Below are 144,179 nucleotides of genomic sequence, written 5' to 3'. Positions count from 1 at the left end.
CTCCTCTCTCTCTCTCTCTCTCTCTCTCTCTCTCTCCTTGTACAAAACTCAACTCAAAGTGGATCAAGAGCCTAGACATTATACCAGAGACTCTGCCTTCTGGAAGAAAAAGTAGGCCCAAATCTCCATCATGCTGGCTTAGGAACCAAATTTCTCAACGAGACTCCTAAAGTGCAAGAAATAAAATCAGGAAGCAACAAATGGGATTGTATCAAACTAAAAAGCTTCTTCATAGTAAAGGAAACAATCAAGAATGTGAAGAGAGAGCTTACAGAACAAGAGAAAATCTTTGCCACCTGCACCTCAGATACAGCATTAATCTCCAGGATATACAAAGAACTCAAAAAACTTAACACAAAAAAAATAAATAACCCAATCAATAAATGGGCTAAGAAACTGAACAGACACTTCCCAGAGGAAGAAATACATTTGATCAAAAAATATATGAAACAATGTTCAACATCTCTAGCAATTAGACTACAAATTAAAACTACACTGAGATTTCACCTCGATCCAGTCAGAATGGAAATTATCAAGAAAACAAGTAACAATAAATGTTGGTGAGGATGTGGGAAAACAATTACACTCATATATTACTGATGGGATTAAAATTGGTGCAACCACTCTGGAAAGCAGTATGGAGATTCCTCAGAAATCTTGGAATGGAACCACCATTTGACCTAGTCATCTCACTCCTTGGCATATGCCCAAAGGACTTAAAATCAGTATACTATAGTAACAAGTCCACATCAATATTCATAGCAGCTCAATTCATAGTAGCTAAACTATAGAACCAAACTAGATGCCCTTCAACAGATGAATGGATAAAGAAAATGTAATACAAATATACACAATGGAATATTACTCATCCGTAAAGACGAATGAAATTATGGCATTTGCCAGTAAATGAATGGAACTGGAGACTGTCGTGCTAAGTGAAATATGCCAGTCCCAAAAAACCAAAACAAATTTTCTCTCTGATATGGGATGCTGACTCACAATAGGTAGAGGGCTGGGAGGGATGGGAATGGGAAAGACAGTAGAATGAATCAGATATAACTTTCCTAGTTCATATATGAATACAAGACCAGTATAACTCCACATTATATACAACCACAAGAATGGGAAGTTTTACTCCATGTATATATGATATGTCAAATTACATTCTACTGCAATGTATAACTAAAAAGAACAAGTAATTTGAAAAAAAAAATCTGTGCTTCTGAACGCAGCTGTTGGTACTTTTCAGGAAGCAAGTGAAACCTGGTTGGTTATTTTTTTTTGAAGATACCAACCTGTTTGCTATCCATGCCAAATACCTAACAATTATGCCAAAAGACATCCAGCTAGCATACCACATATGTGACAACTCAAGATCTGCCATGATGGGAAACATTTCATTTTTTAAAAAAAAATCTCTTCTTCCTGTTACAGCAGTTCTGAATATTTTAATATGTACAGTGGATTCTTTTCCCCCATGGGGTCAAAAGATACCAAAGTGTATGATTAAAAATAAAAAAACAGAGGACAGAAATCAGGTATTGACACTTTTTCCATTTTCACTTGTATGTGAATTTGTAATTTAAATGCAGACATTTAAAAACACTAATGCAAGTCAAAACATTTCAGGGAACAAGTTTCAGCAGTTTGACTTTACAACATTTATAAATACACCTGTTAAAATTCTTTGTAAAATATCAGCATTGGGATGGTTTTAAAAAAACTCCATTTAAAACATTTCCACTTCCTGTTTGATGAAAACTAAATGATGCTTGTGGATTTTTATTCTACACTAGATTCCCTCCATTCACTATAGTTTTCTGAGTTGTCCTACATGCAAGTACCTGTTTTTGAAGTTGTCTGTCTTCTGTGTTGTTCCTGTAGTTTTGTTATTAAAATTATTAAAGTATAAAATTAAAATATCTATTAATTTTTAAATTAAATTTAAAATTTTAGTTAATTCTAAACTATAAAAATTAAAGCAGAGACTCACATTAAGAAATAGGAAACTGGGCTGGGGTTGTGGCTCAAGTGGTAGCGCGCCCGCCTGGCGTGCGTGCCGCCTGAGTTCGATCCTCAGCACCACATACAGACAAAGATGTTGTGTCCGCTAAATACTAAAAAAATAAATATTAAAATTCTCTCTCTCCCTCCCTCTTTCTCACTCTCTCTCACTCTTTCTTTAAAAAAAAGAAAAAGAAATAGGAAACTATACCTGTGAACACTTGCAAGACTGAACAAGCGAGCCTTGTAACATTAGAGCACGTGACATGAAAGATTCAAAACACCAGGGATGCTACAGTGGTCCCCAAGGGCGATCACATCAAAATGCCATAGACTGGGTGGTTCAAACAGCAGAAACGTGGTGTCTTCTCACAGTTGTATATGCTAAAAGTCCAAGATCAAGGTGTCAGCATGATGGGTTCCAATAAGAGATCTCTGTCCTTGGTTTGCAAATGGTCACCTTCTGTGTCTTCACATGGCGTTCTCTCTGAGCAATTGCACTAATGGTGACTCTTTCTTTCTCTGAAGGTCACCAGTCTTTTTGGATAAAAGCCTCACCCTTGTGACCTCACTTATTTTGAGACAGGGTCTCACTAAGTTGCCTAGGCTGGCCTTGAATTTATGATCCTCCTGCCTCAGCCTCCTGAGTCGCTGGAATTAACAGGTGTGCATCACTGTGCCTAGTTGGGATCTCATTTAATCTTTACTATTTCCGTAAGGTCCTGTCTCCAAATACAATTTCATTAGGGGCTAGGACTTCAGCATAAGAATATGGGGGAATATAATTTAGGTCATAAGAGATATTAAATGAATGATCCTCTAAATTGAACAAGGATTACAAGGAAGGCAGGTGTTCAGGAAAATAATTGGCTGGCTTATGAGCAGAAATGAAAGATAAAATGAATCTAAAAATCAAGGGGAATTTTCAAGATTGGAAAGCTGACGGATTGTAGACACAGAAATAGGAGATAAAACTATCTAAAATGTTTTGAGGGGTTGGGGTTATGGTTCAATGGTTAAAATGATTGAGGAACTGAGTTCTACCCTCATCATCACATATATGTAAAATAAAGATATTGTGTCCATTTAAAAATAAAAAATAAATATTAAAAAAAGATGTAAAATTAGGACTGGGTTGTGTCTCAGCAATAGAGCTCTTGCCCTAGCACGTGCGAGGCCCTGGGTTCTATCCTCAGCACCGTATAAAGAGTAAGTAAACAAAATAAAGGTATTGTGTACAATTAAAAAATAAATATTTTTTAAAAGATGTAAAATTTAAAACACTAAAAATAAAATGTTTTGAGCAAAAACACACATGAGGTTGTTTTGATTAAGCAGAGGTTCAATCCTATTGTCTCAAGGGGCTCCAAGTTGGCCACATTAAATTAAGAAAGAAGTACAGGGATAAGAAAGTATAAGAAAGAAATAGAGCAGACTTAAGAATTATTTCTAGGAAAGAACTTTGAATATGGTTGCCAGCATATAGGACTGACCAGGAATTAATGAAATAATGTTTCCAAAGAAATCATAAAAGTAGTGAGCTGGGCCTTAAAAATCCTATAATTGTAAAACATCCTCTCAGGACTGCAAATATGCAGTAGCAGGAAGCAGGCTGTGAAAACCACACAGTACTGAGGTCATAGTCATGGATGCTAATCTCAGATATTGTCTGGGAAGAATAATGGACAAAAAAGAAAATCTCAGAAAAGAGAATCCAGGACCTGGGAGGGCAAGGGACAAGGAACTTCCTCCCCTAAAGTCTAATGAGGAATGTCCTCCGCCTGGAGAGCCTGCCCCATTGGATTTTCTCATTACTACAGATCAGTTAGTGCTATGGATCTCCCAACCCTCCCCTTTCCAAATGAGAGTTTTTATTATAGTTATGTTCTTGGTCCATATTTCTTATATGAGGTGTAGAGGGCTAAAGAGGTAAGCAAACTTGTCTTTTAATTCAGAAATCTGTGGACCATTAGCCAGAGTTCCCAGACTTTGTCATAAGTGGGGCACCTGGGTTGAACTTTGGGGTTGTCTTCTTTAGGCAAGACATCACAGAGGTGTTCAATGAACAGAGGGCAGTCTGTGGCAGAAATGGCTAGCTGCGCAGAGTCTTTGCCCTCCATCCACAGTGTTAGTTTCTTGTGGCAGAGCAGAGCCAGTCACCATGATCACCATTCCCCTTGAATCCAGTGTGGCCGTGAGACTGGTTGTTCTCTCAAGAGTGTGAGGAAAGTGATACTTGCTTTGTTCACTGTCTTTTTCCCCTGCACAGGAGCTGGAAACAGAGGACTTGAAGATCTGCCTGGGGACATGCAGAAGAGCACCAAGACGGAAGGAGCCTGGGTCCTGGTCACCACATACAGGAAAGCCACCCAGAGTGACCACATACAGGAAAGCCACCTGCCATCCAAGAAAATGTTCTCAGAGTACGACGTGAATGAGAGATGAACTTCTGCTTTGTTAAGTCACTTCGTTTTCAAAGTTTCCTTGGTATAGAAATTCGTATGCTCCCGAAAGAAGTGAAGCAGAGAGCTATGTACGAGGTTCTGAGGAAGACGAGAGTTCACAGAAGACTAGCAGGGTGACCAAGGATTAGCAAGGAGCCAAGTGTGGCTAAAGTGAAGCAAACAAGGAGAATGGCCGAAGGTGATAAGATTAGAGAAGCAGAGGGAAGCCAGGGCTGGGGATATAGCTGAGTTGGTAGAGAGCTTGCCTCGCAGGCAAAAGGCCCTGGGTTCAATCCCCAGCATCAATCAATCAATCAATAAATCAGACCTTGTAGGCCATTACATAGCTTTTACCTTGAATGAGCTGGAGTGTCAGTGGAGTATTTGGAGCAGAAGGAAGACACAAGCTAACATTTTAATTGGATGCCTTACAGCTGTTGTTTAGGATGAAGTCACAGAGGGACAACAAGAAGGAAGATCAGTTTTGAGACTATTAAAACAATCCAGGGAGAGATATGAAGCTGGCTTGGAATCAGATGGTCGCAGTGAAGGTGGTAAATAGGACTTGGATCCTGGACATACCTTTATGGTAGTGCCAAAGGCTTCTTGTCAAAAATCCAAGCACGAATGATATTTATGCTTCTGGCTGACTCAGGTCTGAGAGCTATCTATGCACTGTGAGCAGAAACTGGCTCCCAGTAGCTCATAAAGTACTTGATATTCTCTATAGTAAAAAGGACTGCCAATACATAATAGTATTATTGTTTCAATGCAAGTATTAATAACTAATGTCTAAAAAGAACTAGCCAAAGGTTTTATGAATGCTTTCTGAGTGGCCCAGCCCATAAATAATTTGCATTGAGATTTAATGCTATTAATATGGATTCCTCTTCAGTGGCAATGAGATTGCCTTTGATTCAACAGACAAGATTGTTTTGAGGTCTTTCAAACAGCCAACTGTGATGATTTCCAAACAAACAAATAAAAAAATTAGGCTACTTGTATTAGGAGTCTAACCCACTGGATGTGTATATAGAAAGACACTGATTTCAACTAATTGCCTCCTGTAATTGTAGAGGCTTGGCAAGTCCAAAATCTGCTGGGGGCATTTGGCAAATTGAAAACTTAGGAAACAGTTGCAGTTGGAGTCCACAGGTAGTCTGCTATAGAACCAGAGAGAAGTAATATTGAAGATGAAATTTGAAGGCTGTCTGATGGCAGTGTTCCCTCTTTCTTGGGAGAGGTCATCAATTGTTCTATTCTACCTTCAACTGATTACATGAGACCCACCCATGTTATGAAAGGCAATCTGCTTTACTCAAATCCAATTTAAACAGAAATCTCATCCAAAGCAACTTCACAGCAACATTCTAAATAATGTTTGCTTAAATATCTTGGCACTCTGTCATAGAGAAGTTGATACATAAAATTAACCATCAGACACACCACAATTAGGAAAACTTCAAGATGCTTCTTTTATTGCCTTGTAATTCAGTAACACTTGCCTCTCTTCAGCCTCACAGATTGTACATGGGTTTCCTTCATTTTACTGTCTAATTACATATTTAACTAAAGAATCATTATACAATGATGAAGTCCAGTTATTTTCTTATGACTCTGCAAATTTTGTCTCTTTCTTCTATTTGTTTAATTTAAGCCTTATGGTTATAACATACATTATCCTATTCTGGTGAAAGTATCTGCTTTCTTGTCTGCATAATGTGTTCTCAGATATGCCTCAGCTCAGTTTATAATATTTTACTCCTTTTAAAGTGTCACTAGAAATTGTTAATATAACCATATTATTTTTCAGCTAACAATTTTGCTGGATTTATATTGACAATTCCTAAGGTGGAATCTTTTTGGAATTTTTAATTATTTTTTAAAAACCCCAAATCACAGAAAGTTTGGAGAAATGAGAAAAAAAAAAACAAACTACCCAAAAGGGTTTTTAGCATTATGTCATTGCAATTGCAAACACCAATAAAATATTTAATAACAACCAGAAAAGTAAAGAGAATAGTAAAATGGTATAACAGATTTCTAGAGCAAATTTCAGTAAGCTTAAGAAAATAGTAGAAGTGATCACATGGGAACACTATCAAACAATAAGTGTTAGATGATTTTGCCCAGCGATAGGCCAGTGTACAATTTCTAAGCATGTTTAAAGTAACTTAGACTTAAGCTATGAAACTTGACAGGTTAGGTGTATTAAGTGCATTTTTGACATGATATTTTCAACTTAGGAGGCGTTTATCAGGATGTAACCCCCATTGTAAATCAAGGAGCATCTTTAGTCTATATAATGTTTTCCAGAGAAAACAACTGTTTTGTAATTTAAGTTTAATGCTATGATAATCCCCAAGTGTGGTCCAAGGAAAGACACATTAATATATTACATGGATGATGTTGGTTAAATGGTTACTCCTTCCAGGAATAGCTGGCTTCAGAGATTTCATGTAGACAATGCTTTTCATCTTTGTACATTTCATTCCCACCTGACTGGTGAAGCCCTGGACTAATGTATGTACATGTTATGGTTTAGATATAAGGTGCCCCATAAAAGTTCATGTTGAGACAATACTAGAACATTCAGAGGTGAAAAAACTGAGTTATGACAGCCTTAATCTAATTGATTCATTAATCTGCTGATAAGGATTAGCTGAGTGGTAACTAAGGAGGTAGGGTGTGGCTGGAGGAGGTGGGTCACTGAGAGCATGATTTTGAGGTATATATTTTGTCCCTGGTGAAAAACTAGCTCTGTTCCCTAATTGTTATGTCTTGAGCTACTTTCCTCTGCCATACTCTTCCACCATGACGTTCCCCCTCACCTTGGGCCCAGAACAATGGAGCCAGCTGTTTTGGACTGAGACCTCTGAAACCATGAGCACCAAGTAAACTTTTCCTCCTCTAAAATTGTTCTTGTTAGGTCTTTTGATCACAGCAGCAAGAGTTGACTAAAACACTCCATTTTGGCTCAATATCCCATTTCTCTGGGTTTTTTTCCAAGGTAGAAGGTGATAAAGTGGGCCTGGGTTAAAAAAACAAGAACAATGTTTATGATATTTGAACTTAAGTTCTGAATCTGTAAGCCACTAACCCCAAACTCCTTCCTCCACTATACAATGAGAATATTTTCATTTGGTCTTACAAAGTATTACAATAAATAAATGCTATTAAAATAGTGCTATTTGGTAGGTACAAAAAGTTACATTCAGAGCCATTTAATTCTAAGGTGAGAACAATGAAAGTCACAAAGGTTAGTTCTTGGCCTGATTTTTTTTTTTTACATTCTCATCATTAAAATATATGTATACATCTAGGGATGTACATACTGTGATTTATTGAGTAGGGAATTATTCAGTTTCACCAAATATAGAAGTTAAAATGTGCTTTCAAATATTCTTTCACATTCACACTAATTAGAAGTCAGTCACAAAGAGTTTTAAGAAGATACTAAGCATTCAATAAGTATTTAAAATAACAAAATAAGCAGGTTTTTCAGAGGTCCACCAGATTAGGCCCACCATCACAGAAAACTGAGGCCTAGGTAGGCAATATCTTTAGTTCCAGATCCCCCGCAAAATTCCTGGCCAACCTTGGTCTAGAATTTATTCACTCTTCAAAGTGAATTCCTTTCCTTATGGATAAGACTAGAGATTCAGGGGAAGCTTATCGTGCCCATTTTCTACAGAATGTCAGTTCCAGTGTCATAGAACAGTCTCATTTTTATTGTCCCATGCACTGTAGTATCCCCAAATGGCCATGTTAAAGCCTGCAGCAAAGTGCTACAGCAGGTAAAGGACACCCCATTATGTACTCTCCATTCCCAAAACACCCAACTCAAAATTCACCTGACTTGTTGTTGTCCATGTTTATTTTGACACAGTTCCCTCCCCTATCCCTGCCTTCAGCATGAACACACAAACACACATACACACATACTAAACTACATGCTCTACCTTCTCATTTGATGAGAATGAAAATCACATAACTATTAAGAAAACTAGCCTTGCTCCTTAGTGCTAAGGATTACCAGGGATCTGCAGCAGATAAAGAATGAATTCCCTCTGACACCTATGGGACATATAATCACCACTGAGGGCCCTCTCTTTGAATAGCTGAACATCTGGATATCATTTAAGAATGGGAGTTAAAACTATAGTATTATCTTCCTTTTATTGTTGCTAAGGTCATGAGCAGGAGCCAACTGGACTTGTTCTCTTCACATTGCTTGTGGTCAGACAAAATTAAATGTTCTGCCTTCTCTAACTTTCTAGCAGTTAGAGAAGCAAATTCATCACATTCTCAAATCCAGGAAGGGCTGAAGACAAAGCCCATTTTAAACAGCGACCCCCAATTTAAGAAGATATGCTAGGGGTGTGACTCAGCACAGTAGAGCGCTCGCCTAGCACATGGGAAGCCCTGGGTTCGATCCTTAGCACAACATAAAAATAAATAAATAAAATAAAGGTATTGTGTCCAACTACAACTAAAAAATAAATATTAAAAGAAGAAGAAGATGTTACACAGATCCACTCAGCAAGGCTTGAGAATTGTCAGGATATGAAGCCAAGATCCTCCATTATCTATGTAGTGAAAAAAGCTTCTAGTTATCTTCTGTGACTACACTTTTGAATAAAGATTCCACAACAAGATCACTTCATTTCTATTGCTTGCAGTAACAAAAGAAAAGCAAAATATTTGAGGGAGCTGATACACTAACTAGACAACCCAGATTGTCTAGCTCTAGAGCTGTCAAGAATTCTACTTCATCGGGCTGGGGATGTGGCTCAAGCGGTAGCGCGCTCGACTGGCATGCGTACGGCCCGGGTTCGATTCTCAGCACCACATACAAAAAACAAAAATGTTGTATCTGCCGATAACTAAAAAGTAAATATTAAAAAAAAAAAAGAATTCTACTTCATGATAGTGTCTTCTTTCTGTAAATTGTGCAAAATCTTGTTTCTATAAATCTTGGAAGCTGGAACTCCCAAAGGGTAAAAGACTATTTTAGGTTTGAGAAGTAGTGTTGAGTAGGAGTTTGTTGCTTGCCCAGAGGAATGTCAGACACCATCATATTCTCCTGGTCACATCCCTTATTACTTAGTCTTCAGTTATATGTCCACTTCACCCATCAAAATTCTCATTTACAACCCTGACTCCTTCCAAAAACTAGTGACACAGCTATGAACTAGCAAGACCCATCCCCTGGAAACCTCTGCACCTATTCCAGAGTATAGCACATCTGTACAACACTTCCTGTCCTCATTGCTGGGACATGAAGATCCATTTCCAAAACCACTGGATCAGAAACATTCAAGGAATCAATGAAGAAGCATACAACTAGCTTAATGCTGAGGAACTGGACATTGAAAATTCAAAGAATTACTGAAGTCCAATTCCAGATCAAGCAAATTAAGAATGTCTGGGTGTGAAACTCAAAATATTAGAATTTTTAAAAAATCTTCCCAGGTGAATCTAAAGTATAGACAGTTGAGAACCACAAGCTTAGCACAATACACAATGCTGTATTGTGCTGGATTGCTGCCACACAGGTAATACTCTGCTATTCCAAAGTCAACGACTTTGAAAGTAGACATTAATAAGATAGAACTGGAAAATACTTTCATTGGAATGTGACTTGGTATGGCAGTTTTTCAATACGGCCCCAAATTCTTTGACACTTCTCCCATTGAGAGGTGGAGTATGCATTTTCTTCCCTTGAATATGGTGGCCTTCTGATGACTTCATCCAAAAAAATATTATAGGTTGATTCTATCTCAGGTTTTAGGCTATGTCATAAAAGGCTATCCACTTTTCCAGGAAGGGACACTTGTTTTGAATCCTTGAAGCCACCATGTAAGAGATACAGCTACCCTGAACTACCATGATATTGGAAAAATTGGGCTAGGTGGAGAAGCCACATGTAGGGACAATCTTAGCCTAATTTTTAGTCAACATAGCCATTAGCTGAATAATTGAGAGATTGACAGATTACCTATGAAATCTGAGACTTAAAATCATCAATTTAATAAATGTATTGAAATAATGTCTCTGAATTTGTCCATCAACCAGTTTTCCAGTTTTCCTCCTGCCGCAGTCTCTGGCTGGGCACAAATCACGAGTCTCCACACAGCTTGTAGATTCAAACAGCAATTCTTTATTCCCGAACTCACACCGGCCGTCTACAAACACGCTCTGGGGGAATCCACGTTCTCTGCCCAAATCCACTTTCTCAAATCCACTCCTGCCTAAATCCACTCCGCATGGGCTTCTGTCTCCCAAAATATACTGTCTGACCCTAAGCACTCAAGAGGAACTCAGCAGCAGGATACGCCCTATTCCAAAAGAGGAACACCCTAATCTCCTATTACTAAACCGCCCTATTCTAAAGGGGAAACACCCTACTCTCCTATTATGCTAAACTGCCCTATTCTAAAGGGGGAACACCCTAAACACGGATCCTGCCCTGGTCCTTGAGCAAGGTCACCTTTCAGAAGTCCTTCCACTAGACAGCATGGGAGTAAGCTGGCAAGGAATTTGTCATACCTACTTGGCTGATGGCTCCCAGCATCCTCCAAATCAGTGAAAGCCTGAAGATACATACTAACTGCGTTCTTGATTTGATTAGATGTTTGAATTGAAATAGAAAAGGTACTTTTATTCTGAAAATGCCAGGAAAAGGTAACATAAAACTGCCTAACTTCAAAGAAACAAACACAGTAATATGAAATATCTGAGAAATGAATGGACTTTAATAATGTGAAGGGATGAATGGTAGCCCACCAAAAAGCATATCCACATCATGTACTCTAGAACCCATGATTATTTTCCTTATTTTACAAAAGGATTTTTGCAGATATAATTAAATTAATGTGTTAGCTTTTCATCACTGTGACCAAAATACCTGACACAAACAACAGAGGAATAAAGATTTAGTTTGGCTCATGGTTTCAGAGATTTCAATTTATGTTCAGCAAATTCCTTTGCTCTGGCCTAAGGTAAGGTAGAATATCATGGTACCCAGCATGGTGGAGAAAAGTTACTTAGTTCATGGCAGCCAGAAAGCAGAGAAAAAGTGTGAGGAAAGAGCCAGGGACAAGATATAGACTCCAAGGGCATACCTGGTTATACCCCCCATTTACTTCCTCCTACCGTGCCCCACCTGCTTATAGTTTCCACCAGTTCCCAGTAGTCCATTCAGCTTTTAATGGAGTAATCTGCTGATGAGGTCAGAGTCCTCATGACCCAAATACTTTCCAAAAGCTCTACCTCTGAATATTCCTAAATTGAGGACCAGCCTTCAGCACATGAGGGTTTGGGGGACACTTCATATCCAAACTATAACAATTAGGAATCGTGAGATGAGAACATCCTGGAATACCCAATGACAAGTGTCTTTATGTGAGACCAAGGGTAGATTTAATGAACAAAAGAGGAGGCAATGTAACTATGGAGGCAGATTGGAGCAGGCAGCTACAAGTCAATGACTGGTAACAGCCACCAGAAAGTGGAAGAGAATCTAGATTTTCCTCTGGATCCAGAGGAAGTGAGGTCCTGACAACACCTTGATTTCTTTCAGACCTCTGGCCTCCAAAAATGAAAGAATAAATTTCTATTCTTTTTAGCCAACCAGTTTGTGGTCATTTATTAGAATATCATGGCACACAACAGGAAATTCATAGTTAGGAAGGAAAGGTTTCTTCATCTAAATTCTCTACTTCATAAGGATGTAACTGAATAAATTGCAATTTACTTTTTACTCTTCTCTATGCTTCCTATAAGAAATATTTCAGTTCAAAATGTTATTTCTATTATAAAAAGTATCTTTATGTTTCATGTTTTGCATGCTTTTATGTTTTTTTTTTTTTTTTTTAACATATGGCCTGGTGGTGATTTTTACTAGCAATCTAAATAGCATAAAAAGTAAAGGACTTGACTAGTGTTGTGAATTCTGCTGTGGGTCCCTCACATACATTTGAGGACAGAGGGATGAAGAGTGGAGCCCTGAAGGGATAATGAAAATGCTGGCCTTGTAACGAAGTATATAGTTTGTAGGGGAAGGTCCATAGTCAGGCTTTAAAAAAAAAAAAAAAAAAAAAAACACTTCAAAATCTAGCTGAAGAATTCCCTATAGAATATCTAACCAGTACTCTTGGAAACTGTGGAAGTCATCAAAAATGAAGAAACTGACAGCCAAGAAACCTAAGGAGACATGAAAACTAAAAGTAATGTTGTATCCAGGAACAGGAAAAAAAAAAGTCATTAGGTAAAAATTAAGGAAATATGACTAAAATAGTGACTTTTAAGAATAATATACAAATTGGCTGGTATATTATTGGTTCATTAATTTTAACAAATGTCTTATAGTGTTAACAGTGATTGAAACTGGGCACTGGATCTGTGGGAACTCTACGAAATAACTTTTTTCAATAAAACTGTTCTGAACAAAGAGATCTCTAGGGGTAAGGGGAGACTGTTTCTACTAACATTCTTATTTTAGTATTCAATCTTAACATTCAAAGGAGGAAGTGAAACATTTAATACAAATTAGCAATGTTGAGGAAATTTCCTGCACTCTTCAGAAAAGGCGACACCAAGAAACATCACTAGACTTGGGGCGGGGTGGCGGGATGGGGGGGGGGGTGTTAAGAAACATTTAGTTGGGCTTCCAGGCCAGTTTCCAGGGCTAACCAGCGTGCCATCTGCTCGAACCCTACAGTGGTAACCATGGTTCACGTGTCACTCCAGCCTTTGGGTGTCAGGAAGTTTGCCCCAGCAAGTCTGGACAACTTCGAGACCTCGCAGGTTGCTGGGGGAAGGGGCGGCGGCGGTAGCATCCAGGGTGTGTGTGTATCATTTTTCCAAACTCCATCTGCTTTCCTCACCCCTGGTGCCGGGCGCCGCCAGCCGCGGGGACGTGAGCGGGTCTTTTATGCATAACAAAAGCGCCTTCCTTGTCCTCCTCCCGCCGCCCCGCGCCACCGCCCTCGCTGCTTCCCGTGGCCCCCGCGTCCACTGCCCGCATTGGCTCCGGGGACGAGGTTTCCAGGGAAGGAGGGGGGTGAAGCGGACACAATTGGGCGGGTGAGGCCGAAATGCGCGGCTTGGAGCGCCAAGACTGAGAGGGGCGGCCAGCCCGGGCCCTGCCGCCGCGCGATTGGCCGAGGTCGCCCCGCCAGCCGCCTCTGATTGGCGGATGCTCAAATTCAGTCTCAAGGCGCCAGTGGAGGTGTTTTAGTGGGGACCGCGGTACAGACTGGAGTCGCGCTCGCCGCGTAGGAACGCTGGAGCTTCCCGGATGCCGCGGGGTCCCCGCCAGCACCGGGCACTCGGAGCGGGGCTCTGCATGCCTCGCCTTGCCCTGCCGATGTCGCCGCCCGGCTGCTGATGTCTGCACCCTCGTCCCGCACTGGTGTGGGGCCACGCAGGTCCCTGTAGAGGCAGAAAGCCTCCTTCGCAAAGCGGGAGTAAGTACGCGTGCGGCCCCAGAGCTGGTGGGGAGGCGGGAATTGGGGAGAAGTGGACCCTCCCGCCCGGCTGCCAGGCTGCCACCCTTCTCCTTCCCAGGCTGGCGGAGGATTGAGGTGCTCTACCTCGGGACCCGGCGCGTGGGGCTCTGTCGCCTCCAGCTCTCTCCGTGAAATGGACTGGCCCTTCCCCATGATTTGGGGTTTATCTTTGGGGTCCGCTTGGAGGCCTGGGAAAGAGCTGCGGAGGTAGTTGAGTGGGTTTGTTCTAGCGATCAGGTTTCTTTCACCCTGATTCAAACCCCCTCAAAGCCTAATTCCTCCCAGTTCTTTGCGCCAAAATTAACTGACCTGCAGAGACCCTGTACTTTCTGACAGATTTACCCAACACCCTTCAGACTTGGAAACTTTATTTTGCCCTCTTGCTTTTCATAAAGAATTCATATTATACTTTTTTCCTTCCCAGAATTTCGTAATTACTAATCATTGTAAGTGTCCATGTGAGTTTTAGAGAGGGTGGTTGGAGGGTGGCTGCATTCCTGGAAATACCCAGGAGTTGTTTAGGGAAGGGGAAGTTCATGTTCAGGAATGAGTAATAAATATTTTTTGGAGGGGAAAATATCTAATGATAAAATGGTTTTCTAAAGTAATTATGCATTTCGGATGGAGGTGAATTGTTTAACACTAAAAGACCTGATCAATCCCAGGCAGGCCAGATTAGATTTTACAATTGAAGATGGGGAAAATGCACAAAAGGTAAGTACACTTAAATACCTTAATGTCTAACATATTAAGAAAAGTGATGTCTAATCCAATTTAGTGTTCCAGAGTACAACTTTTATTTTATGTATAAGCATTTTAATAATTTTTGATGAACCTAATAGAAGTATACTTTTTTTAAAAAATGGAGCCACCTAAAGCACTATTTTTTCAAATCTACTCCCACTCTTTGTGCAGTGGAAAGAGAGGTCAGGTTAGATGTAGTATTGGAGCCAACTTATATAAATCAAAGATATGTAGACATAGCAATCAGAAATTTGTAATACTTGCAGTTGTTAAGGGTGGTTTAGCTAATCTTTATAGAAATGTTAGCCTCACTTCCCAAGAAGATAGGCCATTGTACTTACACTCACTAAAATGTTCTTTTGGAAGGTCTTCATTACTGTGGTAAAGGCTGTGAGAATAGCAGGATTTTCTTGGGTTACAGAAAAAATTTTAAATGTATTTTACTAGTTTTCATAATTTATTCTGCATTAAGCATAAAAATGTTTTTTTCAACTTTTTAGTTAATGCAAACTTAAAGTTTTGAGTAATCTGTAAGATATTAAAAACCATTATTCAATACTGCATGAGTTTGCTTCTCCACATATTTGTTTACTTGATAATAAATAAAACTATAATTTTAATATTTTATTTTCCTAGAGTAGAAATAAAAAATTTATAATATTTTAGCACCTAAAAGTAGAATGAGGGTTAGGATTTCTTTATTTCTTTGGGATATCTGTTTAGTATTTAATAATGAGCAAGGTATTTTCAGAGACATTAAATGGTCATCCCAAGGCCAAAAAACTAGAAATAATTAATGAGAAAGTAGGTTTCCTAATTCTGTCTTGGCTTATTTCTTTTGCTTTACAATTGAAAAAGTAAAATTTTGAGATTTTAAATATTTAATATTGATGAACTCACTTTTCCCTGAATTGAAATACATTGTACATGTTAAAAAATGTAAGCATATAAAGGAGTAAATGTGAAAAAGTGATGAGGTAGTATCAGAGAGTAAGTACTGGTCAGTAATGTTGGTTATATTTTTCTTATACTTCTTTAAAACATGTTGAGATATTCAGTCTGAGTCACATGGTACTTTGACTTACTGCTTCAGAGGTTCAGTCCATGTTTGGCTGCTGATTCCATAGTTCAGGGACTGAGGTAAGGCAGAACATCATGGAAGAGGGCATGGTAGAGGAAAGATGCTCAGTTCATAAAGCCAGGAAGGAGAGAGAGAGAAAGAGAGAGAGAGAGAGAGAGAGAGAGAGAGAGAGAGAGAGAATAGGTGGTAGGAGTGGTAGCAGATTGTTTTATGGTTTTACCTTTTCTTATTTTTAAAATGAAAGCAATTCTTTTTGGCTATTCTTATAGAATATGCCATTAGTTGGGAATTTACATTTGAAAAGCTGGAAAATCATAATACTTTAGTATTACTTACATAAATGCTGGATTATCAAAATCCTGACATATATCTTCATACCAACAAACCAGTTGTAGAGACTGTCCCATTTGCCCTGTGAGAGCATGATCTGTGCCTACCATATGTGGCAACAAAGTGACCAACATACTCTTTGAATATTTTACAACACTATTGCTAGTTTTGTGCTGAGCCATTCATTCCCCCCCCCCCTTTTTTTTGCATCCCTTGGAATTGGTGATACTGTATCAGCAAGAAACATTATCAAGTAAATTGGTCATAGCAGTATCTAAAATGTCACCTTACCCACATCAGCACAGTTGCCCAAAGCAGCAAATGATCTTACCAAAAAGGTGTAATAGCTTGGTAACAATGAACCTCTGAGCACTTTTAGGCAGAAGGGGTTGTTCTCCTGCTGGTCCCTGCATTATTCTCTGTGGCTTCCCAACCCTCCTACACCTTTGCAATCTGTCCCATTGGAAATTAGCTCTTCTTGAATTTTGTCCTAATTTGAGCATGCCATCTGCTTCCTGTTCGTGGGAGACCCTAACAGATACTTTAGACATTACTGACTACTCCCAGGTTCCCTCAGGAGAATAGCTCCAAACATGTTTTGGAGCCAAGTGGCTTAAAATGGGTATGGATGGAAAATTTTGAGGGCTGAGTTGCAGAGACACAAAGTCAGTCTAATGGCCTCTTTTCACATTGCTTCCTGTTACACCAGAATGAGCAACAGCCTTATAACAATAGGATAGAAGCACTGAACTTCACTGAAGACTATTTAAAGATATTCCTTAGATATACACTTTTTTCCATGTTCAAGTGACCCCAATATTCAAACATTTCTAATGTCAAAGTTGATCCATTCATCTCTATCTAAAGTCACCTTGAGGATGCTCTCGGTTTCTAACTTGTGTTTTAAGCCTTCATTCCCCACCAGAGAGATTGTTTCTTTTAAATTCTGTGTAAAATTTCACTTCAGAATTGCTAACCTCATGCTTACAAGAGTTTGTTATTACATAGCCTCTTTTGTCTTATCCTTAGTATTCCTAAACTTGGGTGTTCAGTTTCAGAATGACTTCCCGGATAAACTCAGGCTCTTCAAAACCTACCAAAAAGCCAGACTGGAGAAGAACATTTGAAATATTGTCCTCTCAGCACCAGCAGCATGGATCTGGGTGCAGTGCTGATCAAAGAGGATGAACACAGGATCAAGGCAAACATTAGCTCTGACAAGGAGGTCTCTTAACCCTAAAGAGAATTACTTTCTTAACTGCCTCTTCCTTTTCAAGACTGTCTACCCCAGTCTTTCATGGAATTAGCCTTTCACTTTATTATGCAAAATGTTTAAATTACTCTGTTCACTGGAATTAGCCTTTCTCATTATTATGAAAAATGGTTTAAATCACTTATTTTCTTCCTTTCCCACACTCACCCCTATCCCTTTCTATCTAGAGATGATCTCTTGTCCTAACAGCATTAAGGACCCTGATCCTTACAGTGATACACATTTTAATGGCTACTTCCTTAGCTACACTTAAAATTCAAAATCAGCCAAAGCTTGAACTTCAAAGCATGGAATTTTAAAGACCTACAGTACTTCTAGCCTTATAATGAAACACCGCAGTACCTGCCCCATTCCTTGTCATTTCTTATTTCCATTCCATGAAGTGTCTCTTTTCTTTTTTTTCAGCTGTTTTAACATACATATTTCCCTAATACTAAAAAAAAAAAAATTATACTTAGTCTAAAATCTATGGATTCTGTGTCTTTTTTATATATCACTGACTGTGGGCACTGTGGGGAGCTGCACTTTGAGGAGTGAAGGACTCATCCCATTAACCACTCTGAGTGCTGCTGTCAGGAAATCTTCAATCGCCAGATGTCCTCGGGAACTGCATCTGCTGAAGAGAACTGCCTCTGCCCAGGGAGGCCTACACTCAATAAATTATATACACAGGAGTATAAATGACCAATGTCCTTGTCCCAACTTGTGACCCACTACTTTGAAGAATTAGCTTGTATCAGAGCACCTTATAGGGTTGGCTGAAGCCTTCCATTCAAATTCATTTTATGGACTTCTATAACAAAATACCTAAGACTGAGTACTTTGTAAGGAAAAATAAGTGTTTGGGGAAGAACACAGAGGCTGAAAAAGTTCAGATGACTACCAGTGATGAGGGCCTCATTTGAATGAGGTGGATGCCACCACACAGTGAAGTACATTAGACGGGGCAATGGGCCAGCAGAACGTACATAAGAGACCAGAAATGTGGGGTGGCCTCACTTTATAACAGGCATTCCTGAGAACTAAACCAGTCTCTCAATACCTAACCCACCTTTGTGAGACAGGAATTAATCTCTTTCAAGGATGGGGCCCTGTGATTTAATAACCTCCCAGGAGGCTCCACCTCTTAACACTCCACCATTTCTCAAAACTGTTCCATTGGAGCCCAATCTGCCAGATGAGAACCCCCTCCACACACCGGGGTTCAACCATGTTTAAACCTTAGCATCTTCTTTGAGCAGTCCAACTTCTCTTTCTGCTTAATCCTGTTTCCTTCCCTTTCCTTACAAAGAGAATTCCCTAGTAAATTTCCAGCATGCTGATCTTCTTCTCAAGACGTGTCATCTGGAGAAATCAATCTGGGGCATTACCTGCTGACTTCCTGCTATTGTGTATCAGAATTTTTCTCTTGTACAGCACTCCTCTTTCTCTGTTCCTACCACAACTCATCCCCCTCATTTCACCTTTCTTAAGCAGTGGTAATATCATTTTTAGATAAATCAACATGCAATATGATAATGTAATCATTATTCACAGCTGAGTCACATAGTTTAATATGACTATATCTTGTTTCATGTACTTTTCCTTTTTCCTGATATTAAAGTTGCCTCATTCTTTCACTTCTTGGTGCATGTACCAATTTTCTCTTCATTCTAACCATGACATTAATTTGTCTCTGAACATGGTCACAAATATTATTCTTTCATCAGTTGTATATTATTCTTAGCGCCATTGTTCTTAGAAGGCTCTGTCCTGCTCTAATTTAATTGTTTCCAGTGTCTGGTATTTCTGTTCTTGGTATTTCTGTTCTCCATCATTCTGAATACTTTTTACTTTTTCTCTATATTGTACCCATTTTTTCCTGGATTCCATATCTCCTTTTCTGGTTTCATTGGGCACATGTTCTAGTAGCTTTCTGAAAAGGGGAGCATGGGAGGTAAACTTTTAAGACCTTGCATTTCTGAAAATTTCTTTTTTTTTAATACTTGGCTGATTCTTGGCTGCTGCTTGGTTGAGTATAGAATTTTAAATTAAAAATAATAATTTCCTTCAAATTTTGAAGGCATCTTTCTATTTGCTTTCCATTTTCAGGTAAGATGTTAGGAAGATTTTGTCTCTTTTATGTGGTATTGTTTGTTTGCTTATCTTTTTTTCTTTAAATATTTTTTAAAGTTGTTAACAGACCTTTATTTTATTTATTTATATGCAATGCTAAGAATTGAACCCAGGGCCTCACATGTGCTACGCAAGCACTCTACCACTGAGCCACAACCCCAGCTCTGTTTGCTAATCCTTTTAAGCTTCAAATTACCCCTGGTGGTTTTTTGTTTTGTTTTGTTTTGTTTGTTTGTCTTGATAATGTGACTTGAATCTCTATTCATTGATCAGGCGATGGGTCTTTTCCGCCTGGAACCTCATGCCCATTCATTCTAGGAAACTTCCTGATTATTGCTGTGACAATATCTTTTCTCCATGTTTTCATTTTGTTTCAAATGTTGCACCTTTTGGCTTGATAGTTTCATTTTCTTGTCTGTTCTCTTTCTCTTTGTCTTTTGACTTATTGATGCCAGTTAGGGATATTTTTCTCATACCCTTTTTATTGTGCTGATTACTTTTACTTTTTTTTCCTATTATTTGTTTCCAAGAGCTCTTTCTTATTTTCTGAATTTTTAAAAGTATCTTTTTGTATTTTTATTTCAGAGATTTGATAACTTGATAATATATCATAAGTAATTGGAGATTTTTCCCTTTGTATTCTTATTTCTTCTTTTCCTCTGTTTTTGACTTCTGTTAGAGAAGTTTTCAGATATTTGGGTGATCCTTTGTTTGTTTGTTGTTGTTAAGAGTGAGATATTAGGGCTGGGGTTGTAGCTCAGTGGTGGAGAACTTACCTAGCATGTGTGAGACCCTGGGTTCATCCCCTGCACTACATAAAACTAAATCTAAAAAAAGGCATATGTGTGTGTGTGTGTGTGTGTGTGTGTGTGTGTGTGTGTATATATATATATATATATATATATATATATATATATATATATATATATAATGAGTCATTAACATTAACAATCTGATCAGTATGCTCAGATGGAGTTTGTCTTCCTGAGTTTGAGCACTTTATCATCAGGCCATTCTGAGGGACTCGTAAGAGTAGTTCTTTTCCTTGGGCTTGCCATGTTTTCCTGGAGAAGAATCTTTATTTATTTATTTATTTCTACTTAGAGATTAGATACCCTGGCTGCTAATGTTTTAGGGAAAGTGATCCAGAGGTTGCAGCATTCAGATTGTCAACTTTTAGTCTCCTTTTCAGTATAGGGTGTCTCTCCTTATCCACTCTCCTTCCTACCCTATCAGTTATGTCTGATGTACCTGAGCCCCGATGGTTTGACTGCTCCAGAAAGTCAATTTATCTTCAGCAACAAGTCATGTTTGTCTTCTTTCATGGAGTGGGGAAGGTAAGAGTTAAAATCTCAATTACTTTAAAAGATTTTTCTTTTCTTTTTAGTTTCACCCATAACACTCTCTTCAGAATATACAGTGCCTGTAATTCTTTACAATTTCCACAAATAAATGGCGGAAATTGGTTTGCATTTTGGATGGAGATATAAATGCCTTAAATTCAACTTTCTTTGGACTACTCAGTCATTTCCTTTTTCTGTTTCCAAGATGTCTTCTTTTGGATGCTGGCATAAATTTTCTTAATCCTGTTGTGTATCCATTTTTCCTTTTGCAATCATTTTAGCAGGGGTTGGGGAGGGAGTGGAGATATGCGTTTTTTGGGTAATATTTAAATGACAGTCTTCATTTCTTCCATTGTAAATGACAATTTGAAGAAAAATATGAGTTGGTATCTCATTCTTTCAGCTACATGCAACAAGGACTTAATAAAGACTACATTTCATTTAAAAACTACAAACATTGAGAGTTAGTGACCAACCTGGTGATGTCGTATGATTCAGTTCTAGTGAAGACCCAAAGGTGAGTAAATATAGGACAGATTGGAGAAGTGTATGATATTTGATATTCTCCCAAAGAATATCAAATTAAATATATGGGGAATAAAGATACAAAAATAAGAAGGGCATGTCTTGGACGTCACCTGATCTGTGGGCATGAAGAAACAGGACATGGAAAAGCATGGCAACAGAAGACTTTCTCTCTTTTCATTGTTTTTCCTCAAAGCCTACCTTTATGCTGGCTGAAACAGAGAATGAAGTTAAATAAGCAAATGTCATCTTGCTTCTATTTTTTAGTACATTTTTGTTTTGAATTTATGACTTATAAACCTGCTTACTTCAAACAATATGAGGTAGTTAGATATATTAAATTATACTAAGTGGACAATGGGTTGAATATCTTCCTTTCAACCCTACAGATCACTTCTCCACCCTGTTTCATTCTGCTGTCTGGAATCAGACCTAGACAGGCTTTTGTACCATCTGTTGCTGTTTTCCAGGATCTAGCCCAAGGACGTCTGCAACAACAGGTCTGAGGAAAGGGAATGAATGCAGGGTTTTTTCTTTGATTCCTTCCTTGCATTTCTCTTCCAGTTTCCTCCCTCACCAAAGGTGACTGTCCACTGGCTCTCTTCTGCCTGCTCCCTTAATCCCTTCAGATCTGCTACTAGGATCCCCTCTTGCTCTGTAATTTTGATGAGAAAAGTAGCCATGACCATATTTGAATTTTCAAGCAGGACATGTGCTGAAACTCTGAGGAGTCTGTAAACAACCCAACAGTCTTTGGGATAGATGTGCTACAGGTTGGTGAGGGGACTGACTGGTTATGTTTCTTGAGCTTTCTGTTGCCTCTGGGCACTTGACTGAGGGATCCAAGTTGCCAACATATGACTTTAATGAGTATGTTTTAATAATTCTTATTTCATACCCCATATCTATCAACTAAACTGAATAGATATGCTTCTAATTTGCTGGTTTTGGCAAGTACTAATTATTTTGCACTGTCTTATACTGATTAATGTGACAGTACTCAAAGAAGAATGAGAAAACTTTTTTCTTGAGAATGTGTAGGATTATGATGAAGAAGTTCATCAAATTATTTCTATATACATCACCTTGTAGGGGTTTAGAAGAGGAGTCGAATCTTCATTGCTTCATATACATTACATTGTGTACTATGAGACTCTATCATGATGAAAATGAAATAAATGTATCTGTGAATTAGTCTCTAGGCAAAGGCTTGGTAGGGATGTAAGACTATAATACAGATTAACAGAATGCTAAGATCCAAGGCAGCTTAAGTGAAATCAATGGTTCAAATGCCTCAATTTTTATGAACTCACAAATTACTTAAATCCATTTCCAAATTTAGCTTGGACATCTACAATAATTTCATATTTCTTTTCTAAATTATTCAGTACCATAGCTAAATTTCCAAAGAATTAAATTGACAAAAAATTCCATGAAAACATTTGGTAATTATTAAACACTAATAATAAATCATTTAGGAGAAAAAAGTTAGCATTAAAATTGCTGACTTTCAATCTGAAAATGGTGAGTTTAGACACTGAATTGTTTTTTATGGATAGTATTTTAAAGAAACACTTCTAGGAATATACCAAATATCTCATATATTTGTTTTTTTGCACAGTTAGCTTTCACACTGATGAAGTAGGAGACTGTCAATTTGTGTATATGAAACTCCAAGGACTAGTTAAATTAAGGCTGTTCAGTAGAAGAATACATTCAACAAGGGTTTCAAATGTAGATACCAAGTACTGCAGGTAACAGGTGTGCTTGAAATGTATGAATTGATGGGCCTGCTAGTGCAAATGCATGGTGAAAGATCATGATTACTGGACCCTTTGTTTTGTGCTGCAGGGGGAATGTAGGCTTAAATACAACTGCAACGGGAAGGAAAGATCCAGCACCGTGAAATACTGCAGAAAAAGTAACTAAGAAATACATTATTAGTAAGAGAATGGTAGGCTTTTTGTGCCTAAGGAACAAAGCACGAACTATGACAAGACAAAAACCAATTGATGCTGGTCATGTTGGTCCAAGTTCTGCAGTGGAATGTGTCTGTTCACTAAAATCTTAAACATCAGAGCCTAGCTGGTCTATCCATCAACTCACAATCATGCATGAGAACCATGAGGGAGGAGCTGCTGCAAAGTTCAGAAGACCATGTGACAGGAGACTAAATTTCATTAACAACACCCTGAGAGGAGCTAGTCAGCCAAAGGGAACAGCAGGGGGAATCCCCACCACTTAACACAGAAAATACTCAGAGCAGCTCCACCTCTGCATTTGCCACATCTGCTGCAAAATAATTAATCAGGCTGCAAAACCGTAGGTGTGACTGAGGGGTGGCACCAAGATGAGCTATAATTGTGAGAGGCATATAGCTCTACGGAAATATAGAAAACTTATTTTCCAAAATATATCAGCAAATAACACACTTGTGCAATATAGTCAGCATGATCCTTAATACCTGGAGACTAGGGAAAAACAAGATTTAAAAATATTGGTTGAATAAATGAATGAATGAAATGGTAAATAAATTTGGTAAGATTTTGGTAAGAAGAGCCTGGAAGATATGAATTCCTCTAGATAAGTTTTTAATCTGATTATTTCAGGGAAAATTTCTACACTTTATTGATTAGTCCATATTACTTATTGAGAGGAGCTCTTCTTCCCTTTTTCAAATTATTAAAATATATTAAGCCTCAAATTCCAAGCCTTTTTGATTTTATGGATTTCAGCCTTTTTTTACAGAAAAATTCTTATCAGTTATTATCATGTTACTTATATTTTCCATTTCATCTCAGTTTTTCCATCCCTTTAAGCATAGCTTATGTATTGAGTTGGATTTCTTTTCAAAGTCTTACATTAACTAAGTTTTACAGATGAACCCATCCTGAAAATACTAAAATCCAGAATCTTAAGAGTTGCAGAATAACAATAACAGTTGATCTTCTTTCTTTGCCTGGTAGTCATCGTATTATTATATTAATTACTATATTAATCAAGCAGTATATACTGAATGCCAAATGGTTGCCAATTTACATTAGGTATTACAAAAAGGACACACACACACACACACACACACACATGTATATATATATATATACACACACACACACACACACACACACACAGTAGAAATCATAGTTCTTGCCCTTTAAGTGTTTATATTAGAAGTACTTAAAATATCATATGTTTACACATAAAGCAAAGAACAGTAAAATAACAAACAGCTAGAAATTGACTAAAAAATTATGGGAACACAAAGGAGAGATAGATTACTATGTACCAAATCCAGTTGCCAGGAGTGTTTTGTAGAATCAGCAAGGCGTGGCTGGAACTTGAAAGACAAGTAGGAGGAAGAAGACAAGCCACTCAAATGGGGAGGATCAGCAGGAACACAGGCATGGAAACTGGAAGAAAAATGATGCTTACACTTTTTTACATCCCATTTAGAAGCCAAAGAAAGGCATGACTTTCAGAGCAAGTAATAGACTGTAAGAACGGGTTATTATTACCTGAGGAGAAATGTTGCCTTGGGACATTAACAGGTGGCATTATTGTTTGGGAATTAATTTGAGTCTTGGTGTTTTATACCTGCAACAGGTGTCCTGAAGATACTTTAATTGAGTGATTAAATAAGATGATGGAGAACAACCGAGCTGCTGATGCTCTGTTTAGAAAATGCCAAGAAACGCTGAATGCTGATTACGTTTCCGGAGTTTGCGGAATTTGTTTTCTTTTTCTTTACCATGTTAATTTTTGCTACAAATTAACTTGCATATTTAGTCCATGCTACTCATAGTAAAATAGTAATTCAGAAAGATTTGGGTTTGCTCCTCATTTGTGTAACTTGGAAAAATCATCTAAGCCCAATATGTAAGAAGGAAAGGAAAGCATGGTCTCCTTCAATGATTGTGAGAATGAAATGAAGCTATTTAGTTTATTTATTTACTTTTGCTTTGCTGAGGATCAAAAAGGGTCTTACCATGCTAGACAAGTACTCTACCACTAAGGAGCTGCATCATTAATCCATGAAATAAAAACATAAGCAGAACATCTAGTTAATTTTTTGGCACGTGGTTGTCTTAAATACTTTTCCTCTTTCCTGCTTTCCCTTTCTCTGTTCAAGTAATGGACAATGATACCCCCAAAGACTACATAATATATTAAACCAACTTGTGACACTTTTTGGAGTAAAAGGGAATAGTACTAAAAATTACAGTGGGGCACAGAAGAAAATTGAGACTGACCCTTACTATGTTTCTTATGAAAAGAGAAAGAAAAAGAAACCAAAAAAGATTTTTTTCATAAATCTATATACCATTGAATAAAAAGTTGCCATCACAAAAGGTATTCTGTGAATTTCATCACACATATTTTGACGTAAAAAATCTCATTGCAACATGATGTATAGCTACCACTTAAAATAGCAATGAATACAATAGTAAATGCAAACTGCCACTCCTATATATCTTTCTCAATAAGCTTCTTTCATTTTTTTCTCCTTTTTAAATATTGATAAGAATTGTATGTATTTAGGTTGCGCAATGGGATATACTGATAAACATAAGATGATTACCACAATCAAGCTAAATAACATATCTAGCACCTCATACATAGATACCTTTTGATCAGCATGACCCTGTTCTCCTAGAAACCCTGACAACCACTTAATCTCTGCTTCCACAAATGCATGAAATTATGTAGTATTTGTCTTTTTGTGCCTGACTTTTTTCACTTAGCATAATGTCCTAAAATTTTGTCCCAAATGGTGAGATATACTTCTTTTTAAGACAGAAATTTTTTTCCCTCTCTCTCTCTGATATTTTCTGTATTAGCATTTATTCACCGATGGACTTTATGATTCATTCTTGGTAGGGATGGTCCTTTGAAATTCTGTGATGTCACTTGTAATATCTCTTCTTTCACTTACATATCTTTTCCCTCTTTTTAAAGATAGTCTAGTTAAAGTTTGTTAATTTTTTTTTGTTTCAGAAATCCAACTCTTGTTTCATAAATGTTTTCTGTTCTCTATTTATTTATGCTCTGGTTTTTATTATTTCCTTCCTTCTGCTAACTTTGGGCTTAGTTTTTTTCTGTTTCTTGTTCCCTGAAGTATAATGTTAGGTTGTTTATTTTAGATCTTTCTTTTTTCATAATGTAGGCCCTTATAACTATAAAATTTCCCCAAACAATTGCTTTTGCTGAATTTCTTAAGCTCTATTAAAATTTCTTTCTATTTTGTATTGCAAGATACCTTTTTATTTCTTTTTGATATCTGATGTTTCAGGAGTGTGCTGTTTAACTTTTACACATTTGTAAATTTTCCAATTTTCTTACAGTTACTGATTTCTAGTTTTATACCATTATGGCTGGAAAAGATACTTGATATGATTTTAACCAAATCTTAAATTTGCTAAGACTTAATTTATAATATAACATATAATCTATCCTAGAGAATATGTGGGGAAGAACATCTTCCGCTGCTGTTGGAGACAATGTTCTCCATTTATCTAGTAGGTCCACTTAGTCTATAGTGTTTTTCAAGTCTGCTGAATGTCTTTTAAAAAAATATTTATTTATTCTAATTAGGTATATATGACAACAGAATGCATTTTGATTCATTGTACACAATTGCAGTCCAACTTTTCTTTTCTCTGGTTGTACATGATGTAGCATTGCTACCATATGTGCAGTCATACGTGTACCTAGGGTAATGACATCCATCTCATTCCACCATATTTCTTGCCCCCATGATCCTTCCCCTCCCTTTCTCCCTTTTCCCAATCACAGTTTTCCCCATCCCCACCACTCCCGCAAACATGGATTAGCATCCACTTATCAGAGAAAACATTTGCCCTTTGGTTTTTTGGGATTGGCCTACTTTGCTTAACATGATCTCCACCTCCATCCATTTACCTGCAAATGCCATAATTTTATCTTTTAATGGTGTTTATATACCTTGAAGTTTATATACCACAGTTTCTTTTTCCATTCATCTATTGAAGGACATCTAGGTTGGTTCCATAGTTTACATATTGTAAATTGAGCTGCTATAAACATTGATGTAGCTGCATTACTATAGTACGCTGATTTTGGGTCTTTTGGGTAAAGACCGAGGAGTGGGATAGCTAGGTCAAATGGTGATTCCATCTCAAGTTTTCTAAGAAATCTCCACACTGCTTTCCAGATTGTTTGCACCAATGTGCAGTGCCTTTTCCTCCACTTCCTTGCTTCAAGTCTGCTGAATTTCTGTCTAAAAGATCTACAGTTGAAAGTGGGGCTTTGAAGTCCCCAAGTACCATTGTATTGAACTCTATTTCTCCCTTCACTTATGCTAATATTTACTTTGTATACATAGGTGCTTTGAAGTTGTGCATATATATTTATAATTATTCTATCTTCTTGATAGAATAATTATAAATATATTATTATTATTATATAACAATCTTATTTTCCCCATTATAGTTTGTTTTTACTTGAAGTCAATATTACTTTGTTAGTATAGTCACTGATGTACTCTTTTGATTGATGTTATTATGGAATATCTCTTTTATCCCATAACTTTCAGTCTACATCCTTAAAGGTAATGTAAGTCTTCTATAAGTAGAACATGGTTAGATCCAGTTATTTTTTATTCATTCAGTCATTCTATGTCTTTTGATTGGAGAATTTAATCCATGTATAATTAAAGTAAATGTTTTGAGCTGCTCATTGTTTCCTGATTCCTTTTGCTGCTTTCCTTTGTAATTTGGTATTTTTCTAAGTGGTATGCTTTTCTTTTTCTCTTTTGAGTGTCAATTGCAGTATTTTCTTTGTGGTTACCATGAAGCTTACATAAAAATTCTTTTTTTTAGAGAGAGAGAGAATTTTTTAATATTTATTTTTCAGTTTTTGGTGGACACAACATCTTTATTTTATTTTGTGTGGTGCTGAGGATCCAACCCAGCGCCCCGTGTGTGCCAGGCGAGTGCATTGCCCCTTAAGCCACATCCCCAGCCCCATAAAAATTCTTATAGTCATGAAAATATGTTTGAAGCTGATAGTAACAACTTCTATTGCACACACAAAAACTACACTTCTAAAAATAGCCAATAAATACCTGAAAAAAGACTCAACATCAGTAATCACTGTGGAAATACAATTTAAACCACAATGGGATATCCCCTCACACCTGTTGTCAAAAAGAAGGCAAAAAAGTTGGTGAGGATACAGAGAAAAGGGAGAAATGGGAATCCTTGTGCACTGTTGATAGGAATTTACAGTGGCGGGCATTTTGGAAAACAGCATAACTTCCTCAAAACTTAAAAAAAAAAAAACTTATGTCATCCAATAATCCAACCACAAGGTATATCCAAAGGAAATTAAATCAATATTTTGAAGAGGTATCTATATTCCCATGTTCAGGGCAGCATTATTAACATATTCTATGACATGGAGTCAATACGAACTTAACACCACAAAAATACATAATCCAATTAAGTATGCAAAAGAACTAAATAGACATTTCTCAAAAGAAGAAACACAAATGATCAACAAATATGTGAAAAAAATGTTAAACATCTCTAGCAATCCGGAATATGGAGTCAACCTGATGCTGGAGCAGTCATGGTACATGGGTCTGTAGGGGCTGGTCTGGAGTTTGGAGTCATGTATACTAGCCTTATATCATATAGCCACAGCTCTGGTCGAAAGCCTGGGGCCATGGGAGCAGACCAGGTAGGCCTAAAGCCTGTGTTTGTGGTTGTTGGCCTGGTACTTGAGGCCAGGGCTGCTGACCTGCACTAGAGTAGAACTGATGCCCAGGGCTATATGTCCTAGCTCTGGGCTGGTCTGGAATCTGGGGCAGAGACCTGGAGCTTGTATCCACATAGGCTGGACATAGTATGGGGATGGTACAGAACCTATGGCAATGAGAGCTGGCCAGATGGAGATTCAGTGCATGGGAGCTGGCTTGGCACAGGTGTTAGCCTGGAGCTGGATCTTAGGGCATGGGGGCTGGCCTGTTTTTGCGGCTATCCTGGAATCTAAGATAGGAGGGGCTTGCTTGGTGCTGGGGTAGGTATGGAGCCTGGGTTCACAGGTGCCAGACTAGTGACTGGGTCCTCTGTGCTGGTCTGGCACCAGGTTCACTGGGACAGTTCTGGTCCTGGAGTATGCAGAAAAGGTGGGTGCTCAGTTCACTCTCCTATCCCCACACTAAAGGTATTTCTCTCCACAATGTTCTCTGCAGATTCAGGGGAGGAGGTAACATGAGTAATGTTGAAATTGTCCTTTCTTCTCTCTTGAATGGGTCTTTTCTTATTTCTGTGTTTCACCCACATGCCATCATCTCCCACTTTAGTCCTGTGAAGGTATTGTGTGTGCATGTGTGTGCATGCACGAACCCTTGAATATGCACTCATGGATTGTTGTTCAAGTTAATATTACTCTGAAGGGATGAAGTCTCATCCCTTCAGAGTGGAAATTCCTATTCTGCCATTTTGCTGACACTGTGATATTACATTCTTCACAAATTTTCTGACTGATGCAGTCCAGCTGCTCTGGGAGATTTAGAGAGATCAGTAACGGGGACCAAGTTTCTGTATATGGATGGTCCCTGCCTTATGATAGTTTAACTTATGATTTTTTTGACTTTATGATTGTGTGAAGACAATATACATTCAGTAGAAACTATTTGCCAGGTTTTGAATTTTGATATTTTCCTGGGTTAACAATATGTGATTCTCTCCCAGTGCTGGGTAGAGAATTTACAGTGAGTGGCAGTGAGTGGCAGTGAGTCACAGCTCCCATTCAACCATAGGGTCATCAGGCTAAGCAACGAATACCCTAGAGTGTACCATGTATCCAAGCTAGGATGTAAGTAAATAACTAAGTAAGATATATTAAATGCATTTCCAATTTATAATATTTTCTGTTTACAATGAGTTGATCAGAACATAACCCTATTGTAAATCAAGAAGCATCTGTATTTAGATTCCAGAGTTATTAAGTCTGAGGGCTATAACTGAAGTTAACTCATGAGAAGCCTTGGCTGAGAGGGGTTTCAAGGGGTACTCTAGCATAGTGAGGTGGGGTAATGGCTGGGAAGAGTTTAACTTGTCATCAGAGATTTTTTGACATACTTTTAAGTACTTGATTTTTGTGTGTGTGTGTTTTGAGTTTCTTCACTAAAAGGAAGAAACAGAGATACAGTGAAGTTGCCATTGAAATATTGCCCTTGTTTGGAAGTTCAGATTCATCTATGTGTGCTTTAGTATTTGGTAACATTAATATTGTGTTTATAAACTTAACAACTTGAACTTGATTCTGTAATCATCAAACTGAACAGAAGCTCTCAGCCCAGGAAGCTTCTGTCCCACTGCGTTAATTAGCACATGCCTGAGTCTGACTGGACAGTCTAGGGCCTAAGGCATAGTGAGTCAGCTAAGGCTGTGCTATAACTTTTATGGGCTTTTTTAGCCATTTTTATTCTTTGTTTTGAGTTGCTGAGTCTGGCCTCAAATTTACAGTCCTCCGGCCTTAGCTTTCTGAATCACTGGGATCACAGGTCTGTGCCCAGGCAGTTATTCCCAACCTCCATTATGAGTAAAAAGACCTCGACTGTGGAGACAGCTTATTTTCATTGGCCTTTGCCCCAACTCTAGGTCCCACTCTCTATAATCAAAGAAAGCCCTCTAATGCATATGTAATGTTAGTGTGCTAAAAACTATACATGGAATCATACCACAACTATATAATAAAATGAATATAACTAACAAAGAATCATAAGGCTTATTTTCAGTTTTCAAGAATGTTCATAGAGAATTATACCTTAGTTTTGCCTTTTCATCTTTAAGAACCAGTAAATCCAGTTTATAGACAAAACTTTTCCCTAAAAGGCAGTTTTTTTTTATTGACTAATTACAGTAAGACAGTTTCCTTCAGCTTTAGCTTTCATTACCTGTAATATGATGAAGTAATAACAAGTACTAACCAACTAATATTTCTTTTTGTTTCTTTTATAAGAGCTTGTTTTACTACAATTTGCAGAGAACACTTAAAGGAGGCATGACTACACGAGTATTCAGTGCTGCTTGTTATCTGTACTTAAAATATCAGTGAGGGAGATGTCATATGATAATAAATGCTACTGATTTGGAATATACTCACTTGAACTTTGCTTACTTTTGTTGTGAAAGAGAAAGCGAGAGACAGAGAGAAGGCAGATATACATGTGCTTTATAAAGAAAACGGCTTTTAAAAATGGCTCAGCAGTATTATGTGGGCTGACTTCTATTTCCTGGTGCCTCTGGCAAACATGGGAAAGTAGTTCTTCCATACAGACATTCTTGGAAATAAAATGTCTCTAGAGAGTGAGCTTCCTGCTTTATCATTTTAACCCACTAATCTGTACCTCACAGGACTATTGAGAGACTCAGCTAATAAAAAATGATCATAAAGCACTTGGCAAAATCACAACTATAAAAAAGGATAAATGCAAATGTGGTAAGGCTTGTCTTTCTGGTATGTACATAAAGCCTTTGTGCATGAAATGATACAGTGACTCAAATGTCAAGGAAAATATTTTTTTTCTTTTTTCTCTTTCACAAACTGGGAGTAGTTTTACCAGCTGGTTTGCTAGACTGAATTGTTTCTAACTCAATAATAGGGTACTAGGTTTAAAACCTTCCTTCTAATGCTGATATTAGGCCTCTCCATAAACTCATGAATATATTGCTTAAGAATTTATACCTGCTTATTTAAAGAAGTGCAACACATTTGTATTAAAAATCATAGGGGTAAATAAATGGGTCATGTAGCAATTGAAGGCTTTATTTACATCACAAAATAGGAATTAGCAGCACCTATTTGGTAGTTTTCTTAAGTTACCACAGTGAGAACAGGATAATTACCGGGCACAGTATACATATTATGCTGTATGTTCCTGATTTACAACTCCATCCAAGAGGAAAGGGAAGGGAAGACGTAAGATGCAGCTGTGTAGCAGGCAGAAAAGGCAGTCCGTCCACATTGATGCAGGAATTCTGCTCAGTCACATGCATACTATTGGGCGGATTCATGGGTCTAAAAGCTTCTCATTCCAGCCAAGCCCAGCTTCCCTGGTGTCTCAAGAAGATGACAAGACATTGTTGTAATTGTGCACAGAGAATGAAGAAAGGTGGGTGAGACAGTCCCCCCCACAGTGGAAGCAAGTAAGTTCCCACCAAACTAAGAAAACAATCAGTTTCTCCTTTCTTCCCAGAGAAGATGATAGTAGAAATTGTCTTACCAGGTAAGTCCTATGTCTTGGATTTATAATATCAGCAGAGAGATAAGTTGATGTCCATACTTACGAATCCCAGGAATACTATATATATGTATTTTTTTACTTTGATCTTGTCTTATAACTGTAAATATTTTAGAGATGTGATCTCTATTTATTATTCAAAGGAAGTTCTGCTGTGGAATTATATCTTTCCTCTGGCATTTTAGTAAGTTCTATATTTGCCAGCATGTTATATTCCTCTACCCCAGAATTAATCACATTTAAGCATACCTAATGTTTTCCTAGTTTTATTTATATGTTAGAAAAGTAGAGTTTGGCACAAAGGGATTTGTTTTGATTATGTCTCTATTCACATTAAGTTTAGGGTTGCTTATACGGGTTGCTGATTTTGTTGGACTATCTATATCACATTAGATGCTCTTCTATGTTTCCTTCCAGTAAATTCTAATGACACTGCTCTTTGGATGTGATTACTCATTCTTTTGAGAGTATTAAAAGGGTGTGAGCAAAGCTGTCACACAATGATGATGTTTTTATTTATGTAAAATATCTGGTGGCTGGAGTAGGAAACTCCTACACAGTGCCACCAGGTCACACAAACACTGCTCTGTTTCTTGAAGCCCAAGTAAGATTTCTTGGAGTCCCTGAAGAAAATTTGACTCCTCTTATTACAATCTATTGGACATACTCTGCTTCATATATTCTTTGCTGTTAACTCCAAGAACTTTTAAGTTTTCCAATGTCTGACAGACTAAGGAAAGAAGATAAGGGTGAACTAGCAGAAGCTGGTCAGAGGTAGGAGAATTTACTCTACAACTCTGGGAAAATTACCTGAACAAGGGGGAAGGGAAATATGTTTTGCTGTATTATTTTTGAGAATTTTACTATCTTTCTACTTACGTTTATAAATAAATACATATCAAAATTTCCACTTGAATTTTAAAATTATTTGGGTATATTCAGATTTGGTAATAAAGATATCAAAATTTATATAAGCCCTTTGGCTCCAAAATGTAATACAATATTTTAATGAAGATGACTTTTAAATCAACACAGGATGCTAACTTTATAAGCTGTGAGGTATGAAAGCAAGTCAGAAAGGTGTACTTTCAGGCCTAAGTCCTTTCTTTTTTTTTTTTTTTTAAAGAGAGGGAGAGAGGAATTTAAATCTGAATTAAAAAAGCTTCCTGGAGGATGCATAGCTACAAGCCAGATCTCATATGGGTGGTCTAAAAATTTTCAAGCTGAGAATTTAGTATGAAATGGTCCTGAACTGCTGGTGCCTCCAGGCATCTATCAGCAGTTTTCTCCAGAGAACTTATCATTTCAAAACTCACTAAATTTCCATGCATAAAGCTCTAAGGATCAGAGAAAGAGAGAGAGAGAGAGAGAGAGAGAGAATTTTCAATATTTATTTTTTTAGTTTTCGGTGGACACAACATCTTTGTTTGTATGTGGTGTTGAGGATTGAACCCGGGCCGCATGCATGCCGGGCGAGCGCGCTACCACTTGAGCCACATCCCCAGCCCTAAATCCTTTCTTTTACCTTCTCTCTTATGTGCTGCTGAAGGAGATTTTAACTTCAGATTTAAATTCACAGTATTGCTGCTGAGGGTAAGAAACAAAACAATAGAAGAGTGTTTTCCTTAACAACATTGTCTCAGTTGATATTAAAAAAGTCAGGTGTTGATAAAATGTTTTAAAGATAATTTTCTTCAAGAAATTTGGCTTGTTAAAACCCTATATAAAGATTTTTCTTTATTAATTAATAAAGATGATGATAGTATTAATAAGTTAAACCAAAGAACAATAATAAGAAGCTGTGCAGAGTTAGATTCTACAAATGCCTGACTTGCGTACATACTGACTACAGTTAATGGGAGGGATATATCTAAAATCTTATTTTTAAATTAATTATTTGAAACTCAAAAGTTTAATATAAATTGGTGAGGTTCACAGCCCACTTGAGTCCAGTTAAGTTATATTGAATCTAAAGCATTATTAATGAAATTATTTTTAAAATGGTAATTCTAGAGTTTACAACTGTGTTTTTCTTTTCATACTCCAATGGGAAAGAATGTCCTCTCCTGGTACTTCTGGGTATCAGTAACTCATCATTTTAATTTAAGGCACATTTATATATGGATAAGTAACAGGAGGTTGGGGGGCCAGGGCTTACCCATGTGGTTATCACAGCACATCAGGAAACAGGGCAGTTGGCTCACTGAAGTCCCTGAACTGGATTTTTCCACACCATTAATATATAAGGATGTAAAAGTAAAGGACCATTTGGGTATGGCTTAAGGAAGGTGGAAATATTAGGTCACTAAAAAGTTGGTATTAATTTATTTTATATGACACTATAGACAAAACTATGCAATTACAATAATTTAGTCAAGACTTCCATTAATATCAACTAAAAATCAAGAATTTAATTTTTTTAAAAAAATTATTTAAAAGTTTTTTATTTACCTTTCTTTCTTTCTCTCTTTCTCTCTTTCTTTCTTTCTTTCTTTCTTGCTTTCTTGCTTTCTTGCTTTCTTTCTTTCTTGCTTTCTTGCTTTCTTTCTTCCTTGCTTTCTTTCTGGAATTGAACACAGGGCTTTATACATGTTAAGCACATGCTCTTCCAGTGAGCTAGACTACCAGCCCTAAAAAATATTTTAGATGTATTCAAGAGCAGGCAGTCAGGTAAGGAAAGAGTTGGGGGTGGGGGAGTGAAAGTCAGAACTGGATGAATTTTAGCATCTGTTGTCATGGCCACATGAGGCTTGAGGCTTTTCCTAATATGGGAATCCAATAGGATACTCCTCATAAAGCAGACACCCCAGAGGGATTTAAGTAAAATCAATTATTTCAAACACCAAAACAGAGTAAAGGAGAAAAAAGCTTCCTGGAGGATGCATAGCTACAAGCCAGATCTCATATGGGTGGTCTAAAAATTTTCAAGCTGAGAATTTAGTATGAAATGGTCCTGAACTGCTGGTGCCTCCAGGCATCTATCAGCAGTTTTCTCTGAGAACTTATCATTTCAAAACTCACTAAATTTCCATGCATAAAGCTCTAAGGATCAGATAACTTAAAAAATCACCACATACATAAGAAAATAATGGACCATAAGTAAGAACCAGCATGAACAAAAATCGAAGAATCAGATCCATGATTCAGATATTAGAGTATTCGGAAACAGAATTTAAGTGTATATATGAAATGTAATTTAAGAAATTTAGAAGAGGCTTTAAGATATGTGTTCAGAGAAAGAAAATTTAAAAAATAAACTAACATAACTTTAGAAATAAAAGTAATATACATTAGAAACTAAAAAGATGATGTTAGCAGAAGATGAGACAAAACTGAAGAATCAATGAATAGGAAGACATTTGTGAAATTATCCAGAATGCAGCCCAGAGAGATAAAGAGAAAGATACTATGAAAGAGATATGGAGTGTAGAATGAGAATATATGTGCTATCAGCAGCCTAGAAAGAAAGAAGAGAAAAAGTGGGGTTCAGAATGTTTGAGAACTGATGAAGTCACCAACTCTAGAGTCAAAAAATCCAAGGATAGCAAGAAAGATGGATTCAAAAAAATCTGTACCTAGATTTACTCTTATTGAGTAAAACTATTGTAAACTAACGACAAGGAGAAAATTCTAAATGTAGCTAGAGAGAAAAGATGGATTACATTTCAAGATTATTTTTCAAAATTCAAATTGTAACTAAAGAAGCTAGAAGATAGTGTGACTTTTTTTTTTTTTTTAAAGAATAAGGATAAAATACGTTCCCAAACAAAAAATGAGGAGATATACCAGCACTTACATCATATAATTTAGGTAAATGTAAAGTGATTCTAGATGGGAGATCTAAGGGAAAATAGGAAAAAAGAACAAAATGAGTGGTAAAATTCTGGATTAATCTGAACAAACATTGACTGTATAAAACAACATTCACTGGGCCTAGTGGCACATGTCTGTGATCCCAGTTATTTGGGAGGCTGAGGCAGGAAGATTGCAAGTTCAAGGTCCTGTCTCAAAATTAAAGACGTTATAAATACTTAATTACATACTGTAGTTTTGGATGGGCTTTTAAAGATTCTTGTGTTGTTATTTATCAGAAATTATAATAGGTGCAAATGATTTAAAAGCTGGATCTAATTAGACTAGTTAGAAAGTAAAATTTATTAGGCAAATTTAAAACACAATGATTAAAAAGTTCAAATGTAAAAGAAAGAAAAGAGATATACTTATACCAGACAAATACTACTCAGAAGAAAACTGCTTAGCATTTAAGGCTCAAGAAATTTACCACATAATGATGAAAGGTTTCATTTACCTGGTAGATATAATAATTATAAACTGGCATGTATAACTGCAAACTATATGAAACAAAAAAATAGAAATATTTGCCAGGTCTATAAGGTGAAATAGATGAATACACCAATGTATTAGGATATCTTAACTCACCATTCCCATTAATTGAACCAGTCAAGCACATGGAAATTCAGTAATAGAAAATGTCAAAACACACTCACTATCCTTGATACATATTGTTAGAATACTGTACCCAAGGGCTGCAGAATATATATTCTTTATATTTTTTAATTTTTCTTGAGGGGCCAAGGATGGCACTTAGGACCTTTCATATGCTAAGCAAGCATTCTACCATTGAGCTACAATTCCAATCCCAGAATATACTTTATAAACCTACACAAAACATTTAAAATAACTCTAAAAACATTTAAAAACATTAATATTTCCTAGTTACATACTCACTTTTCCACTTCAACTTAAAAAAAAATATATACAGAACAATAGCTAGATAAAATCTTAATCTCAAAGCAAAATATTTGCAATAGGTCAGTACTGCCTTCTCAACTTCAACCATCTTAGCCCAACATTAAACTTAGTGAGTAAAATCTTTATCAAATGTGTTGGTGCAACTAATTCTACAGAAATAATTGGTACTATAAAATTTTCATTTATATTTAGTTTTTTTTGTCTTTCCCATTTTGTTAGAAAAAAAAAGAATTTATAGTTTAGCAATAGAGGTGACATTTTGAAAGCTCTTCTTATAAATACATCTTTTGGAAGGACTTCAATTGATTACTACTATAAATCACTTAATCATACCACCTGTCTGTGTTTCTCTCTCTATGTTTTTTTTTTATTGGTTGTTCAAAACATTACAAAGCTCTTGACATATCATATTTCATACAGTAGATTCAAGTGGGTTATGAACTCCCTTTTTTTAGTTAAGTGAATATCATCCCTTATTTTCACAGGGCTCATTTCATAGATATACAAGGTTTACTTAGCAGAAAGTTAATAGATGTGATTAAATAGACATAAACCTTCTAAGTCTGTAAATACACCAGAAAATTCAACAAATATTTTAGTACCATTATGCAAATAATACTCTGCCAAAGACACCACTGTCAGATTCAAATAATGGGAAAAGGCATAGATGTAGGGGAGGTTCTACATAGTAAATTACACACACATTTTACAACAAAGGGCTAGCACAGGGACAGGCAAAACAAGGGTGGTTAGGATTCAGCTGGTAGGAAAAAATAATTGCAGACTACATTTTACCTAGAATTTTATTTTCAACACTGTCACAAAATTTGTTTAGGCTGTAAGAAAAAGTTGGTTGAGCTACAAAGAGGTCAGGTGCTTTTACCAGCCAGGAAACAGGAAATTAGACATTTCCAAGTACCAGCAGTCAAGCATTTTGGTTTTTTTCTGCATCTTTAAATTATTTTTTTCTGCATTTAACATTTTTTAAATGTCTCTGCCAGGTTTGTCATATTTTCATTCTAAGACATAGATGTAGCATTCAAATATTGAAGTTTTCTTTTAGCTTTAGAACAGTTTTTGGGTTTCTCTTTTTGCTAAAAACATGCCACTAAAACCTTTTGTTGTTCTATACTTAGTACTAATATAGAGAAGTGCTTACCAATCTTAGATTCTGGAGCAACAGTGCTATGCCCAGTACTTTGTGATCATCTAAGGTAACACAAATTCTCAAAAGCACACCATTCCTTTCCAATAGATTGTTGAAATCAGTTTTGAAGTATATTCTGCAATGAACCCTTTTGGAGTAGTTGTAAACTGTGATCTTAATTTTAGCCTCACCCAGTTAAAGGTCAGGTACCAATGAATTTCCAAAAATTGAACCCTAATCACAGTACCAGAGTGGTTGAAACAAAGTTATGATGCAAACTCTTATTAGGGAGGTGGTGGTGACAGCAGAAGCCCTCCAAGTGAATCCTCAGGAAGACGGTAACCCCTAAAAAAAAAAAAACAAAAACAACAACAAAAAAAACATTAATATTGTGCAGACTGTGGTCTTTGAAAATGTTAACATCAAATGTCAATAAGGAAATTCTGCTGAAATATGATTTTTGGAAGGTCTAATATCAATTTGAAAGTCTGCCCTTTGTACACTTCTCTATCAGTCATAGGGGAAGTTCTACATGAAGTGTCACTAAGATTATACCACCAGTTTCAATAATCATATTACCAAGATAAGTGAGTATTAAATTCTTCTCCAGTAGTTTTTAGTAAATTATGTATGTAAATCATGTCCATCTGATTCTCTTTTACCTTGGTAATCTCAGAATAAATAGAACTCTTCATTACAGATACCTAAAAGGTGGTTTAAAAACATTCACTTTGGTGGTTTAAAAATATTCAAAACATATACATACAAGGTAAATAGAATAAACAACACTGCATATTATGCAGGGCCATAACTGTCACTTAAAATACCAAAAATGGTTGGAGAAAACAATTGTACTTTCTCATGATGTAGGCATCCCAGGTAGGGTTTTTTTTTTTTCTTTTTTTGCTTTGGAGAAGAATTAATTATAGTGAAAGGAGAAGTTCAAAAAATTCATAACACATGGAGCAGAAGTGGTTTTAAGTTTACAGAATTTATTTCAAGTCTTGGAGTATGCTAATGTCTTAGGTAGAAAAAACTTAATTTGGGAAAAACAAATTTATGTGGTGTAGTTGGCTTAATTATACAACTGAAATTCACAGAATAATATTTTAAAAGATCACACAAATTTATAGAACTTTAAAACTTGAACATTACTCTGTTCATGTGGTATTACTATAATTCCCACTTTATAAATGTAGGAACTGAGAAACTGAAGTTAAATGTCTTACCCCAAGTCAAGTTATGACAACACATTATGCCAAAATGAAACTTCAAAAAAAAATTCAGTTATGTTTTAGCTTCATTTTTGATTACGAGGCCATAGCTGTGTGATGTCTTGTTTTGTTGACCAAGTAATAATAACCTTGGCAAGAAAGTTTCAGATCTTTGAATTTAACCTTAGCTTTTTTGATTCTAAGTTCCCTAATTTCCAAGACCTTGTTTGACTTTTATATCTCATGATACACTATATTCATACCACATTGGATTACCTCCTGCGTGAAAATAGACTGAAGTAACACACATTTGGATGACAATCAGTGTAGCCACGTGTCCTATGTTTGCTGGGAGGCTGGGGCGCCTGGATCCCGGCTCAGGCGTCCTCTGCAGGTTCCCGCCCTGGGCCCTGCGGCCCAGGTGAAGCTGCCTGGCGCGTCCCCGTGCGCCCCTTCCCCCACTCCCCGCGACTTCCTGGTTTGTAGAAGGTGCAGGAGTTGCTGTGGGCAGCCTCGGTCGCAGGAACTAAGAGGCCCCTGCTTTAGTGGCGGTGGGGGCTGCGGCCTGCGGAGACGGGGGCAGCAGCCACGCCGCTGCTGCTGTCACAGAAAGGCTCTAGGGGTGGGGTGGGAGGAGGGGTAGCTCCGGTGGCGCGCCGACATGGGCCCGCCGCGACCGCCGCTGTGAGTAGCCTCCTTGGCGGTGGGGCGGCGGGCGGAGGCGGGAGCGGCGCCACCCTCGAGTGGAGGGCAGCTGGCTTCCAGGCCGGCCGCGGGTCGGGATGGACAGCCCCGCAGCGACATGTAACCATGGAGTGCAGGACCAAGTGAGTGGGGACCCCGGGCGCGGGGTGGGCGTCCCTCGGAGGCCCCTCTGGCTCGAATCCTGGCCCACGCAGCTGCCTCAGCCCCGCCCGGCCGGCTCCCGCGGGATCCGAGGGGGCGGCGCAGGCGGGGGGCGGCAGGCCCCGAGACCCCGCTGCCGTCGGGAAGGCGCTAGGCCACAAATCCTGCCGGCCCGAGTCGCGTCAGGTGGGGTCCGCGGCTGCTGTCGGCCTGAGCTCCCAGCACGGGAAGGAGGGCCCCCGGCGGCCCGGCGGCGCGACCAGCTTGGGAGCGGGCATGCGGCCGACTCCGCAGCTCCGCGCCGCGCCCCGCTCCTCCCGCGAGCCCGGAGCTCGCGCCCCGCCCACTCCCCGGCCGGCTCGCGCCGGGCCCTCCCGCGCCCTCCCGTGGCCGGGGCGGCGCGCGGCCGGCTTCCCGGCTTCCCGGCTTCCCGAGCTCCGAGGGCGCACCCGGGAGTGCTTGCGCGGGGGCCTCGGCCCCCTCCTCCGCAGGCGGCTGGGGGCGGCGCGGTGGGGCCCCGGCTCCGAGGGGCGGCGCCGGGCGGGCTGCACTTGGCGCCAGGCTAGGGCCATCCCCACCCCCACAGCGGTGCCGGCGGGGCGGGGCTGCGGGCGCACCTGCCAGGCAACGTGGAGTTCGAGGCGCCTGCGCTCTGTGACGTGTCTTGACTCCCGCCTCACTCTGTGTTTACATGGAGACGAAGATGGCGGTGGCGACCGCTGTACTCATGTGGACGAGGACAATTCGCCAGTGATTGCAGCATCTGACTGGTTTTGTTCGGGTGGGGAGGCAGCTCCCGGCTGGGCCCTGCGGCCTGGGTCGTGGAGCTAGCCGTCCCACCTCGGTCTGAACCGATTTTTCCTTTCTACCCCCGACCGCCTCCGTGTTCTTTCCCTGCCTACCCCGCAGAAGCCATGGAGGACGAAGAAAGAAGGAGAAAGATAGAAGCTGGTAAAGCGAAGGTAGGAGAGCCGGGGACCGCCGGGCCAGAGGTGGGAGGCGGTGGCCGGGAAAGGGTGGGAGGAGGCCTGGGGAACGAGTTTGTGGCAGCCATGTGCGCTGCCCTCGGAGGGAGGTACTGCAGGGTCTGGGTTTCCTCCCTTCCCTCCTGTCCCTTTTCCTAGGACATGTAAAGCCCGGTGCTGCTACCTAGCTGAGGAGACTTCGATGGTGACTGAATGGTGTGGCTCTTTTCTCACGACTGCCCCAATAAAACACCTCTCTCTCTCTCTTTTCTTTAAACCGTATTGATAATTAGGTGGTAATTAATAGCCTTTAAACTTTCAGCCCTTCACTTTTAAAGGGAGTTTTATGGGTGGTGCAGGCATTGTGTTTTCCAGGGCAGGGATTTAGAGCTTTCCTTTTATTCAGTGGGGAATTTGTGCGCTGATCATCAGCTTGTCTTCTTTAGGTGGCACGCTGGCACTCGAGGACGTGTGTGAGATTGGCCTGTGACAGCTGCCTCAGCAATGGCCTGAGTGTGCCACAAGTGCCAGCTGTGAACTTGGCTTTAGGGACGTTTTTAAAAGCGTGTCTTTGTACGTTCCTGTTTGGAGGTCTTTGTCATGGCAGTTGGTTTTGTATCCTGTGGATTGGACGTTCTGAAGACGGAAAGATTCCACAGAACAAAGCTTTAGAATTCCTGCTTTAAATAATTTGTTCTGTGTGTGTGTGTGTGTGTGTGTAGTGAAGTTCTGATTTTATGTGTGTGTGCGTGTGTATATGTATGGAAATTGTAACGCAAACATTTGAAAATTGTATTATGCATAGATATCCTTCTTGGGGCATCATGAAAAATTTAACGTAGACAAACTATAAATTGAATAGCATTTTTTTTAAATTACATATTTGAGCAGCTCTTTAGGCTTGCCTGAAAGGCCCCCTTCCTCCCTACAATGAGTTACTTTTTATAGGTGATACTCTTTTTAGAGCTAATGGATAACAATCATACTTGAAACACAATTAACTATTTTTCCTCTCTTCCTTTCTTTCTTCATTCTTCCACATAAACAAAGGAAACCAGGTCAATAATTTCAGTAATCAATGAAAGAAAGGCCTTACTGCAGAGATGCAGTAGTAGATGTTCAAGAGAAGTGTGTTAAAGGAATGTGTAGGTTAACCAGCTTTGCATTTCTAAAATATAATTGACGTTTTTATAATCTCCCCCTTTTAATGTTAAGACTTAAATGCTTGCATGTAAACAGGTAGATTTTGTTTTTTACTCTAGGATATATAAATGAAGGAACATTGGCATTTTCAGAAGCCCAAAATTGCTTACAGTTGTGCAACCCAAGGGACTAAGCAAGGGACTAAGCAAACACTCTGCATCTAAGGAATTGAAAGTAATTTTGTGTACCTTTTCAAAAGCATGGAAGTTCTGGTTAGATATCTTATTTGTTACCTAAGAATGTTTACTGCCTTCTGCCAAATGTATCTTTCTTAAATGTATGTAAAGCAGTTCCACTAAACATAGTTAATTTTGAACAGTCACATTTCATAATAATTAAATTTCTTGCTCTAAGTAGATTTGGCAAAGTAGAATTTTGATTTCTTTATGTATATATTTCTTTATCTTTCAAAAGTCTACCTATGGGGTAAAAATCTTTTTAAGTTAATTTTTATTGTAGTTTATTTTCCCCTATAAATGAACCCAGTTTCCAGTAAGAGATCCTTGAGGCCTTTAAGGCAACATATGTTTGCTGTAACATTAGCTATCTGGTATAAAATACTTTACTGAGGTCATGATTCCTCAGCCATGTAAGTGCAATGGAATATTATACAATCATTAAAAGAATTAAGGCTGAGAGGGACATGGTAAATAGAGTGAAAACAACATTATCAGAAATAGTTTAGATGTTGCAGTGGTATACACCTGTAATCCCAGCTACTCAGGAGGCTGAGGCAAGATCCTGTCTGAGGGGAAAAAAAAAAAGGGGGAGCTTACATTATAGCTCAAAGGTAGAGCACTACTGCCCTTTATCTCAACTACTGCAAGAACAAAACTAAACAAAGTATGTACATTATTTCATTTGTATAAACATGTGCTTTTAGAATGGGATTGAAAAACTATTATAAATATAGTTATTCTTGGGCTAGGATATAGCTCAATGGTAGAGCACAAGTTCCTAGGTTTAGTCCCCAACACCAAACAAAATTTATAAAGCAGTTCTACTAAACATAGTTAACTTTGAACAGACACATAATCAGCAAACTTAGATCAAGAGGTGGAAATAGAGAAATGGCAACAGTCTCTGCTTTCCAAAGTAGGAGAGACAGATGCTCCTGGGTAATAAGTACAGTGAGAGGTTGGATTTTGGATCTTACCCCCCCACAACATTTTGTTAAAATATTTAAAATGCTACTGACTCATTTTCTAGAATATTTTATAAGGAAAACTCTCAATATCAATTAAATGCAACCTAGCATAGTGCTTTTCAAATAGCAGGTATTCAATAAGTGTTTGCTTCTCTCCAGCTGTGCATGCTGGCAAGATGAGCTGGTCAAAAGAGCTGGCTGCAACGTTAAAGTAAGGAAACAGCTAAGAATCATGCAATCCATGGACACCAGTTTCTCAGGTGGAGGGTGGGCCTGCTCTGCCACCTCAAGTGTCCTCTTCCATGCTGGAAGGCAAGAGGGCAAGACAGCGAGTGCACTTGGAACCCATCTGTTTATTAGGGAAAAGACATTTGATAGAATGTTCCACCCCAATAAGGCAGGGGATAGTGTTTCAGCAGGGGTTGCCCAATCCTGTTGGGTACTGCTCAAGCCCAGAGCTGAGGCTCTTCCTTGATGAGTGGGGGTAAAGGCCACTTGCTTGGTATAACACATGGTGTGGTGTATGTTGCCAGTCCAATATCCCCTTTACTCAAGGCTTTTGGAGGGGCTTAGCTCATGCACAGGGCTGTCCCTGACATTTGCTTCTTGAATGAATGAGCAGAATGACAGAATAAGTTCTTAATGAGTATAGTGTTACCAGCTAGGTTGGAATTTAATAAGAGTAATCCAGAATTTTCTTAATTAGAAGTCTCTTATTGCTGGTATCAGAAACCACCTAAAATGATCATTTCCCAAAATTTATTCAGAGACTTGGTTCTCCAAGTATCTCATTTATTCATAAGACTTAAGTGTTAACATTTGATAACAGTTTTACAACATACAACTTTTTAATCTTTTTCTTGGTAATTGGTCTTCTGTTTCTTTCTCTCTCGATTTCTCTAAATTTCCTTTTTCAAGACCTTTTAATAAATGATCATTTTAAAATTCTCAAGTATACAGTATAGTATAATTTTAAATTTTTTTTTAGTTGTAAATGGACACAGTACCTTTATTTTATTTATTTACTTTTATGTGGTGCTGAGGATTGAAACCAGAGCCGCACATGTTGCTAGACAAGTGCTCCACCATTGAGCCACAACCCCAACCCCTACAGTATAGAAGTGTACTTTGTAAAGTATTTTATATTAACCCAAATCTCCAGTAATAGGAGAATGAATTATTTTATGTAGCCATTAAAATAGTTCTACAAACACTTTTCAAGTTGGGAAAATGCCCACAGAAAATGTCAGGTTAAAAAAAAAAAAAGGTACGTGTAAGTATTTATATATGAAGACATCTGAAAAAACATGCACCAAGATGTCAGTTGTGGTTATCTCTGGGTAGTGGGTTATAGGTATTTTAATTTTTTTATACTTTATTTTACAAATTCTCTACAACATTATTCTTTTATGATCAGGCACAATGTTCAGGTATCATTTTTTTTTCTTTTTTATTTTTTTATTTGGTGGGGTTCTTTTTTTTTTTTGTCTTTTTTGGAACTGGGGGTCGAACCCAGGGCTTTGCAAATGCAAGGCAGACGCTTTGCCACTGAGCTACATCCCAGCCCCAGGTATCATTTTTAAGAAAAAGATATTACATGCAGTATGATAAACAGGTTAATGTTGTATGACTCTCATCCAGAACAAGAATATGAAATGCAAAATAACTTGGTCTCCTATATTAGTGTAGTCCTGGAACTCTAATTCTTACTCCAGTACCACTTGTATTATGTAGTCAGAATTCTATATTATTGGACATTTATGGATCGCCTTTTTGTTTTTGTCATTCTTATCCATTTTCCTTGCTGTCAGTTTTTTTGGTTTTTCCTATGAACTTGCTTGTCCAGCTTTGTATTTTCTCATTTGCCTTTTTCCCTAACTTGCTGCTTTAGATTTGTTGTAACAAAAGAACCCAGAAACTGAGGTTAATGGAATGATTTGTAAGAATGAAGGGCTAATGGAACTTAGTAGAAAGGATTTTGCAGCAATTCAGTTTTTCTGATGCTAGGTAGTTCTTTGGTTTGCTGTTGGGTCCTCAACTATCTCCTCAGTATTGATGTTGCAAGAAGCCCAATACTTGGAGATGTTAACTACATTATTAAATATTTTCAGAGCTGGGCTTGACCTCATTTACAAGTTCCTGACAGAGATGGTCCCACATAGGCTATCCTTATAGTGAATCAACCAAACTATTTCAACTCCATTTTAAATGACTTCATTTTTTCCAAGTAAAATTATTTATGATTATATAAATAAAGTAGTTAATTATTAGTGGACAAAATTAAAGGACAGTTGTGTATTTAGAATAAAATTAGTCCTATAAATCACTTTTGCTATATTTTTAAAAAGTTCTTCAAATGTATTAGAATTCAGCAAAACCAAAGTATTATACTTCTATAGCATTTTATATAATTGTCATTATTTATTGAATAATTAAAATTTTTACTACATTCAGTAACTTGGAATTATATGAGGTTTTTTTTGTTGTTGTTGTTGTTTAACAAGCATTTTTAGTTTGTAGAGTAATGCCAGTGTTGTGTACAATGTTCTGTGTAAGCTCTCTTATTAGGTTATTGATAGGATTTTTCAATTACTGTGCTGCTCTGATAGGCAAGCTAGTTATGGTATAAAATTGTTCCTTGCATTTTCAGATATTCTGCTCCACAGTGAAGAAAGCTATTCTCCCTCTCTGATTTCTTTTAAACTTTCTAGTTTTTTATACTTGTGACAGGTCTTACTTAATTTTCAAAGTTACATTTGATAACAGTTTTACAACGTACAATTTTTTAAGCTTTTTCTGGATATAGCAATTTGATGCCTCCATCAGAGACTGGTGCATTCCTGTGATTTAAAACTAATTCATGACTTTTGGGCTTTGCTGAAATAAAAGAAATCATGGTGTTGAGAGGAAAGAATAGACATGACAGGCTTCTTGAAATGTATGTTAAAGAAATTTCTCTAAGGCAGGAAAACAGAGCATCAGTAAAATCCAATGAAGAGATAATTTTGTTTGAGAACAATTTTTATCCCACTCCTGTTCTCATCTAGTCCCTTGGATGTGTCTTTTATTTTACTTTCTCTTTTCACTTTTCAGTTTTATTGACAGAACACCACAGACATCCTTACTGAATGATAACCCACAGCAACGAGGAAACAAAAAAGATAGAATTCATCCAAAGGATTGGACTATGACAAGAGTGGGACAAAAATTTTTCAAACAAAAACATTTCTTATTTTTGTTAAATAAAAAGGTTTGTAGAAAGAGCAAAACTATGACTATTAAACATTTAATTTAGGCTGCTGATGATTGAAATGTGAATTAATTTCTTCTAATATGACAAATAGAAAAAAGTTCTGGTAAATTGTGAAACATTAGTGATAAGGGACATTATTTTTATTTCTTAGTAAGATTTTTATAAAATTAAAATTAGGCATTCTATTTAATTGGTTAGCATCCGTTTAATTGGGAGCCAGGCATGGTGATGCATGCCTGTAATCCAGTGATTCAGGAGACTGAGGAAGGAAGATCACAAGTTCTAGGCCAGTCTCATCGATTTAGTGAGACCCTAGGCCACGTAGTGAGACCCTGTCTCAAAATAATAAATAAGAAGGGCCACGTGCAATGGTGTTTACATGTTTGGCTGTTTTCACTTAGTATAATGTTTTGAGGTTCAGCCATGGTGTAGCATGTGTCCATGCCTCATTCCCTTTTATGACTGAATAATATTCCAGTGTGTGTATATACAGCAATGTGTTCACACTTTAATCCATTGATCGGCATTTAGATTGTTTCTCTGTATTGTCTATTGTGAATAGTGCTGCTTTGAACATTTGTATACAAGCATTTGAATACCTGTTTTCATTTTTCTTGGGCGTATATTTAGGATTAAGAATTCTGGGTCTTATAGTAATTCCATTTAACATTTTGAAGAATCTCCAAATTGCTTACCATAGTGGCTTTACCATTTTACTGTACCATTTCATTTTACATACCCACTGATAATGCATGATAATTCTAGTTTCTCTGTATCTCAACAAATTTGGTTTCTTTTTTTAAAATCATAGCCATTCTAGTGGGCATAAAGGGATTTCTCACTGTGGTTTTAATTCTTGTTTTCTTGATGACTAATGACACTGAGTGTCATTTTTGTATGCTTTTTGGCCATTTGTAGATCTTCAGACCATTCAAGTCCTTTACCTATCTTGTAATTTGGTTATTAGGAATTTTTTTTACATATTATTTACATATCAAGGGAGAGAGCATGTATGATCATGTACAAGAGAGGAACAGACAGAAATACACATTTCCAGTGGGATTATCTTCCATCTCTTTTTTTTTTTTAAAGCTTGTTTGGCTCACCAAAATTTAAACTGGTACTTCCTTTGAATAAGCTGTTGGTGAGTTGATTACAGCGTGATGGTGAAGTTTGAGTTTTTTTGTGGTGCAGTGAGTCATTCCATTCCTTGACCAGCTGGTCAAATGGGCACCTGTTGGCCTTTTGGCTTGATCATTACCAATACATATCAGTTTGGGGGGAAAAATGACTTAGTCTTCCATAACAAAAAGCCCTGTCATTTTTCTGTGTGAACATGATAGACATGTACTAGACTACCTAGTACAAAGGATTTTTATTGTCATATCGACTCTCCTTTTACTTTTTGTGGTAGTTTTCACCAAAATAGAACTTAGGATATTTAATGCCCATTTTGGTACACCTCCTAAAGCTTGGTTAATTTGTTCATGGATTTTACACTGTTCAAAAGTGCTAAATGTTAAGACTTTTCATAAATTTAGCATTGTTCCAGGAGTAGTTTTGCCTAGGTTATTTATTTAAATCTATATTCTTTTGTTCTATGTAAAATTCCTTTATCTTACATGAACAATGTAATTCTTGTTTGCAGTTGCTGTCCTCTTTTGGGTTACTGTTTGCTCTGATTTTTATGTAATCTAAATTTTTTTGTGTAATTCTAAGATTTGTGTGTGTGTGTTGATGTGTTTCCCCTTTTAGAGATCATTTTTTAGAGCCTCAAGTTATTTTGATGATTCAGAACTACTCTATATATTATACAAAGTCCTATTTAAAAATTTGACTTTATAAATTGTATTGATTGATTAGATTTTCTGACTTACAGATTTCTGAAAAACTAACAAGATCTACAGTTTCTTTCTCTAGCCACTCCCTAGCCCCTCAGCAACCCTGGGATTGAGCCCAGAGGCTCATGCATGCTAGGCCTTCTATTTCTTGATATTGCATATACTATAAAATTCCTTGTTGTTTTCTAAGGATTGTTCATTGTGGGGGTTCAGTAATTAGGTTTTATTTATTCCTCAGAAGTCTCACTTTTATTCAAGTTGGTGTTTCTTTACTAGTTGTTTTCCCCAGGGAAGATAGAAAAAGGAACCAATTATAAATGAAATACTAGTTCAAGAATCAAATTTAATGTGTGAAAAGTGTGTGAGGGAGATGTGGGGGGTTGTTGTTGCCATAGGTGTGGTAAATGATCTCAGTTAACTTCCCGCATCATTAATATTTTATTGAGTGCATGTGTATATGTTGATTCCTTGAAAGTTGAATAAATTAGTAGATGCTCTAAAGATCAAGGTATTAGAAAAGGTATAAAAACTGCATTAACAAATGTGCACTAGGAGGACGTTTTTTAAATTAAATAATGGGTTTTAGCTAAAAGTCACAGAAATTCTATATTCTACTAATAGATAAATATTTTTGGTGTGAAATCTTTTATATTTGTCAAACTAATGTTTACTTTTGACTTGCATAAATTCCTTTTTAGTGAACTACATGTCTGAGTATTTCTAATGACTTTCATTTTTCTGCTTCAAACAACCAATACCAATTTTTAAAATAAAGTTTGACAGAAAGAGTTTAATTTGAGATTTATTTTTGTATATGATATTTATTTTTTGTAAATTAAAAAGATGAAATAATATTTTATATAGGCCTCAAGATTTTAATTTTTTGAAAGAAGAATCTATACTTATTTTTTTCCTAGGATATGAACTTAAATTGTTTTAATGTTCTAAGTTTTCTCTGTCTCACACACAATCATATTTTCTATGCACAGTAGTATTTATTTCAAGACGCATCTTGGTTGAAAAATCCTTTGAACATTATGGGATTATTTTTTTATACTCATAGCCAAATCCCAAACCTGATTTTTTTTAATTCAAAATCTGCCTCATTCTATTCCTATCTCACACCCTAAAAAAATCAGGCCTAACTCACCTTTTATGTGCTTTTTTTTTGACTCTGTTAATTTTCTCAAGTTGATTCTGTACATTGTCACTGTCTTGATCTTAAAATGTCCCTTTCATTTTGTTACTCAGGTATTTTCAGTCTTAATAATCTATTTAATATTTATTTGACCTCCATGCAAGTTGGTGTAGATTCAGAGATTAAAAATACCCACAGGCCTGCCCCTAATATTTTCACATTCTAATAGAGTAGAAAATCAACCACAGTACAGTAAGTGAAGTGCAGATAATCATTTATTTACTCATTTGATAAATATATTTGTGCACTTATTGCTTGTTATTTCCTGTGCTAGACTGTAGAATGTGAAAGACATGAAATCTGCTAAATACAAGATTCATTTAGTTAGTAGTAGGCAGAAATATAAACAGATATTTATAAATTTAGGAATGTAATATAATTCTGGCTCTATGAAAAACACAAGGGAGGAATATCTGATTCCATTTGGCAGATAGAGAAGGTTTCTTGCATGGATAAACTCTGAATGAAGCCTTGAAGTTTTGAGAAAAACTTGGTGAAAAAGAGAGAGGTATGGGTAGAAACTTCAGGAAAATGAGACAGGAAGAGTAAAGCACCGAGGTGTGGAACAGTTTGACTTCTTTGGGGGAAGGTGTACAAGAGCATTGGTATTATTGGAGTATAAAGGTATAAGCAAGATAGGGCAAGAGATGAAGCTAAAGAAGGTAGGTCTGGGCTCTATCCTGAGGGTCTTGAATTTCATGTTAAGGAGATTTTTATCCTGAAGGTTGTGGGATATGTTGATGTAAGGACTAATATGGTTACATATACATTCATTCATTTAAATTCTTGCAATTAAAAAAATTATTTTTAACTGATACTTAAAAAGATTGAGTTTCAGATTGATCCATTTTGCAGCTGTATGGAGGATAGACTTGAGGGTAAAACTATTTAGAGGCTGTTGAACTACAATTGAGACAGTGAAATAGGAGTGAAAGTGTAGGGATAATCAAGAAATATAGAGAGGATAAAATCAGAATGTGATTGGTTGGTAAAGGAGAGAACATGGATAGAGGTTGGTGTTATCACTAAGAGAAAAAGAAGAACAGTTTCAGTTGTTGACTTCAGGCAAGATTGGGAAATCAGTTTGGAATATTTTGTATTAGAAGTTTCTTATGAGACATCTGAGTGGAATTTTTCAAAAATTTTGTTGAGAAAAGTATAACCTATGGTGGCTAACCCAGATTGTCTGGGATCAAGTGTGAATTTGTCAGTTATGGCTATATGTCTTTATGAAGTTATACTTAACCTCTCTGTAACTCATCTGTAAATGTTGATACTGGGGTTGATGTGAAGATTTAGCCTTTTAGTATAAAATACTTTAGAATTTTGTCAGGCTGTAAAAAGTCTTAAAGAATTATTAGCCATTCTTAAAATCATTGTCATGTTGGGATTTAGAAGATTAATGCTATATAGCAGAAAACTAGAGTAGAGAAATATGCTTGGATCAGATAATGAGGGACTGTATGTATCACTTAAAAGTAGTATGAATTTTAACCTAAATATAGCAGAAAACTTTTTTTTTAAAGTGTGTTGTATCTTAACCTCTGAAAGGGTTCTTTCCAAATAATTTATTATTTTTAGGTATGTATGCTGCCACCAGGTGCTAGGTATGTGTTACTGTTGTACAAATGAAGCAATAAAACTATCATTTTTTTTTAATGAAGTATTGATTTGATTAAGATCGCTGAATATAAACAGTCTAATTCTGGTAGGACTTCCTTGTTTCAAAACAAAAACTAAGATTAGTTAAGATGAGGTAAGAGAGGGTTGTTGTAAAAATGCAGAGATTTCAGAGGAAGGATGGAGAAGTGTAGTAGGGCCTCAGAGAATCTGAAAAGCCATGGGAAATTGATGCCATTCTTGCCACCATTTCTTATCTCATTTCCATATTTTTGTATATTAACTTCCTTTATTTACACATCAGTTTGTGTATGAACAAAAATTATAGGATGAATTTCCAAACCTATGCTATATAGTGGAATGGTTTCCCATTAAATACATTTTAAATTTTTTTTAAAAGGCAAAAAAAATATATATATAAACAGTGGAAGCAAATCTCATAAAATAAACCACTATCCGGTGGTTCCCAAATTTTGTTGTACACTCGAAGCTTCTGGTAAGCTTTTAAAAAATTCTTTTTACTGTTTAGAACACACACCATGCCAAAATCAGAAAGTCTCACTATTTTAAAAAGATTTTCAAAGAGCAGAAAAGTTTAAAACCATTGATAGAGCCACTTTGCAAGATTTTGCAATACTTGAGTGATTATATATTATGACTTCTTATAAGCCAGGTACTTTACTTGGTATGCTTCTGTAAGGATTATTTAATGCCAGAAGGAAAACTGGCTGTATTGAATATAGAGAAAAGTGTCTTGGGCTGCAATTTATCTTGTAGGATGATCATGTGTACTGTTATTTAGAGGTCATTTTAGTGATGTGGCTGTAATTACATGAGGATCAAATTATGCACTAATTTTAGAATCCTTCATACAAGATATCTCTTCTCTATAACCTTTCTGGACAGCTCTGCTACTTCCTTGTTCCCTACTTTCAAGAGAAGAATCTAATTGATTCACTCCTCTTATCAAAAGAGGGTGAAAACAGATGTCATGGATGGTAGAAGTTGTAAGTACTGGCCAGTTCCCTCAGAATGAAGTTCTACATACTTTAAAAGTACTTCAGTGTTTCACCTACAGAAGAATGCATGGTAAATATATAATATTAAAACAAGTGAAAAAAAGACCTCTACATCTGTCACTTAGATTAAAAACATTCATCTACCAATGCAATAAAATCTTTATCTAATTCCACCCCTAGCACCTGAGCTAACTATAGTTCTGAATTTATCATCACCTTGCTTTTTATACCACATATGTGTACATAAACTATACTTAGTTTTCTGTTTTTGAACTAAGCGGTGTCATTATGTGATGTCTTCAGTGATTTTCCTTTTGTTCAATATCATTAGAGCATTTTCACTCCTGCAATAGTATTCCATTATAGAAATTTATCTCAGAGTCCATTCTCATCAGTGAGCATTTAGGTCATTTCCAGTTTTGTTACTGTTACAAATATTTCTATTGTGTTAGGTTTTGTCTGCAAGTGCCAAGGGTTTAGAGTTGGATAGAAATCATGAATCCTGTGTTCCCTTAGTCCTTGAGTACTAGAGAGTGTCTTTGAAAATGAGGTAGAAAGAGGGAGTGAAATCAAAAGCAACCTGGTGAGGCTGGGGTTGTAGCTCAGTAGTACAGCACTTGGCTAGCAGATATGAGGCACTGGGTTTAGTCCTCAGCACCATATAAAAATAATAAAATGGGAATTGAGTTTATCTACCACTAAAATATAAAAAAAATGAAAAAAGCAAAACTTCTATTTGTTAATATTATCTACATGGTTTCATTATATAAATCATCAAACAGACATCCCTGGGAACTATTGATGAACACTTGATACCCATTGACCATTAATATGGATCACTGACCTGAACAGAGGTAGCAGTTCTTTTATTTTCTTTTCTATTTTTTTTAGTTGTAGATGAACATAATATCTTTATTTATTTCCTGTGGTGCTGAGGATTAAACCCAGTGCCTCACATGTGCAAGGCAAGTGCTCTACCAGTGAGCCAACCCCAGCCCAGTTCTTGTATTTTTGAGTTGATATTGCCTGCCAAAACTATATGCTTACCAGAAGGAGTCATTTATAACCTAGACTTAAAAATTAATAAATAATAAAATAGCCTGCATGACAGTGAAATGAAGCAGAGGTAGGTGGTATCTGAATAATACTCTTTTGGATGTGATTTCTAGTAGGTATATAGTTTTATTATTCTTTAAGAAAATAGTTATTATTGAAGGTGGAATGGTGGTGGAATGGTGGTGGAATGACAGTGGCGGGAGAAGACAGCCTGAGACATAAGCATACAAAGACTGAGCATACTATCCCAAGCAGCAATTGTAAATGATATTCTTGCTAGACATTTTCTATCAAGCATCTGAAATGAAACTCTCACATTGATTTGGATTGCCCTAGAGCCAGGAGTACTGGATTCAGTTGACTTCAGGCTAAAAAGAAAACACTCTTGGTTTTCATCATAAACATAGGAACCAATGTGATAGTAAAATGAAATGAGACTCCAATATGAAACTGTAGCCACTGCTTTAGCATTTATCACTTTGTTCCTCACTCTGTCTTGGTATTCTAGTGCTAATATCATTGTATTGATTCATGGAAGAAACTAAAAAGATTGTTTAATGACCTAAATTTTTTGTTGTATATGTTTATATGTGCATATTAGATACAGAGATCTCTCTGTGTATGCACATATACTTACATGCATCTATATGTATAAAATAAGAAGATGTAAATGGAAAACATAGGCACCATAAAAAATAGTTATAGTAACACATGGAGCCATGATAATATTATCAGTGAATATTCTTTAAAGATATGTAGGGGTAGAAGGCAGTAAAGATCTTTCAAAGAAGAAAAAATTACCTGTAGTCTCATAATCTACAAGTAATTATTTTTAATAATTTGTTTTAATTTTTAATAGTTTGTTTATATGCACAAATATATTTAAAAACTCCACTTGATTCATTTTATGCAGTTTTGTGCTCTTATTTTACCCAGCTTTATACTGAGAACATTTTCCCACATTAGAATTTTTTGAAAATATTTTTTGACAGCTGCATAACATTACATTGCATTAAGTAATTATAGCCATGTGTAGCCATGGACCTGAATGTATCATTTTAGGGTTTTTTTTGTTGTTGTTGTTTGTTTGTTTGTTTTTGGTTAAAGAAACTATGTAGGAGTTCTGAAGTTCTGAGAAATAATGCCTATTATTAATGCCTAGAGGTGCCTCTTTCACAAAAAATCAGTTTTTTAAAAATTCAGCAATTATTCAGAGCTAATATGCAGTCATTGTTCTAGACTTGGAGTGTATAATGATTGATTTTTATTAAAAATCCCCTCCTTTATGGAACTTTCTAGTAATTTGTTCTGAATGATACTTAATAACATGAGAATAAAATAATGTTTTGGTAATTTTATGTACTTAGATGTGATTTGTTCTGAACACTGAATTATTCCACTTTTTCTGTATCCTATACCATTTTTCAGTTGGGATTATTTAGTAATAGCTATATACTTTTTGTTGGCTTGTATTTTCAAGCAACAGTTTACAAATTTTCATAAGTAAAATGCTGGTTTCCTTAGAATTGCAGGTAAAGAAAGGAGAAAGGAAAGGAAATAATTGAAAAATTTTCTCAAAAAACCCCAAGACCTGGAGGAAATTTTAAATGATCCTTCTAATGTATCTCTTCATTATACAGTTGAAGAAACTGAATTCTCCTGATGTTAAGTGGCTTGTCCACTGTCACATAGCTAGTACTATATGACAGCTCAGCACTATATTATATGTAGTCCATATTGTTTTGAAATTCAAGAAATATTTGGGTTGTCTGTATACCCAGGCCATGAAGTACACAAAATTAAGATGATTCCGTAAGCTACAGAATCTGTTTTCTTTTTAAACATGAAGGTGATCAAATTGAATGAGATTATAGGCTATAAATAGGTTTGGTTGCTCAATGATTTAAAGTCTTATGGTCTTTTCCATTCTTGATTTCCTTAGTTTTATTTAGCACTATTTTTTTCTTACAGGTTTTTTTTTTTTTTTTTTGAACGGGGGGTGTGTCTTGCTGATTCTGAGGCTGACCCCAAACTCCTACATTCAGGAGGTCCTTCTGCCTCATCCTCTCAAATAGCTGGGACTACAGGCATTCTACTAGGCCTGGTTTGTACCTTTTTGTTATTTTGGAAAATATGATTCAGAGCATCCTAAAATGTTGCTTTTAACTTTGCTCTCATTTCCCCTTCTTCAGCTGGTTTTTAGGTTAGTCGTTATAATCTTTTTGTTTCCATGGTTAGGCCACCAAAGTTTTTCTGTGATAGTTTATATAGCTTCTTGTTTATCATCCATAAAGAAATATTAAAAAGGCTTAATGACATCCCTGCAAAGAACAAATAGTCACCATAATTAGAATTATTTGGGATTTCTTCTATTTTCTACAGGAAAAACATAAAAATCACTTTTTATAGTTATTTTTAAATACTATAGAGATTACCAGATTACATATTTTTGTAACATTCTCTTTGTGGTATGTGCATTCTCACATTTGTTTTTCCTGTCATCAAAAAACACTTGTCAGTTTGGCAATTTCATTTGTTCATGCTTTAAAATTAATGTTCTAGGATTGTGAAATACAATGAAAAAGGACCTAAGAATACATAGAAAGCAAATTAGTATAATGAAAGGTTGGATTTGGAGTCAGATACTCTAGTTCTGTTTTGTTTTGCCACTGATTATAATATTGATCAGGTAACATTGATTTTTTTAAAATATTTTTTATTTCTACATAATACATTTATTTTGTTTATTTACTTTTATGTGGTGCTGAGGGCCTCGCATGTGCTAGGTGAGTGCTCTACCGCTGAACCACAACCCCAGCCCCTAACAAATTGATTTTTATATATCAGCTTCTACATTTTTGTCTCAGTAAGATATTTTCTGACCTCTCCCTACAGTCCCACAAATTGAATTTCCATTGTATGCTGTCTTTAATGCATATACTTTCTCTTCAAAGCACTTTTTATAACTTGGATGTACGTATTTCTTTATTTGTTTAATATTATTTTTCTTACTGGAGTACAATTCATGAGAGTTCATATGTGTTATTTATCACTACATGCCCTGTCATAGCTCATGATAGGCAGTTAATAAGTATTTGTTAAATAACTGAACTATATACTTACAACCTGACATAAATCCAATTTTTTATGCTTTCCAGGCATAAAACTACAACACATCTCTTTCGGAAGTCCTTTTTAAAGAAAATCAGGACAGTACAGTTTCCTATAACACAATACACCTCTTCTCTCTCTTCTCGCTGTCCATATATGTATATATGAACGATTTCCAGGCTTAAGAAATTGTGCTCTAACCCTTATTTCTCACTCCATTTAATAATAGAGTTTGGCATTATACTCTGAAGTTCTACCTTTGGGGCCATGTGTTTCATTTATGTCTAGCACAGTGCCTGGCATGTAGTAAATAGTCAATGTACACACAAAAACCTAAACAGACTTCAATTAGTCACTTATTTTTGAAGGAACATTATAAAAACTTGGCATGTTTTTATATATATCATTTTGAAAATGTATTGTTTTATTGAGAATGATCATTTATAAAATTATAAATATTGAGTTTAAGGAACTCAATATATTTATATTCAGTTGTTTATTCATGTTCTGGTCAAGATAAGACATTTACTTGTGATCTGGTCTACTTTTGAAAGACAAATATGTGAACATAATATCTTTCCAGTAAATCTTGCAACTATTTCTGTGACTACATATGTTAACACTTTTATAATTGGCTTCCAAATGACAAACACAGATGGCTGTAGTCTGAATTTTCAGCATGTTTTAGAATAAATGTTTTCTCAGTAATTTAAAGTGCATCATTTCAGTATCAGATGGTTATCTAATTGATTCAGATTTTTTTGCTTATCTGCTAGCTTGCCATTTTTCAAATTTAAAATAAAACTAAATAGTTATAAATAATTGAATACATGATACAATCTTATTCCTCTCACATTTTTATAAAACAGTAGTCTTACCAGAAAGCTATTATGGATATTATTTTTTATGAGAAACTTTTTGTTCTGTTTTGGTTTTCTTGGTGGAGGAGGGAGGTTATAGTGAGAAGGATTTTTTTTTATGTTCTTATTCATTTATTAGCCATTTTTGTAGTTGGTCTATTTAATAGTTACAGTAATTCCAATCATATATTTCCTCTTTTTAAGGAACAAAGAAATTCACTTAGTCTCATTCTTTTATCTTTCACCTCTTAAAGAGTGATTCAAGTAATTTGAAAATTGTTCATTTTAATTTTGAAACCATCGAACATTTTAATAAAGTAGAATTAGGTATGCCTTTTATATGATCTTGCTTAGTTTGGTGACTTTTCAATAAAAGATAAATTATCCTTTTAAAAAATTCAACATAGGGGCTGGGGATGTGGCTCAAGTGGTAGCGTGCTCGCCTGGCATGTATGCGGCCCGGGTTCAATCCTCAACACCACATACAAACAAAGATGTTGTGTCTGCTGATAACTAAAAAATAAATATTAAAATTCTCTCTCTCCATATCTCTCTCTCTCTCTCTCTCTCTCTCTCTCTCTCTCTCTCTCTCTCTCTTTTTGCCACAGTCCGGCTGCAGCAAACTAGCCGGGGGATGACGAACAACTTGTGTACGTTGATACAGCAGGAATGGGAGCCGTTTATTGTAGGACAGGAGCAGTATTTATACATTCCACACAGCTTATCTAATTAACATAAACTAGATACAGCAGTCAACCAATCAGGAATCTCCACATTTAATGGCTCACTGGCATTATTTCACAAACCACTCCCTCTGGCAAAATGCCAGGCACCCATCCAGACTCGTTTACAGACTCTAACATCTTTTTAAAAAAATAGATAAAAAGTTCAACATATATTTATTTAATATTGCTCTAGGCTTTTAATATATAGAAGTAGGGAGGAAAAAAAATCCTTGCCCTCATGGGGTTTACCTTCTGGTTAGTTTTTCTGAAAAAATAATATGACTCATATAATGAGTAGTATAGGCCTAGAACAGTATCTTTAATTATGTTGTAGAAGTGATTCATTCTAAATACTATAATGGAACTATTTCTACTTTTTATTCCATATCTGTGTGCTTATTTTTTGCATTTAGTAACAGATATTAGTATTTTGGAGGGTTTTTTTTTGTTATTTTGTTGTTGTTGTTTAAATCAAACTTTCCATTCTTTATTTATCTATCTTTCATTTTGTACTGATGGTTGAACCTGGGCCCTCTGTGCTTGCTAGGCAAGCACTCTACCACTGAGCCACATCCCCAGATCTAAGTCATTCTTTCTATAATGCAAAGTTAATAATTTTTCCTTTGTTATATATTTGATATTTGAATAAATATTAGATATAAATTATTGATATAATCTAACACTTGGAATTTTAAGCAAAATCTTCATCTTTGCCTTGATAAATTTTGCTGACTAAATATATTCTGATGCAGAAACGTGATATTTCAAGAAGTTTCTGAAATTGAGTATAAATATTATAAATGTTATTATTAGTATTTATTTTTTGGCATTGCATTCTCTCAAAGGGATGTTTTTAAATAATGCTCCTGGATTTCTGATTCTATTTATAGATAAAGTATTTGCCAATATTCTAGTTAGTTTATTTTTAAGAATGATCTGCTATGCTCCAAGTAGTTCAAGTACATTTCAGCAGCTTAATAATGTGAAAATAGAGGCAACTGGTCTTGCACCTGTTCCTCAACACACTGGGTAGTTACTAAATAACTGGGAAAAATGTTAAATGTCATATATTTTTATTCTCTGTAAGTATAATCATGAGCTATTTCTGACTTATGAATTATATATCTTTATTAAGGGAATAGAACTTGTTTATATGCTTTTCTTCATCTACAGCAGATAATTTAAGTATAAAATGTTATTTATAAATAATGTATTTGCCACATATTTTGATAGTAACATTAGCAAGATTGCTTTAATACTTTAGATAATAAGAAATTTATTTGCTGTCTTTGTAATTGGTCTGGTTAAGAGTTATGGTAATTCTAGGCATATATTTCCTCTTTCTAAAGCAGAAAGGAACTTACATGAGGTCTTCTTTTTTCTCCTCTTAAGAGTGTTCAGGAGCTCAAATTAAATTTAAGTCTTTGTCAGTAGTTGCTTTATATAAAAATCAGAATACTTACTGTATTTAAAAAAATACAGTAATAGCTTAGCAATATATCCTTTGCCTAGCACATACAAAGCTGTGGGTTTGATCCTCAGTACTACATAAAAATAAATAAAATAAAGGGATTGTGTCCATCAAAAAAAAATTCGAAAGAATAAATAAATAAAATGTAAGTGAGCAATAGGAAAAATACCTGTAATCTGAACTCCAAATGTAAACAAAAGTTGTTAAGGTTGTAGTTTTCCAGAATTTACCTATGCCTATGAATATAATGATGTTTAAATTCATACTGGATATAATCATTGAAAGCTATGAGCCTGAGACTTGCCTTATCTTTTAAAAAATGAAGTGTAATTTTCCTTTCATCAAAAGAAATAGATATGCTACAATACTACTTTATACCTGCTATTATATCACAAAGTCTTTAATAGCAATTGCTTGCATTGGCATTTTTAATATAAGTTCACCATAATTAGTTCTAGTGTTACCTGGTATATAATGTGTACTTCTGATTTTAGGTGGTAAGAAAATATTTTAGGTCTTAAAAAACTTTGAATAGTATAGTAAGAAAGTTTTTACCTTTTTCAGTTTTCTTTCTGCTTATGATAACGAAAATCTGTTTGATGCTTGTCTCTCTTTAACAGTCTTTTATTTTGTCCATTTTTTTCATAGCCTTCAGCAACCTCTTACTAAAATTTCAATAATAGATTTATCATTTCTTTTATTTTCAATTTATCTCTTAAAAGAAATAACAAGTGATATTAACTTTCAATTTATGCCAGAGATTACATCTCCTTTTAAAATAAATTTAAAGAAAATACACTGTTTAAAATATGTTAAGTAAATGATAACATGTCGGCAACTAGGATTTGGTACAAATTCTGATGATGACAGACAAATGATAAAGGGTAGAAAACACTGCTGTTTAAAATTTTAAGTTACTTGTAAGGTTTTTCCCACTATAAATATGGTTGCATTGAGCATTTGTATAGCTAATAGGCTAATTATCTTTTTTGTATAAAAGATAATTATAAACAATTTCTTTTGTATAAAGTAGTAGACCAGAACAAGTGTGTTTGGAGCTCCTTGTTTTTGTGTGTATTTTCATATAATCTTAAATCCAGAGATTATACTGTGAATGAGAGTCCCTCTATTCCCCTATTCTAGTTATAGAATAGTTTTTCCCCTAACTCAGCTAATTTCCTCTTCTTTAGACTTGACATGTTCATTTCTTACCCCTCAATATTTAATAAGTTCATTCACAAGTACCTAGTTTTACAACCTTTACAACCCGAATATTCAATCCAATAGTTATTCTGAAACTGTGAAGTCATCTATATTATTATCATCGTTTTAATTTGGTGATAGTTTGATCTTTTAAATAAAGTGATCCCAAAGAAAAATTATCATTGATATTAATGATACTTTTTTCCTGTAGCTTGCCCAGTTTCGACAAAGAAGAGCTCGATTGGATGGACAAAACCCTCATAAGAAGCCAAAAAAGAAGAAAACCTCAAGCAGTAAAAATGATGTTCATGGCTTGAATATTGATCAATCAAAGAGTGAGGAGATGTTCACAAATAGTTCTCAGGGTGTTGGATCAGCCGTGATGCCTGAATCCACAATAATGAGAACTCTAAACAATGAAGAAATGCTTAAGCATGAGGAGGTCTTTTCTATTGATGTAAGTATTCATCCAGATTTTAAAACATTCTACCTCTAACTAGAAAGTAGTGGCAGTGAAAAGTCATTAACATCCACCTGAGGGAAGCTTGACAAAGTCATTGACTTTTTAGCATCAAGAACTGATGATTCTTATAAAGAACTTGAACTTTTCTGATGGCATGTTAAGGATTTACTTTTATTTAAAAGAGTTACATGAATTAGAGGAATGGTGTCTTTGATGCTTTTGGCTTACAGATGACATCTACTATATATGTAAAAGTTCTTGGTACTTTTGTATTTATAACAATGCCTTGTTATAAACTTTACATGCATTATTATAAGTCATTATAATTCATAATGAAATGAAATTTTTAAAGATTTGGATAATTTTTACTAGTTTTTTAATAGTATTTTTTTGAATTTTCTATCGTTACTAACAGCAACGTCTTAGTAAAGCAGGATTTTTTTTTTTTTTGTAAAGTATGATATTTAGCAGGGGAAAAATGTCATAATTGTAATCATGTTTTACTTTTGTTGTAGCCGGAAAGTGAGATTTCAACCACAGCAGAAGATTATACTTCGGAGGTAAGACTAACATATCCCAATTAAAAATGTCATAGATAAAATTGATATTTTTTTTTAAATTATTGATTTTTTGTACTTTATTTCTTATAAATTTATATGCTTCTGTATATATTTAATATAATTTAAGGTAACATAATATAATATAAATGGATTGAAAAACTGAAAATAATATTTTACTGCTGTATCTTTTTCCAGTGGTTAGCTAAAGTCTTAACTGTTTGAATTGCTTAATTCTTAATTATATAGCAGCCCTATCTTGGTTTTTAGGAAAGTGAGTCTGCATTTCTAGGATCCATGACCATTTTAAGATAGCCATTTAACACAGTAAAAATTTTATAATTAGTATGATTTTTATAGTAATGCTTTTTACAAATGTTTGAATACTAGTGTGTGTATATATATGTATGTGTGTATATATATGTATGTGTGTGTATATATATATATATATATATATATATACACACACACATACATATATATACACATATATATAAATGTTTATTGGAATTAATGTTGCTGTAGTGTTGTGCGTGTGCATGGGCATTGAACTCAGGGCCTTGTACATGCTAGGAAAGCACTTTGTCACCAAGCTACATTCCCAGCCCTTTTTCAGTTTTATTTTAAGATAGATTCTCACTAAGTTGCCCAGGCTATCTTTGAACTTGTGATCCTCCTGTCTCAGCTTCCTGAGAAGATGGGATTAACGGTGTGCATCACCATGCCTGCCAATGATGATTTTTATTTTAGGTCATAAACTATACAATAGGCATTGGTCTCTTAAGAAATACCTGCCTTCTTTATATGTTTGCAATAAGTATCACTTTGTTATCTTATTCTTTTTAGATATGATTGTCATTTCTTTGCTCCCAAGTTTAGAGTACATGGAAAATTATTCTTTACTCTGAATGTTTAAGCAACTTAGTATATTTCATAAGTCTGAATTTATTGTAGGCTTCTAATAGAAAAACTATGTCCTTTTTTAAGAGAGAGAGAGAGAGAGAGAGAGAGAGAGAGAGAGAGAGAGAGAATGAGAATGAATATGAATCTTTTTTGTAGATGGACACAACGCGATGCCTTTATTTTATTATTATTTTTTAATGTGGTGCTGAGAATCAAACCCAGGTCCTGCCCATGCTAGGCAAGCACTCTACCACTGAGCCACAATCCCAGCTCAAAAAACTATGTTCTTAAATTAACATATTAGTTTTTATTTTTGTTGTTTGAGTGTGGGTGTGTGTTTGTTACTGGGGATTGAACCCAGGGTCGCTCTACCACTGAGCTACATTCCCAGCTGTTTTTATTTGAAACTTACTTGCTAAGTTGCTCAGGCTAGCCTTGTACTTGCAAAGCAGAATTATCTCAACTTTTTCCATGGTGTGGTTCTCTGAGGACCTGCCTCTGAACATCTCCCAAGAAAATGCTTCAGCAGAGAAAAATCTTGAAAGTCATTCACAAAGACATTGTTAAAATTTGCCTTGAGCTTTTTTCTGAGCTGGCACAAAATAAAGAAAACTACAGGGAAAAAAATTTCAGAGGCATTCTCTTAAACTCTCTAAAACCTAGAAGCTCTGAGGACTCCCAATAACTACTGATGCCTTTCTGAGCTGCTTGACTATCATACCTCCCAGTCTGGAGGTGAGATCACTTTTCTGTCAAAAATGTCTGTTGCCTGAAGGAGACTCAGGTCTCATCACTGATGAGAGCAAAGATCAGATAGCAACTCTGCTTTTGTGGAGTGGAGAAACAGGGCTTTCAGTTTGTATATTGATGAGTATTATATGCTGTAGCTTGGGGAATTTGGTGGGAAGGCCTGCAACTAACTAAAGATGAGGATGAGAAGAATGAAATGGAGGAGAGTGAGGTGAAGTTTGAGAACTCTTCTGCAAACTTATGAAAAAAATCTTAGATAAGAAGTTGAGAATCTTAGTTATGAAGGTTGTGACAGTCCTCCAGTAGGCTGTCTTCAACCTGCTGCATTGTGACTAGCACTCAGGGCTAAACAGCGAACTCAGAGCAGATCATAACAGTCCAGGCACTTCAAGACAACTCTACAATGGGCAACATGATGGCCAGAAAGTACTTGGAGATAGATCCTAACCAACTCATTGTGGGGCAATATAAATATGTTTAAACTGAATTAGAGGAGAACTAACAATGGGCAACATGATGGCCAGAAAGTACTTGGAGATAGATCCTAACCAACTCATTGTGGGGCATTATAAATATGTTTAAACTGAATTAGAGGAGAACTAACTGAATATTTGCTATAGAGGTATTAGATATAACTATTATACTGGATAAATAATTTATGTAATACTGATAACATGGTATTTGACATGATCTTTGATGATATTTACAAATATTCATTTTATTACACTGTTACTTCAAAATAGAAATTTTAGTGTGTACTAAAATTAGAATGTGTCATTTCTGAGTCATGAAAAACTAATTGAAATTTAGAAGTATTATAATTTGAAAATTATCACAAGTGACTTTATATCTAGAAGTAGTATTCTACATTCTTGTGGTTTTTCACCAATTACAATAATGTGTTAACAAAACTTGTTTTTTGCCTTCCCTTTAGCTTTATTTCTCAGAGATTATTCTTAGAATAAAAGTAGAGGAATCAAACTGATTTTTTAAAAGTCTCTTAGTTAGGACCCTCTCCCCCTTTTATTTGGCAGTTGTGGGTATTGGGCCTTGCACATGCTAGACAGATGCTCTACAACTGGGCTACATCTTCAGTCCTAGGATTTTTACTTTTTAATGTGTCATGGCTCATACAGACTTAATCCTAACTCTAGACATTCTGACTAGTCTGTCCTACATATTTCAATGTTAACAATTTCATTCTCCTGGGTTCTATTAACATAGAATTGTGAAGGCTTAAGATATGGGCAGGAATGTGGGCAGGAATGAAGTTGGTTTTTGTATTCTTAGTGGTAAAAAGGCAATTAAATGATTAATTGATAAGAAATTAATTTCCCACTCCTTAAACCCTATATACATATTCTATCATCCTCCTTTCTCTTACTACAAAATATCTGTTCTACAGACAAGTGGTGATATGTTAAAGAAAGCCCCCACATCTGTCTGGATATGCATGACTAGCAATAGTACTATACCCAGAGGAAAGTTTTTAGGGGAGTGTTCTTTACCTCTTTATTTCCCTTGGCTTGCTTACTAGCCTTTAATAAAATTTATACCAGTAAATGGTTTTATTTGAAAATAAATAAGGCTTAATTTTAAAAATATATTTAGCTAATTTTAAGGAAGCATTTTGTAAAAGAAGATCTAGTAACTTGAAGCTTTTAGTTTTCTTTCTGAAGACTAAATAGGAACTGCACTTAGAACTTCAGTTAACTTAAATGAAAGTGTCTTTTGCATTGTAAGAACTTAGATGTTTGAGGAATGATTGGCATTTGATATGCCTCTTAGATACTTCAGTTAAATATAATTACCATATTTGATTTGCTATTAAGGCATTTTCCCTAGATGTAAAAGATACACAGTTAGTAGAAATATTATTGTTAGGTAAATAAAATTTGGTCTATCATAATATATCAGGAAATTGTTTTTATACAGGTAAATGATTGCTGTAATGTGGTGAAAACAGGAAAGCCTACCAATTTATTAATGGTACAGTATATAAAACTACTCATGATACTAATATTTTTTATTATTTAAAACCATTTGACTTACTAACCAAGCTTTCTCCTGTATGTAATTCTTTCTGTATGTGATTTCTAAAAGTTACTAGATCTTCTTTACTGCTTAACAAAACAAAGTTACCTCATTTTTATTATAACATGGAATTGGAACAAAATTTGCAGATATGCTGTTTAGGGGTAATATCACATTAATAGCAAACCAGATTACCATAGAAGTGAACTTCAAAGTGAAGAGTGATGTTTTAAAGTGGATTTTGCTATGGAATTCAATATTCGAATTCCTCTCTCAGGAATGTTGCTAGTACTGAATTATTAAAAATATTGGATTAATTTAGGAAGAAGAATTTGGTGTCATTGATTCTTATTCTGAACAAGGCGCACACTATAGTGAGACTCACCTAGAGTTGATAGAAAACGATTTAGTTGGAAAACCTGAACATGAGCCCGAAGAACTGAACAGAGAACTGGAAGAAATGAGGGCCACCTATGTGACTGACGGATTGCATCAGGTTCATTTACCTTCTGTGGCCTTTGTTTGCTACTCACAAAAACAAAAACAGGAATTTTTTTTTAATATTTATTTTTTTTTAGGTGGACACAATATCTTTATTTTACATTTATGTGGTGCTGAGAATCAAACCCAGTGCCTCATGCATGCTAGGCGAGTGCACTACCACTTGATCCACATCCCCAGCCCTCCAGCAAATTTTAGTGATAGTTTTTTTATTTAATGAGAATTACAGGTGTTAACTTAAGATTATCTCATTCATGAGAAAAATGGGGTTCTTGCACATAGTATTAAGAATCCCATTTTACACCTAGAATTCAACTAATAGGGGTAACATGTATGTTACTTTGTTTATTTACCTTAATAAGATAGAGTAAAATAACTTCAGTGATTTCAGGACAGATGTTTTTCTAATGAGCCTGAAAGAAAATTGTGGTATAAATCATATTTTTTTTTAAAATGATGACTTAAACCCATTAAGAATGTCAGCAAGTCCCTGTAAATCTGCAGTTAGAGTAAGATCTCTTGTATTAAGTAATCAGTTATGAATCAAGATGAAAATGGGATATTAATGAGGATGACAGAATAGATTTCAGTTTCATCCTCTCCAAAAACAAGTTGGTGGTGTTGCCCGGTAACAGATTGGGGGAGCTCCCCAATATAAAGGCATTTGCTTCTAGAATTAGATATATAGAAAAGCCAGAACAAGTGAAAATTTTTTGCATGTGCACATTAATTTCTTTCAGATTGATTTGGAAGTAAAACAAATTTCTTAAAGCTTATAGCTTTCAAATGTGGGAGATAGCATACAAATTGTAAGAATTCCACTGATGTGTTTTGAATCTCATATTTTTTAAAAAGTTGCTTGTAACAATGATAACCAGTTTTATGTAAAATATAAGCCTAGAATGTAATTATTTTCACTGATTTCCTTTAGTTACAAGAATTTGAAGCAGCAGTTAAACAAAGAGATAGTATTATCACACAGCTCACCGCCAATTTACAACAGGCAAGAAGGGAAAGGGACGAAACGGTGACAAAATTTTTAGAGTTGACGGAGCAAAGTCAAAAATTGCAGATTCAATTCCAACAAGTAAGTATTACAAGTAGAACAAGACTTACTCGATTTTTATAATGAATTTTTAAATTTTTTCACTTTCTAGAACAAATATGTTATAAAGCCATTTGTTTATTCGTACTGGAAAAACTAGTGAATAAGTGTTATGTTAATCAAGAATTTAATTTATACTTCTTGGGTAGTTTCTTGCTGTTGTTTTCTTTGTACTTCTTCCCTGTCTCTATTTAAAAATTCTACAAAGTCTTATCAGGTGTATTTTTGCAGAAATTTAACCTGCAGTTACACCCTACTTTTTCCAACCCTGGTATGGTTTTATGTTAATTAGGTTCTCAATTATAACTAGACTGACAACTGGATATATTCCATTTATCTTTAGTTGGAACTATAATCTAATTGCGTTAAACAAAAGGGAGGAATTTAAGGTAAGAATACAGGCTTGTTTATAGAACTTAAGGGCAGAAATACAATCAGAACTCTGAGAGAAATTGGAACTAGAGTTTGAAAAGTCATCAAGAATCCAGGAAGAACTTTCAGTCCGCATTTTTCTCTGCCTGTCTGCCTGTCTTATTTCTCCTACCTTCTCAGCTTTATAATGTGAAAGGTAAATTCTTAGGTCATGTGCACTTTGGGTAATGAGCCAATCAGCATGTTGACAGCATGGAAACTTGTTGACTGAGATAGTAAGCCGATGAAGTGAGCATAGTTTCCAGAGAACCCCTGTGGGCTGAGGGTACAATAAAGTGTCACTTCAAAATTTAATATTTTGAGATTTCTTTCTATTTTCAAGTTACAGGCTAGTGAAACTCTACGAAACAGCACTCGCAGTAACACAGCTGCAGATTTACTGCAAGCCAAACAACAGATTCTCACTCATCAACAACAGCTTGAAGAACAAGACCATCTATTAGAAGATTATCAAAAAAAGAAAGAAGATTTCAAAATGCAAATTAATTTCTTACAGGAGAAAATTAAAGTATATGAAATGGTATGTGTGTCTTAAGGAAGTCAACCTACTTGTAGCAGCTTTGTAATTAACGTTAAAGTTTTTAATGGAGGTGTTTATCTTTTTTTATGCATATGCACCCAAAATTTCATAATTGAGACAAACTCTTTGAGTATATAAAATAATATATTTCAAAAACATTGAGAATTTTGTAGTAATAGTTTTAAAGATGATACTACTCATTACTCTGCTCCTTAAAAGTGATCTGCCTATGTTAAACTAAAGTCTCAGGAGAATCTATTTTTATGACTAGGATTTTTATCCTTTTTCCTCCAACTAAATGTATTTCTTCTTATTTTAGCCATGATTATAAAATTCTGAAAAAGAAAATTTGTAAATTTAAACTAGAAAAAATTGTGGTTGATTCTTTTTATTCACTTGAGTTATATTCCAGTTTGGGGGAATTATTTAGTCAATAAGTGCTCCTGGTAGGAAATGTATCACATGGATTGTAATCTTTAATCTTAAAAGCAATTCATGCTAGTAGATTCCATTTTTTTGTTTGTTTTTTTGAGAAGTTGAAGTTCAGATGTGATTTGCCTGAAGCTTCCCCATTAACAGGTGCCAGAGTTGAAATTCTGAGCTCCTTGCACTACACTACACTCTGATCCTTGCCATCTCTGTCCTCTTTTTTGCTCTGTGAGAGCTGAAACAAGGCAGTGTGATCACCGTGTTTGAATGTAGCTGAACATCATTTTACAGTAACTCAAATTTCTTTCCATCACTCTGTGTGTGTCTTCAAATGTCTATGAAAGCACCATTGGTATGGATTTGTGGGTTTCAAATAAATTTGAGCAAGTAGGCAAATACAGAATCTGGGAACAATGAAGATGGAGAATACATATAATACAGCATATTTTATAAACCAGAAGATTCTACAGGAAGTTGAGAAATTACCAAGACAAGAATATTGTTTGGATAACAAAAGCCTTAACTAGCACTTATTAAGTACTTACTCTATAACAGGCAGTATTCAAAGCCTCTTACACATATTAATGCATTGAATCAATACTACAACCCCATGAGATAAGGGTACCTTTATCATTTACAAATGATGGTACCAAGACAATGCAAGATGAAGGAAATAATCCAGGTGCAGAAGTGATGTATTGATAGAGCCAGATTTCAAAGCTCAGTTATCTGACTCCAGAGACTCCTCTTTGAAAAATAGGAAATGTACAAATTAAAATTATGAGAAGGGCATGCTTTTCAATTAAGGTAATTTAAAGATTATGCAAGTGTTTACAGAATACCTATTCTGTAGTAACCCTTGCAAAAGATATATGACGGACCTTAAGATGTCCCCTTTCTTCACTGAACCCATGGAGAGGTGCGGCATGTACACAAGTTACCACAAAATAAAAAGTAAGTGCAGGTAACAAGTGTTATGAATGTTTTGACGAGGTCTGAATTATGAGGAAAAGATTCAGGGTAGACATCAGCAGGGAAGTAATATTTGAGATAGATCTATAAATTGGAATAATGTGTTATTTATATTTTGTTTACCCATAAATTGGTATAATATATGGAACAGCTATTCAATACCTATTTGGTAATCAAGAGAATTGTTTATGAATTCATGACAAATAGAGATAGGCAGGATATTCTTTGTGGGGTATGGAGTGGGCATAAAGACCCAGGCTGAAATGTTGAAAATGTATAGGGAGCAAAAAGTAATTTACTTAGAAAGCAATAGGCTTTGGAATTGTCTTTCTGGAGGGTAAGAGTAGAAAGACAATCGAGGCCTAAGTTGAAAGTGCCTGGATCTAGGATTTTATTATTTCTTATTGTCACTAGGCAGTATAATTTCAGATAATCTAAAATTTATGTAATTCATTTTAGTAATGAAAATAAACTGTTTATTTGAATGTTAGCAATAATACTTTTATTGTTCTTATTATTATATTTTAATTTCTCAGTTTTCAAAAAATTTAATCCCTTTGAGAAGTAGTTCTGTCAGAGCACCTGAAGTAACTATATTGATAGTCAAAGGCTCATTATCCTAATCCTCCAAACCTCCTGTGTTATAGTAGTCACAAACAGGAAGTATATTATTCCCCACTCTTTCAGGTGTAGTTCTAAAAATAGAGGTTTCCTTGACTGAAGGGCTCTCAGTTTTGTAACATAGAACAAGTGATTTAAAACCATGTAATTTGAAAAAAGCTAAACAAAGAAAACTGTGAATTTGTGGTGTTTAATAGTTGAATGAAGAATTATGGTTATCATATTAGGTGTTGGACAGTGTTGAATTAAGTTATTTTCTTTTATGAGGAGTGTTCCTTTCATCTTATAGAAAATCAGGAAATAAAATTATAACAGATTTTTATATCAATGTTAAAATTTTTCAAAACTAGTTATTAACAGTTTAGCTAAAATTGACCATCATGAACTGATTTTACTTTTTTAAAAATTTTTTTAGTTGTAGATGAACAAGATATCTTTATGTATTCATTTATTTTTATGTGGTGCTGAGAATTTAACCCAGTGCCTCATGTGTGTGAGGCAAACACTCTACCTCTGAGACCCAGCCCCAGTCCTGATTTTACATTTTATATAGGTTCCAAATGATTTATAAATTTCTTTCTAGTATATGAATATATTTGTATAAAGCTCAGTAAAAATAAAATACCTTAATTATTTTATTTTAACCTCAAACACGTTCTGGGAGATAGAGGAAATTTATCTTTATTGTACAGATAGAAATACCAGGATTAATAGATTACACTAATTTACTAATGTTGCATTCTAGTGTAGAAATTAAGAAGGCTCAGCACTTGGTAATAACATATGATGTAATTGGAAAAGGAATATGTGACACTCAGACAACAGCTCATAGTCTCACTCAAGAGGCTGCACAAGATAACCTTGGTTTATGTAGTGCAAAATTTGGCCTTTATTTGTTAGGCTCAGAAGTCATATTTTTTTTTCTTGAGCTATATCAGAGGTGAATTAGTTCAAGAGGTTAATGTTTAAGTCTAAATATAAGACTGTGAATTTACAATGAGAAATAATTATCACAAACTTCAGATTTTAAGCTCATTGGATTTTATATTCTTTCTATGGACAGATGAATTTTAAAAGCCAGGTAATAATTTAAAAAGTTGTTTATTAAGTATTAGATGAAAGGGTGTTGGAGGAATCAGATGTTCAGTGGCATGAGGTTGAGATAACCTGTTACATCCATCTCAGAGTAGTAATGTTCATGTCTGTAGACTAAACTTCTTAAATGCTCCTTGCTGTAACTCCCAACATTGTTTTCTGCATTCAGTATGGTTTTTCGAGAGGGATCAGACTTCTAAAAGGTTGATGGTGCATTGGTCTTCTTCCAAGAACTATACTCAATTGATCAATGCCTACATTTTCTTAGTACATTTATTCAAGGCGCCTAAAAGTCCTGTTTGGCAAGGACTCGTGTCTCCTTAAGATAACTTTACTTCCTTACCTATATTTTCATCAGTTATATGGATTTCACTTATTTCCTTGGCTTTGGGACTATAGCTCTTAACTGTTTAATGAATATGCATTAATATGTCTTGTCTTAGCCTAATCTCCAGTTCCAAAGATAGGAACTGGGGAAAATTATCTGATGGTCTTTTATCTTTCTGTGTGAACTGTGGGTCTAAGCCCAAGTTGGTATGCTGTAAATATACAGTAGTGGTCTTAGGTGTCACTTATTGTTCAGTCACTTAAGCATTGCATATCCCTAAATTTCTGACTCACTTAAAACCCCAGGAATAAAGTTAAGGAAGACTTTAAGGAATCCACTTTAGTTCTTGTTGTTGTTCTCATTTTATAGCACTTGTCCATGAAATACCTTCAAATCACTAGAATCCAGGGGAGGACCGGTATTTATTTATTTATTTTGTTTCTTATGGGAATCCAGGGGAGGACCGGTTTTTATATTTTTGTGTCTTCTGAGAGTGTCTAGATAGTATGTAGTACTATAACTAGCCATCAGAAATACTTATATTTAGAATATTGACCAGTTAATAAGAAAAATGAAAATGTGATAGTTTATATAGATATTTTAGTCAGACTGGTTTTTGTTTTGTTTTGCTTTTTTGGTGGTGCTAGAAATCAAACCCAAGGCCTCACACATGCTAGGCAAATTAGATTGCATTTTTAAATTTAAATATTTAATCACAGCACAGTGTAAGAGAAATTTCTTCCCAAGAAGGGTAAAACTGTTATATTGTTTGCTCATATGTACTGAGTCCTAGGTCTCCTTGTACTGGGAAAAATGGGGGGGGGGGGCAGGCCCAACAGTTGCTTTTTATAGAATTTTATAAAAAGGAGACACCCATAAGAAGTTGCCAGAAGCTAAAAATGTCATTCTTATATTTTCATTTTCTTTTCTTTCTAAAGGAACAAGATGAAGTAGAAAAGTCAAATAAAAAAGAATTACAAGAAAAGGAGGCGATCATCCAGGCATTAAATATAAGAATAACAGAAGAAGAAAAAAAGAATCTTGAGCTAAAGGATCAAGTTACAGCCACTGAAAAATTAATGAGAGAATTACAAGAACAAATTGCAAGTATGAAATTAGAGCTGGCTAATTCTAAGCAAAAAGAAAGACAATGTTCTGAAGAAATAAAACAATTAATGGGTACAGTTGAAGACCTTCAGAAAACACATCATTACACAGATAGCCAGTTTGAATCTGATGTGGTACAGAAAATGGTGGAACAAGAAATGCAGAAAAGATTAGAACAACTCCGAGCAGAGATGGATGAAATGTATGGGCAACAGATAGTACAGATGAAACAAGAGTTAATAAAGCAACACATGTCACAGATAGAGGAACTTAAAGCACAACATAAGGAAGAAATTGAGAGTGTTTTAAAATCACATTTAAATATTACAATTAATGAAGATCAAATAAAGTTAATGAACGTGGCAATAAATGAACTGAATATGAAATTACAAGATACTAATGCGCAAAAGGAAAAACTCCAAGAAGAACTAGGAATAGTTTCAGGAGAAAAATCTACTCTGCAGAGACAACTTGATGACCTTTTTGAAGAATTGAACTTTTTAAGGGACCAAATTCAGAGAGCTAGAATGATAATAGCTGAACAAGAAAGTCAACTGAATGAAGCACGTAAGTCCCTTAGTACAGTGGAAACTTTAAAAGCTGAGATTGTTCTGGCATCTGAATCTAGGAAAGAACTAGAGTTAAAACATGAAGCAAAAGTTACAAATTACAAGATAAAACTTGAAATGTTGGAAAAAGAAAAAAATGCTGTATTAGACAGAATGGCTGAATCACAAGAAGCTGAATTAGAGAGGCTGAGAACACAGCTCCTATTTAGTCATGAAGAAGAACTTTCGAAACTAAAAGATGATTTAGAATTTGAACATCGAATAAATATTGAAAAACTTGAAGATAGCTTAGGCATTCACTATAAACAGCAGATAGATGGCTTACAAAATTTAATGAGTCAAAAGATGGAAACAATGCAATTTGAAAAAGATAATTTGATAACTAAGCAGAATCAGTTGGTTTTGGAAATTTCAAAACTAAAAGATTTACAGAAGTCCATCATGGATTCAAAATCAGAAGAAATGACCCTTCAGATGCATGAACTCCAAGAGGAAATCGAAATATTAAGACAAGAAAAAAAAGAAAAAGGTACGCTTGAACAAGAAGTTCAGGAATTACAACTTAAAATTGAATTATTGGAGAAACAAATAAAGGAAAAAGAGGATGACCTTAAAGAAAAGTTTTCACAACTTGAAGCAGAAAATAACATTCTTATAAATGAGAAAAAAGCTTTTGAGGACAGGTTGAAAATTTATGTTCCTGCTGAACAAGAAGAAAAATTGATTTTCATTGACTCCAGCAAGTCCATATCCAAAGATTGCAGCTGGCAAAAAGAAATGGAAATGCTTACAAAAGAGAATGAGGCCCTCAAGCAACAGTGTATTCAGCTAAATGAAGAAATTGAAAATCAAAGAAGTACATTTTCATTTGCTGAAAAAAATTTTGAAGCTAACTATCAAGAGTTACAGGAGGAGTATACTTGCCTTCTCAAGGTAAAAGATGATTTAGAAGACAGTAAAAACAAACAAGAATTAGAGTATAAAAGTAAACTTAAAGCACTTAATGAAGAGCTTCATTTACAAAGAATAAATCCAGCTACAATCAAAGTGAAAAGTGCCATGCTTGATACTGACAAAGCTTTTGTCGCAGAGGCATTAGAAATCTGTGAAGTTGTTGAGAAAGATACAACAGAACTTATGGAAAAACTTGAGGTAACCAAGCGAGAAAAGCTAGAATTGTCAGAGAAACTGTCTGATCTCTTTGAACAATTAAAACAGAAACATGGTGAGGTTAATTTTCTCAGTGAAGAAGTCAAATCTTTAAAGCAAGAAAAAGAGAAAATTCTATTGAGATGTCAAGAGCTAGAACTCCTAATTAACCATCATAGAGCAGAAAATATAAACATGTGTGATGTTCATTTAAGTCCTTTACAAGATGGAATAGTAACTATTATAAACAAGGATTCTCAAGGATCATTATCTAATGTAGGTGAAGATTTTGGAGAAGAATCAAAAACAGTAGTGGAAGAGAAAATTTCTTTTGAAAATGTGGCTATTGGAAGAGAAAGCAAGCAAGAACAGTTATTTTCACCATCAGTAACAAATGAGTCCTCACCTGGGACAGATCAATCAAGTGAAAACGATAAACTCCATCAGGAACTTTATGTACTTAAATCAGAACAGGTATGTTTACTTATTTACATATGGTATAGCACAGTGAAAATGTACATTTCATGCTAAAAAGAGTTTTCACCTTCTTAAAACAAATTTGTAAAAGAAAATGAAAGTGAATTATGTAATTCTCATTTGGATCTATCATTTATCATTTAATTTTCCTATTTTTTTCTTAAACTATTTTTCTTTTAGCTAATCTATTATGTATTCTGCTCAGAAATTAAAGCAATATTTTCTTTGTAAAGACAATAGTTTAAATAATATTGTTTAGAATCTCAACTTTACAAAAGTAATTGATTTTATAACTTAGTATTTTGTAGCAATTTCAAAGACTTTTAGAGTTTTTATTTCATACTGGTCTTTTTCAAGGTTCCACAATTGTAAACAAACTCTTTTGAGTGTTTTAGAACCTTATGCAGTTGTTCAATAGTTATAAATTCTTTTTCCTTTGTGCAAGAAAAACACTTAAGCCCTAGAGTTTTTTGAGTCTTATACCTGAGGAGGAAAAAAATAGTATTAATTCTCTGTACAGCTAAAGAAATAAAACACATAAAATAATAGGTTATTTCCTTTTATGTCAGCTATTCATATTAGAAATAACAGAAAAGTCTGATGTGTATCTTCAGTATGATAATGCTAAATAAACTTTTTATAATTAAAAACATCTTTTAGCTGTAGATGGACATTTTACCTTTATTTTATTTTTTTATAATATGGTGCTGAGGATTTAACCCAGTGCTTCACACATGCTAGTCAAGCTCTCTACCACTGAGCCACAACTGTAGCCTGCTAAATAAACTTATGTGTTTCTAAAACTTAGGTAATAAATATCTTTTGCAGATATAAGAGTTTAGTGTTGAAAGAGAGAAGAAGTTAAGGAGTATATATTTCAGTGAGGAAGACAGGTAATAAATGAGAAAATAAGACAGAAATATTGTTAACAGTCTATGAAGAAATAAAACACGGTATCGTGATAAAATAAAACAGGAAAGCTCACAAAAAAAATTGAGAATGATGGGTGGGGGTGGGTGGTGGTCTGGAGATTGGAGGAATTAACACTTGAACTGAGATTCAAATGAGAGGGAAGAGGCTGCATTATGGAAATTAGAGCAGTTGTACCATGAGTAAATTTGAGGAACTGAATTGAAGGCCTATGTAGTTGAGTTTGGAAAGAGTTTGAAGAAGGAAGAAACTCAATCATAGGGAGCCTTACAGACTTTGTAAGTTTAGATTTTTATCCCTAAGTACAATAGGAAGTCATCGGAAAGTTTTCTGTTTTTATTTCTAATGACATGTTCATGTTGATGATCTTATAAAATGTGGTCATACTTTACGTTTTTAATAACTTGAATAGACCCAAGAAATTCAAATTGCTTAACTACTATTGCTATGTTAAATATTGCAAATTGTTTTTAAAACTATAAATGGTGGTAATTACTCCTAAAAAATATCAGACATAATTTAAATTTTATTAAAAAGCATTATTCGAAGAAGACCTGAATTTGAAGCACATTTGTCAAATTGGTGAAATTTTCTTAATAGGAATTTTGTTTCTGTATTGAAGATACTTGCAATGGTATTTAGATACTCTCTCCTTGAAATTAACTAAACAAAGTGAAGAAAAGCAAGTCTGTAAATTGCTCCCATTTATCATTATTAAAATAAACCCCATCATTGATACAGAGGGGGGAGTAAGGTATTTATGCAGGTGGAGGGAAGCTCACAGAAGAAATTGAGCGGTGACTTACATAGTGATACTGTTTACTTGTCTGAAATACTGCAGAGGCAACAAAATACTCCTACTCTCAGTATTAAACTTAGTAATTAGAGCAGATATATCTCACTGAAACCAAAATAAATGTGGCTGTTAAAAATTTTTAACTGGCCAGCTGCAGTGGCAAACGCCTATAATCCCAGCTGAGGGAGGCTGAGGCAGGAGGCTAGTGAGTTCAAAGCCATCCTCAGCAACAGTGCGGCAGTAAGCAACTCAGTGAGACCCTCTCTCTAAATAAAATACAAAATAAGGATGAGATGTGGTTCAGTGGTCGAGTGCCCTGAGTTCAATCCCCAGTACCAAAAAAGAAAAAGAAAAAAATAATTTTTTAACTGAAAAGAAAGAAATGAATAGTTTTGGAGTATAATTCCATATTATCAAAGAGTCTTTTCAACATTGGGGTGCAAGAAATAAGGAGTGGCAGGAACATTATAGATATTGGCTAGTTATTGATGCTGAGAGAAGCCATAAATTCAATTGTGTGTGTTTAAAATTGGAGGTAATTATTGGTATTGGAAGAGATACTGAGCTTAGAAACATCTACTGGAACTTAGAAACCTCAAGAGAAACCATAATATCAGTTCTGTGAGTGAAGAGACACTACTATATAGGCTATATAGACAGCTACTATATCCCTAGTACCTAGAATAATGTTTTGCACATGATCAGCAGTTAATAATGTTTTACAAATGGATGAATGAGGGGTGAATAGGGGAAATAAACAAAGCCGCTTTATCAAGAATCAGCTGTGAATCAGGATAGGCCTTCATGTTAGAATGAAAATCAGAATAGCTTTTGTCGCTTGCTATTTAGCATTGTTCTATAAGCCCTAACCATTCCAAAGATAAAAAGATACATGGCATAAATAGAAGTAGATAATTCACAGGTGTAATTAAGAAATTGAGAAAAATAATCTAAGCAAAGAAACCAAAAAACCTAATGTAAAATAAATGTCAAAATTAGCCAAAAATGTGTAAGACCAATATAAATAAAATTAGAATACTATCAATTTAATAAATGAGATATTGAAATGAGTTAAGTATTAAACAGCATAGAAAAGTGTCAAGAATATCTACATTCAAAGGAAGTAGAAGGAAGGAAATAAAGAGCAAAAATAAGAGAACTTGTAATAAACAAGTGGGAAAATTTTTCAAGAACTTTGGAGGTTTATTATTTGAAAAGATTATTTACAGGTATTAGATCTCCGAAAATATGACCAAGGGGGGAAAAACACATAAGCAAAATCAAGAATGAAATAAGGACATAAGTACAGGTACCACAAGAAATTTTAAAAGTCATAAAAAATGCTACAAATAATCTCTGCCAATAGATTTGAAAATATAAGCAAACTCTAGATGGTGTTCTGGAAGAATATAAACTACCAGAACTAATGCAAATAGAAATGAATAAGTTCAAATAACCATTAAATAGAAATGAATAAGTCAGTAATCATTAAAGAGTTGAAGTAGTGGTCAGAAGTTTTCCCTTTTGCCTCATCTCAAACCAAAATGCTAGACTTAAGACCATTTTACAAGTAATTGTTATTAACTCTCCAAGAACAAAAGTGTAATTGTCCACTAAAGTAGGATTAAAGAGAGAATGGAAAAACAAAGGAAAGAAGAAAAACTGAAGAAAGAAAAACCACCCAGTTCACCTTAGAAGGCCAATATTAATATGAAGTCCTGATAGGAATTGTAAAGAAAATAAAATTGTAGAGTAATCTAACTTGTAAGTGTAGTTGCAGAAATTCCAAATAAAATATTAGCAAGTTATACCAAGAGTGGACAAATAGTTAAACATTTGAAAAAAAAATCTGTGACTGTAATCTCTACATTTTTATGTAGCAAGACAAAATCCATGATTATTTTAGTGCATCTCAGAAAAAAATACATAAAAAAATTGACAACCCATTTATAAGTTAAAAAAAAAGCTTTAGGAAATCAGGAATAGCACGGAAATTTTCTAGTCATGATGCTGATTTTCATCAAAATGTTGACAGATTATATTTCTGATGGTGAAATTTAGAAGCATTTCCATTAGAATCAAGTATAGGACTAGGATACATACCAATTGTCAACATTACTATTGCAACATGGTTTTGTAGTTCTTAGTGAATGCTTCTCCAGTTCTTGCAATATGACAAGAATAGGAAATGAGAAAAAATATGAGCAGATCAGGCAAAACTTTAAATCCAAGATAATAAGATGTTTTGAGTTTTTGTTAAGAAAGTTATAAAATATTGAAGACACAAAGACCTGACTGTGTGCTAATACATATCATATCCATAATGGAAAGATACAAAGAAAAATATCAGTTCTCTCCTAATTAATAGTTCTAGTCAAAATTACAATAAGGTTTCTTAATGAATGTGGAATACTGATTCTAAAATTGATATAGAAGAGTAAATAGCCAAGAATACTCAAGACAATCTTAAAAAGTATGTATTTGTTATCAAAACTTATTACAAAATCATTATAAACAATATGGTTTAATGCCAGGATGGTTAAGTAGATCAGTAGAATATAATGAAAAGCCCAGAACAGATCTGTATCTTGTAAAAATTTAGCAAGAAGGCCCTACAAGTCAATGAATCACTTAGTGAATCTCTACTACATTCCAGGCACTGTTCAAGTCATTCATAATTTAACAGTGAATGAAAATGGTCAAGGAAGAATAAAGTTTACTTTTTAGGGTTTAAATGAACATTAGAAAATACAGACAAATATTTCTGGTGGTTTTAAGTGCTATGAATAAAATTACAGTATGATAAGAAGATCTCCCTAAGTGTAGGGCTTTTTTTGCATAGGGTAGGTCAAGGAAGACTACTTTGGTGAGATGATATTTGAGCAGAGACAGAGGAAATCAAAAAATAAACCAAATTAGCAGAAGCTTAGAGTATTCAAAATTGTTTGGGAGGAAAAAAATAAAATTGTTTTGAGCACAATTGACTTTTGATACTAGAGGTTAGAAGTTAGGGAATTAGATCATTGTCACTTTAGGGAAAAAAATCAGGTTGGTTAAAAATGTACACATAAGAAGAAAATAGAATCTTAAGATAGGGAAAACTTTTAATAAAGACAAAGCATGGGAAAACATTTAAAATTTTTATTGTATCTTTTAAAAACAATGATGTAAAACAGATTTGAGGACTGGGACTAGATATTTGCCATGAATGTAAGTTGCAAACAAAAGCTATCAAGAATATAGAAAGAACAATTAATGTAACAAGAGGTCCAAAAACAAAATAATAATGGGCAAAAGATGTGAAAGACATGTGCCTGAATAGCAAATCAAAGTATCTAATAAACATGAAAATATTCTTTCAACCTTACTATTCAGTGTAAAAATAAAATAACATTTTATACCCATTTAGGTTGGTGAAGTTAGTCTGATATAAAGAATGGTGAGGATGTGAGTATATAAGTACTCAACCTTCTGGTAGCATTGTAAATTAGTACTGTTATATAAAAATAATTTGATCAAATCTAGCACAGTTAAAAATGCACTATCTGTGACCTAGCAGTTATATTTCTAAGTAGTTCTCAAAGTGGGGTTCCTGACCAGAAGCCCAGCATTACTTGGTAACGGGTTAGAATTCAAAGCTCTTTGACCTCTCCTGAATCAGAAACTGTGGGGATTGGGTTAGGTTCCTAAAGTAACCTGTTTTAATAAGCATTCCAAGTGATTCTGATGCATATTACATTTGAGAACCACTAATTAGAAAGAAATTAGCACATTTATCCAAAAATTAGGAATAAACCAATTTATCTCCTGAAAGGAAATGGACAAATTTTGGTATAGTCATAATACCACAGTTAAAATGAATTAACCTGTTGCCTTCATGCTGTTTATTTTTTTGTTTGTTTGTGGTACTGGATTTTAAACCCCCCATTACCTACATGGAATAATACCACAGACATATTGAATGAGAAAATAAATTTGTAAAATTAATATCATTTGTGTAAGTCCATAAAAATACAAAATATACAGTGCATTGAGAATGCAAAATGTATTGTAATGAGAAGTGATAATGTAAGAATTGGACTGGATTCGTACCAATCTATGATTATGGTTGCCTGTGAGAAAGGAGTGATGAGAACATAGAAGTTTATGGGGAGTACAGGGAATGAAAAATATAGAGAAAATGTTATAGTACTTGTTAATTTGGGTTTCGAGTTTATTGCTTGCATTTTTCCATATTTAAAATAATATTTTAAATCCAGGCATGGTGGTGCATGCCTGTAATTCCAGCTATTTGGGAGGCTAAGGCAGAGGAGGGTTCTAAGTTCAAGACCAACCTTGGCAACTTGTTGAGACCTTGCCTTAAAAAGGGCTGGGGTTGGGATTGTGGGTCAGTGGCAGAGCGTTTGTCTCACATATGTGAAGCACTGGGTTCAATCCTCAGTACCACATAAAAATGAAAATATTGAAAAAAAGGGGCTGGAAATGTAGCTCACAGGTAGAGAGCACCCCTGGGTTCAATTCCCAGTGCCATGAAAATAAAATATTATTTGAAAATAAAAAGAAAGATAAGGAAGAGCCAAGACAACATGAGAGAAATTGGTATGAAAATTTGTTCTCCTGGTCTCCTTGGCTAACTACTCTTACACAGCTGTAGCCTATCCATTGCTGTTAGTCCTCTTAGGGTTTTTAATTGGACTCTGCATCTTTAACTGTTTATTTAATAAGATATATAAAACAAAAAATACATTCTGTAAAACTGATGGTCCTCCATACTCGCTACAGTAGCTGTAAACCAATGATGATTAATTAATGATTTGATTAGTTCCATAAAACCAGTGGGGAATGTTATAGGCCAGGCTATATAAGCAATGACCAAACAGACTTCATTTTACCCTGAGACTCCATATTACGTAAGAAGAGCTTCTCCCATAGGAAAGTCCCATCACTGTACCACATTACTAATTGCCTAGCATAGCCTACTTGCAATACAGAATAGCAATTCTTGCACAATGTAAAATTGTTCTCTTTGGTTCCCACTTTCCTTGGGCAGTGTACCTTTGTGGGGAATAATTGATTAGATGTTAGTAGCCATTCTTTAATGTGTATTCAACTAGGGTCACTTTGATCCATTTCTCTTTTGATTATGATTATGAAAAAATCCCAGGAGAAATGAATGAAATGAAAATTTGATGAAGACATTGCATTGTTTCGCTAATGGCTTTATTCAGCTTCTGTACTACTTCTTGCTTGCTTGCTTGCTGGTTGCCAAGTCAATCTGGATGTGGTTTTCGCCTTTAAATATCCTAAAATGTTGAGGCTCTAGGCTGTTTCCTGCAGAGACAACTTGTTCCTGTAGGGAGCATTCCCAGACAGTCAGAATAAAGACTCTCCAATATGGAGAAATCATAAGCTATACCAAATATCAGAATTTGCTCTAAAATTGAGGTAATGATACTACTCTCCTTGAAAAAAGAAGTAGCTAAGTATAATTGAATGAAGAATGAAGAAAAAATGTCATTGGTTCTCTTATGAAGTTTTAAACTATAAATTATTTCTCCTCTTGTTTTAGTATATGCAAAAAGCAAATTATTTTATAGTAAATTATTTTAAATTTTTCTAATATATATTCACTTTCAGAATGATTTAAGGCTACAGATGATAGCTCAGTGCATATGCCTTTCAGTGGTTTATTCAGCTGACGTGGATCAGGTTCATGAATATATGGAAAATGAAAAAGATAAAGCTCTTTGCAATCTTAAAGTGGAGCTTATTTCTACTCAAGAGGAAAAGATCAAGGAGCTTCAGAAAATATACCAGTTAGAACTACAGAATGTAAAAACACAAACAGGTAAATAGTTTCTGACTTATAATTACCATGAAGCATCACTTAGAGTCCACCATTTCATAATTCTGTTCTTAGAACTCACAGGGGAAGGTGACTTGTGTATCTAAGCCCTAGTCTTATTTGTTCATATAAACATTGGATATTCATTCAAGTGCTAGAGAAAACTAAAATTACTGAGTCATTTTCCCATAGGAAATTATAATCCATTGGGAAAGCATATATAAAATACACTGAAAATTTCTGAAATGTAAAGAATGGAGGGAGAAAAAAGAGTTTTGTCTTTCCTGTGGAGATGAGTAGGATGAGGGTATGGGTAGGAGTAACTGGGTTGGAAATTTGGGGAAGGCTATGGAGTCTTAAGCATTGAGCTCTATCTAAGATTGCATCCTTTTGGGAGAACTGGGAGTTCAGGTTGTGTTAGCTAGATAAAACTGAGAGATTGGAAGGAGCTTGATCAGGAAATGTTTTATGTACTCTGATGAAACATGTTTATGTTTTATGCTATTGGTGATAAGACCTACAGCAGGATTTTAAATAGTGGGAGTAACAATAAGATTTTTATTTTAAGTTGATACCATTAGGATCAGTTGGAAGGGATGAAATTATTGATGGGACGACCAGCCAGATTGAATTGAGTATGATAGAAAGTTAAGTTCAACACTTAGAGTTTGGTTCTAGTTTGTCGTTAATGTTAGCAGAAATTAAGAATGATGCCCAAGTTTCTAGCTTAAGAAACTAGAGGATGGTTCTAGTCATAGAAAGGAACCAATTTGTGAAAAAAATAATAATTCAGTTTTAAATATATTGAGTTAAGAATAGAATACTTATTGACTTTGAAAAAATATATAGGAGTTAGTTGAAAATAGAAGTCTGAAACCTGGGAGAAAAATTTACTTATGAGGTAAAGATTTATAATCAGCATGAATGTCAAGGACAAGAGGTCAAGGACAAGAATGAGTTATCAGGGGAAACTAGAGAGTGAGTTAAAAGACCAAAATGGCATAATGGGAAGTAACAATGTTAAGGGACCATACAATGAACCATAAACAATTAGTCACAGTTAATGTTTTTCTTTCATGATTATTTGGCCAGTTAACTAGACTTCTTGTGTTCAAGGTATCTCTAGGCCTTCACTTTTGCTTTTAGGAATGAGTTTTATTATTGTAATTGCTTTGGTGAACAGAATAGAATTTCAAGCATATCAGATAATACCATGCCTTTTCACTTCAGGGGTTCTTTGAATATAGTAATATTTTAAGTTTATATTTTTTTAAATTGATATCTTCTTGAGGTAGTCTGTCCACTATTTCCCAAATTGCATGTTAACTAATGGCTCATTTAATTGGCAAAAAAGTTAGTTTAGTGATTAATTATCAGCATTTTTAAGAAATAAAAATAAAAGAGGAAAGTGAAAGGTGTTAACTACTCTCCTGTGGTCCCTTTTCAACACTTCTTTTGTTTCATGTTTCTGAATTGTTTTAAAGATATAAAATTGTTGAATTTAGAGATACTATACCATAAGGATAGGAGAAATGATCTTGAATCACACTGTTTTCTTGTTTTCATCAGTCAGAATGAGTCAAATTAAAACCTGAGTTTCACTCAAAACATTATTCAAAGAATAAATATTTTTATACATTGAAATAAAATGATTGTTATTTCACTGAGAAGTTTGTATTGAAATGTGTATTGTCTTCTCTTCCTGTTATCTTCTCTGAAAGATACCAAAAAAATTAAACAACTTGAAGAACAAATTCAAGAATTAGAAAACTTCATATGCTTTTTGCGCAAACAATTGAAAGAAACTGAAGAAAATCATAGGGCAGAAATTTATTCTCTGCAGGAGAAGCTTCAAGCCATTAGTGAGACCACGGTGGACCCAAGGTATCTATTTACTTAAAACTTCATTCAGCAGTATTTGTAGCTTAGTAACAATGATAGTATCATCTGGAATGGTTATTTTAAGAATAAAATATAACTTTAACAAAGAGATAGGATGTAACATTTTTTAAGAAATAAGAGCAGGAGATAATTCTGTATTTGAAATGTGTGAAATAAATGTTGGTATAAACCAAAGACATTTTATTATAGGAATTTTACTTATACTTTTATAAAGATGTTATTATTAATCTATTTTCTGAATTAAAATATGTCAGGTAGTAGACATTTACTTGTTTATTCTATGCCTAGGCTTTGATATGTTGATGTGGTGAGTACTTAAATAGTCTAAGTATGATCATTCCACTATGACTTGAATATACTCCATTTGATTGTCTAATGCTCAAATTCATCATGTTCCAAATAGAACCCTGATCTATGAGGAGAGAAGAAATGATCTTCAGTTACCACTATGTATGTTTTCTTGGATCAGGATCTTCTAAAATTTGCTCCTTCTGTAGCCATCTTCATCCATCGTGACTCCTTTCTGTCATAACTCTCTGCCATTCTATGAAAAAATCTTGGTTTTTTTTTAACCTTCAAAGTACATCACAACTGTGCCACTCCTTACTGCTCCACTGGTCCCTGCCATTGTTTTGTGTTTCACCTGGATTACTCAACTTCTGTTTATAGTCTATTCTCTATATAGTCAACACAAGTGCCAGAACCTTTGCTTTTATAATTTCAGTTACATCATGTTACTCTAATCCTCTTCTGCTCTTTACAGTCTCACTAGTCCTGAGGACCATGACATCTTTGACTTTCATTTCCTACTGACTTTCTTATCACTTACTGTTCTCAAACCATATAATCCCATGGAGTTGGGGTTGGAGCTCAGCGGTAAAGCGCTTGCCTGGCTTGTGTGAGGTCCTGGGTTTAATTCTCAGCACCACATATAAATAAATAAAGTAAAGGTCCATTGACAACTAAAAACAATTTTAAAAGATTAAAAAAAAAACCTCATACATCCCCACTGTGATCCTCAATTATATCACATATCAGTACGCTTCTGCTTTAGGGATTGATTGGCTTTTTCTTCTACCTAGAATGATTATTCTGCAGGTATTTTTATGCCCATACCCTCATCTCCTTTGGTTCTTTACTTAGATGTCATGTTCTTACATAAATTAAAATCGTCCCCAAAGAGTCTGTGTCTTACTTTTCTACTTCATTTTTTCTTAAAATTATTTGTTTTATATGTACGAATACATTATAATCATTGTGTGCATGTATATGTGTATATAAATAATGTATGTGTGTAATTTATGTATCCAAATATATATAAATTTAGAGGAAATATTGTTTCATTTTGTTTGTTTTCAATTAAGGAATTTAAGCCTTTTTAAAAAACATTTTTATTAGTTGTTATTTTATTTATTTATTTATTTACATGCAGTGCTAAGAATTGAACCCAGTGCCTCATACACACTAGGCAAGTACTTTACCACTGAGCCACAACCCCAGCCTAGGAATTTAAGCTTATCGTTGTCTATTTAAGTCACTGATGTATTCTAAATCCACATGATTTCTAAATACTAATCTTGCCTTATTGTTATAAGATTAGACATTTTAAGAAAACATTGTTACAAAGTAGTGAATGCTTATATAACAATACAGAATTCGGACATACATACCAAAAGATATGTGGGTAGATAAAATTAAACTGATTGTAAGTTAAAATTAAACTAACTGTAAGTTAAGAACCTTCTCTTTCCTGTTGCCACTCTTCATTTCCAATATAAGCAATCATTGTTACTTTTGATATGTATTCTTTCAGACATTTTCCTATTTATATAGACATATATGTTAAAACAGGCTTTTAATGCAAGTGAGAATTTACAAGCTTTTTTAACTCAGTAATATATCTTAGGTATATCTTTATATATATACATACATACATGCACACACACACACACACACACACACATATATATATATATATATATAATTTTTTTTTGTATCAGGGATTGAATTCAGGGGCTCTTTACCATCAAGCCACATCCTCATCCCTCTTCTTTTTTTTCAGAACTACTGTTTTTATTTTAAATAACTCATGTTCAGATCTACCACATACCAGTTGGGTAATGTTAGACAAATCAATTTTAATGAACTATTATTTCTATATATGTAGTTTCAATAACTAATTATTATTTTTTAGTTCTAACAATTTTTTTTCTTCTAACTAGTTATCTAAGACAGTAGGATGCATTTTGACATATCATACATAAATGAAGTATAACTTCTCATTCTTTGGTTGTGCATGATGTAGAATATGTGATGTAATCATATATGTACCTGGGGTAATAATTTCTGATTCATTCTACTATCCTTTCTTCCCTCATAACCCTCCCCTCCCCTCATTGCCCTTTGTCTAATCGAAAATATGTTTATTCTTCCCTACCCCCGCCAACCCATTTTGAATTAGTATCTGCATATCAGACAAAATATTCAGTCTTTGGTTCTTTGGGATTGGCTTATTTAGCTTAGCATGATATTCTCCAGGTCCATCCATTTGCCACCAAATGCCATAATTTCATTCTTCTTTAAGGCTGAGTAATACTTCATTGGGAAGATATATATCACACTTTCTTTATCCATTCATCTGTTGAAGGACACCTGGGTTGGTTCCGTAGTTTAGCTATTGTGAATTTAGGTGCTATAAACATGATGTGGCTGCATCACTGTATTATGCTGATTTAAAGCCCTTTGAGTATAAACCTAGGAGTGGGATAACTGGGTCAAATGGTGGTTCCATTCCAGATTTTCTTATGAATCTCCATGCTGCTTTCTATAGTAGTTGCATCAATTTGCAGTCCCACCAGCAATGTATGAGTGTACCTTTACCCCCACATGCTTGCCAACATTTATTGTTGCATATTTTTTCTTTTTCTTTTTTTGTGGTGCTTAGTAATGAACTAGGGCCTTGGTCATGTGAGGCAAGCAGTCTACCAAGTGAGCTATGTCCCTAGGCCTGTTGCTCGTATTCTTGATAGTTGCCATTCTAACTGGAGTGAGATAGAATCTCATTGGAGTTTTGATTTGCATTTCTCTAATTGCTAGAGATGTTGAATGTATTTTCACATATTTGTTGATCAATTGTATGTCTTCTGTGAAGTGTCTGTTCAGTTCCTTAGCCCATTTATTGATTGGTTTGTTTTTCTGGTGTTTTTATTGTTTTTTAATTTTTTTTAGTTGTTGATGAAACTTTATTTTTTAAATTTATTTATATGTGGTGCTGAGAATCAAACCCTAGGTCCCTCACACATGCCAGGCAAGCACTCTACCACTGAGCCACAACCCCAGCCCCTGTTGTTAAGTTTCTTGAGTTTTTTATATATCCTGGGGATTAATGCTCTGAGGTGTATGTGTGGTAAAGGTTTTCTCCCATTCGGTAGGCACTCTTCATGTTATTGATTGTTTGATGTGAAGAACCATTTTAGTTTGACTCTTTTTATTGATTCTTGCTTATAGTTCTTGTGCTCTAGAAATCTTGTTAAGGAGGTCAGTTCCTAAGCTGAGGTGGTAGAGTTTGGACCTACTTTTTCTTCTGTTAAATGCATGGTCACTGTTCTAGTGCCTAAATCCTTGATCCACTTTGAGTTGAGTTTTGTGCAAGATTAGAGATAGAGGTTTAATTTCATTTTGCTTCATGTGGATTTTCAGTTTTCCCAGCACCATTTGTTGAATTGGCTATCTTTTCTCCAGTGAGTATTTTTGTCACCTTTGTCTAGTATGAGATAACTGTATTTATATGGGTTTGTCTCTATGTCTTCTATTCTGTATCATTGGTCTATATGTCTGTTTTGGTGCCAGTGTCATCCCATTGTTTTTTGTTGTTGCTGTTATGGCTCTGTAGTATAATTTAAGTTCTGGTATTATGATGCCTCTTGCTTCACTTTTCTTCCTAAGGATTGCTTTGGCTATTCTGGGTCTCTTTTTTCCAAACGAATTTCATGATTGCTTTTTCTAGTTTTACAAAGAATGTCATTGGAATTTTAATAGGAATTGCATTAAATCTATATAATGCTTTTGGTAGTATGGCCATTTTGACAATGTTAATTCTACCTATCCAAGAATATGGGAGATATTTCCATCTTCTAAGGTCTTCAATTTTTTTCTTTAGTTTTCTGTAGTTTTCACTGTAGAGGTCTTTCACCTCTTTTGTTATATTGATTCCAAATATTCTATTTTATTTTTTTACACTATTGTGAATGGGGTAGTTTTCCTAATTTCTTTTTCAGTGGCTTTATCACTGATATATAGGAATGAATTTGATGTATAGTTGTTAATTTTATATCCTACTACTTTGCTGAATTTCATTCATTAATTCTAGAAGTTTTCTGGTGGATTTTTTAGGTCTTCTAAATATAGAATCATATTGTCGGCAAATAGTAATAATTTGAGTTCTTTTTCTATTCGTATCCCTTTAATTTCTTTCTTCTGTCTACTTGCCCTGGCTAGTTTCCAGGATTATATCAAATAAAAGTGGTAAAAAAAAAGGGTATTCTTGTCTTACTACAGTTCGTAGATGGAATGCCTTCAGTTTTTCTCCATTTAGAATGATTTTGGTCTTGGGTTTAGCATGTATAGCTTTTACAGTGTTGAGATTTGTTTCTACTATCCCTAGTTTTTCTAGTGTTTTAAACATTAAAGGGTGCTTTATTTTGTCAAATGCTTTTTGTGCTCCAATTGAAATGATCATATGATTCTCCTTGAAGTCTATTGATGTGATGAATTACATTTATTTATTTCTGTATGTTGAACCAACCTTGAATCCCACTTGAATATGATGCACTATTGTTTTAGTCAGCTTTTTTATTTCTGTTACTAAAAGATCTGACCAGAACAATTTTAAGAGAGGAAAAGGACTCATGGTGTTATTTGAGGGCTCATCGTGTTTAGATGTCTTAGTCCATAGAAGGCCAGCTCCATCCCTTGGGCTTTGAGGTAAGGCAGAACATCTGGAAGAAGAGTGTGACAGAGGGAAGGAGTTCACATAGTGATCAGGAAACAGAGTCAGAGACTTCACTCTCCAGATACAAAATATATACCCCATATAGAGACTCCACTCTCCATATAAAAAATGTATACTCCATAGCCATCCCCCCAATTCCCATCTCCTCCAGCCATACCCTGCCACTTCTTTTAATTCATATCGGGGATTAATTCACTGATTAGGTTAGTCATTTCTCTTCTGAATCTTCTTGCATTGTCTTATGTGAACTTTTGGGGGATTCTTCACAACCAAACCATAACAACTATATATTTAATGTTTTTATATGTGAGTTGCCAGAATTGTATACAGAAGTTTTGCATCTATGTTCATTAGGGATATTGGTCTGAAGTTATCTTTCCTTGATGTGTCTTTGATTTTGATATCAGGTGATACTAGCTTCATAGAATGAGTTTGGAAGAGTTCCCTCCTTTTCTGTTTCATGAAATAGTTTGAGGCTTATTGGTATTAATTCATCAAAGGTCTTGTAGTACTGGGTAAGAATCTTTTTCATCCTGGGTGTTACTTAAATGGTTGGCTTTTGATGCCTTCTTCTATTTTATTGCTTGAAATTGATCTGTTTAAATTGTGTATGTCCTCCTAATTCCTTTTGGGTAGCTCATTTGTCTCTAGAAATTTGTTGATGTCTTTAAATTTTTCATTTTTATTGGAGTATAAATTTTCAAAATAACTTCTGATTCTCTACTGTATTTCAACAGTATCTGTTGTAATATTTTTTGTGATTATGAATTTTAGTGATTTGAGTTTTCTGTCTTCATTAGCACGATTGAGTTTATCAATTTTATTTATTTTTTCAAAGACACAAATTTTTGTTTTGTTAATTTTTTAATTGTTCCGATTATTTCAATTTCATTTATTTCAGCTCTGATTTTAATTATTTCCTGTCTTCTACTGCTTTTGGTGTTGATTTGTTTTTCTTTTTCTAGGGCTTTGAGGTCTTATGTTAGGTCATTTACTCATTGACTTTCCATTCTTTCATGAATTTAGCTTAATAGTGTCCCAGAGATTTTGACAAGTTTTATTAGTTCTCATTTATCTCTGGTAAGTATTTTAAAAATTTCATCCCTGATTTCTTCTTATGTCCATTGGTTAGTCTCTAGGTGTTGGAGTTTTTTATTTTTTATTGTATCAATTATTTCTAATTTCATTCCATTATGATCTGATAGAATGCAGGGTATAATCTCTTTTTTATTTCATAATTGTTGCTTTGTGGCATATTTTAGAGAAGAGTCTGTATGCTGCTGAGAAGAGCATGTATTCGTTGATGGATATAATACTCTTTATATGTCTGTTAAGTATAAATTATTGACTATATTATTAAGTTCTATAGTTTTTTTGTTTAGTTTTTGTTTGACGATCTATCCAGTAGTGAGAAAGGTTTGTTAAAGTCACTCAGTATTATTGTATTATGGTCTATGTAATTCTTGAAATTGAGGCAGGGTTTGTTTGATATATGTAGATGCTCCAATGTTTGGGGCATAAATATTTAACGTATTATGTCTTGTTGATGTATAATTCCCTTAAGCAGTATGAAATGTCTTCTTTGTCCCTTCTGATTAACTTTTGGCTTTGAAGTACACTTTATCTGACATGGGGATAGAAACCCCTGTTTGTTTACTCAGTCCATGTGAGTGGTATGTTTTTTCCCGTCCTTTCATTTTCACTGTGTGGATGTCTTTGCTTATGAGGTGAGTCTCTTGGAGACAACAGATTTTTGGGTTTTGTTTTTTTAATCCAATCTGCCAATCTATGTCTTTTGGGTTTATTAGTTTAGACCATTAACATTATTTTTGAGATATGATTTGTGTTCCCAGTCATTTAGGTTATTTCTACTTTTTACTTTGAATTAATTTCTCCTTTGATTGATTATTCCTTTTGTATGGCTCCTCCCTTTGTTGATTTTTTTTTTGACTTTTTTTTTCCATCTTCATGGAATATTTTGTTGATAATGTTTTTTAGCACAGATTTTCTAGTTATGAATTCTTTAACCTTTTTTTATTACGGAAGGTTTTTATTTCATCTTTAAATCTGAAGTTTTATTTTTGTTAGATATAAAATTCTTGGTTGGCATCCATCTTCTTCAGAACTAGGTATATATTATTCCAGGACCTCCTGGCTTTGAGGGTCTGGGTTGAAAAATCACCTGAGATCCTAATTAGTTTCCCTCTATATATAATCTGATATTTTTTCTCTCATAGCCTTTAAAATTCAATCCTTATTTTATATATTTGACCTTTTTTTAATGATGTGTCTTGATGTGGGTCTGTTGTGATCTTGTACATTTGAGGTCCTCTTGTATTTGATTTTCCATTTCATTCTTCAGATTTTGGAAATTTTTTCATATTATTTCATTGAAAAACTGGGCATTCCTTTGGTTTGTATCTCTATGCCTTCACCTATCCCGATAAATCTTATTTTGGTCTTTTCTTGTTATTTCATCATTCTTGGAAGTTCTGTTCATGGTTTCTTACCATCTTCCCTGTGTAGTCAACTTTATTTTCAAAATTATATATTTTGTCTTCATTGCCTGAGGTTCTATCTTCCAAATGGTCTAGTCTATTGATAGTAATTTTCATTGAATTTTTAATTGGTTTATTGATTGTTTCATTTTGAGGATTTCTGGGGTTGTTGTTGTTGTTGTTGTAATTTTCTGAGAATCTCTGCCTCTGCAATGATCTTTTACCTCCTCAAATTTATCTCTGATTTTATTCCCTATATCATTCTTTATGTACCAGGTCAGTCTAATATGTACTTTCTAAATTCCTTTTCTACATTTCTTTTACTGTGTTGTCCATGGGTTTAATTATTGGATCATCTTGGTTTGTTTGGGCCACTTTGTTCCATTGTTTTCTCATGTTGTTCTTATGTCTGTCCTTCTAGCAGTGTGGATTTCAAGCAGTACAGTGTCTACCCTGTAGATTAATAGTGTCCCTGAAGATTTCTAGTACCTCGCCTTTAAGGAAGAGACAAATAATAACTGCACCCAATACAAATAATATACAGCCTTAAACCAAATAGCTCCTATTAAGGCATCCACAGTTTTATTCCATTAAACTGAAATGATGTGTTCAATTATTGTCTACAATATAAACATTAAGTTTGCAAAAAAGTTTACAGTTTCCATTGGTGGACAAAGAGAGAACAAAAGTCATGTAGGGTGTGATGTTTATGAGGAAGGATCAGAAAAGATAGAAGTTAAAAAATTATAGGAAGAATGAAGGGAGGACTTAATAGAGGTTGGGTGTTAGCAAGAGAAAAGTGAGAAAGAGAATACAAGGAAACAGATAAATGAGAGGGGAATATATATATATATATATATATATATATATATATATATATATATATATATATATAATTTTTTAAAAGAAAATAATAACAAAACTGTAATGTACTATTCAGATATCCCAGTCCTCAATAAAATGATCCATGAAAAATACTTGGTTTCAAAAATGGTAGACATGTGAGAGAAGAAAAAAAAGGAATCTGGATGAAAAATTGAACACTTTTTTCCATTGCAGTTCAAGTTTCTCAGCTTCTCTTCTGAGCAGTTAGGTATGTTGTCTGGAATTTGATGCTAGCTCTACCCTCAGGGTAGTTAGGGTTGCTAGGGTGAGAGTGTTAGTCCTGGAAGCGGAACTACTAGAGCCAAGGTGTAGGCTTAGGTACGTTCCAATCTCTTCACTGCGTGCCTATTGGTCTGAAGATTTTAAGTCATCACACCTCCAAGGCTCAGCAATTGTCTGTCCACATTGGAAGACTGTACCTCGGGAATCTCCTTTAGGTTCTACACATGTGATGTAGGAATCTGTTCTTAGCCCACAACTTTGCCTGCAGACCCCATGAACCCTGGTCATCATTTGGTCTCCAAACTTGATCTCTTTCTTTGCCTGTCCTTTCAAATTCACAGTCAGGCACTTTTCTTCCAGCCAGTACTGCAAGCAGCTGATTGGATGGGGAGGGGAAAGCCAGGTGGGTTTCCTTGATCAGTATTCTCCTGTGTAAATGTCCCTCCATGCTTGATTTTCTCCAGTCACTTTGGAACACTCTCTATCACACAGCATGGGTTTGCCTTGCACATTTTTGGGGCCAGACTTCGATCTGCCAATAATTGACTCACCTAACTGCAGGCCCCCCAGCCACTGCTTCACAAGGGTTCTTTCTGCTGTCCTCCATGCATGCCGCCAAGAAAGCTGGTGGCTTCCCTCCTGTACACACATGCTGTGCAGCACAGCTTACTGATTTTTTTTTTGTTGTTGTTGTTGTTTTTTGAGCAGTATCTCTGAGCTCTTAAGCTCTCCATACCGCAAAACACCTCTGTTTTCCTAGGAATGGGGGTTCCTTTATTGCTTTACTACATTCACATAGGGATTATTCTGGTTTGTACTTCCAGCTATTTTACAGCTCTGGAGCTGGGGATCTTTCCCCCTTATTTTATTATACAAGATCTCTTGAGTCCATGATCTGTTTTGAGTATCCAGTATTAAATTCCAGTTAAGTCCTTCCTAGTTCTGGACCATTCACCCATCTTGTTGAAAAAAGTGACCTTTTTGCTTTTCTTGGTTCACTCCACAGATCTGTCAGGGAAGCAAATACTTTATTCAGCCATCTTCCTGCATTTCCAACCATTTTTTTTTTTTTGAAAGAGAGTCTCACTAAATTGCTAAGGCTCATCCTGAATTTTTGATCCTCCTGCCTCAACCTCCCAAATTTCTGGAGTTGCAAGCACACACCACTGTACCTGGCTCTTTTAATATATTTAATCCAATATAATCTATTCTATATTATTATATGTTTTGTGTCTGTGTAATTTAGATATCCATGTAATATGAATAATATGTATCATATATCTTAGGTATATAAGTAGTGTGTAGTATCAGTGTATATAGTATGTTATGTACACTGTTGCTATATAAGCATATCTAAGATGTTATTTTTAAAAGAATTATTAAAAATTTTTTTTACATAATAAATTTTTTATCATACATTTATACTGAAATTCATTAAATGACATAATATTCATTGTTACTTTGAATTGGAAAACTTAGTCAAAAATGTTTTAAGTTACAATACTTGTAACCCTGGGGGAACTATCATTTTTGTATCCCCACTGCCTCAGTACACGTTATACATGGTAGAAACTTTGGATAAAACACACAACACTAATTTTTTTTTTTATACTTTTTTATTTATATTTAGCTTCTCTGTTGATTCAGTGGTAATTAAAGAATCTGATGTACAGAAATCAGTAGTACATCCTGGAAGTTGTCTAAAAAAGAATATTGATCATGCAATAGAGGTATGTTATTTTTAATCTTCATTTTTAAACATTTATGTACACCGATACTTTTTCTTACTATCAATTTTATGTCTTCAGTTTTGTAATTATGTAGTAAATATTTGGCTAAGATTAAGCATAAATCATGAGGATAATACCTTATGTAAAAGATCCAGAATGTCTATAGAAATATTTTTCATAGCATAGGAAAAACACAGAGAAAGTTAAATTTGAGAATTTTCCTCCCCTGTTAGAGTTTAAATTTTTTCTTTGTAACATTTCTTTATGAACTGTGTAACAAATCAGCTTCAGTACCATGGCCAACATAGTCTTTTCTTCCCATTATGGAAGCGGAGGGTATCTTCAGAATGGTGTATAGGATTCCCTAAAATCCAAGGTGCTAGGGCTGGAATAATGGATCAGGCCACCTTCCAACAGAAATAATGATAGAAAAACGCTTTTTTTACCGTGCTTGCCACTGAACCACTCTCTGCCTGTCCTCGACATTGTATTATTCAAAACTTTTTTCAACCCCCAGCTGCATCATCATCTTCACTAAATAATTCTAAATTCTAGTAAAAATTAAAATCACTGACTATTGCCCATTCTCATTCTGGATATTAAGAAGAGATATGAGCCACACTCATCCCTTATTAAATGTCTGTTGGATGAAATTCAAATAATTGGTAAATAAACAAATACTTTCATGTTGACTGTATATCTACATTTCTAAAAGAAGATTTATTTTTTTAATTGATAAAAATAATTTGTATGTGGAAAATTGTGTTCTTTTAATAAATACCAAGAAGAAAATTTGCTCATGATTTCATTATCAAACATAGCCACTTGTTAACATTTTACCTATGTCTTATTAATTATATTTAAGTATCTTTAACCCACCCTAGAATTTATGCTAATAATTACAGATATGTAAATATATTTCTCTCTTTGCATCTTTAAGTTTATACTAAGTGTAATTATTTTGTAGGATTATTAGATTAAATGTTTTTAGTTAAAAGATAACTGAAATTTATTTTTATTTGAAAGTGTCCAAAAATAGTGATATTTTTGGAATATTGACTACATCCTTAAAATTAATGGTATAAAATCAGTGTAAATTGTCATATTTCACCCTTAAATTTAGTTTTCTAAGGAATGTGGAATGAAACAAGAAACAAACATGGTTAAATTTTTGGAAAAACAATACCAAGAAAGATTAGAAGAAGAAATAGCTAAGGTAAGTTTATAGTTTATCTGCAAGGTTTTCTTGGTTTATAGATTTTCTTGATCTTTGAACTGTCAAAAAAAGCATGGATTTTATTGATGGTATGTACTTTGTTTTTATTTGTAAGTTTCATATATAGTCCATCAAACAGTTGTGTAACAGCATCAACTATAATTGCTGCTTCATAGAATGTTTTGCGGTGCTTTTCATTGAAAAGAACGTTTTTTCTTGATATAGAATAGTAATTACAATTTTTCAGAATGCCACAAGTTTTTATATATGTGTTACATTGTAAATAGTTACCTTGTGAAGGAGTTTGGCATTCTAAAAATGAGGGAAAAGTTATGAAGAGAAAAAGTAGTTGTATTACCCTGATAAATTATTGTAATGTTAGATAATAACTACAGATACTGATGGAGGATTGTCACAGAACATTATCACCTATGGCCAAGTGAATTTTCTTGGAAGGAAGAAATATAAAGACTTTTATTTATTTTTTTTTATTTTTGTACTGAGCATTTATTGATGTTATAGTTAGAAAAGTTTTGCTTGTTTTATTTTAAAAGGCAGGCAGTAAAACACTTTGATGTTAAATTTATTGAAAAATAGCCTATCTCTGTATCATTTTATCAGAGGATTTATTTTTGTTTTTAAAACTATGAGGCCAGGCTTTTTTCTAATTCATATAATTTTGAGTAATGACCCACTTTTTAAATCCAGCTGGTATTTATAAATCTAATCCTTTTTTGTTTGTTTGATTGATTTCTTTAGGTCATTGTGTCAATGAGCATTGCATTTGCTCAACAAACTGAACTATCTAGACTATCAAAGGGAAAAGAAAATACTATGTCATCAAAACAAGCACTTACTTTCTGTCAGCAAAATGAAAAACATTATTTTAATGAAATGAAATTATCTCAGGATCAAATTAATCTTCAGACCTCTGATGCATTGGACATGAAATTTAAAGAAGAATTTAAGCCACTTAGTAAAGAGTTAGGAGAAGATGGAGAAGTTCTATTACCAAACAGTGATCATCTTGATGATATAACAGAATCAGAGGTCCACCAACTAACTATTTCAGAAGAAATGTTCTCCAAAGACAAAACATTTATAGTTAGCGAATCTGTAAGTATGCTTCTTTGAATATAAAAAAGAAAAACTTATAATAATATCTTCAGTTTAAAACAGTAGCAATAATGCTGATTAATAGAGAATGAAAGTATGAAGTCCAGTCTTGACTTTAATGTATTTTATTAATTATAAGGTATTTGATTAAGTGAAACAATATTGGTGTGAAGTATAAAATAAATCAGGTCATAGTATTCTTGGTTGTCTTATGGACATAGTACATGTTAAGTTCTCATTGTAAATTATACCTGTGTTAGTTTTATTTAAACTAATTGAAGATTAATTATATTGTAACTAGGTAATACCTGTGGCCAAATGATTTGCTCAATTAAATGTAAGAACATAAAAGGAAATTGCTACGAATTCAAGAAGACAATTCAAAGTATCTTATTATCTCTATACTAATTCTTTTTTCTTGTTAGTTGAGGATCTGTTACCCCAACGAATTGCAGCCTTTATTAGAAAACAATAAATTCTATTTCTTTTAAAATTATCTGAATTTCAAATTTATTTTATGTGTTCACGATAGATATATCTTGTTCAGAGGAGTATTCAAATAAAACTGTCAGCTTTTTATGTAATGCAAAACTTGTGAAATGTTTATGAAAACTAATTTAGCTATAGCTGTTCAAGGCAGAATGATTTTAATTAGTATCTTAAGGGATTGAAGTATTCATAGAACCTATTGACTTGTCATGAGTGTGAGAAACTCATAAATGTAAAGCATTTATTTCCAAATAAAATTTATTATAATTTTTCTTTGAATAAGCAGTTTTCTATAATACGGTGATGACCAATGAATAAAAATTAAATAGGCAAAATTCCTTATATTTTGTGAACTTAATTTTTAAAAATATTTTTCTAGTTGTATATGGACATAATACCTTTATTTTATTTGTTTATTTTTATGTGGTTCCCAGGATTGAACCCAGTGCCTCATGCATGCTAGGCAAGCGCTCTACTACTGAGGCACAACCCTGGCCCTATAAACTTTGTGTGTGTGTGTGTGTATATTTGTTGTTGTTGTTTATATTATTTCCCCATTATAAAATATCAAGAGATATAAAGGAGTTATAACTTTATTAAGAGAAGGGGCTAGAGATGTAGCTTGGTGGTAGAGCACTTGCCCAGCATGTGTGAGGCCCTGGGATCAATCTCTAGTATGGGCGGAAAAAAAAGTGGATGGGGTGGGGGTTGGAGGGGGTGGATAAAGAATCTTGAGTATTTTGTTTTTCTCTGTTAGAATTAGATTTTAGCTAAACTATCTTGTAAGTAGCTGTTTCCTTTTGGAAAATAACATGTATGGTGATAATAAATTAACTTCATGTTGTTTTGGAATTATAAATAAGAAAAATACTTTTTTAAAACAAGTGATTTATGGACTGGGGTTGTGGCTCAGTGGTAGAGTGCTTGCCTTGCATGGGTGAGACACTAGGTTTGATCCTCAGCACCACATAAAATAAATGAAAAAAGGTATTATGTTCATCTACAACTAAAAAATAATTTTTTTAAAAAAAGTGATTTATGCTTTTGTTTAATAATAAAACTAAAACTCAGATGCTTTATGTTGTTAATAGAATTGTTTTCATATTCAGTTAAAGTATCAGTGCTGACTAATTACCACAAAATATGTTATGATTGAGTTTTTTGCTTGTGTTTTTTCCTATCAAAGATTCATGGTAAGATGTTGACATCAAGCATGGATGCTTCTAAACAAATGATGTCAAACGAAGAACAGTTGGAAGATATGAGGCAAGAACTTGTACGACAGTATGAAGAACATCAACAGGCCACAGAACTGTTGAGGCAGGCACACATGTGGCACATGGAGCAGCTACAAGAAGAGATTAAGAGACTTAATAGACAGTTAGCCCAGGTATGGAACTTTAGAGTCTCTTTTCTCCTCAATTGAAATAATGGTATTTTTTATGTGGCTTTTTTTTTAAGTCAAAATTATTTTTCCTAGATACAAATAAATTACAAATACTTAACATCAGGAAGTTCCTGGGATCAACTTTAGACCTTGTTAGGCACACCTAACTCAACTGATATAATGTGCATTATCATTTTATTTAACTGCCTTTCAGGCACTGGAAATGTGACTACAATATAAATTTTAAAATTCTATTGACCATACATAGCTAAAGCACTTTGAGAGTTTTGGAAATATTATACTGAGGTACTTGAGTATACAGTTGCTGTCATTCACTTTTTCAATGTTCATTTGTAGTTCTGTGAGTCTACCAATTACCATCTCCAAGGTTTATCTTTAGCTATCTTTAATCCATCTTTTTAATCATGAATGGAAATCTTCTGAAGTAATCTGTTTCTAGAACTCTCTCAGAGGACACATCTCTTGTTGATTAGAGAAATTCAAATTTATATAACATTCTTTTCTAAATTTAAATATCTCATGGTATTTGGGAGCTATATTCTTATCAACTGCTATATAAAATATACTCACAAAATTATTTCAGAAAAGCAAGAAATATTTGCATGAAAGTTCTTATGAAAACAAATTTATTGAATTTAATTTTGAAAACTAAAACGTGTATTTTTAAAATATAAAATAATAGGGAAATTGATATTTGAGAATAAAATATATCATTTGAAAAATCAGTTTTGTGGGGCTGGGGATGTGGCTCAGGTGGTAGCGCGCTCGCCTGGCATGCGTGGGGCCCGGGTTCGATCCTCAGCACCACATACAAAGATGTTGGGTCCGCCGAGAACTAAAAAATAAATATTAAAAAAAAATTCTCTCTCTTTCTCTTTCTCTCTCTCTCTCTCTCTCTCTCTCTCTCTCTCTCTCTCTCTCTCCTTTAAGAAAAATCAGTTTTGCTTTTCTTCATTGCATTTTGTGAATTTATTCTTCTAAAATTTCAATGCAAAAATTGACAGAGAAAATATTACTCGAACTATACAAATTCCCGAATATTTAAGTTTAAATAACTTTTTTTCTAAAGTTGCGAATTTTGCATTGAACTTCATATGTGCCTTTTAATCCCTAATAATGAAATATGAATCATAAGGTAGAACCAAGGTCTCTTGGTCCCAAGGGGTTAAAAGAAATCTGCTTTTTACCTCTATCGCAATCAATATTCTTCCATGACCTCTTTTCTTATTTAGAGATCCTCATTAAATAACAAAAACCTGGTTTCAGAAAGAGAAAGGGTGCTTTTAGAAGAGTTGGAAGCACTAAAGCAGCTGTCTTTTGCTGGAAGAGAGAAGCTGTGTTGTGAGCTGCGCAGCAGCAGTACGCAAACACAGGTAGTATTGACTTTGGTGCATTTAGGAACAGTAGATCAACAATGCAGTAGGATTTGTTTGTCTTTATTGTTGATAGGTGACGTATTTTTATAGTTACTGAGCTTAACATATTGGTGATCACTTAGATGTAAGGTAGGTGGAGTCAAAATGCCTTGCTTTCTGTTTAAGATAATTTGAATCTGGCATTGCTGTAGGAGAAACTGTTCTACCAAGGAGCAACCTTTATTGACAACCCTTATTGCCACACTATATAGAGTATATTAGTTTGAAGCCATTAAAACATTTTTCATCTCTACACTTGAATGTTTTATCCTTTTCTTGATACTGCTGATCTCTTGATAAATTGTAGTTAAATATTATTTCAAGCACTTTCTGGTTCACATCATACCAGTACAGAAGAATGATATGCTGTTTTTAAGATGACAGGTTTTCTTTCTGTCTTGTCCTCTCTGCCGTTGCACAAACTTAAACAGAATGAAAATGAAAACCAAAGGGAAATTGAGGAACAGACATTGAAAGAAAAGGAAATGGACATAAAACCTGAAGATGTACCTCCTGATAGTCTGTCCAGTGAAAGCTATACAAAATGTGTATTTTTTCAGTGCAAAGTCAATTAAAATGGTTGTTCAAATGTAATAAACTTTATTCATCCTGATTTTTATCTAGTATATGTGTATTTTCTTAAAATGTCAATCAGTTACAAACTTGCATTGCCTCAAAGAAACTTTTTAAACCAGAAAATTAAGTATTTTATGATCCTCTTTTGAGTAGTTACTGATTCACCGGCCAAGGGAAGATTACATGATAAGGAGTCTAAATTTAGGAGACAGTCATATGTGCCCAGCCATTCTTGCTGGAGGTAAATTATTTGAATTGGCAGCAATTTTCTGGGGAATGCAATAAACAGGGTCAACTTCCTGAGAGCTCTGATGTTCTTACTGCAGCTGTCAAAGTTGGGGCCACTCCGCCCTCTTCCGTAACCAAGGTCTCAACCCCCTCGATTGAGGCAGGCCACCGAGGAGTATGGTTTTCTATTTCTTTGTCTAAGTCTTGTAGTCCTGATGTATCCAGTGCAGAAACCCCTCCCTAACCCATAGGAATTCATGTGTTTTGACTTTTCAGTTGCAGCAGGAAGTCAAAGACTGGAGTGCATCACACACTGAGCTCAGTGAACAAATCAAATCATTTGAGAAGTTCCAGAAAGATTTACTTGTAGCTCTTAATCACAAAGATGATACTATTAATGTAAGTTTATACTCCAAATACATGTTTCATCTCATGAATTCTCCTGAAATCTTCTGAATTAAAATCGAGAGTCTTCCAACCTTTTGCTTCTTTTCTAGGCTTTGACTAATTATATCACACAGTTGAATCGGTTACAATGTGAATCTGAATCTGAGGATCAAAATAGAGAAGATGAGTCAGATGAATTAACCAACGGAGAGGTAGCAGGTAAGATCAGTCTCAGGGAGGTTGAATCCTTTTTTTGCTTTCTTGTCTTTAATTAAGTATTTATACAGATGCCACTTTTCAGCTGGCTGATTTTCTTCTTAAGCTTCAGGGTTGTAGACACATATCACTGGATCTATAGATATGTCTTTTGCATTGGCAGAGGTGGGTTGCTGGGGTATAATGTAGCAATAGGCATGTGAAGAACACTGACTTTTTCTATTCCATTGAAAACTAGTAAGTACACTGCAGCTACAATAGTCACATCCTATACAATACTTAGAGTATTGAACATTGTACAGTAAGAGAAATTTATTTCTTAACTTATGCAGATGATAGTTGATTTTGATACTCATCATCTCTATGGCTCTGTGGTTTTAAGGTCCACAGTCAGTCTTAAGAGTCCGGAGGTAGTTGGAACCATAAACTAAGGCTGTGAGAACAGAGGCTAGAGACTATCAGAAATCTAGAGAGAGGGAGTGTAACAGTGTTTACTGATGAGGAAAATATTTCCACATGTTTTCTCCCAAGTTGGATATTGCTTACATAGCAAGAATTTCAAACCACACCTGGTAGTAGATTCAGGGAGAAAATAGAGGATTGAATCTTTCTAAATAAGACACTTACTTGCCCAGGTGAAGATAGATCTGAGAGAGAAGAAAAGATTTTATCTTACAAGAATAGCATAGATAACATTTTAGTTGTGCAAACTAGAAATTCACCTTTTTTTTTTGTTTTGTTTTTAAGACAGACACAGTACTTTTATTTATTTTTATGCTGAGGATCAAACTCAGTGCCTCACACATGCTAGGTGAGCACTCTACCACTGAGCCACAACCCCAGCCTGAAATTCACCTCTCTCTCTCTTTTTTTTTTTTAAATCTAAGCTTGCAATTCTCTTAAAAGTCATTAGTCTAATCAGTTTAGTTATTTAATTGATTTTTTTTCTTCTGGTGTTTGAACACAATCATTATTTAGTTTGGGGAAGTTAGGAGAATATAGAGTTAAAAGTAAGGAAAGAAAAAGCTAAAGTCTTTTGTTTTTTAGGTGATCGGAATGAGAAGATCAAAGATCAAATTAAGCAGATGATGGATGTCTCTCGGGTATAGTTCTTTGTTAGAGTCCCATAGTGCCTGTGAATTCTTCCTGTGCCTCACTTTTAAGAATACCTCTCTTTTCTGCAATTTTTAGACACAAACTACAATATCAGTAGTTGAAGAGGATCTAAAACTTTTACAACTTAAGCTAAGAGCCTCGATGTCCACAAAATGTAATCTAGAAGGTGGGTTCTTCTTGAGAAGAAATTGCCATGTTGGAAAGACTTAAAATTTTATTGCAAAGATAAAGAATGGCTTCTTGCTTTCATGCTTCTTACTTTTCTTGGCACTACTCCCTCAAACAAGTTCTTAAGTCCTTGTACACATATAGAGATAAGCTGTTTTATCCTTTACAGACCAAATAAATAAATTAGAAGGTGACTGCAATTCACTACAGTCTTCTAAAGTTGGACTAGAAGAGGAATGCAAAACTCTAACGCAGAAAATGGAGATTTTAAATGAACTCTACCAGAAAAATGAGATGGCACTACAAAAGTAAGATTTTCATTGTTTGTTATTGTTATCACTGTGTGAACTAACAGATAATTTTATCTTTTCTTAAGATTATTTACAATTTCTTCTAGTTGTAATAAGTAGAGATTTGTCTTTTTTCCTTTGTGTTTTTTTTCCTATAAGTTGCATTTTTCTTTCCATCGTCAGTCTTAAGAGTCCTGAGGTAGTTGGAACCATAAACTAAGGCTGTGAGGACATCATAATCAATTGTCAAATTCATATGAAGGCAGGAAGTGGTAAAAAGGTATTAACAGTCACTGTGGAAATACCTCTCAAAGTTCAAGACCCTTTCTATGATCCCCCTATTTATTTTAATTACCTTTCATTGTGATCAGTTATGTAATTCTAATGTTTTGAACTTGTATCTCTAACTCTGGACCTTTAAAAATACTGAGTGATTTGGAATGACATGTTTTAGTAGAATAAAAACTTCAAAAAGGAATAATATTTACTTATTGATGGTACAAGTTTTGGACTTGAATATCTCAGATGTTCACACAAAATTGAACTGTGGCAAGGACCTTAGGAGTTATGATTACAGAAGTACTTGTTTGGAGTATATATTTATATATTAATCTTCTTAGTGTGGAGCTAGTTATTTTTTGAAAGTTCATTTGAAGTTTTTAATCCACAAAAATACTTGAATTCTCTAAAAATAGGTTGTGTCAGATTTTATTTGTTTGCACCTGATTTTACTCTTCGGCATATATATATCTTGTAAAGCAAAGACAGACCTTCTTACAGACCTAACTATTTTTAGGTATTTTGACTTCTGTTGCCTAATTAATGCATTACATATTGAAACCTTTCCATTAACTTTTCTAAAATTCTGTGATCTCCAAGTGACCTTTTTAGAATCTCAAATTTTTGTTCAGGCCAGTTCTAAATTCCTGGCCTGTTTCAAAGAAACATTTCTCATTTTATCACTTTTTTTTAAAAGAACACTTGTTTTCTCTGTCCCTACTAGTAATCTGAATGACCTAAAAGGCAATTAATTTTCTTTGTAATGCAATTAAATTGTAGCACTATTTTTCTCAACTCCTCCAAAATTCATTCAGTCATCATCTGTGGTTTGTACTCTTTTTACTCATCCCCAGGTACTATGTCAGTTCATGCCTCTGTCATCTTTTCTGTTTCTAACCTAGATCATCTGTCTTCATTCTCCATTTTTTTATATTTGTATATAACTTATTTCAAATTCTTAGTAGTTTTCTCTATAGCCGCTTGAGTGGACTTTCTAAAATATAAGTCTGTCCATGTCAATATGTGCCTGTGGTTTATGAAGAATTTGCTTTCTATTTGATGACCTGTTCTTTTTTTCTTCCTTGTATCTTTTTAATAGTTTATATATTTTTAATTATTTTCCTCATCCCCTGTATAAGCTTGATGTAATCATAAATTATAATGCAATTATAATTATATAATTATAATTTTATTCATCTTCTCATAATTTAAAGGCCATGGTATATATTCTGGATTTAATAAAAACCTGACATAGATTAATAGGTTTATTATTATTTTTTATGGGCTTTAAGTAGCTCCTGAATCAGATAGCTGTTGTGGCATTATATGTTAGTACTTCATATACTGTGAACTCCACAAGACATTCATTCAATTTATACACATATTTAAAGTTTCTGTAGTTCTGCATTCTACACTGTTGGTTTCTTATTTGAAATTATTTTCATTCTATTTGAACATTGTCCTTTAATGATAGATTTGATTAGTGTATCAGAGGTAGTACAAGGATAAACAGAGAATAGTATTTTATCCACTAAATATTGCTACCTTTATAATCCGTATTAGGCTGACATGAACTTCATGATTAGAGTTAAAACCAGTTTCCATTTTTAAAGGATCTTTCTTTTGGCTACTGAATTTTGACTGTTACTTAGTTTTAGCAATTTAAAAATATCCAATTAATTACCATCTGTTTTAAATTTTTTCTTTAAGGAGTCCATTATCATTGTTGTTTGGTCTTATCCCTCCCCTAGTTTCTGTAGTCCTTTCTCTTGTTTTTTTAACAGTTGTATTGGGAAGTGCCTAGGTGTAGTTTTCCCCACCCCACCCACTTTTCCTCTTGCAGTTATGTTGCTTGGGACCATTAAACACTTCTTGAATTTTCGAGTCTTTTTCTAAATGTTGATTTTACCTCATTCTCTCTTCTGATTATAATAATGCATATTAGAATTTGATTTCCCCTGCCTCCTACATTCTGGATTTACTTCTTCTGGATATTTTCTTCTGACCTGTCTTAAAAGCGCTAGGATTTATTTTACTTCCCAAATCTGCTGCTAAAATCATTCATTGAGTTTAGGATTTTAAAAAATTCAGGGTTTAAAATATTATTTTAGTTGTAGATGGACACAATATTTTATTTTTTATAGGATTTTTTAAGAGAGAGAGAAAGAAAATTTTAATATTTATTTTTTAGTTTTTGGCAGACACAACATCTTTGTTTGCATGGGGTGCTGAGGATTGAACCCGGGCCGCACGCATGCCAGGCGACAACGCTACCGCTTGAGCCACATCCCCAGCCTGACACAATATTTTATTTATTTTATGTGGTGTTGAGGACTGATCCCAGTGCCCCACACGTGTGGGGCCCATGCTTCACCACTGAGCCACAACCCCAGTCCTATTTCAGTACTACAGCTCAAACCCAGGACCTTGAGCCATGTGCTCTACTATTGAGCTACCTCTCCAGACTCCTTGCTCTTTCTCATAAGGGACTAGGGTCTTACTGCTTTCCAAGCTATCTTTAATCTCATAATTCTGCCTCTGCCTCCTGAGTATCTTCCACTGTAGGAAGGTCACCACACCCAACTATTTCTTGGTTTTATAGTTTCTAATCCTTTGACAAAATTCATAATCTATTTTTTCCTCTTTAGTGGTGCTGGGGTTTGAACCAAGAGCCTTGTGCATGCAAGGCAGCACTCTACCAACTAAACTATATTCCCAGCCCTGAAATTCATAATCTTGACTTTACTTTTTTGACTATATAAAGCACAGTGATTTTAAAACATGTGCAGATAACCCCATTAGCTGATTTCCTTTTCTGTGGGATTTTTTCTCACAGAATTTTGTCTTATGGAGTGCCTGGTCAGTTTTGATTGGCCAACATTGTTGTGATAATTATAGATGAAATTTGAGGACTAAGACGAAGTTATCTTCTTATAGAAAAGTGTTGAGGTTACTTGAGTAAGATTGTCACTTTAAACTTAGTCAACAATTAAGATAATTCAAAAATGACTTGTCTTTTCAATGTTTCAGTATTGTTCCTTTTGGATTTTTTGCCTATTCATCACTTAAGTGTGCAGTACTTTCTAATCTAAACTCAAAGACTAGGGCTTTTATTAAGGGTCCCTTTATTGGTAGCCTCTTTTTTCCTCTAAGCCCAGGAATTTAATGAAGGCTTGGTTCAGACTCATATCTTTGTGATATCTTTAATAGGAGAAAAGTACCTTAAAGTGCCAGCCTTACTTGTAATTCTGAGATTCCTTTTTCTAATGGATCTTGGCCACATACATATATCTTCACTGACTTTTTAGCTTGGATCCCTTCAAACACAATTTTATATTCTTATAAAGATGTTTTGATTGTTCTTAGTGCTCTCAGACTAACTCTTTGATAATTGGAAACAAAATTCTCTCTTTTCTTCAAGATTCAGTTTTCTCCATATTCCTTCTTACGCCAGTGGGGAAAATTATTATATTCCTTTAGGCATCATTTATACCTGAAACAGTGAGCTCTTTTATTCTTTAGCATCTTACAAGGTAACTAGTATATTATAGCCACTCATAAAATACTTGCTGAAGAATTAAATGAGAAGCTATATAAGAATATATAATCCCCTTTTTCTATTTGGTATCAGTAATCCTTTTTTACTGTAGTTCTTCTGATTTATGGAAATTAACTTTCAAGTTAATTATCTTTCGAATTGGAACTATGGCTAAAGTAGTACAAGGATAGCAGAAAATAGTATTTTTTAAATCATTAAATGTAGCTACCTTTGTGTCAGTAGATGAACATCTTGAGTTTCATGATCAGAGTTAAAACTTGTCAGTAGATAATACTCTGATAGTGGGTCAGTTTGGCTTCTTTTTCTGGTTGATAGACATTATCAAAACTCAGATTTGTCTTTTTGCTTAATTTACAATTCTAAAGTGTGAAAAATGTTCTGTGGTTAATTGCATAGCTAAAAGACATATTCTAGAAGATTTTTTCTTTGACTGACTATATGTTTATTATGGTACCAGTCTTGGATTGAGAAAAGAGTTCCTCCATGACAAAGATATACTTAGTGTCCTACCCATGGCAGAAACGAGAAAAGAATTATCCCCTGCTTTATCCTAATATGTTTAATTATGTTAGGTTGATCAGTCCTGATCTTCCACATTGAAGTAAAGTGAGTTTTTATTATCTTACACACAGGAGACTTGCCCTTGGGGCACATGTTGTTTTCACATTTATTTTATTTACTGGTAAGTAGAGAATTAAGAGGAGAAGTTAGAAAATGTAAGTGATTTGCAGAGTTTGATTTATGAAATTGCAGGTTTGAATTCCCATTTTATGTGCCTAAGCATTTTATAGAATTGTTGGAAGTGATATTCACAAAGAGAAACTTTTGAATTGATAACTGGCTTTATTTTAGGAAACTGAGTCAAGAAGAATGTGAGAGACTAGAAAAAGAGCAGCAGCTGTCAGCTGCAGATGAAAAGGTGGTTTCCGCTGTACAGGAAGTTAAAAATTACAAGTGAGTTCAGTTTCTAAAGGAGGGTGTCAATGTCTAATGAATTAGTGTTAGCTTTCTTTTTAATCTTTTTTTACATAATGTAGATAGAAGAAAATAGCATGGAAGTATAATAACGAGAGGATATGAACACATTCAATTCACACAGGAGAAAAAATAAATTTCAACTTAACAAATAAAAAATGTTAACAAAAATTTACTTGTACCCAATGGGCAAGACCATAGGGAACTTGGTAAATGCAAACAGTTCTGGGGGTTTTGTATGTTGTAGTAATTCTTAAGAAATCAGTTTGCTGTGTGTTATATCATGACCGACAAAAGTGTGGCATTTGATAGACCTTGGAAATCTTCTATGGATATAATTTGAAAAAGAGAAAAAAAAGTTTTAAGGAGGAAGATATTTCTAGCAGAATTACTTGAGAACACACTGATGAGCAGTTAAGGAAATTATAATTTATCAATTCAGAATCTCTAGCAATTAAATGATAAAGAAGTTATTAGTATTAGGTTTTTATTTTATTTATTTATTTATTTATTTTTGATGCTTTACTACTAAGCTACATCCTTAGACCTTTTTTTTTACTTTGAGACAGGGTCTCAGTTGCATAGGTTCCCACTTAATTGCTGAGACTGACCTCGAACTTGTGATCCTCCAGCCTCAGCTTCCCAATCTGGCATGGGATTACTGGCATGTGGCATTGCACCTGGTCTGTAGTATTAGTTTTGATCACACTGGATTCATATAACTATAGAAATGTTTTTCTTATGTATGATAAAAGTCTTTAAAAGTATAGCTGATGGAATAAAGAGAAAATGGTCAGAATGTTTCAAATTTTATTCAATTGTTGTAATTCTTAGGCGGAGAATTGAAGAGATGGAAGAAGAATTACAGAAAACCGAGCGCTCATTTAAAAACCAGGTAGTAATTAATACTGTCCTGTAGTTGCAGAATTCTTTGATATCTAATACAGACAATTATAGGCTATTATAATGAGTCCCTAAAAACATTTTTTTAATGTGTTGTCTTTTTCAGATTGCTACGCATGAGAAGAAAGCTCATGATAATTGGGTAAGATTTTTTCCCCCTTTTCTTTATTTTTTGCATAGCCTACCGTAACTGAATTTGAATATTTTCTCTTTAATAGCTCAAAGCTCGTTCTGCAGAAAGAGCTATAGCTGAAGAGAAAAGGGAAGTTGCTAATTTGAGACAGAAGTATGTGATTTTTGTGTCTTACTGTATGTTTTATAGTGTTTTAAGGTTATGCTAGATATTATTTAGGATTGCTGTCTCATAATTCAGCCCATTCTTTCTCAATATTCAAGACTACTGGAAATGACCCAAAAGATGGCAATGTGGCAAGATGAACCTGTGATTGTAAAACCAATGCCGGGGAGACCAAATTTACAAAATCCTCCTCGGAGAGGTAGGGGGCACTTTGTAAAAGGAGCTATTTTATTTCTTGGTGCAGAATGTATGTAAATTACTTTTTATTTCTGTGTGTAATGGTTATGAAATAATCTGAATGATTTGCTAAAGCGGGAGGTGTGGGAGTTGGTGTCAGGGAGAAGGCTGCCTTAAAGTAGTAACACGGCATTGTTGTCTTTAGGTCCACTGAGCCATAATGGCTCTTTTGGTGTATCCCCCGTGAGTAGTGGAGAATGTTCCCCTCCATTGACAGCAGAGCCAGCTGGGAGACCTCCTTCTGCTACTCTTAATCAAAGAGATATGCCTAGAAATGGATTTGGTGAGCATTCGCATGTTGCTTTATAGTAAACTGCTTCAAGGTTTTGTTTTTTTTTTCCCTTTTGAATATTCTAATGAAAACATAGAATTTGGGCCTGCACAATATATAGAAGATAATTTCTTACTTTATCTTAGTGAATGTTTTCTGTAAAATCTGTTCTAGAATAGAAAACATTTTTTTTTTCCTGGAGGTCCTTGTATTGTTTTTTTCTTTTAAATTTTACACTGTGAAGTGTAAACCTTTATCTTTAAATTAAATCTCTATGGTGTTCCTTTCCCAAATATTATAAAAGTAGCCTTAAACTTTATGTAGCATACATATTTCCAATATGAAATACTGAGTCTTATTTCCAATTCTAAATAGGACTGTAGTCTTGGTAAGATTGGAAGTCAGGTTATATAGACTAAAGAAAAGCCAACCTACACATACTTCAAGTCTATAGCTTAAAGTTTAGGACCAGTACGTATTAATTTGCTGTTCTATCAAGCCAAGGCAGTTCTTTATTTTACTTAAGTCTCTTCATAAATTGTGATTTTCGTATTGGGCAACCCATTTTTTATAAAAAATATTTTTAATTGTAGATGGTGTGGTGCTGAGAATCAAACCCAGTGCCTCACACATGCTAGGCAAACACTCTACAACTGAGCTACGACCCTAACCCCTGGGCAACCCATTTTTAATGTTGCTTTCTAGTTATTGTTGAACCCTGACCTGTCCACCAGTGGTTTATTTCTTCTGAAAAATACATACAAGGGCTCTGATCTTTCTTTCCCAAGGGTCAATGGATGGACCTTTACCTCGTACTCAATGGTCTTCTGAGGCATCTGGGAAACCCGTTGCCTCTGGTAAAGAGACCAAGTAATTTCAAAGAATCTGTAATTGTGGATGCAGGATTTTTATTCTTTTCATGTTAGCATAAGTCTGAATCCATTCTTTGATCTCTAACAGACCCAGGATGTGGTCCAGCTCACATGAACAGCAGCTCCAGAAGTTCTTCTCCAGCTAAGGTGACAGATGAGGGCAAGGTAAGTTCTGTAGTTACTGTGAATCACGTGGTCGTGCAGGAACATGTAGCTTTCTTACAGTACTTGCTCTTTGCTTTATCCTTCTTTGTGTTCTATTTGTACTATCCCATTTGTTTTTTAAAAAGCAAACTGTTCCCCAAGAACCTGAGACCCACTCAGTTTCTACCATTACTTCTTTGACTGAGCATCCAGTTGGAGTAAGTACTTAGAGGTTGAGAACTGAATTGGGTTTTATTCTGTGCATTTCTGGGAAGGATATTCAGAGCATGACACTGATCTTGTTTGCTTTAAACTGCATGCAATTTTGAGCTTACTTTTCTCCTTAACTTGGAAATGTGGCTTAAGTGTGTACAACTATAATGAACTACAGAATGTGAAAAGTTATCACTCTAACTTTATATGGTGTTTTGTGTTGAATGTTCTAAGGCAAAGTAAATTCATTATAAATTATATAATTCATCATTTTTATTTTTGTTTGGAAGAATACTATTTAAGAATTCCTCCATTTGAGCAAACCCTATTTTGAGTTATTTGAATTAGATTGGTATCAGATTTTCTGAAAGTGAAATACTGTTTCAGTGCAACAATGATAATCTGAAATGACCTCTTGAGCCAGTCCCAAGCAATGGTCTCATTTGTTCACATAAGTGCTTTCTCTTGTAACTGTGTTGCTATTATATCTGGTAGGTCTTCTGCAGCTCTATAATAAAATAAATTTTTAATTGTTTAGTTTCAAACCCACTACTCATAGGAAATGATAAATCAATATCTCAAATGGTGTACAGTAAATGAAAGTAAATATTAAAGCCTTGTCTTCCTAATTTGTGTATATAGCATTGTGTTGGAAAATACTTCTCAAGTTCCAGTGTATACATATTCCAGGAACATACATCTCTGGAGCAATCTAAGGGCAGCTTAGATAAGACCCCCAAACCCCTTTGTAGTAGAAGATTTAAAAGAGAGCAAAGACCTGTTGTTAGAGAGGAGTATAGGTGGGAAAGCATGGCTTGGAGGCAAACCTGGGATTGAGATCCTTTAATATGCAGTGTGGCCGTCAACAAATTATGATAATCCATTTGCTTTTGTTCCCTCTTATTTAAAACAAGACAGTCTACTTAAAGATCTCAGAGGTTGAATAATATATGAAAGACGTACTGAAGATACTCTGAATTGTAGCTATTATTACATGGGTAGAGAATGGATTTTTCATTGTATTCTGTTCATTCTTAATATGGAAGTAATGAGCTACTGTGATGAAAGGGAAGTGATGGGGAGGGGGGGACTCCCTTTGAAATAGGTTGTAGTGAATACAGCAAGACATACTGGTCAGAAATCACCTCTGTTAATAACCTCTGCCAGTCCTCTTGCCTTTCCCTTTCCTGTGCAGATATAATCAGTAACAAACTGCTCCCTCTTGTGGAATCCTTATAACTTCTGTAAGCTGTCAGTGGGAATACACAGGAGGGGTGGGTAGAGTTTTGTTGCACTGATGGTGTTCTCTGGACAGGTGCCTGTTTGGGGTTTTAGTTTTATCGGTGTTGGTACTTTGTCTTAATACATAGGAATTTTAAAACTTTTAACTGCTTTCAAATCTTAAATTGCAGGTTAATATGGCTATGAAAGAGCCCCCTCCTTTCTCAGGGGTACCCTTCATGGGCCCCCCTATGGGACCCCCGATGGGACGGCCTCCACCACCTCCCTTTTGGTATGGACCGCCATTTCAGCTCGGTGGGCCTTTTGGGCCTCGGCCAATTCCTCCACCATTTGGTATGATGATCTGAACAGTAGTGATTGACTTATAAATCACATTCATCTTTCATTTCTATTGCTTGCTAAAACAGTTGGTTGCTATCTCAGGTCTTAACAATGAAAGGATACAGCTGAGTACATTTTAACTTTTCCTCCAGTTTTCTGGGACATATGGGACACTACATAATCTTATACTGAGATAGGCAATAGCTATCTCATTGACAAGGATAAGGGGCTATATAGAGAAAAGCCAGAAATATTACTTCTGCAGATGTTTGTTGAAAATATGTTGATATGCACTGCAATAGATGGAAAGGTGGATGAGACATATGCCATAACTTAAAATTTTGTCACAGATATGAAAATCCTATAGCATAAAGTTTGTAATCACCCATAATGGAAGCATAAGCAGTAGGTTATAGAATATAGAAAAGGAAAAGTCAAATCCTCCTTACCTTGAGAAAAGTCAGAGGGAAGTGTTAAAGAGGAGGATTTAACAGTGACCTAATAAATGTTGCTGATTTAATTAGGTGGCTGTGGAAGGCCTTTTCCAGGAGGGCATGCACCTTGATTTTGATGGCATGTGTAAAGTCCATGCTGAAATACTTCATGAATATTTAATGGATACAGTAATAAATAGTGGGATTTCCTTTTATCAAAATTTCTTTGATGTAGCAAAGTTCTTATTTCATAATCTATTATCTTGTCATGGTAATTTAGTACTTCCAAATATAAATGGAGCTCTTGTGAGATAGAAATAATTCTGCAATTATATAGTAGGGAAAGAAAAAAGATAAGCCTGGAGCTAGGTAGAGCCATGTTTAAATCCTTAATATGTTGCTTCATGGCTGGTTGGTCAGGCTATAACCTAAACTTGTTCCATTTCAGTTTGCCTCATCTGGCAAGTCAGGGTGTTCACCAGTTGATGTTCTAGGCTTGGGAGAAATTAAAGACTATATTAACATACTTGAAATCACCCAAGTTCAGAAATTTCTGGGTATTTACATAACTTCCTTATTATTTTCCAGGTACTGATATGCATCCACCAATAGGCTTCAGAGAATATGCACCAGGTGTTCCACCTGGACAATGGGATTTGCCTTTTGACCCTCGTGATTTTTTTCCAGGACCTGCACCATTTAGATCTTTAGGTTCATTTGACCCAAGAGAGTACTTCATTCCTGGTGCCCCATTACCACCTCCAACTCATGGTCCCCAAGACTATGGGCCACCACCTGCTGCAAAAGACTTAATGTCTTCAGGCTTTAAAGATGAGCCTCCAACTACACCCGATTCTCAGAGTAGTGAGGGCTGTTCACAGGCCTTAAAACAGGGCCCATAAAATTAACCTCTGACACTTAGTCAGAAAGTGGACTATGAACTATTCATTGTGTTGAAGGATTATTGGCTTCAAAATATAAAAGTTTTTTTAATTGGTTTATGTTTTTAGAATGAAGCTGCCTTGGCACAGTATACATTTGGAGCCAAAATATTTTCCCCCTAAATATCCCCCACTTAAACTAGAGTATCCTTCCAACTTTAAAATGTGCAATAAAGAATACCTTTGTTTTAGTTAATGTAGCATATACAATTGCTAAATGATTTAGAATGTCATAATTATGGACATTTCCTGTGGAAATGCTTTAAGAACATGTATTTCCATTATCCTCTTTTTAGTGTATTCCAGTTGATAACAGAGAAATGGTGTTTTATAAGCTTGATTTTCTCTTTAAATATCTGGTCGCAGAGACTGTTATGCTAAAAATGTTTACTCAAAGATCATAAACTTCATTTTCCTTCTTGCTGAAGTTCTTTGTTGTAATAGTTCATAAAAATTGTTTATTAATATTTCCCAAGTGTCTTTTGATTCATTGGATTGTCATGAGACTTTGTGCCATTGGGGAAGCATGTAAACTCACTCTCAGAACTGAAGATGGTGACTTGGCAGCATATTTCCTGTTGCTCACTGTTAAGGAGGCTGGACCTTGGTCAACTGTGGACTTATACAGAGGAATTTATTTTACTTGTGAGAAGTCTTGTGGCTCTATTTTTGTAGCACATTCATGTACTTTTTTCTAACCACTGTCCATGTGAGAATAGTTTTCTGAGAATGAGTTTACATTAGTAGCAAGAGTTGTTTGACCTGAAGTTCTACTGCTTTTGCCATTATTGCATTATAACAGTAAAATATAGGGTGGTATGTTGTGTCTATAAAAAATAAGGAAATTTCTTTTAAAAAATGTACCTTGCCACTGATTTTCAAGAAATATGATTAAAAAAATTAGAAAAGTATAATCCTCTGAGAAAGAATGAATGAAACTCTAAGGCTTATAATGTCTTTAATCAGCAACTATGGGCTGAATTAAATTCTTTTTTTTTTACAGATACTCAAATATATTTTATTTAAAAATCAATTAAAGCAAGTCCTGAATCTGTAACTACTGTCTTTAAAACAATGTTTCTAAGAACTAGCTCTCCAGAGCTGTAATTTTAATTACAGCAATTTTAACAGTACATTTTAAGAGGTTTAAGATTTAAATAAAATTATAAAAGCCTGGTACTTTTGTTTACTGCTAGACCATATTCTTCCATTCTTTAAAGTTCTAGAAAGTAATAGGATTGTTGAAACCTAGAACATATCATTGTTCTTTTTATGTCCCCTAAGTATTCTCAAAATAGGGGCAAAAGCTTCAGTGTGAAACAAAATCTCTGTGAAACAACATCTCTAAACTACTGAAGATGACTCAGAATCAAAAAGAATTTGAGTCCGTTAGGAAGAATTCAATCTACATAGCCTCCATTTAATATCAGAAGCAGCAGCTGTGTGTAAGAGGAAAACCATATAATAGCTTATGCCATTTTTAACCTTGTAAAATAAAATTTAAGTCACAAACACCAATTTTGAATATATCTTTCAACCTCTATAGGACACAAGGCAATGCTGAAGTTACTAAAACTTCTAATTTTAAAATAGCATTTAAATAAAGGTGATGTCAGCTAGGAAGATAGATTTTCAAGGAAAGGCAGATTTATTTTTTTATTCAAAGCAACAGTAGTTTTCCCTCTAAAGCCTTTTTTGTATTTATTCTATTGGTAAGCTATAATGCGTTCTATGTAGTATATCTGAGCAGTTCTGAACCCACCCATAGTTGCCTCTCCTTACATCCATCTGATTGTACCACTTCTGTAGCAAAGCCCAAGGTAGCTGCCCATATACCAGTTGTGAGAGAATACTGTCTCTTGATTCAATTATACTTTTGTATCTCAAAAGTTTTAGAAGTCCTCTCCAGCAAATTGTGTTTGAGTTTAGTTACTAAAATCATTTCATTTGTGAAGCAGTAGTGTTTCAACCTGAAAGTATTACTGCTATAGTTGTAATTATTGTCCAGTGACTCATCCCCTCCCACACTAGAAAGTAAATTTAAACAACTAATTTGTGAGATACAGATTGTTTTGTGTTAATTGCTTCAAGATAAAACCACCTTTTTTGGCAGGGGAGGTTTGGTCATTCAGGTCTGAATTAAAGCTAAGCTGATGACAATGTTCAATTTAAGTTTGTTTAATGCTGATGAAAGACATTCATACAAAGCATCCTCTTTTTTTTTCACATAACCCTGTTCTTTGGTGGCAGCTGGGGTTGTGGCTCAGAGGTAGAGTACTTGCCTAGTGCAGGCAAGGCCCTGGGTTTAATCCTCAGCATCACATAGATAAATAGAGGTTTAAAAAAGCATTCTTATGTGAAGGATGCTAAATGTTTCTTTATATAAATTATCACTTTGAGGGGCTGGGGTTGCATGTGAGGCACTGGGTTTGATCCTCAGCACCACATATAAATATAAAGGTACTGTGTCCATCTACAACCAAAAAAAAGGTTTTTTTTTTTTAATTATCACTTTGATATACGTGTTTTATAGTCTATGAAAAAACAGAAAGAACAATGTATCAGTATTGCTACATTTTAATAGTAGATTTTAAGGGAGCAACTTCAAATATCAGTAACATCAAACAAAAAGGTACTGAGTACTCCATAGGGTACAGAGTGCTGCCAAGCACCTTGTAAAGTTTACATGACATGGAGAAGATGAGGCCCTTCTCTTGAGAAGTTTACAGTCTGGAAATTTTGACTACTCAGAGTTTCAGTTGAGTGAACATTTTATTAAGGCAAATTCTTCATTTCCTAGAACTACTGTAGACTGAACTATTTTTGCACTTGTGAAATTAACCCAATCCAGATGAAAGAAAAGACTAAATTTGGTTGAGAATTCTTTCAGGCTCATATAGTTTTATTAACATTCATCTAGTAAACAAAATTGACCTAACAGACAACTGAAAAATTAAAGACTAGATCTCTTGAAGTGCAAGGGCTAAAATAACTGTTATTCGGTTTAAAAAGCAACAGATAGTATGATTAGGGTTTACACTAGTTTAAAAATAGGCCAAGTATTGCATTCCCTTCATGCATTGTTCTTTTAAAATAGTGAATATTAAAATACATGGGTTCTACATGTAACCCACAAAAAAGCTCCTCACAAATTTTTATGTTCTGTGTATCAAATATCCACCTTGTGTACTATGAAAGTTTTATTTATGTCTCATCATTAAGTTAAAAGTAATGTAAATGGTGAAATTATAATAGGCTAATGACCTGCATATTTTCATATGAATGTCAATATATCTAAATAGGATATAAATGGCAGTTGTATCTACCTATATTAAAAAAATAGAATATCTTTCCAGATTTTGCATACTCATCACTTTATAAAGACAAGGTATGCAGGTTTTAAGGTTTCACAATCAGTTGTCAGAAAAACAGCAGTTGTTCCTGCAGTATCTCATTAGCATCTGACTCATATATTTTTAGATGACATGATTTAAACCCACCCAAAAATTTGTAATTATTCTGAGAGACATGGTTTTAATGTTAACCCTAGAATCATTAATGTTAACCCTAGAAACAATAGCAATGTGATGTAGAACAACTAATCAACATGACTAAAAATATGCTCACTTTCAGAAAAACAATCTGGTCATCTGGAAAAAAATCATAGCTACAATCTGGGGGGCACTCCCATATAAGATATTGATCTGGTAAAGGCACACTATTTCTAAGTAGAACTATCAGATGAGGGTGAATTTAGGCCAGCTCTAAGGAACAGCCTATAAGACAGACCATAACTGATCCAATTTCCTTTCAAAGCAATCTGGTACTATCCTACCCACTTCAATTCAAAAGTTTGAAGTTAATTCAAATCAAAAGACCATATTGGAGCAAAATTGAGCAAATGTGTAAACTCTAGCACATTCTTATTGCTGTATTTTAAAGTTTGAAGATGAGCATACCTACCACAGCAGTATTGTTCAAGGAAGCAGGGTAGGAACAGTGGTAAATTAGGAAAAAGACTATTAATTGCACAATTAATAGAAAAGTAAACGCATGTTTCGAAATCTACAATAAACCTTGTATCCAAAGGAGTCATAACAATGAGGTGCTGGACTTTAGTTCTGTGGTACAGCTTTGCAAATGACTCACTGGCCTATAGGTACGGCTCACTTCCTGCCTCCTGAAGGATGAATATGCTACCCAGAGCTATGATGGTTTCTACTGAGTGGTAAAATTCACAGAAATTCCACATTACTCATGTCAGAATCATTCCTTGTGCAAAGTTTGATGTAGATGAAGATAAAGTGGTTTCTTGGTCAATAACTGCAATTTCTTTCTTTTAAAGTCAGTGGGTTTCTTGTATCTGTAACCACAATAGAAAGATGATTGTTTAAAATACTTTGATGATTGATTTACTCCAATGTTACATTCTAGATAAGAGGGACTAAGAAGAAACATGAACCAGTAACCATTAGAACAGTATGAATCCTATATGTATATCACTTACAGTTCTATTACAATTGGCCAAGGTTTAATCTCATCCATCTCCATGAAAGCAAAACACTTGGTGTAGGTAACCCTTTTTTTAGGCTTGTAGTGTTTGAATTCAAAGAAGATAGCTGCACCTAAGGAATTAAAACAAACCACATAAACCAGAGACCACACATTTCTTATGTGTCACCAGAAGCCTATGATTTTACAAAGTAACATGTCAAACAGTCTGATGACACAACTGTTGATAACTCACTGTGGCTGTCACTCAAAGCTCTTCTACCTTGTCTGAGTGACATTTCTCCATATCATTTTAATTCTACAAAGTACAACAAAATTGTATAGCAAGAATGTAAGTTATGTACACAGGTAGAATCATAAACTACCAAAGAATATAAAATATTAAATACCACAAGAAAAACAGAAGTTACTTAAGTATCAGCAGTACCTATAGCAATGGTTTCAATAAGCACCTCTATTAGATAGAATAGAAATTTAAGAGTTCCTTTGATATTTTATTTCTCTCCCTCCTGAAACCACCATGCCCAGATTGTCCTTTCCATATTCTTACAAACTAACTGCCAGTTATAGTATCTTTTTACCCAATGCATCTTATTGAAAGAAATAATAATAATTCTTTAACTGTTAGAAAGTAATCATTAGGTTCCTAAAAGGACTTAAGGTAATTATTAGAGAACCTGCTTCCTTAACTCTGTATTATGAGAAAAGCTTCCCTGTCAAATAATATTTAACCACATTATTACACAACTAGATAATGCAACTGCTAATTCTCATATTTTAAAAAAAATTGTTGATTTCACTTTCTTTAAGTCAATATTCATAACTATGTGACATAAGATCTTGTGTTAAGTACACTATCAACACAAACCCAGATAAGTACTGTCCTTAAGAAGTCCTTAAGAAGTCAGTAACTGATAATTACAAACCTTTGGTTAATTTTTCAATATGCTTCTGGAGCTCAATGTCCACATTAAAATGAACATATGTATCTTCTTTTCTTGAAGCCACAGGAGTATCTGGGACAAGAGTTAAATCTATGCCATTCAGATCTGGAGAAACAAAATAAGTTTCTGCTTATGAGCATTCACATATACAGATGGAAAATCTAGAAACTGCAAAGGTTACAGTTCATAAAGAGGCATGGAAAGAGCTGAGAGGAGATTCTCAGGCTAAGAGATTCCTATTTGGTGTGAGCAAGTATGTGAGAGTTGTTTAAGTTCATGGGGTATGTGGAGAGAAATGAATATTGACTGGATAGGAGACCTCATGAAGGGGACAAGGAAGCCTTTACATGGCCAAGTGGACAAAATTTGATCTTCATAGTGAAGTGGTAAAAAGAACAAACATGTTTTCCTTAGGGAATAGCCCACTATATTTTTCTATGCAAAAAAAAAAAAAAAAATCTGGAGTATATAATTTGCCACAATGGAGCTCTGCCACCAATTTCTAACTTTGATCAAGTATATGGCTTATTTAGAAAAGTCTTTAAACCTAACCTTATCATAATTTCCCTGTTAAGAACCCAAAATGGATGAGAACAGCCAACAAAAACCCTTTTGTTAATGAATAATTTTTCATATATATTTTCTAAATTCTGGTTATACTGTTTACAACATACCCTGAATTTACAACAACCAGATGGTACGTTATATGTAGTTTTAATTTTCTGGGTTTTAAAATCTCAGTTTAATCAAATTCAACATGGACTCATTTAATAACTCCTCAGTGTTTATGTGTTATTCATTTATGAGTCTCAAAAAGCTCAAAAACAATTTAGTACATTTAATTATTAAAAAATATTTACATAAAAATATTTCAGTTTAACATATGCAAAGGTAACTTAATATTTACAACATCATTAAATATTTTTGTGTTTTAAGTATACTTTCTGAATGAGTATGCAGTTTTACAAATGGTCTATCAAACAAAGTAAATATTTTCCAGTACACTATATATTTGATAACTGGTAACATCAGAATTTAAAAGTGTACCAGTATTAATGCTGTGGATTATGTTCTTTAAATAAATCTTTTTCTTTGTGGTCATATTTTTCTTTTAATTAGTACTAATGAACCCATGGATCTGACTTTATTTCTGCAATTGATAAAAGTTCCTCCATTTAATTTCAGCACCGATCTGTTCCTTTGGTGCAAAACTACAGATTAAAATAAGCCATTTGTACTAACTATAGTTATTTCTGTAAAATGGTATAATTTATTCCTTAATCACATCATCATCCCAAGGGATTGCTTTCAGGGCATGGATGTTATGGACGCACCCTACTTCCCTGTCCCCTGATTTTCATCTGCCTCTGTAGGACTCACCTATGTAGATACCTCAGTAGCACAGAAAGAAGAGGGGCTGAAGCAGGAGAGATGGGAAAACAGGACATGGGGCTTTGTGTAGAAAACTACACACCCATGGAAGGTGAGGAGTGCTGTTGTTAATCTACATCCTGAAGGCTGTAGCTGCTGTTAAGGACAATGTGTATGTTTAGTCCGCACGTTAGCTGGAATCTGAAGAGCAAAAATCTATACAAACTCAAAAGCAAGTAGGAAATATATTTTGTAAGTCTTTCAGAACTATGTTCTGTTATGATCTCTTCTAGGATTTTGCCTCATTATAGAATGCATTAAAGTAAGTTGTCACATATACAAGACCATCCCCTGTCAAAAACTTTGTCCCATATTGCCGCAGTCTCTGGCTGGGCACAAATCACGAGTCTCCACACAGCTTGTAGATTCAAACAGCAATTCTTTATTCCCGAACTCACACCGGCTGTCTACAAACACGTTCTGGGGAAATCCACGTTCTCTGCCCAAATCCACTTCTCCCAAAATCCACTTCTCTGCCCAAATCCAACACTCTGCCCAAATCCACTCCGCATGGATTTCTGTCTCCCAAATATACTGTCTGGCCCTAAGAACTCAAGAGGAACTCAGCAGCAGGATAAGCCCTATTCTAAAGGGTGAACACCCTAATCTCCTTTTATGCTAAACTGCCCTATTCTAAAGGGGGAACACCCTAATCTCCTATTATGCTAAACTGCCCTGGTCCTTGAGCAAGGTCACCTTTCAGAAGTCCTTCCACTAGACAGCATGGGAGTAAGCTGGCAAGGAATTTGTCATACCTACTTGGCTGATGGCTCCCAGCACCATATAAGAAAAAACATAATGCAATTTGCCAGTTATTTACCCTTTACACTAACTGTAATATAGGGATCGATGCACTGTCCAGTGTCTTTTAGATCAATTTTCTCAATCCTGATAGTGAGTAATGTCATTCCCGGTTCTGATGGCAACCTTGGTAATAAAGTACCTGGCAACAGAGAAACCTCATTAAAAGTTAGCTCCACCAATAATTCAGAGTAAATACTTTGACAAACAGAAGATATAGCCTACCTCTTAAGAACTAGCTAGGCATTATGTATTTTTAATTTCCAAAATTCATGAACATCTGATTTATACTTTTTTAGAAAAATATTTAATTTTACACATAATATATCTGCATTTCCCAACCATACAATCACCTTTAAGCAGAAATAATAATTTCTATAATAATAGTGTATAGTATGTATAATAAAAGTTTGTTAAAAACATCACTTGATGAAGCCCAATTATACATAAGAGTATAATATGCTCACATAATATTTATATTCCATATGTACTTCTATATTATACTCAGCATCTTAATATGAAGTGGTAGAACAAAGACAAGAAAAGCTTTTAAAATACTTGTTATTCTGTTCTAAAGTCTGAGACATTTAATATCAGAGTTGATCAATACATTCTTTCCTTTAGGTTACTCCTAATAAAGAATAATTTACAATTTGATATTTATGTTTTAATTTAACTATATAGTCTAACTTCTATTCTTCATTCTATTTTGTATGATTTATTCTCAGAAATTAGTACTATACAGACTGCCATATAAAAGTGCCATTTGTATAACTGAACATTTTCCCCAAAACCAACTAAAATTTTTAAAACTAAAAACCCACCCAGAACAACATGACAACATTCACCCACCAAGAACATATGAAGGAAGAAATCAACTGTTCAGTATGTTCCCTTTTTTGAAACTACCAGTAGAGAACAGATGCAAATAAGCTGATTTTAATCAAGTATGTATACAGAACCTCAAAATACATTTAACAAAAGATTTTGGTTGATGTTTTTCAAGTTTCTATTCATCAATGTGTTATGCTACTTTTAATGATGAGTTATTTGAAATACATGAAGCAATTAACACACTATATTTGAAAATACACATTTGATTGATGGCAAATGTGGCTTGAGGAAATTTTGGGAGGTGATGGGAATGTTCTGAACTTGTATACTGATGACAGATGCAAAACTCTATAGAAGTGTCAAAAATCAATGAATTTTATTCTTACAGAAGGGAAATGTTATGATATACAAATTATACCTCAACAATGCTGTTAAAAATGTATTACTTTCTAATTTAAACAAATATGAAGACAATACAGACAAATGCAAGAATGGGAAGGCCTGGAGGCTGCATTCCACTGCATTCCAAACCTAAATGGGCTCAGGCTGATATCATTAAATATATAATCATATTATGGGTTTTCCACTTTCACAGGCTGATATGTAAAGATTTTCATACAATTAACAGCCTTCATATGTGGGTTTTAAGGCTCTCAGTGACAAAAACACACATTTTGTGTGGATGATACAAATTTTCAGCTTTTTCTCATTGCTAAGTATACATCAATGCCATGGATGCAAGCTAATAATGAATCACTCAATTTCTCTGATGCCAGGATACTTTTATCCAGGTAAATATATTTGTAGTATTTTCTTTCTTCCCACTAAAATACATTTGTTTCATAAAAGGATTAACCACTCAGTAGAAAATGGAACACATAAAATCAATATATTTCCATGCTTACCAAATCAACATGATGTATAGCAGCAGGTGATTCTGAAATCCATTAAAACAATCTGGTTTCTAAAATATATGTGTAAATTCAATTGAAGTCTATAGGCATTTTGCTTTATGACTATATGTCAGGGAGATATTGTTAAGTACACAGATATAAAATTTAAGATGATTTCTCTATCAAGACAAAGCCTGGTGACATCAGAGAAGAAACTGAGAATAGTTCAAAGAGAGAGAACCAAAGTGAATTTTCGTTTTTCCTCCCCAAATACAATTTTGTGTGAATTTTAAAATAATTTCTAGATTATAACCTAGATAAATATTATCAAATATGATAATTATTCTACTTGATATTGAGGGCATATCTGTAAACAGGTTTATTTCTGGCATGGTATGGTTTCATTGAATAAATAGATAAAAAGACATATATAGCAATATTTATAAACAGTAGTTATTATAAATTCCCTAAAAATAGTTATTGTAAATGCAGGGTCAGAAAAAAACACCTAAGCATCCCAGTTTGAAAGCAGAACACATGAAGATTTGATGTCCTTCAGTATAGTTTTTTTAAAAATATTTTTTAAGTTGTACATGGATATTGAAAGACCCACCGATTCCCTGTCCAAGAAAGACGCACGAGGCACTGGCTGCAAACGCAAGAGGTTTATTCAGACACAGACGCCTGCGGGTGCTCAGCAAAACCTCAGCCAGAGCTTTGGTGAACTGGCACACCGGGCTTTGGGGTACAGGTCTTTTATAGGATAATGGGGCAGGTTTCTTATTGGTTATTTTGAACCCAACATATAGATTACCTAAAGGGCAAAGTTGTTTTTCACTTTATGTTCCTGGATAAACCTCATGACAGTTACATATTAACACTCTGGTTTTTCTGTTCCTGCTTATCATTATCAGTTCCTGTTTGTTCAGGCATGCCTTGGGATCTGCTTTTCTGTTCTTCCTCAACCATCCTGTCCCCTCACAATAGACTACCCTTAACTGAATAACAAATAGACCTCTCTTTATGTGGGTTAGCAACACGCCCTGATGGTTTCACAATGGGGCCTGGGGTTTCTGGGCTGGGGTCTTTCAATATAATAACTTTATTTTGTTTATTTATTTTTATGTGGTGCTGAGGATTGAACCCAGTGCCTCACACATGCTAGGCAAGTGCTCTACCACTGAGCCCCAACTCTGGCTGGCTCCTCAGTATCATCTTAGTATCTCTAACCAGCACTATTTTGAGCTAGATCAGATCATTTTTGCTTTAGGCAAAGTAAAGAAATGGAGTACTGGCAGCAATAGTTATTTTTTATCTTCTGTCCTGAATTGCAACCCTAAATAGCATAATTGTTTCAGACAAAAAATTGAACTTCACTATTAAACTGGATCTAACACCTCTTAAGAGAGTGGTTATATAGCCCATGTTGCTTCTTTAGCATCTGTCTTTGAGCAAGGTTTCTATGATACAGAAACAATGGCACCCAACCAAGGGAACACATAGGAATGTAAAAAATAGTTTGCGCTTGGATTTGGAAGCTGTCCATCATGTTGTCCAACTGAATCCACATAGAAGCAGAAACATATACCAAAGTGCTGAGTGAGTTACAAAATGGTAACTTTTGATGAGCTTGATGAAAATAAAACTACATAAAAAATTATCCCTAAGAATTCCTGTAATTAAATTTTCTCTATCTCAACTTTCGGACAATGGCCACTACTTGAGTCTGGCTCCTGAATGTGCATTTGTGAGTTTTTCTAGAGAAAAGTACATGCTGGTTATCAGATTCGCTGAAGGGTTAAAATCTTAGTAATCATAAACTTCTCCCTTAGGGTATGACATTCACACTTTGGGGGCAGGAGTAAGATAGAAAGGGATATATCTTCATTTGAAGCAGGTTATTATATTGAAAAGAATTTGGAATTTGGTTTAAATCACTTTTCTCCTAACAGATATGTAATGTTTGCAGTAAGTAATATATGTGAATCTGTTTGGTCACTTATAAAATCTCAAAATAATAAACACTTAAGATAAGGTATTCCTCATCTCAATATTAGATTAATTCTTTCACATATTGTAGGATATTTTTGTTAATGCTATAATACTTTTAACAGGTAACAAAATAAAATATGTTTACACTTTTTAACATGCCATGAATATTGAAAGCCCTATTTGTGTGGTTCATAAAAGAAAATCATAATGTGTGTGTGACAATAATTATATTCACATATTCTACCAGACCACAGAGTCAGGTTGTTTAATATATAAAATAGCATTTTCTTAAACACCTTAAAATTTTTTAGGTCAGCTAAGGATGAATTATGAAAAAAATTAAAATCTAACGACTTTTTTTAAACTATACATGGAAATAAATAATACTTTTATATAATCAACCTTGAATTTTAACCCAGACATTTCAGTTTTTAAAACCTTTTCCTTATATTTACAACTATGTAGCATATTTGAGTTTGTTCATTATCATTTTGTATTTCTAAAATGCCAGAAATTAACTTTCAATTTCTTCATTTTCCTAATCGTACATGTGGACAACCATAGTAGCAAAATATACACAATTTTATATATTTTTATAAAAACATATGAAATTTCCACACCAAATTTTATAAGATTCATTTGTATTCAGTTTTTAAAATGAAACACTATTTCTAGGAAAACATGATTTATGATGATTTTTTTAAAAAAATATACAAATTATCCTTCCTATCTCTCCTGAAACAAACATTATTATTACTGTGTGTATATATATGAATGCATGAATAATGTGATTCTGCAACCTGTATACTCAGAAAAATGAGATATTGTATCCCATGTGATTCAAAAGTATGATATGTCAAGTCATTGTACTGTCATGTGTAACTAATTAAAACAAACAAAAAAAGAAAGAAAAAAATACAAATCATAAACTAAAAATAAAACATTTCAACAAAGGGCTAATACATATGTAGTGAAAAAAGTTAAGTTGCTTGTCAACAGAAACAATAATTGTTGAACCAAAGAGACAGATCAAAGACATTGACAGAAATGAATTTGAGCTCCAGTTGGGAAAGAGATGATAAGGAGACATCTTGTAATTTAGTTCAAGTTTTTTTTGTTTTTTTTTTAAAGACTAATTACATTCCAGTGCTACAAGGAGAATTGCATGTGAGTCAATGATTTTATCACTGAACTTTTAGGAAACAATGAGACAGGAAATGAGGCTGCAACCCTCTAATTTAGAGAAGGAATCTCAGCATTCAAAACAGAGAGAGAGAGAGAGAGAGATAGACAGACACATAGGGAGACTGAGACAGAGACATAGACAGAGAGGTCCTTTAAACAACAAACTGCTTTTTATGTTGATCTAAATGAAACTATATTCTATAAGTTAATTTTCAGAAATGCTCTAAAGGAAAGGGGAAGACAAAAAATCACCCAATGGGCTTGCCATAAATTGCGTGACATTAAACAATTCCTTTCCCCAACTCAACATGAAAGTACAAAAGGAAAGTAATACAAAAATGTGGGCAAATTTACATGTTCATTCTGTTTGGCCCTTTCCATGAGTTTGAATAACTGCATTTACATATGCAATGCAAAAATACTCCCCCTTTTCCATTCATAATGGACACTCAGAATCCTTCTGTTTTTCTCTCCAATTCCATTTCATTTCCTTGCAGCTGCTGGATTTCTCCTCAGATTTTAGACCTGCTCTTAAAATTAATATCTTAATTTTCTATGGCTTTGACTCCTGCCACTTCATTAGGACTTTGTTCTGGGTTCAGCTTTTTAATCACTCCAGGTTTCCATGAGAACCTGCAACCTGTCAGTAGCAAACTAGTTGATGGCCCTAACTGACCTATGCCTGGATTCATCAACAAATAAAACTGTTCCCTGCATCTGAGGATTGCATTTGATAGTTTTATGTCAGCTAACTTTGTAGGTAGTAGTCAGCTAGAGAAATGTCTGTTAGATCCTGAGAAGGCAAAATGGATTAAAAATGGGTATATGAATGAAGGGTGTAGAGTATTGAGTACTGGCTCCAGGTCGGTGTATACTTTCCTAGGAAGCTGGCTTAAGTCTGCCCTCTCCTACTGTGTGTGTGTATGTGTATGTGTATGTGTGTGTGTGTGTGTGTGTGTGTGTGTGTGTGTGTGTGTGCGGTTAGGGACTGAACCCAGGCATGGTGCATGCTAGGTAAATACCCTACTACTGAGTTATATGCTCAACACATTCGCTTCCATGTAGAGGAGGAAAAGTTTGTTTGGTGCTCACAGTTTCAGAAGTCTTGGTCCACAGATGGCTAACTTCATTGCTATGGGACTCAGGTGAGGCAGAACATCATAGCAGAAAGGTGAGGAGGATAAAAGCAGCTCAGGATATGGCAGAAAGGAAGCAGAGAGAGAGCTCTGCCCACCAGGAAGAAAACATAAACTCCAAAGGCATGCCCCCAGTAACCCATTTCCTCAAGCCACATCCTACCTGCCTATGGTTAACCACACAGTTAATCTCTCTGAGTGAATTAATACACTGATTAGATTAAACCCTCAGAACCCAATCATTTCACCTCTAAACTTTCTTCCATTTCTTTAAACGTAAGCTTTTGGGGTTTATCTTATATTTAAACTACAATGCCCAGCAACTTTGTTTTGGTTTTTAGCACCTATTCTAGGTGGGGTGATTATTAAATAGGCAGAAGACAAATTTAGGAACCTGGAACACATGGATAGTTGGGTAAAATTCCAAAAGATGGCTTAACAAGCTGGTGACCACAGACAGATTCTGACATGAATCATTAAATATATAGAGAGAGAATATTTCAAAATGTGTATGTATGAAGGTTAGCATTTTTTGTATAAAATGATTTTAACTTTTCTTGAATGCTTCTTGTAAGTAAATAACACAAAAAGATTTCCAAAAAGTGAATGAAATCTTTGTATTACTTAGTAACATGCAGAATACTTGATGATACCATGTCAGTCTGCCAGTAAGTCTGCCAGTGGTCTGACTTTGACCACACCAAAGTCAGAGAAAAGAATAATAATGTGTTAAACTATTGTATTTTTTCAGGTGCCTTTTTACTTATTTTTTTTGTAGCAACCTCTATAAGATATTTGTTGCTAGAACCAGTTTACTGATGAGAAAACTAAAAGTTATAGAAGTTAAGTAAGACTATAGGTTCTAAAGCCTGGACTTACAACATTGTCATGTCCTTATGTGTTATTAAATGGACAAGTTCAGCCTATACAAATGGATCTTACCAGGTACTCAAACTGAAATGAATATGAGGAAGAAATAACTTGGGACAAGAAACTAATGTGTTAAGACTAAGCTTTAAAAGATTTATGTTAGATAAGATCTTTATAATAGGATGTGTTAAAAGATAGGGAATTACCAGTCTCTGCAGGTTTAAGAATAGGCTGAATCAACATTTGTCAAATGTACTTTACACATGAGTCAGTTAATTTGAGTAGGCAGCTTCTAAGGTATTTTTAAATTTAAAAGAAAATCTTTGATTTTAGAATATTTATGATTGAACAGGTTCCAGAACTGAATCAGAAAGCATAATTTGAGAAAAGAAGATAAGCAATATTCCAGACAGAATCTACTGAACACTCTGAATTGGAAGTTGATAGATACTCTAAAATAAGTTTCAAAGAACCAGAAGACTTTGAAATAGTCCTTTTCGTATAAAATTTCTCTGGCTCCAGTAACTTGCAAGTACATCTTAATCCAGTATAATCTTTTAATGATTTTATTCTAATTGCTGAATTTGAACCCACAGCAGTCTTATTATTGTATATAGTATTCAGATATCATGAGGAAGTTTTAAAACTGTAATTTTTTATCCTTTAATTGGAAATTCTAAAACAGATATTCAAGGAGTTGAATGTAAAAATATAAAATACATACTTCTTCCTATGTGAAGTAACTACAGACTACATATAAGGAATGCATGCTCTTTCTTTTCTCTCTCTTTTTTTTTTTTAACCTAGAGGTGCTTTACCATTGAGCCACATCTCCAGTCCCCTTTTTGTTGTTTTTTTGTTTTGTTTTGTTTTTTGGTTTTTTTTTTTTTTTTTTGCAACAGGTATCACTAAGTTGCTTAGGCTGGTCTTCAGTTTGTGATTCTCCTATCTCAGCTTCCTGATCTGCTGGGATAGCAGGTGTGCAACACTGTGTCCAACATCTGGTTTATTTTTAAAAATGAAATGATTTTGCTGAAACAGTTATTATACTGGTTTTTCCTTATAACCCAATTAATTTCTAACGTAAGAAATCTTGTGATTTTCAGATGTATAGTCTGTGTCAAATGAACATAGTGAAGTTCAGAATCTTGATTCAAAACTACAGGAATCAAAGCAACATGATATTGGCATGAATACAGACATACAGATCATTGAAATGGGACAGAGAAATAAGAAATAAATTCGTACATTTAATGTCAAGTGATCTCTGACAAGGGTGCCAAGAATACAGAATGGGGAAAATACTATCTGATAAGTAGTGCTGGGAAAAATGGATATTTATATGCATAAGATTGCAACTAGACTCTTATTACCTCATATACAAATATCAACTCAAAGTGGATTGATTTCTTAAATGTAGGACCTGATTCTGTAAAACTACTGGAAGAAGACATATTAGAAAAGTTTCCTGGCATAGGTGTGAGCAATAATTATTTTATAGAACTCCAAAAAACCAATAATAAATGCAATAAAAGCAAAATGGATAAGTGGAATTGCATGAAACTCATCAGCTTCTACACAGAAAAGGAAACAAGAAAACAGTTGAGAGACAACCTACAGAATTTGAAAAACCATACATTTGATAAAAGGCCAATATCCAAAATATATAGGCAACTCAAACGACTCAATAGTAAGCATATGGTTTTGATAAGTGTCTCAAAGGCCATATATTAAAAACTTAGCCTCAAACCTGTGGCACTATTGGGAAGTCAGAGAACCTTCAGAAACTAACAAAAGTTAGGTCACTGAAGAGATGAAGGTGATATTAGGATCCTGTCCGTCCCTTGCTCCCTCCCTCTCACTCTCCCCACCCCCAACTCCCTGACATAATGCCTTGCCTCATCACAGATTCAAAAACAAGATAGCCAACTAATCATGAACTGAAACCTATGAAACCATGAGCCAAAATTAGTCTTTCCTCCTTATAAGTTTATTGTCTCAGGTATTTTGTTACAGTAATGAAAAGCTGACTAATAGCCAAAAAAGAAAAAATCCAAATAAAAAGTGGAAAAAGGACCTGAAAGATAATTTTCTACAAAAGACTTATTAGTGGCCAACAGGTATATTAAAAGGTGCTCAAAATCACTAGTCATTAGGGAAATACAATTAAAACCATAAAGACATCACTTCAACAATTGTTGGATTTGTTATTATCAAAAGGAGAAGAGATAAGAGTTGGTAAGATTGTTGTTTTGGTCAGATTTTGTGCTTCTGTGACCAAAATACCCAATCAAAACAACTTAGAGGAGGGAAAGTTCATTTTTGCTCATAATATCAGAGGTCTCAGTCCATATCCAGTTAATTCCATCCCTTTGGCCCAAAGTGAGGGAGAACATCATGAATGAAGAATGTGGTAGCAGCAAGCTGCTCCCCTCATGACAGGAAGGAAGCAGGGGGGGCTGCAGGGAAGGAGACCCCTTCCAGGGCAAGCCCCCCCTGTTCCCCGTGATTACCTCCTCTAGTTCTACCCACCCTCCTACAGTTACCATCCAGCTTGTTCATTCAAACTAGGATGGACTAATCCGGTTACAGGTCTCATAATCTAATGACTTTACTTGTGAACATTCCTGTCTTAACACAGGAGCTTTTGAGGGATACCTCACATCCAAATCATAACAGATTTGAAGATAAGGAAACTCTTATACACCAGTGGAACTCAAACTAATATAAACATTAAGAAAAATATTATGAATATTCCTCAAAAAATTAAAAAACTACCATATCACCAACAGGCCTATTTCTGAGTATATATGCAAAGGAAATAAGATTAATGTCAAAAAGATATCTATAATCCCATGTTTATTGTAGCACTTTTCATAATATGCATGATGTGGAATCAATGTAAGTGTGTAACAATGTTTGTTTGCATGGAGATATGTGTGTGTGTGTGTGTGTGTGTTTATAGATATATAAAATGGAATATCACTCAGTCTAAATAAAGGAGAAATCTTGGCATTTGCAACAACATGGATGAACCTGGAGAAATTATGCTAAATGACTACAACAGACACAAAAAGACAAAAACTGCATGATTTCACTTGTACATGGGATATTAAAAAGTCAAATTCACAGACCAAGTAGAACAGTGGTCACCAGGGGGTGTGGGAAGAGGTGAAATGGGGAGATGTTAGACTAAGGGTATCTAGTTTCATTAGGATAGATACATTTTTTATATTTATTGAATAGCATGGTGAGTAAAGTTAATAATTCAATATTAAATATTTGAAATTGCTAAAAGGATAGATCTTAAGTGTTCTTACCATAAACATACCAAAAAGATGATTATATGAAGTTGAGGATGTGTTAATTGGCTTGACTGTAGTAGTCATTTCATAATGTATACCTACATCCAAACATCACTCTATACACTGTAAAACCATACATTTTTTTGCATGTGGATTATACCTTAATAATGTTGGGGGAAGTAAAGAGAACATGAACCTCTAGTTTAAACCAAAATATTTTAAATAAGCCAGTATTTTAAAAGTGGATAATTTGGGATTTTGTTTCAGTTTTTGTTTTTCCCTTTCTCATATATACTTTCGCTCTAAAAGAAAATCTCCTTAGGCAATGTAGGTCACTAAGAAGAAAATTTCCTTTGCTAACTCATCTTCCGTTTAGCTTTGGGCCTAAATTCTGTTTAAATAATTATCACCTATGAAAACTAGACCATAAATACTAGGATTCTTTTCCAGGCAGTTAGGTAATATAAAGGTGATGCCGTTTCATAGTATCTTTCCCATGACATTGAAATGTTTCATTATTATATCACATATGATATTTGTGTCCTCAAAATATGCTTAACTCCAACATCCTAAACACTTTTCATCCCACAAGGATATGGAGAAAGTCCTTGGAGCATAACGTTAAATAGTGTATTTGATTTTAAGTACAATAGGGAACATTTAACCAGGAATAGGATATAATGATATCTCATTTTTTTTTCTCTTCAATCTCATTTTTTTCCATTTTCTCTATTCTCATTCTCTCTTCCCATCTCATTCATTTCACTAATTGTAATAACTTCAATAATATAAAAATGTATATTTTTTACAGTAATGAAGCCTATGCATTATGAGGCTGAGTTACACATAGAACAAACATAAAGTGTTGTGCCAAAATCATAGAGAAGGTGACAACATTTTTGCAGTGAATTAGTATTTCCTGTCATGCTCTGATTCTTCTACATATCCTACTCTACCACCTCCCACTACAGCAATTCACCAACTCTACTAAGTTTTTCCATCTCCCTATTAATAATTACCTCTTGTAGTTGTCTTTGCTTCATTCTTTAACACTTTCATGCCTAGATTCTTTAGGCTCCCATTTAGGCTTCTGTTCATAATCCATCCTGTATTATGTAACCAAAACTTCCTTTCTGAAATAATATAATTAATCTATTCCTTTTCACAAAATAAAAGAAAAATAAATCCTTAAATGGCCATCCATTAAATATAGGGTAGAATTATTTTAAGGCCCTTTGATACCTGATGTTAAGTTTTGTATTTATTACATTCTGCTATCACCCCCCTCCCACCCTTTTTAGCAATAATGAAAGTGTTTTTCATGTACATTCATGATACCCATGAGAAATCAGGCTCAACCGTCAAAAATTAGTTCAAATATTACTCCTTCAGTAACTTTATTTTCTAGTAAATCTGTTGTCAGAAATTAGAGAGGGGAAACAAAATTTTGAGAGGGGAAACAAAAGCAACTTATTCATTTTCATATCCTCTATGTATACAACTGGAGTGCCAATATGGTTTTTGAATGAATGAGCTGGTTCACAGAAATGAAAGAGAATCTTTCCTTTTCACTGGAACTTAATCAAGGAAGGAAATTATGAAAACTACAGAATTCTAAGAATGTTATATATGTCTCAAATAGGAAGTTATAGGAGCCTAATGCTTATCACTTATTCATGTTTACATAATACACAGGAAGAAGCAATTTGAAAATAAGATGATATCTAACCAAGAATAATAAAAATAAAACTCTGAAGTTATGAAATAGTAAAAAAGAACTGCTGAGATAGTGGATAAGATTTTATTGTAGTGTTATAAGTGGTAAGATGCATTAATCAGGTAAATCCAGTATAGTAGTACATGCAGTCACATTTACTAGTGGAATTAAAATCTTTTCCTGTAAGAAACTGTCCATAACTCTTTGAAAAGTGGATATTTGTTGTTCTTAGAAGATTAGTATCAACAAGTTCAGATTTCTCTGTATGTAAATTAAGTTTGATCATCATTAGAAGCTTTCCTGAATGTAAGGTATAAACAGTGTCTGATTAGAGATATGGAGATATGATAATACTACTTTTGCTACATTCAAGTTTTACTTATATATTCTGAGTGAGTAGCTTAATAGCCGCAGATGTTGTGTTATAGGTAGTAATCACCTCCTCCTCTTGATCAGGAACTGGCCATCTGTCCCAAGATATCCCAAGTGAAAGATTCAATATCTGAAGTCAGAGACTGTGTACAATTAATCTATAAGTAAAATAAAGTTATTAAATTCCTCATTATATCTCTCATAACTCTACATATGCATAAATATTATTTTATGTTTATTTTCTTTATAACTGAATAATGAAGAGTAAGTTTATGGGCCATTATTCTTGCTAGAGATTTGTTTAAAAGAGTTAACTCATTGTGTCCAAGATAGTTAAGAAATACAGTCAGCATAGAGTCTCTATGTTTAACTTCCCAGCCCTTCTAGTTATGAAACTAACTCATATCCACTAGAAAAAGTACTAAAAGATTAAAAGAGAAAGAAAAGAAATACAAATTAAGTGTCATGAGAGAGAAGAGGTGAGAGAGAGTGAGCCATGGAGAATTAGATTATTTTCCAGGTGGAAAAGGAAAAAAAGGAGGGAAGGTTCTTGTATATGTTTTAGAGTATCAACCCCATTCCCTTTGGACTGAGGCCTTCACTACCCTCAGCTACAGTGTTGGCTGCTCCGAGAACACAGCTAACTATTTGCTTGGATCTTGCTCTTGACCAAAAGATCACACCCATAAGTTGTCAATGAGGGGATTCAGAGGATCACTCAGCCTCATTTCTGAACAGACATTTGAATTTCAGCAGAATCTGTGGGGTTAGGCGAAGCCCTTTCTGCAACTGCATCTCAATTCACTCTCCCCAGCTATGTATTCTTTACTCTGTCTCAATTGTTGTTGACAGGAGGACCCCTACCCCCTCCATAAGTATCCTGAATGCTGGTTTAGGGCCTATTTTCTATAGAATCTAGCCTAAGATAGGATAAAATGGAAGCAAAGGAATAAAACAACATACAGGTAATTTTTCAGATACAATAATGTAGAAATATAACCATCTACAGGACGTGGTTAAGTTTGAAAGGAGCAGTAGTAGTTCCTCATAAGGCCCGACACAGCTCCAACTGATAGCTGTTTAGGAAACGAATAACTAGAATTCAGTCAGGTATGCTGCAAGTATAAAGAGAGTAAGCTAGAAAAGACATCTGGGTGTTGAACTCTTAGATTGCAGGTCTGACTTGACAGAAACAACCAATGATTCTCAAGTTAATGTATTAAGAGCATTTGGAGACATCCTATCAGTTATTGTGATGGCACTGGTGTGGCAGAGACTGGCTTATCAGCATAATGCAGACTTTAAGAGAAGGAAAAAAACGAACTGAAAGGGACATACATTAAGACCTATGAGACAGGTCCTTGCTTTAAATGTTGAACAAAGACTTATAAAATATTTTCTATGCAAAAAAATTCAAAAAATTTATTAAATCATTATACTATGCTGGAAGAACCCTCCCAACTTCCACATAGTATGACTGCACTGATTAAATTTACATACAAAGTTAACTTTTTCATGTACTTGGGAGAAAACAAACTATTATTGGCTTTGAATCAATAAAATTCTCAAATACTAAATAAACTCTTAAGAAATAGCACTTAGCTTTTCTTTCCCTCTGTAATTTCTCCAAATGTGTGATTCATCTGATAGGCCTAAATATTGTACTAATGATCATCAAGGATAACATTTATTTCTCTAATACTCTTTTAAGTGTAAATGACATCATCCCAGTCCAAAGTGTAATTAAATGTCTTCAGAATATCAAATAATTCATGAAGAGTTGTTCTGTTGTATTTGCAAATTAGAAACATGCCAGAACATAAAAATACCAAAATATTGTTTACATATAAGCCATCTGAGAGGAGGAAAGATTGCCTCTGCTTGCTAATCATGCCAATCATGAAATGAATACCACAGTCACAGATTGTTAACTGAATTTTAAGGTTTGATACACAATTTGGAAATGAAGCACTTGTAAAGCCATCCTGGATATGGGCAAATATATTATGGGCAAATGTATTCATGGTCAAATACAAAAAATAAAAAAAGTAATAAATAAATGATATTTCACATTTTGCTTTGAAATTGAGTTAAAATATTGTACAGTTAAAAGTCTGAGCCCAGGGCTGTAACCTTTTTCAATCAAGGTGAACATGAGAACTTTCCTTAAGTGGAAGCTTCAATCCCTACCTCACCAATCAGATGAATGTGGAAAGCTTGCTCTGTATCATAATGCTACATACTGAGTAAGACTGTCCTTCAGGGGAAAATTTCTGCAAATATGATGGAATTTTACAAAGAAATGAGTGCACATTTCTTGAATGGAAAAGAGTAACAGAAATGAAAAAATCTGAAGGATCTTGGGAAAGTTGTAAATTGAGAGAAAATATGTTACAATAATATAAATAAGGCCTTTCAGTGTGCATCTAACCAGAAAAGCAATTACATTTTTGTTTCTAGGGAAAAATATAATTTTAACGATTCATTTAAATGATGGTGACCTGCCCACCCAGAAGCTGTTTTTCCTTCCTTCCAATTTATCTGTAGATGAAAATATGCATTACATATTGCCACACAGCTGTCACTCTCTACTTGGCAGGAAAATTGAAGCTATGATAGCACATATTGCTTATTATACTAAAAGCTGAAAACAAGTACTTAACTGGATACCTGTCAAATACAATTTTTAAAAAATTCACTCACAACAAATGAACACCACAATAATAGATCTTGAAAACTCAATTTACAAGATATATTTTATATGATGGAAAGAGAAATTCATGAATAAAGACCAATTTTATTCTCACACCAAAATTCCACATTTACAAATGAATAATTGTAGCTGCTAAAAATAACCTCTAAGTCTGCACATGACAAAAACCTCTAGGTGTATAAATTAGAGCCTTAATTCCTCCCTGAGTTTGGCATAATTTTCACTAAGACTTGAAATTAGACACAACACCAAAATTTATTTTCCTATCTTCTGTAACATTGTATCCATGTCAATAGGTGGAAGGGAGAGAGAGAGAATTGCAGATGCTCACTGGTTGGTATCATCTTCATATCTAAAGTTCTCTTCAAAACTTTTTCCTAAAGAAGTCTAGTAATAAAATTTCCAGGAAAATGATGCCATATATACTATAATATATGCTTAAATAAGTACATATAAGAATTATATATTTTGTAGTACTTTCTGCAGATTATGATAATGAAGGCCTAATTTTAGTGACATTATGAGCAAGTCACATTGTCTATCTGTATTCCAATTTTCTCCTATTTAAAATTGAAGGATTTACACTGGTTATCTAGTATTTCTGGGGTTCTAAGTTAAAACAATAACAACTAAAAGTGAAATATAGAATAATATGATTTATCAAGATAAATATTTTTAAAAAGAGATGAATCAGACACAATTAAACAGAGTTGAGTTTGATTTCTGATTTCTACTTAAACCTGTGACTAGAGACTGGTACCTAAAATTTTGTCAAAAAGAGTGTGTTCAAAGGTTAAAACACCATCAGGAAGGTGATTTCATTAGACAAACTACCATGTCTAAGTAATTTTTGACATGTAATCACTCGTCTCCATTTATAAATCTTTTAGTCACTTTATCCCTATAAATGAGAATAATCTTTCCACCAGAGAGATTAAAATGCAATGAATATACAAATTATCTACATAGAATAATTGAAAAATGTTTTAAAAAGTTTTTTTTATGTGTTCATGTTCCAATAGGTAAAAAAAAAAAAAAAAAAAAAAAAAAAAAAAAAAAAAAAAAAAAAAAAAAATTCAGAGTTTCTTAATATCTCCTGGAATTTGATTTGTATTTACCCAAAAGATTTCTTGGCATGATGCCCTCACTGTTCCAAGTGATTATTTTGGATGAAGTTGTTAGGTTGGCATATGAGCACTTCTGTACTTACAATTATCACTAATAATTTGAGTAACTGCACTTGTTGTCTCTCCTCTACTAGGCCATAAGCTTCATTGAGGTCAAGAGAATTTGTCCACCCAGTTCACTGCTGTCAGCATCTGTCACAGCAGTATGCCCTTAGTCAATAAATATTCTGCAGTTAATGAATAAATAAATCCTGCACATCCTGACATCTCCACTTCGAAGGTCTCCATTCTCATGACTTTTTTCCTATCTTCTTTTCTAGCACACAAGAAAACACAAACAAAGGACTCTTTTATAAAAGTTGAAAACTTAGCAGCTTTTATTATTTTAAAATTTTTCTCCAAGTAATGGAGTTATTGACAGTTGTTTTTTCCATGTCTCTTTTAAAATTTATCTCGAAAGAGTAATTTGAAGCTATATATTTGAGACCCTAATAGAACCATCCTTTACCTGAAAGGGGAATTGTCAGGGTTTTTAGCCCGTGTCTCCTCCTGACCAGTGGGAAAAGCACACCCAGACCAAGAGGAGCCAAGAAAGGTAAAGGTCAACTGGCTGCCTCCTGGGAGGACAATCAGATGTGCCAGGGAGAACAGTCAAAGCAGGATCTCATTTAATAAGGAAGTACACACAGTTTATACAGGAGCCAATCAGAATACAGGTCAGAGGAGTGGAGCAAGTTCACATGTACACCCATCCCATAGTCTGTAAGGGAAGGCACAAGCTGTCCATGAAGGCGGAAGAGCCCTGGACCTATCCTGGCCTCTTCCGTCACCGCCCATAGCACCACCTCCTGGCTGATCTCCAGGAGCTGTCCCAGCCACATGTGCAGCCTCAAGACAAGGAAGCAGGCAGCCATGCCCTACAGGGAGTATTATTTTATGTAGTTTCACTGTGCTAAAGTAGGTCCACAGAAGACAGTCTCATTTTATAATGAAATTAATTCACGAATCTAGCATGTATTCTAATTTAAGCTTAAAATTTTTTCACCCAAATTTGAGCCATCCATGAGTATAAGGAACTGAACTGCAAGAGGTCCATTTACATGTTTCATCAGGCAGCCTTCTCTGGGAAAAGAACTTACTAAAAGAAAAGTGAACACTGCATAATTTTGTCTGAAGACATATGCTTAGAGTTGCTCATTCATTCAACAAATAATTGCAGTCCAAACCAAATAAATCATGGTTCTTGCTTTCAAGCATCTTACAATAGGGAAAGCTTGGCAACAAGTCAATAATAACAAAATAGTGCACCAAGTGTCACAGAACAATGGTGGCTATGAGTATGGCCTGTCATCTGTCACTCAGGTTGTTCTCTGCTCAGTCCTTGAAGTTTGACAAGTGTCACTGGAATGTCATCAACTTTTTTTTTTTTTGGTACCAGGGATTGAACCCAAGACTGTATAACCACAGACCCACATCCCCATTTTTTTTTATATTTACATACAGTGTCTCACTATGTTGCTTAGGGCCTTGCTAAGCTCCTGAGGCTGGCTGTGAAATCACAATCCTCCTGCTCAGCCTCCAGAGGTGCTGAGATTACAGGTATGAGCCACCATGCCTAGCTTGTCTCCAACACTGGATATCCACCATAGTCTTGGACATCACCATGAAAAGCAAGAGCAAGATGGGACAATGTTGACTGAAAAATTGTAGCTGTGAAGAGAATCCTCAGAACACCTTCATGTTAACACATGGGAATTTCTAAAATAATAATAAAATATTTAGAGGTGAGATCAAAGTTCCAAAGAGGGTGAGAGCAGTGTCAGACATTCACTAAAGTGCTATTGTTTAGCTAGTACACCTGAAAAAAAAATATGAAAGAGGTTACCTTATTTATAAGATGGCAAATTCTCTGCCTATATTTTTTCAAGCATTAGTTTCTGCCAGAGGTATATGGAGTAGGCAATTATTGAAACAATAACCTCTTCATCTCAGATCTCATGAGTCTATAATGGCCTACAATAAAACACTGCGCATATATATATATATATATATATATATATATATATATATATATATATATATATATTTGCGGGGGATCAGGGATTGAACTCTGGGGCACTTGATCACTGAGCCACATCCCCAGCCCTATTTTGTATTTTATTTACAGACAACACCAACTTTTGCTGAGGCTGGCTTTGAACCTGCGATCTTCCTGTCTCAGCCTCCAGAGCCACTGGGATTACAGGTGTGCACCACTGCGCCTGGCTGCACACACATTTTGAACCAGCATTGTGCTCTTTTCTTACAGACTTTCTTTCTTGGCAATGTGATGAATTTTAAGGAAATGGAAAGGATTTGTGTCTATAAATGCAATAAAGTTTGTGCCATTTCCTGGACCCTTTTCAGAGCCAACTCTTGTCTAATCCCATATCAGAGTTGGAATGAGTAAAATCTGCAAATATCAATGATTCATGCTGACTAAGATATTTTGGCATCCCCTGATTGATTTTTAAATGGGAATGCCTGCTCTCCATTTGCTTTTAACTATTGATAATAACCAGCATATTGTTTTCATGTGTTCTTTTCCTACTGAGCTCTCCACTGACTTTCCACTAACACTCCTTTCCTACCACTTCCTGTGGTGGGTAATACCATGGCAGCTTTTACCTAGCATGCAATTTACCTAGGCTTGCTCTGCATGATATGGGAAGTACCAGCAAGAATTATAAAGGTTTCAGAGACAAGAAAAGGTATCCTGCTATGTTTTGAATGAGGCCAAATTTAGTGAAGGAAACTTAGGTCTCTTATGTACAATAATAATTCTGGCACTTAGAGAAGTATCATGTAGTTTTATTTGGAAACCCAAGAATATAAGTTATAAAATAAATGTTTAAAATATACAACACATAATTTTTCTGTATAAAAAAAGGCCACTCACAAAAAGAATAATATCCTTGGGCTGAAAGAACTTGCAACCTATTTGAGCAAATTACATGGAGAAAACCAATGATGAACAACCAAACATAACCTTCACTAAATGATAATGTGGCATACACTGTATATGCTCTCTAGAGATTGTTTTACTTATCAATTAATTCTTATTGATAAGTAAAATCCTCATGAAAGACACAGACATGAAATTGACTAAATAAGGTTTGAAATATGCATTCCAGAACAGAAACTAAAGGATGCATGCAAACACAGATCAGAATCATTTATATGGAATACACCTGAATTCAGTTAATTGCAAAAACAAACAAACAAACAAACAAACAAAAAACTACCTTTGGGTTGCTAGAAGGAGAACATGGGCTCACCTTGATAATAAAGTTTTAATAAAAGTAGAGGCATATAGACTTGATTTAGGCTACAGAAGAACATCACAGTGTTGAACTATGATGAAATGAAGAATGTGGTATAGAACAAACATATAAACAGGCACTGTCACCCAGGATGACTTGATTCCAGCGGCAAGATTTCAGGTACAAAACTAGTTTGAAAAGCCTTGATAAAACTGAAATATCTTATTACTCCTAATTAAAATATTGCCAATATTTATTTTATTTGCATAAAATAATAATATTAATATATACATGGCTGCCAAGTTCAGTGTCAGACTCATGCCCTAAGTAATTCATCCATATATTGAACTTTTGTGTACGTAGCATGGTTAAAACATGATAGGTTTGGTTTAAAGATATAAAGATAGTAAATTTTCTTTCTTTCTTTCTTTTTTAAGTAATCCTATCCTATTCCCTAATCACCTGGAACACTTGGATGCCAGACTCCTAAAATTGTTGCCATCCTTTTCCCTAGACACACTTTTGGTGAGTTACCAAGTTTTTCTACTGTTGAAATGTTATCCAAATCTAACTACTATGTTCCTGTTGCATGACTGATCAAATCCTCATAATTTCTCCCTAAGGCATCATATAATAGCTTTTTTCTCTGGTCCCCATATCTTTAGTCTCACATCTTTTCAATCTGTTCTTTACACTGCCATGAAGAGATTTTCAGAGAAAAACAGATTACATTTTATTTTTTCCTTCTTTTAAAACCTTAGTTTTTAATTCACACATAAGATTATACAAATTCATAGGGTACCATGTGATGCTTCAATATGTGCATTCATTGCATAATGTTCAAATTATGATAAGTGTATACATCTACTCTAAAACACTTAATAACCACCTATGATCTCCTGTTCCATATAAAACTCCTCAGCAAGTACATAAGGCCCCGCCTACCACTAAGGCTTTATTGGCCACGACTTCAGGTCCCTGATCCCACTGTTTGTCTCACAAACCTTTTATGTTTTTCAGATTTCATGTCTTCATGATCTTACCTTGAATTTTCTGACCATTGTTTAATACTCAGGGCAATTCTTCTAATACTTTAAGGAAAATTTGAATGTTCCTTTTCTTATGGACCCTTCCCCAGATTTCCTAGGAAAGTTCACAGGACCCTGTGTTTCCAAGTATTATGTATGTTCTTTTGTTATAAATCTTTGGGGATAGCTTTATGTTATATGTGTACCTATTTCTCTATTTTTGGCAGTTATCCATCCAGTAGATAGATCATGTCTTGACACAGAAATTTGAAAGTATTTCTGAAATAAGCAAATGAATTTATCCTGTCACATAAAAGTATTAAATTTATTTATATTTAATAGCTTTGTTGAAATGATTTACATACTATAAAGTTTAATCAACTAATTGTTCAATTAAATATTTGATAGCCATTAGTATATTTACAGAGTTGTATAACCATGCCCAAAAGCTTAATTTTAGAACCTTACCATCATCCCCAAAGAAAATTTTAATCTATTATAATCACTCTTCATTCCCCTCTCCCTCTAGCTCTAAACCACCTTTAAATCTAATTTCTATCCCTATAGATTTACCATTGTATACATTTCATATACAGTAATGCTCTATGTAATGATGTTCTGGGCATTGGTTGGCTGTATATAAGACAGTGGTCCTAAGATTATACTGCCTAGTAACAATGCTGTCTTAATTTCTTTGAGTATACTTTATCATCTTCCAACAACCATGAAATTGTCTATTGATACACTTCTCAGAAACATCCTTGTCATTAAACAACATGTGATTGTGAAAGTTCCTAACAACAGCATCAGATAGAGCAGTGGGTGGAAAAGTCAAACATCTCAACTAATTCTCTGAGAATACAGCTGTCCAAATGGAACCTAAGGTCTAAATGAGACTCTCATCCTCAGAAGCTTCTCTTGCCCTTGGTTAACTCTGTTGCTTAAAATTTTCATTATTGAAAACAAGCTTGTTATTTTAAAGGACATATAACTGCACCACCAAGACCTTTAGTTTTCTTGCACTGTTAAACCCCATAATTTGTCATGACTTGTGCTTCTATAGGATTGTTCAAGGGTTTGGTAACTTCAACTAGTTGTCAAATCAAAAGACAGGGAATGTGGACTCATTCTTGTGCTCACAAAAGTTGTTTCATTTTATATTTATTTATTCATTTATGGTGCTGGGGATGGAACCCAGGGCCCTACACATGCTAGGCAAGCATTCTAACACCAACCTAGACCGCAAGCCCTTGGTGTGTCTTTGACATTGACCTCCAGGAGGGAGGCTAGAATCTGATACACATGGGAATATCTGCTTAAATGAATTAGAAATAAATAAGAACTTCAAATGAGCAGTTAGAAGAGACACATAAGGGGGTCTTTTGAATTACTTGCATACCACCAACAAAATAATGATGATACCTAGTCAAATATTTATTATAGCTTATTTGGAAGTCACTGAAAAAGCATATACTAGACATTCAAACCCACAAAGAATTATGTGGATATAATTTTTATAATTGACTCTATGCTAACAGTGACATTTTAGAAATACC

At 34.7% G+C, this 144,179-nt stretch overlaps 1 protein-coding gene across 1 annotated transcript; it reads left to right on the top strand.

The window, feature by feature from the left end:
* The first annotated feature begins 41,421 nt into the window (after positions 1-41,421).
* On the top strand, positions 41,422-114,422 carry LOC143389077 (A-kinase anchor protein 9-like). The gene is made up of 29 exons (XM_077108301.1): positions 41,422-41,606; positions 61,528-61,773; positions 62,295-62,339; positions 65,925-65,978; positions 66,346-66,519; positions 67,456-67,611; positions 68,384-68,581; positions 72,965-75,325; positions 82,692-82,902; positions 84,621-84,783; positions 95,048-95,147; positions 96,271-96,363; positions 97,123-97,479; positions 99,155-99,358; positions 100,609-100,749; positions 101,872-101,994; positions 102,093-102,201; positions 103,246-103,301; positions 103,390-103,480; positions 103,652-103,790; positions 108,463-108,564; positions 109,420-109,480; positions 109,595-109,630; positions 109,707-109,774; positions 109,885-109,985; positions 110,169-110,306; positions 111,255-111,331; positions 112,936-113,098; positions 114,208-114,422. The coding sequence occupies exons 1-29, from the start codon at positions 41,559-41,561 to the stop codon at positions 114,420-114,422; spliced, it is 6,030 nt and encodes a 2,009-aa protein (XP_076964416.1). The 5' UTR covers positions 41,422-41,558.
* Positions 114,423-144,179: the final 29,757 nt, after the last annotated feature.

Source organism: Callospermophilus lateralis, unplaced genomic scaffold (genome assembly GCF_048772815.1).
Source record: "Callospermophilus lateralis isolate mCalLat2 unplaced genomic scaffold, mCalLat2.hap1 Scaffold_43, whole genome shotgun sequence".
Lineage (NCBI taxonomy): Eukaryota > Metazoa > Chordata > Mammalia > Rodentia > Sciuridae > Callospermophilus > Callospermophilus lateralis.
Note: the sequence above shows the minus strand (reverse complement) of the source record. Positions and strands in the feature narration are given on the sequence as shown.

Coding starts and splice junctions, on each gene's coding strand:
- LOC143389077 (XM_077108301.1), top strand. CDS start 41,559: ATGGAGGACGAAGAAAGAAGGAGAAAGATAGAAGCTGGTAAAGCGAAG. Junction 84,784..95,047: donor GAGACCACGGTGGACCCAAG/GTATCTATTTAC, acceptor ATTTATATTTAG/CTTCTCTGTTGATTCAGTGG. Junction 102,202..103,245: donor AACCAACGGAGAGGTAGCAG/GTAAGATCAGTC, acceptor TTTGTTTTTTAG/GTGATCGGAATGAGAAGATC.